At 53.7% G+C, this 140,921-nt stretch overlaps 1 protein-coding gene across 3 annotated transcripts; it reads left to right on the top strand.

Moving 5' to 3' along the window:
• The first annotated feature begins 45,934 nt into the window (after positions 1 to 45,934).
• Positions 45,935 to 126,279, top strand: SLC6A6 (solute carrier family 6 member 6). Of its 3 annotated transcripts, none has more exons than XM_060023113.1 (15): positions 45,935 to 46,225; positions 58,423 to 58,460; positions 84,732 to 84,970; positions 86,895 to 87,029; positions 88,071 to 88,305; positions 97,737 to 97,869; positions 104,515 to 104,649; positions 105,797 to 105,900; positions 106,033 to 106,157; positions 109,883 to 109,995; positions 114,695 to 114,832; positions 115,747 to 115,849; positions 116,431 to 116,531; positions 119,350 to 119,520; positions 122,166 to 126,279. In XM_060023113.1, the coding sequence occupies exons 3-15, from the start codon at positions 84,742 to 84,744 to the stop codon at positions 122,304 to 122,306; spliced, it is 1,863 nt and encodes a 620-aa protein (XP_059879096.1). In that variant the 5' UTR covers positions 45,935 to 46,225; positions 58,423 to 58,460; positions 84,732 to 84,741; the 3' UTR covers positions 122,307 to 126,279. The 3 variants fall into 3 exon arrangements, with proteins under 3 accessions (XP_059879096.1, XP_059879095.1, XP_059879097.1); XM_060023112.1 differs by having other exon boundaries at positions 84,728 to 84,970; XM_060023114.1 differs by lacking the exons at positions 97,737 to 97,869; positions 104,515 to 104,649; positions 105,797 to 105,900; ... (5 more) ...; positions 119,350 to 119,520; positions 122,166 to 126,279 and having other exon boundaries at positions 45,939 to 46,225; positions 84,728 to 84,970; positions 88,071 to 90,251.
• The last annotated feature ends 14,642 nt before the right edge of the window (positions 126,280 to 140,921 follow it).

Genomic DNA, 140,921 nt, shown 5'->3' with positions numbered 1-140,921 from the left:
GATCTGAATAGACATTGTTCCAAAGAAGACACACAAATGTCCAGCGGGTGCATGAAAAGATGCTCAGCATCACTGATCATCAGGGAAGTGCAAGTCAAAACCACAATGAGATATCACCTCACACCTGTTAGGATGGCTATTGTCAAAAAGACAAGAGATAACAAGTGTGAGTTGCTTTGGCCAATGGGACCTCAGAAGTTTAGAAGATGCTTGCACACTAAGGCTTGCTCTGGGAAGGCTGCATCCAATGAGCAGCCCAGGTTGTCCTCCTGGAGATGTGTGGCTTGGCCAATAGCCACTGCCCCGACCTAAGGGGCCCCATCTTCCACCACAAGGCCCCAAGGGTCTGCCGCTGCCTGAGAGAGACAAATGAGAGCAGCGGAAGTGCCCAGTTGAACCCAGATCAGAGAGCAGAGCTAAAAAAGTGGTTGCTCTTTTAAGCCACTAGGTTTTGGGATGGTTGTGATTCATCAGTAGATCACTGAGACATTTTTCCAGGTGTCAGTGCCTAAAGAGAGAGAGACAGGCAGTGCTGAGCAATGTGACATAGCAGCCGACTATACGGTGTCCTCGTGGGTAGCATCATGGGAGAAGGGACCAAAGGGGTAATTCTGGGGCTCTGGTTCGCTGACATCTGCAGCCCTGTGAGGAGGGGTCAGGGGTTCCAACCGCCTCTGAATTCTGGACCCCATAGAGTGTCCTAGCCTCCCACCTCACTGTCTATTTCCAAAGCACCCACTACCCTCAAAGGCTGCAGCTCACCATTCATCCATCCAGCACCTGGCTCCGGCCAGGCACATAGTAGGTGCCTTATAAATAGTTGTCCAATCATAGGGATACCTGTGTCCTCAGGTCCACACCCTGCACTCGGAGCCACTGCAGATATACTAAGTTTAAGCTGCCTTGTTCTACAGGGTCCACCACCCTAAAATGGATGGAGTGTTCATTTCCCTTCTTAGACTGAATTGGGTGTCTGTTTCCACACCCCGCCCACCACGTCAGGCTGGAGGAAGTGGCTCCAGGCCCACAGGGACTCACAGGCCCTGCAAAAAGCACTAGACAGGGAGCCACACACACCTCTATGCCAGTCTTGGCTCTACAGCTAACGAGGCACTTCTCATTTTTCTCATCCATATAATGAGGACAGTCATACCCACCTGAGGGCACAGTGCCAAGAGCCTGGCACACAGTAAGTGCTCAATAAACATGACTTCCCCTGACCCCCACCCACCCTGGTCTCCCTTCCTCCTCATTCATGGCCGCTCTCCCCCATTTCCTGGGTCAAACACCGGCCACAGAGCTCTTCCCGCTTTGGCTTAACCACGGCAAGTTGGAGTTGGCCACAATTAAGAACAAAACATCTGCAAGAAAAAAAAAAAAAAAAACTCAGAACAAACAAGCGCCTGAGCCTGGATGCCTCTGAGTGACATGTGAGGTTGGCGTACAGGGACAGAGGTGACCGTCCAGGGGCCGCCCAGTTATCAGGGGTCGAGCAGGTCAGGGGCCAGTGCAGGGTTCTGGAGCTGCCAGCCCTGCCGGCGAGTCCAGGTTCTGACCTTCCGTCATCGAGTCCCATCACGCCCTCCCCTCCCGCCCCCCCCCCCCCGCCCCCGCTGTGCCTGTTTCCCCATCTGTGAGATGTGGGGAGCAGAAGCAGGCCCTTCTGGCTGGTAATCCTCCGGTGTGCCCATCAGGTGGAGCGTGGAGCAGGGCTGAGGCAGAGAAGGCATTTTAAGGGGCGGCCGCCAGTGTTGTCCCATCCCAGGTGGGCCCTGTGGGGAGACGTTTCGCTGCCACGGCCCCAAAGCACCCTGAGCGCAGTCAAGTCCAGGGGAGGCTCTCCTCACCCCCCAAGCCTGCGTGCAGTAGGTCCTTTGTCAGTCATGGTATTTCAGCCCTGGAAAGTCATCTCACCCAGTGGTCTTGGCCGTTTTTGTGATAATAACTTTTAGCTTCCGTCCTCTTTCTTCAAATAAATTCTTACAAAGCAGCCCATTGGGGAAAAAGTAGCACAAGATCCCAAACCTGTCAGCCTGTCCTCCTCCCTCTGCCTCCAGCCGCCCACGCACACCCCCATGAACCACGGGGTATAAATCTGATCTCAGTAGTGATGACGCCTGCCTGCATTAATAGTGCGCCTGCTGTGTACTCTGCACCGCCTGAGCCGGGGGTCTCCACCCCCTCCACTTGTCAGTCACAGTCCTAAAGTGACATCTCACCCACCCGCTTCCCTGTGAGAAGACTAAAACAATAAAGAGAGACTAAGTCAGCCAGGGTCACCCAACTGGTTTGCAGCATCCAGGATTCACCCCGAGGCCGTCAGCCCTTTAGGGCTGTGCTCCTTCCACTGCCCCAGAGAGCATGGAGAAACTGCGGCCTGGAGCCAGGTGGCAGTAGTGACTTCCCGAGGCTACCCCAAAATCTGCTGAACATGGGTCAAGGCCAGCATGACCTTGGTGACTTCCAGGCTGGTCAGCTGTGCTGTGCCGATACTATCTGTGGGCCCCTGGCACGGGGAGAGTTTGCTGGGCAGGGTTTATACTGTCCTGGACTCTGCCAGGCAGCAGACTAACATCTAGAGCACTGAAACCACACCCACATGGAGGGTGTCTGGGGCCTGAAGGTTGCCATCGCCTTTCACCCTGAAATCCAGCTACCAGCATCCAAAGGTGGTCAGAATGGAGGGACTGTCAAGTCTAAACCTAATGTTTGCAGATGGGGAGACTGAGGCTCAGGCTTGCAGCCTTCCACTGGGCAACCTCTGTTGCCATTATTTCACAATTTTATGGGATAACGTTAGTCACTGCATCCTCCCAGGAACCCCAGCAGTCAAGGAAGGGGCAGCATTAATTAAGCTCTGACTGTATGTGTAATACGGCTTTAGGCGTGTTCCTGTCATCTTTTTTACCCCACACAACTGCTCATCTAGTGGAAGGGGACCCGGAGAGGGAAGGTGACTTGCCACCTCTCCCTGACTCTCAGACTCATTTCCCAAAGCCGCAGGGACCCACCATAGTAGCGCTGGTGTAAGCGGGAGGGCAGAGGGTGATTTACAACCCTGGAGATACCCACCAAACAGAATGTGGGCTCTACTGCACATAACATGTGCTTCCTGAGTGCATGGTGGAACGGATGAACCCCAGACTCATTGGGTGCCCCGTAAGTGTTGTCAAGTGAATGGATGGATGGGTGAGTGGAAAATTCTCAATTGGATACATTAAAAGACTCCCGGCCCCTGTCCTTATTAGAGTGGAGGCCTGGAGCAGCCTGATCCCCTGCCCCCAACACCTTATTTTCTCTTTCCCCCCTTCCTACTCCTCCAGGAGAGCCACCTGCCCAGCTCAGTTTCTTGTTGGGAAGTGGTTGTCTCTGTCTCTCGCCTCTCAAAGCTGCTTTCGTGGTCCATTCTTCAGGGACATCCTTTTCTTGACTGAGAGATGAGCGCTAAGGTCTGCCTTGATTCCTCGTAGGGGCAGGTTTGCACATTGGAAGGCGTAGTCCTGAGAAGGTAGAGTCTGAGAACTTGGTGTGGTCTGGCAGCTCCAGGACTGGGGCTCAGCGTGGGGCTGGAGCTGGGGCTCAGTCGGAAACCAGAACTGGGAGTCGTCCAGGGATCGAGTTCACGCCCTGTCTAGAAACAGAATTAGAGCTCAGTCTGGAAACAGAGTCAGGGCTCAGTCTATGACCAGGATCAGGGCTCAGTTAGGAGCTAGGGTCACAGGTCATGTAGGGGTCAGGGGATCAGGGACAGGACTGAGGACTCAGTCTATAACTTGGGTTAGGATTCAGTAGGGTTAATGTTTGGGCTCAGACAAGGAGAAAGCTCAGGGTTGAGTATCCAGTCAGGATCAGAGCTTAGTTCATTCTGAGAACCAGGATTACAGATGAGTCTGTGGTTAGGGCCAGGGCTGCAGGGTCAGGCCTAAGTGTATGGCCGGAGCTAGGGCTCAGTCTGTGACCAGGATGAGGCATCAACCTGAAACCCAGTTCCATCTATGACCAGAGTCAAGGCCCAGGTTATGACCAGGATCAGGGCTCAGCCTGGAACTAAGATCAGGGCTCAGTCTGTTTTCAGGGTCAGGGCCCAGGCTACAGCTTAGTGTCAGGGCTCAGTTCATGACTGGGATGAGGGCTAAGTCTATGAACAGAACTAGGGCTTAGTTTGGGGACGAGTTCGGGCCTTAGACTGTGACTAGGATCAGGGCTCACTCTGGAGCCAGAACCAGAGCTCAATCTGTGACTGGGGTCAAGGCCCAGGTCATGACCAGGATCAGAGCTTAGTTTATGTCTGAGGCTACGTTATAACCAGGCTGTGTCTGGGATGAGCAGTCGTGTGAGACCACGATCAGGGCTCAGCCTGCATCTGTGCTCAGAAGTTCCTCCACGTATTCCTGCTGACACAGAAGAGTGAACAGAGCTTCCAGAACCATTTAGCTCCCTCCCTTCGTGGCACCAGCTGAATTTGCATTCTATTCCTTAAAGCCCTGGTTTCTTTCTAGTGGGCACTGTCCTGCCACTGCCCACACTGCCAGGGGAGCTGCCTCCGCGCCTCCACCCAGACCCCAGCCTCCCACTTCCCTGCCAGAGAGCCTCCTGGCTCCAGGGCTATTAAGGGAGGAATCTGTGTGAAGAAGACGGTAAACAAAATCCATGATGTGGGGCTGGGGCAGGCGCCCGTCCCTGCTGTGGCTCCGTGGGCTGACTCCAAGGGAAGCCAGCGGCACTGAGCGGGCGATGTTGACAAGAGACTTAATGAAATCCAGAGGGAGGGGCCCTGGCAGGGCCCACCTGGAAGGAGGCCCAGGCTAGTAATTAAATTAATTCTGGGGTGTGCCCCAGCAAGCGCAGAAGCGGGAACTGCGGCCAGGGCCCATTCACTCGGAGCTCCAGGAGTTTGTCGTAATTACAGGGAAAAATAAGTTTGGGAACTTACGTAACCCCACTGCTCAGGCCCTGAGGGTTAGGCCCAAATTGCTTTTCTTTTCCAGGAAATTCACTATTGCACAGCTGCACCTGCACACCGGGGTCACCTCTGTGGCTCACAGGACGTGCAAGAGCACAGAACAAGAACTTGGTTCTCGACCCCATTTCTCAGATAAGGCCAGACAAGCTTTGGGGGCAGAAGCGTCTCGTGCAGAGTCATGTGATCTGGACATAGGACAATCTTCAAGTCCCACATCCCAGTTATCCTGCCTGGAAACCTCTCCAGTGTGGAGACTGTGGGTGAGCAGGACAGAGGGAGACTTGCTCTGCCTGAGAGAGAGGAAAGGAAGGCTCTGGAACTGGTGCCCTCCTTTAAGTATGAGTGGGGGTCGGCAGACCGAGAAGGGGGAGGAGTGCACCAGGCAGAGGAAACAGCATGGGGGCTGGAAAGAGCAGAGCATGTTGGGAGGAAATGATCGTCCCTTCGGGCTGAGTGCCGGTAGAGGGCTGGGCTGGGGAGGAGGTTGAGGTGGGCTGGCCAAGAGGCCCAGAAGCCTCTTCAGTGGGAGGCACCGAAAGGTCTCCCACAGCTTGTCTTCTTTAATCCTCACAGTGACCCTGTGAGCGAGATGCTGCATTGTTCCCATCTGATGGATGAGTAAGTGGAGGCTCAGGGAGTTTAAGACACACAGCCAGGAATTAGAACCCATGCTTCACCGCTCCCAACTCTCCCGGCTTCCTAGTTCAGCTCAGCCCGGGTACCAAGGCATGAAGTTGCTCAGGCCAGGGTGGAAAACCACCAGGATCTCCAGGAAGAGGGAGAAGAGAGGAAACCGCTCGCCCAAGGGCAGGGCAGCGGCAGGGAGCCGGCTGCCAACCTCAAGCCTCTGCAGAGCCGTTTCCAGGGTGAGGAAGCCCAAGACGCATGGAGGCAGGGAAGGGGGGAATTATGGGGAAGCCGGTTCCACATGAATTGTGGGCTTCCTGGCCAGGAAGCGAGCATCCCATCCCAGGATGTACGTAGGCAGAGGATGGACAGGGAGGCAGGAAAAGGCAGTCCTCGATCAGATTCCTCCCAAATCTGCTCATCTGAGCTCTCAGGAGCCCCCACGTCTCCTGGGAAAAGCCCTTCCTGGCTGCTGGCAACTGAGGGATGACATCAAATGAAGCTCCAGGAAGAGGCTACTCCCACCCGAGGGATCCATTTGCTTCCAGAGTGTTTCTCTCTTCAGACGTCTCCAGCGCCTTGAAAACATCCCTGAATAGAACCTGAAGGAAAGGTCCTTAGCGTGCGGAGAACTCTCTGTGGGGTCCTGTCTCCCTTGAGCAGGAGGCAACAGATGCAGTAGCGCAGAGAAGAGGAGTGACCGATGGGGCATCACACAGCATGGTCCAGGTGGGCCTCCTGGAGGAGGCATGTGGCCAGCCTCAACCCTCTGGGCGAGGCCCTCTCTTTGGGTTAGAGGGTCCTTGACGTCGCCCTTAATCAGGAATGAGAGTGTTTGTTTTTGGCTGAATATCTTGCCGACCGCAGACAAGACAGGACAGAACTGCCCATTGCAGATTTCTGGCAGCTTGGGAAACTACTGTGGGTCCTGCCCAGTCACCTCGCTTCCTCCTGGTGACCTAGTGCCCACACCTGAGGCCTGGGGTCTGGCTGCCAGATTATATGAGAACCCTGCTTGTGGCAAAAGGTGTTCGCAATATTCACTGCCTTTCCTTTTTCCCCATCCTTCCAGACTCCGTGGTCCCTCCGCTCAGATCTCATCTCCATAGCTGTTAACCTGGGTGGTTGGTGTTTCATCAGACACAACAAGGACAAGCATCTTGGGCAAGGGAACAGCATGTGCTGTAGCCCAGAGGCATGACAACAGTGTGGCCTCCTCAGAGAAGGGCACATGTGCTCTGTGGCTGAAGCACAAGCCTCCTGCTGCATGGGTGAGGAGACAGATAGGCAGGTTTGGCCAGCTTTCCAAGGCCCAGAGCACTAAGGACCTGTGTTTTATCTTAGAGTGATGGAGAGCCCCAGAAGTTGAGCAGGGGAGTTCATGGTCAGAAATGTGTCCCAGAAAGCTCCCAATGGATTGGACATGTGAGAGCATGGAAGCTGGGAGATTGGGAGGGAAGCAGACTGAGAGCCCAGCCCAAGCATGGTACAGAGGAAGAGACCAGGCAAGCACTTCCAAACAAGAAAGGCAGGGCCAGGTGATCAGCTGGTTGTGGGCCTGAGATGTGGACATTAGGGCCCCCATTATACAGAAAAGAAAACTGAGGCTTAGAAGGAAGTGACTTGCCCATGGTCACTCCTCTAGGGAGTGATGGAGCCAGCACCATAGATCCAAGTACAGTGCTGTCTGTCTCTACTGCATCCCCCTTAGCAAAGTTCACCACCTTTGCCACCTGTGGCCGTGATTTGCGAGGTGATTCACTCCCCCTAGCCAGGCCCTGGTGAACTCCTATTCATCCCTTGATGCCCACCTCCTTAAGGTTGCCCTCTCAGACTGCTGCAAGCAGAATCAGTCTCTTTCTTGGGACAGACAAACTCTGGGAAGTTTGTCTGTCCCACTGCCTGGGAGGGCCTTGGGGGCAGAGGGCCTATCTCATCTCTGTCTTCCCAGCACCCAGACCAAGGCCAGTATACAGTAGATACTCAATAACTGTCTATTAGAGAGAGATGAATGAACAAACAAGTGAGTGAATGAAAGAATAACACATACACTCAGGAGCACAGATGGTCAAAGACAGGTTGGTTTTTTTTTCTTTTATTTTTTATTGAAGTATAGTTGATTTACAATGTTCTGTTAGTTTCAGGTATACAGCAAAGTGATTCAGCTATACATATACATATATCCACTCTTTTTTAGATTCTTTTCCCATATAGGTCATTACAGAGTACTGAGACAAGTTCCCTGTGCTATACAGTAGGTCCTTATGTGGAATCTAAAAATATGGTACAAATGAACTTATTTACAAAACAGAAATAGAGTCACAGATGTAGAAAACAAACTTATGGTTACCAGGGGGGAAAGCAGCGGGGCGGGGTGGGGGGGGAAATTGGGAGACTGGGATTGACATATACACACTACTGTGTATAAAATAGATAACTAATCAAAGACAGGTTTTGAAGTCAGACAGGCCTGGACAAATCGCAGCTCTGCATCTTGCAGGCCAGTGGCCCTGGGGCTTCAGCCCCCAAACCTTGGCTTGCTCCTCCATGGAGTGTTGGCAGTCGTCCTCGGTGTGCAGCCTGATGAGCAAGTTTGGGAACACACTGATGACAGACAGCCCAGAGGAGCGCTTGAGCACGTGCTCCATGAAGCCAGCAGGCCTGGGCTCAAATCTTGCCTCTGCCACTTAACATGCGTGAGTTTGGACAACATGCTTGACTGCTCTGTGCCTCAGTTTCCCCATCTGCAAAATGGAGAATAACAATGCTCGCCTCGCAAGGTTATTCTGAGGATCAAATGAGGAAATGCATGTAACATGTTTACAACAGAATGTGGAGAGTAGTGAGTGCCAGACACGGGCTTGTTACATGTGGTTGTTCATGACACGCCTGACACGTGGTATGTGCCTGACAGGCGAGGGTCCTGCTCTCCCACCCCCTCTCCTTCATCCTGTGACCCAGGAGGGGTGCTGCAGGGACACAGCTGGGCCAGAGGGGGCTCTGATTAGCAGTCAAAGCCTCAGCCTGTCTCTGCGGAAACATCAGTGGGTCAAACACTGCAGGATCTCCTGCTCCTCCAGACAGAAACCCCACATAGACATCAAATTAACCGCCCACGTCAGCAATAATGGCATTCATTTCAGAAACTTCAAGGAGGAGGAAAATATGAAGCACGTCTTGCTGTGATGGGACTTCAACTTAATGGTTTCAGCCTCTGAGCTCTGCTCCAGAAGTGCCTTTTTAACATGCTCCTTTTAAATCCCAAACTGTTCCCTTCTACTCAGCAAGGTCGATGTTACTATGAGCATGATCATTTTACTTGCCTTTTTTAAAAAATATTTATTTACTTAGGCTGCGTCGGGGCTCAGTTGCGGCACACGGGATCTTCGTTGCGGCGTGCAAACTCTTAGTTGTGGCAGGCATGTGGGATCTAGTTCCCAACCAGGAATTGAACCCAGGCCCCCTGCCTTGGGAGCGCAGAGTCTTACCCAGTGGGCCACCAGGGAAGTCCCTAGCTGCTGTTTTTTTTGAGCTCTAAGTACTAGGTGATGCGCCCAAATTATATGATTAATCCCTTCAGCCCCATAATGGAGTGTCATTCCTGATAGAAAGGGGAGACAAAGGCTCAGAGAGGTTGCCAAACAAGCCCAAGATCACTCAGCACGGAAGCAGGGTCAGGAGTTGAGCCTACACGTATCTGACTCCAAAGGCAGTGCTCTTAACACCAGTTCTTAGTGCTGGCCACACGTCAGAATCAAATGAGGAGGGACTTCCCTGGTGGCGCAGTGGTTAAGAATCCGCCTGCCAATGCAGGGGACACGGGTTCGAGCCCTGGTCTGGGAAGATCCCACATGCCGCGGAGCAAATAAGCCCGTGCGCCACAACTACTGAGCCTGTGCTCTAGAGCCCATGAGCCACAACTACTGAAGCCCGCACGCCTAGAGCCCGAGCTCCACAGCAAGAGAAGCCACCGCAATGAGAAGCCCGTGCACCACAATGAAGAGTAGCCCCTGCTCGCCGCAACTAGAGAAAGCCCGCACGCAACAACAAAGACCCAACGCAGCCAAAAAAAAAAAATGTATTTAAAAAAAAAAAAAGAAGTTCCCCAGGAGATCTGCCAGGCAGCCAGGTTGGCAGGACAGGTACAGGGGATGGGGGCTCATACCCAGGGGAGATGCATCTGACGGGAGAGATGCAACCCATGCAGCTCTAACCCTTGCCCCCGCAGCTCCCCTTAGCCCCACAGGAACAATGTAATCATTCGAGACCAGACCCCAGGCAGAGAGCTTCCCAAAAGCTGCAACTCCACCAGGAGTCAGCAAGGAGGCAGCAGGTGCTGGGGCAGAACTTCTTCCAGGAGCCGCTCTTGGGCTGGAGGCTTGGCTGCATCCCCCTGATCTGGCCTGGGCCCCTCCCCAGCTCACAGCTCAGCACAGGCCTGGCTCTCCGACCTTTTATTCCTGTTTCAGCAGTGGGATCATTTCTTCAAACAAAATTTGGGGAATTTGGCTTGTCCAGACTTTGACTCAGGCCCATTCCTGTTGACATTACAATGAAATGTCTCTGAGCCTGCATCCTCCCACCAAAAGCTCTTCCCAAATCCACAAACGCAGGTCCTGGTTGCTCATCCACCTTCCCCGAGGCTGGCGGATTACACAGCCCCTGTAAGATGCTGGCTTCCAATCCTGGTTCTACCATTTCCGAACTGAGAGGCCTTGGGATGGTCGCTTAACTTCTGTGAGTCTCAGTTTCCTCATCTGTAAAATGGGCACCTACCTCATATTCATAGAAAGGGCGCCAAGATTGCAAGAGAGAACAGTGTAACACCCTTTGCCAGTGCCTAACATGCAGGAGGCACTCAATAACGACACTTGTTGTCAGCCTGATTGTGATAGGGGAGGGACAGCAAGCAGCCTAGACTGCAGGCCTCTGGGATTCATACTCCACGTGGTCCACAGCTCTGACGCTGAGTCATTGTCCTGCTGCCAGAGACTGACTCCAGGTGGCCATCCTATGGGTCAGAGGCCAGCACACCCACTGATGCACTCCCTTCCCCTCCCCCCAGGCCACCACACCGGCTTTAGTAATTAACACAATGAGCCTGGCCCTGGCCAAGAGAGCCACTGGGTGCCACTGCCCCTCACACCCCCCTCTAAAGCTCTCTCGCCCCACGCCCACTGCCACCACCGTAGTCCAGGCCCCCAGTGGTGCTCATTTCCTCCCTCCCACCCTGTCTCCGGGCTCAGCCCCTTCAGTGGATTCTCCACCCAGCCAAAGCCAGGTAGATCGTTATAAAGCACTGTGATCATCTGTTACCATCCCCCATGGCTCCCCAGTCCCTCCATCTCAGCCAGCCTCCGGAGTCCTCTTGTGACCTGGCCACAGACTCTTCATCACCTCTGGTTTCTACCATATGCTCCACCCACCCTGCACCTCTTGGTGCTGCCCAGGTGTGCCAAGCTCTCTCTTGCCTCTGAGTGTGAGCCTTTGCACATGCTGTTCCCTTTTCCTGCTGGAATGCCCTTTCCCCATCCCCTCTGCTGGTCAACTCCAGTTCATCCTTCAGCACAAGTGGCTGGAGGCTTCGATCTTCCCTATGTGGGTCTCCACAGATGACTTGGGCTTCCTGACAGCATGGTGGCTGTCAGGAAGACGACCGGATGGATGGTGCCTTGCCTTTATGACCTAGCACTGGAAGCCATTCAGCATCACTCTGTCTTTGCCACAGGCCACCCAGACCCAAGGGAAGAGAACATGTGGACCTTACCCCCCAAAGAGAAGAGTGTCAGAGCCATATCATAAGAAGAGCCCGCGCAATGGAAGATGCTGTGGCTATTCTTGGAAAAGAGAAAACAAAAAGAGGGGGAAGGAAAATGTAAGAACTCAGCACACAGCTGGGGCCCCCAATGCGGGGTCTGGTGTCCATGACCTCACTGACCTACAGCTAGTGCTTCGGTAGGTGGTATGGCTCTGACTCAGTCAGGAAAGTTTAGCAATGTTAGTCTCGTCTGCAAAGCGCGTGAGGTGTCATGGGAAGATTTCTGTGTATATTGGAAACATTTACAATTTAAAGCTCTAAATGTTAGTGATCTTGAAAATTCCCCTGTGTGGCTGAAAGAGTAAGATGGGCCACAAGTGATTTCAAAGAGGTCTGGGGCAGGAGAGATGGGAAATTTTCCAAGTACACCTGGCCCGCTAAGGGTCACGTCCTCTGAGGGTTGTTGGGAGAAAAGGATCTATCTGGCATCTATCTTTCCAACCACAGGAAAGGCCTGGAATATTCTGGGGGATGTCCAATTGGTTCTGGCATGCACACACTCCATGCAGAGGTTACAGAAGGAAATTGTAAGATGGGGCTGAGGGTGCTGGTGTGAGCAGAACCAACCCAGATTTTCTCTCTTCTCTTTCACCCTGGGTTCTGCTTCCTCTTTCCTTTTGCCAGTTGGGCCCAGATAATTCAGATTTCCAGGACGCGAGGAATCTGCAGACCCCATGGTTTAGCCGGTGACACCCTATTTTGGCTGTTACAGCTGTGGGACTCCCTCACCCTTAAGCGTTCGGCTGTGCCATGTGGGTCTCCCTGGACCTCCAGCATTGACACCTGCTCTGTCTCCTTGGCCAGGAAAGGTGAAGCTGTGTGACTTGAATCATGTTCCCTCACCTCTCTGAGCCACTCCCAATAGCACCCTGAGCTGCTGGTCTCACGGAGCAGTTAGGGAATCACCAGACAAAAGTGCTTCATGAAGAAACTCTGACAGGCTGTACGGTTAGTGCTCATGGTTAATAATAATGGAGCTCCATCCCAAGATGAGAGCAAGGGTACAGACAGACAAAGGAGGGATTTAGGAGCTCTTTTGATTCCAAGTGTGAGTGAAACTTTCACTGAGCATTTACTGAGCACCACCTGTATACCAGGGCCCAGGAAGCACCATGGACACAATGATGCACATGATGTATGTGGCCCCCGCCCTTGAGGGCTCACTATCTGGACTGTTCCAGAAACAGAACGTGAGGTCTAAGGGGAGACCCGAAAGATGGAGAACCATCCAGATGGGAGGCGGGAAGGGTTGCTTTCCTGATAGATGGAGCAGCATATGTGAGGGCCCAGGGTCCAGGGAGAAGAAGGGCTTCTGGAAGGTAGAGTTTCAGCACAGAGGTGGAGCTAGAGGGGGATAAATAGTAAGAGAAATGGATAAATAAAATATATGGCATGTTAGGATTTGGTAAGTGCTACAGAGAAAAATAATCAGGAAACAGACTGAGAGTGTGTAGGGGGTAGGGATGGGGGTGCCATTTTTAAAAGGGAGAAGCCTGGGCTGAACAGAGCCAAGGAAGTGAGAGTCATGTGAGTATTTGGGGAAAGGGCATTCCAGGCTGGGGGAAGCAAATGCAAAAGTCCTGAGGCAGGGGTGTCCCTGCACTTGGGAGGAATAACCAGGAGCCAGTGCAGCTGGAACAGAGAGCCCAGGGGAGCATGGTGGAAGGTGAGGTCTTGGAGGTAACAGGGCTCAGACTGCACAGGCTTTGTGGGCCACTATGAGGACATTGGCTGTTATCCCAGATGAGGTGGGAGCCATGCGGGGGGCGGCCGAACAGAGGAAGGATGAGAGCTGACTTTAACAATATCCCTTTGGGCTCTGTGAGAAGAGGCTGAAAGGTCGAGGAAGGAACAAGGGAGGAAGTGAGAGAGATTATGGTGGCTGGAGCAGGTGGCAGCAGTAGATGTGGCAAGAAGTGATGGGTTTCTGGATGTGTTTTGGAAGTGGAGCCAACAGAAACGAGAGAGAGAGAGAGAGGAGAGGCATGAAGAGGGGAGGGGAGGGGGAAAAGAGAATGGAAAATCCATGGCACACACACCTCTGTTCCCTCCTGGGTCCATGACAGACATCATTAACTGAGACCTTTTCCCCCTTGATCCCAGATTGGTCCTCAAACTCCTCCTTAACCCAAACCTACAAGCCATTATTCCCACTAATCAAGATTGAATACTGAATAAGGTTGGAAAGCAGTCTAGGTTCACACAGGGATGGAAACCATTATTTTGGGACATCTACCACATGCCTGGCACTAGCTAGTTGCTTTTCTCTTTATTTGTTATAATTTTCAAATTAGTTAAGTAATTAAGTTCCACCTTTATTGAGATCTAATTGACATATGCTGCTTGTTTTTCACATTCTCTCGTTTCAGTACTCACAACACACACTGTGTGGTTGGCATCAGCATCCCCATTTCACAGATGAGGAAACTGAGGCTCTGAGAGGTATGGACACTGGTCCAGAATTTCCTAGTTAGGAAGTTTAGCACCAGGGTTCAAACACAGCGGTCACGTATTCCAGTGCCACCCCCGGCTCCCCACTGGACACCTCCCTCCCCACCCTGCCCAGGCCTCACCCACCACACCTGGGCCTCCTGGCCCTGCCAGGGTCTACATTCCGACAGGCTGGTAGAGAAAGGTGTGGGCAGAGCACACCTGCAGGCTGAGAGCCCTGCCTGCCAACACCCAGGCCATCACCAGGCGGGGAGTTTGGAAGGGTGCATGCTACGACGTTGAGAGCTGGGCGCTGGCTGGGGGCTGGCCCTGCCTGGCCAAGGTTGTCAGTCTCTTCTCTCCTCTGACACATCTACAAGTTCAGGGCCAAGAATTATTAAGGAAAAGGTAAAACTGAGGACACGGCACCGTCAATACCTGGAGGTGATGCCAAGCTCCAGGAGGTGGGGCTGGCCGTCATCACGTGAGCCACTCTCTTCTCCAATGGGGCATCTTCCACATAATTAGAGAGTAGATGCGTCTGTCTGTCCTGATGTACTGTGGGGTCTCTAAGAGGGTACTGTGGCTTAGGAGGACAAAGAGAGTCATGATTCCATGGGGGGCTCCAGAGCCAGACAGCCTGAGCTCAGATCCTGGCTCGGCCACTTACCTGCTGTGGGGCCTCGGGGCAGTTACTTTACCTCTCTGGGCCTCTTTCCAGGTGAAGAGGGAAGAGTGATAGTATCCACCTCAAAAAGTTTGTGAGTATGGTGGGTAGTATACATGTGAAACATTTGGCACGGTAGGTGCCCAGGAGGGCGATAGTAGTACTATTACTATTAGTATTATTAGTATTTCATCATCATCATCATCATTATTCATCCCTGAGTCCTCAAGATCCATGTGGACCTGAGCAGGTGCCCAGTAATTCTGTGGAGAAACACAGTGACAGCCAACCTCCTTGAGGTGGTAGTGGGGGCTGGGGCCTGAAGGGTATGAGCCCATGTCAGTCACCATCTTGCTGTGTGACCTTGGGCAAGTCCAGTGCCCTCTCTGGACCTCCATCTCCCCTTTGTTCACATGCCGACATACACGAAGGTCCTCCCAGCTCTGCGACTCTGTGACTAGACTTTTTATGGGCACCTGCTGTCGGCCCAGCCCAGGGCCACGTGCTTGGTGAGGACTTGATATCAGATTTGGAGGGGGCTCGGGACCTCTGGGCTCCCAGTCCCTTGGAGGGGTGCTTGTTTTCTGAGGAGGGGGGATTGGGTCTTGCTGGCTTTTTCGTTTCCCCACGCGCATCCTCCCACTCCCCCGCAGGCTGAGGTCCACGCTCTCTCCCTGGTGTGCAAAGCTCCAGCCTTTTGGTACCAAGCCTGCTCTCCCTCCTCCTTTCACACTTAAGTCGGCCCCACCTCCTCCAAGAAGCCTTCCTTGACTCAGGCTGAGTTAGTTACCTCCCTGGGCCAACTCATGGCCTTCTCTCATAAGAAGATGGAGTTGGGGGTTCATCTCTCTGCCAGACAGCTCTTGGAGGGCAAGGGCTATGTCTGACCTGTGCTATGTCCCTGGCACCATGGAGTGCCAGCCATGTAGGCACAGGGAGTCCTTGATGAATGAAGGAAGGGAAGGAGGGAGAAAGGAATGAAGGAAGGAAGGTAGGAAGGAAGGAAAGGAGTGGAGGCCACCGAAGGCTCTAGTCTTGGAAGGAAGAGATCTTCGACACTGTCCGCCTGAAGGGATAGGATGATGCTGAGAAAAAGGCCAAGAATCAGGAGCCACACAGATCAGGATCTAAATCTGGCTCTGCTCTGTCCTAACTAGGCAAACTTCCCCTCCGCGAACCTCAGTTTCCTCATCTGTCACAAGCAGGCAGTCCTCGTTGCCTCTCAGGTAGGCCCACATGGAAGCCTGGTTCCCCGAGATCCTGGAGATGGTGTGTGTGTGGTTCTGAAGGGTCCATGCTCAGTGGGTTTCTGTGTCCCCTCTTCTGGCCATGGGCTCCCCAGAACCCTCCCTGCCTCGCTGGCTTCCCGGCAGCAGGCCGGCCCTGCCTCACACACAGGGTTAGGGTTAGGGTTAGACTGCACTGGCCTAGCCCCCTGCACTGAGCAAGGGACGGTCACCCCACAGGCACCTGCGGAAAGGACAGGTCCTGACGAGGTGCCAGCCTGTGGGAGTCTGAGCAGAAATCCAGGCAGGTTGGGCAGCCCCTGCTCACCCCACCCTGGCCGGGCAACCTCAAGCAAGTGACCAACAACTCTGAGCCTCCGTTTTGTCACCCGTTAAGTGCAGATGTTCAGGGCTGTCTCAAAGATTAAAAGAGCTATGGATTCAGAGCTGGGCATGGCCCTCAAGAAGCATCTCACTGTGTGAGAGCCCTTCCCTTTGCTAAGCTAATGCCTTCAGTCCTTCTGACCAAGTTGAGGGCTCAGCGTGGGGCGGGGTGTCCTGGATGCCTCTCTGCCACTGGCCATTCTGTCCTTTAGCAAACCGAAAGCAGGTCTCTGGCTCTGAGCTCCCCCAGGTAACAGAGTCTAGAAAAAATTATTACAAAGCCTTATTCTGTCTTGATTTTATTTGTGTTTCTGGTACCTTCTGTGCATAGCAGCCGTTTCTCAGATGTGACGTGGCTTTTCCTTTCTAAATATGCTGGCCTAAGCAATAGTGTCGGGCAGCAGAGGGGTTGAGCTCAGGGACCCTGGGGCCAGGTGGTTCTGGTTCGAATCCCAGCTCTGCTCCTCCGTTGCCCTGGGCTTTCAGGCAGCTCTCGCCTCAGTTGCCCCGCCTGTACAGCACGAGGATAACCCCAGGACCCCTGTCTGGCCTGAGGGCTGTTATGATGGTTGATGTGTATGCAGTGCCCAGGGCCGGGCCCAGGGCACGGTCAGGGTTACCTCTTTCTGTGAAGACAGTTTAAGAAGTAAGTTGACATAGAGCACGCTTGGGGCTAGTGACTGCAGCCATCATGAGCGGCCTGGAAAACGCCAGCCTGCCCCACTCCGGCAGGCCTGCTGCTACCTGCCCGCCTCCCTGGTAAGCTCCCTGGCAGAATCAGTTTTAATCTCCAGGCTGGTAAACAAGCGATCAGGTTTCCCAGGCTTTGTCCTGTTACTTGGAGAAGTTCTCTGGCCCTTCACTGTCCTCCCACCACCCTCCCACCAGCGCGGCCCCCCACCCTGACTCCAAAACCCCGGGTTCCCTCTGACCCTCACCCATGCCTCAGTTCCCTCATCTGTGAGGTGGGCAAGATACCTAGCTCTCATCCCGGAAATGGGCATCACGCTGTGCTGAGAAATGGCTCAAACGCTTGACAGCAGGGCCCCAGAAGATTCCACCGTGCCCTGCACGCTCTTCTGCTCACTCCCCCGACGCTCATCCTTTTCCTCAGCCGGGACCCTCACCCGGAATACCCTCCCACTATTTCCTGTCCACCCATCTTTCCCACCCCTCTGACATCCCACAGTATGGAACCAAGGGCATTACCTGCTACCTGGCATGTCGACTGGGGCAAGGAAGGCTAGCAGAGGCAGGCCAGACCTGGGCTACCCACTCATTCGACTCTGCGTGCCTCGGTCTCTGCATCTACAAAGTGGGAACAGTAACCGCTGCTTCCTCACGGGGTTATCCTGGTGGTGCCCTGAGCCACAGGCCTGGTGCACCCTCATGCCCCCATGACTGTATTACTGGCATCATCATCTGTTTGAGAATGAAACGGGAGACAATCCTGCCTTTTGCATGTCGTTTCTGGCACTGTGTTCAGTCTTAGCACGTATGGAAAAATTCACCTCATCTCTCGCTCTCCGCACACATCTACCTTGGCAGGGTGTCCCGGTGCCTCTCACTTGCCCACCACCACGTGCCCATCTCCACAGCCTGAGAGCCGCACCCCGCCATCCCACCTCCACCGAGGCCGGAGCCCTGGAGCATGGCTTCCAGACCCCACCTCTGAGCAGCTCCTCCCCTGCCCTCGCCCCTCCCAACTCCCTCCCGCTGCCCCCCCGGTCCCCTGGTCCCCTGGCCAGGCCCTGTGACGTGTGGATCCCCAGATATGCCTCCTGCCTTCCTGGCTGGGCCTCCAGCCTGGAGGCCTCTTGCACTATAGCCCCAGCCCGTCACCCGCTGAGATCTTTCTCCTACTTCACAGCCTCGGGCTTTCTGGACAGACCAGGGAGCGGGGGGCGGGGGGCGGCCGGGCCTGGTCTGGATCCTGGCTTCTACCCCTGATGTGCTGCCTGGTCTTGGCCAAGCTGCTGGTCCTCTCACAGCCTCGGTTTCCCTACCCGGAAAACAGGATCATGTTAGAGATCAAGGAAACATAATTTATGGTGTGGTTCCCATACTCCAGGCACCCGGCCAAGCATTTCACCCACATGATCTCATTTTCCCTTCCCAGCTGCACTGTGACGTAGGTAACAACTGTGTGCCAAGCACTGTTCCAAGCACGTTATGTGTATTCACTCATTTACTCCTCAAAACAATGCCATAGGCAAGGGACTGGCATTATCCCCGCTTACTTATGGGGAGATCGAGGCAGGGGAAGGTGGAGTGACAGAGCCGGGCAGTCAGGCTTCAGAACTCATGCACTTGGCCACTGGGTGATATGATCTCTGCGGAGACCAGAGAGCAAGAGTGACTTGCCCAGGTCCACACAGCGGGGACAAAGCAGAACTGAGTCCAAGGATGGAACACTCCAAACCCTACACCCACAAGGCCACCACCTAATAGAGTCTCTGTAGAAGGGATTGAATGGGACTCCCACTGACTAAGGGGAGATCACTTCCTGGGGAATCTGCAGGCTTTTCTCAAGGCCCCCTTTCTGCTTGGGGTGGAAGTGAGCTGTGAGCAAGTGTAGCCCTCCTACCCACCTGGGAGCTCCTTGACTACAGGGACTTGACCTCATTCACCCATCCACCTACCTACCCACTCATCCTTCCACCCATCCACACACGTACGCCATCCATCCACCCATCTATCCATCTGTCCATCCATCCACTCACCCATCCATCCATCCATCCATCCACCCATCCATCCATCCGTCCATCCATCCACAGACCTATCTACCTATCTAGCCACCCATCACCCATCCTTCCTTCCATCTTTCCATCCATGCACACATCCATCCACCTACCCACACTCCACCTTTTATCCACCCGCCCACCTGTCTTTCCATCTATTCATCCATTTTTCCTTCCTTTCCTACTTTCCTTCCATCATGCATTCATCCATTCATCTTCCCATCCATCCAGCTAGCATCTCTTCTGTGCTAGACCCGGTGCTGGGCTGTGCTGAGAACCTGGGTGAATTGTCTCCAGTCCCTATTATCCAGGACTCACCCTCCGGTAAGGGAGACGGGGACCTACAATTCAGTGGGATATGGTGTGACAAATGCTATGTAACTGAGGCAGCAGGAAGGGCTACGATACACCAGCAAAGGGGAAGACTCTGCTTAGGGACCAAGGAAGAGTTCCTGGAGGAGGTGTCCTTTGAAGAGCATCTGTATTAGCCAGGGCTCTCTAGAGAAACAGAACCAATAGAAAGTATATATAGAGAGAAAGATTTATTTTAAGGAATTGGCTCATGTGATATGGAACCTGGCACGTCCTCAATCTACAGAGTGGGCCAGCAGGCTGGAGTCCCAGGAAGAGCTAGTGTCACAGTTCAAGTCCGAAAGCTATCTGCTGCAGAATTCCCTCTTGCTCAGGGGAGGTCAGTCTTTCTGTTCTATTCAGGTCTTCAGCTGATTGGATGAGGCCCACCCACATTATGGAGGAAAATCTGCTTTACTCAGGGTCCATCAATTTAAATGTGAATCTCATCCAAAAACACTCTCACAGAAACATCTAGTATAACGTTTGACCATATATTTGGGCACTGTGGCCCAGCCAAATTGACACATAAAATGAACCATGACAGTATCTGACATAAGGAGGAACAGGGGTTCAAAGCATTCTAGGCAGTGAAAACCATCCTTACGTTGGTCCAGAGATGGGACGCAGCTTTCCGACAGTGGATTCCGCTAAGGGCAGAGAATGTGGGCAGCAAGGCCAGTGAGTAGGTGATCCTGTGCTGACACGCAGAAGGGAGCAGTTGCTGAATTCTGACTCCCCAGGCAGATCTGGGGGAAATGGGGTGGTTCGCAGCTGACACTGACCCTCTATTCCCTTTCTCCCACCCCAAGGCCTTGCCAGGCCCAAGCCGGATGTGGTGGGCAGGGAAGAGGGCCTGGCAGGCCGGGCTGCCTCCAGCTGCCCCTGGGTTAGGGGCCCTGTGTCTGCTCTCGGGGAGGGCATTCACCCATTCACCGGGCATTCACCCATTCACCGGCGTTCACGGCCGGCAGACCTGGCCGGGTTCACTTATGCCCCCCTCTCCAAACTCTGATTTCTTTCACCCCCAACTCCACACCTCTACCTGTGTGCCTCCTTTGTTCTACTTTTGTCCCCGGCTGTGTCTGCCCCCCTCTCTCTCTGTCTCTGAGATAAATGAGGCATACATCAATGGCTCTTTCCCTCCCAGACATTCAAGCATCCCAAATACAGAAAATAGGCAGCTGGAAACATCTCAGAGACCACCTTGTCCAACAGCCGGGACAACTGAGGCCTCTGAGTCCAGCCCGAGATCACTCAGCAGGTGCGAGGGGTAAGGAGTGCCTCCCACTGCCACTGACTCAGGGGTGGGCCATCCATGGGGCTTCTGGAGTCTGGGACCCCCTCTCCTTCTCTCCAGCTCCCACAGCAGCTAAACCCAGAAAGAGCAGCAGAACCTTGAAACAGCAGTCAAACCCAAGGCTTGCAGGAGGGGCTGGTCGCCGAGGGCCTAGGGCTCTGCTTGGTGAAGAACAGGCTCCTTGAAGTCTTAGGGCAAGAGAACACGCAGGCCTCCAGGGGAGGAGGTCAGGGGCGGTGCCACATGTGGGCCTCCATCTCTCGGCCTCCGTGACCCCGCCCATCCTTGGAGGCCAAGGCTGGGGCCTGGTTGGGACGTCCACGACCCAGCCCCTCTCTGGCCTGCACCCTCAGAGGCACCACACATCCCGCTCTTCTGTCCGGCTCAAACCCAAGGCCTGAGGCCCAGGAGCATGGAGTTCTAGCTATGTGGCCCTGGGCGAGGCAAGCCCCCTCCTCGTAGGAATGGAGCTAATCCCCCTCCTGAGCAGGGCTCTGGGGACAACCAGGTGCCAAGTTCCTGGCATTAGTCTCCGTGTGCCTCACTTTTCTGATCTGTAAAATGGGGAGAGTGGCATCTGCTTCCTAGAGCTGCTGTGAAATCGAGTGAGTTCAAGGTAGAAGTGCCTAGAACAGTGCCGCACAGAGCAGGGGCCATGGCCCTCCTCCTCCCCCTGTTGGTGCTGTTATAATCCCTGTACCCACCCGACCAGTGGCAGGGCAAGACAGAGAAGATGCCGATTACGTGTGTGTCTGCTCTGGAGAAATGGCTGATGCTGCAATCTTGCTACCAGGGCCACCCAGAGAGCAGGAGGCCTGGACACTCGCCCCAGCTCTGCCGGGTGACCACAGGCAATCCCTGACTCACCCTGTGCCTCAGTTTCCCCATCTGGGACATGATTTCACCCCAAGGCTTCTTCCAGCTCTGACATGAATCAAATCTGGGAACTTTGGCAGAAAGCTCAGCCCACCTATTTAATGTGAATTGTTGGGCAGACCACCATGCTGGTCCGAGAGTAGCAGTGCCAAGATCAGACCCAGGCTGTCTGACCCAATTACCAAGCTCTTGCATCAGCCTGCCATATCCCCCTCGAGGGTGGGCCCCTTGAATCGCCTCACGATGGGTCACTCTGAAGCCGCTGGGGACATGGGAGGCAGAGAAAGATGGAGGTTGAAATAGATAAAGCAACAGGGTAGGGTGGAAGGGACCAACAGGGCCCTTGGCACTTGGTGACACCCCAGATAAGATTTCCAGCAGGGCCTGCTGTGGTCTGAGCCCTGAGCTGTCTCTGAGGGTGACCTGAATTGGCTCTTGTGCCCGGTTTGTGCTTGTGTCAAGCCGGTGTCTCTTGCCCGAGCGACGACGTGGGGGTTGGCAGGCTCCCCTGACAGCGGCCGCCCCTGGCAAGGTGGGCGGGGCCTGTGCCAGGCACCAAGGGCTGAAGGTTTTGGTGGGTGGGTGTGGGGTGCGGGCTGTGGAAACCCTGCGAGAAGCAGCCACCTCTCCTGGGGAGGCGGAGGGCGGAGGAGACGGGCAGGGGAGGGGTTTTCCTCAGCCCCATCCTTGGGGCGACGTGACCCCGTGTCTGGTGCGTGAGCTGACCGCCGGCTGTGTCTGTGCTACACCCCAGGGCCCTCCCAGTGTGGGGACAACGCCAGCAGCCAGCGGCCCTGGGCTCCAGGCTGCTCCCTGGCACCCTTGCCGGCTGTGCTCTGCCCACACCGGGGAGGGGAGATGCAGGTCAGGGCACCTCCCACATCTTCTCCCACAGGAGCCGAGAGAGCCGGGTGGCCCAGGGTCGTACAGCCAGCGCACGGTCCGTGGCTAAAGCTCCGTCTGCTGTGGCTTGCGGCTGTGCCCTCCTGACCCCTCATTCTCATAGACACTGGGCCCTCAGGGCCGCACTGAGCACCTGGCCCAGGGCAGGGGCCTAGCACATGCTCGCTGAATGAATGAATCAATCAATCAATCAATCTGGACAAAACTGGAGTAGAAGCACCTCAGGATCATTAAATATCAGATGCTCTAAACAATGTTCAAGCCTCCCTCTGAGCAGGTACCATGATTATCCCCAAATTACAGTTGAGGAAACTGAGGCTTCGAGTGGAGTCTGGCTCAGGACCGGCTTCTTCAGCAACCCGGGCAGGAGGTGTCTTATGGAGCCAGGCAGTCCCCCTGTGACTTGTGTGTTGTGTCCCTGGACTACCTTCCCAGGGGACATCATGTCAAGGCCCCCTCCTGGCTGCCCCCCAAGGGCTGAGACGGCCTCAGTGCTAGCCCGGCTGCGTGGTCTCTTCCCCTTCTGTTTGCAGATCTTAATATAAAGGAGGCTGTGAGCCACATCATTTGGGACGCAGCAGGGGTGTTTCTGCCCCTCAGAAGCTGGCTAATCACAGACAAACTCCTTGATCTCTCTGAGCCTGCTTTCTCATCTGTAATATGAGAACCAGAATCACACCTGCCTGAACCATTGGGAGTGAAACAGGAGCAGCAGTTTAAGTAAGAGCCTTTCCGTGGACCACTATACGTCGGTGAAGAATCAATGTCCTGCAGCTACGTGTACCAACTTGCTGAACCTCAGAAATGCACTGCGGAGGGAGAAAAGGCAAGTTCCAGAAGAGAGTGTTCGTGTGGTCCTCTTTATAGAAAGATTAAAGACACACACGACCTTTGGTACATGTTATTTGTAGATACATACATAAGTATTAATAGTAAAAGAATAAAAATACATTTGAACGAGAAACACCAAGTTCAAGACTTAGTTACCTTTGCAAAGACTGAGAGGAGCCCAGAGGTGTGTGTTCAACTTGTACAATGTACCCAGATGTCTCAGCATCCTTTGTCCCACCTGTGCCTCATCCAGGCGAGTGATGCAAGAAGATGGGACCAGCATGGTGGCAAGGATGGAGAGAGCGGGTGTTTTGCAGGTATATTTTGACAGGCATTGCCTCTGGGTTGCCTGTGCCTTTGGGCAACTGACTTGACCTTACTGAGCTCAGTCCCCTTGTGTGTGAAATGCGGACACACCTGCATGGAGGGCCGTGGGGGCTCAGTGCAGTAATGCCCGTATGGCATTCAGCATGATGCCTGCCTCGCCAAGGTGCTCATTCAGCCGTGATGGCCTTAACCACTGTGGTCTGTGCAAGTGTGGGGGGGTGGAAGAGGGGAGAATCTGTGCGGGGCTCTGGAACTTGGGGCTCTGAAGCTGGGGCAGACCCCCAGGAGCCCCCCAGTAGCCCAGGGCCTCTGCAGCTCTCCCTGTGGAAGGAGGTCACGCCCAGGGACATTTTGCTCCACTGCAGTCCCCCCAAATCCCTCCCCATGTGACTCTCGGGCCCCACTAATTGGTCATAAGGTTGACCTTGAGCACAGAGGCTGAGCCACACGACTCCACACGCCCTCCTCCCACGTCGTGAAGCCCTGGGCCTGCAGGGATCTCCTGCTGGTGGTGACGGAGGGGCAGCACCTGCAGCCCAGTGCACCCCAGAAAGCCAGGCCAAGGGCTGCTGCACCCGCATCTGTCTGGACCCCGGGCACGCACTTACAAGGCCTGGGAGTAGGCCTTGTTCCGTGTCCTTGGCCAGGCCTTCCAGCCCTGAACCTTGGTTTCCTCATCTGTCAAATGGGGATATGATTGTGCCCACTGCAATCAGATGATGGGTGGACATTGCTTGACCGGAATAGAGCTACTTTTAGTACTAGTAATGATCTCAAGGGCATCTCCAGACCCTGTCCCTGACACAGGACCATACTTTGAAGCACTATGAGGGCTGTTTCATCCACTGCTGGATCCCAGTGGCCAGCTCAGGCCATGGCATACAACACAGTGTGTGAACAATTGCTTTGTGTCAAGTAGGAGTTGGAGAGTGTGTCTCAGGAGGCATGGACTTGAGCCCCCACATCTGCCCTGATCCCTGTGTGACACTGTCCCCCACCTGCCTAGTTCTCCTGGACGTCCACACCAGCTCAAACACCACCTCCTCCTGCGGCCTCCCCTGATTGCAGGGCCGGGAGCTTTCTCTCTCTCCTAGGTCCTTTTGCCCTTTGTCCCAGTACTCCTGACACATCAGCCGTGTATGTGAGGCCTTGGCTGGTGTGCGAGGCCCTGGCTAAGGAGGCTCTGTCCAGGTTGGGCAGCTTGTTCATCCTGCGTGGCCCACAGGGCTTGCCCACCTAATGAACTCTCTGAATGGATGGAGTTCTTTCTCTGCTTACCTCACCCCTGCACACCAAGGCCTTGCACAGGGCCTGGCACACCGGATGACTGGAGGGTGGGCAAATAGACAGAAGTTCTTCCCTGTTACTTGCCATCAACTGCCCGTGTGCCTCCAAGGTGAGTCCCAGAGATTCTCTGCTGATAGTCACACCCTTGTGCAGCCCCTCCCACCAAGCAGGGCTGTGTAACCCATAGGATATTGCAGAAGGGATGGTGTGTGACTTCCGTGGTTGAGTCACACAGCGTTGCAGCTTCCGTCCTACTCGGGGGGAGGCAGCTGCCATGAGGGCAGCAGCCGTTGCAGAGGGCCTGAGGCCTCCCACCAGCAGGCAGCACCGACAGCTGGCCCTGTGACCCGGCCACTGGGAAAGCAGGGCCTCCAGGCCCAGTCAAGCTTCTGATGACAGCGATCTCATGAGAGACACCCCCCTAGACCAGAGCACCCAGCTAAGCCACTTCCAAATTCCTGGCCCACAGAAAACACAAGCTGTAAGCAATGTTTGTTGTTGTTCGGGGTAACGTGTTACACAGTGATGGGTAACTGACACAGGCAACCTTGGGTCAGAAGGATTCATGCAGGAGCCACCCCCGGGGCACCGGGAGACGACTTGCCAGGTACAGATGACAGGCAGGGGCCTGACCCTCCCACCCTGGACCACGGTGGGGAGGCATGAGCCTGAGGCCTGAGGAGGCCGGGAGAGCTCTCTGTCCCAGGCCTCAGCTGGGAACTTTCTGTCGCCAGGAGGCAGATCTGACTGTTGTCAACACTGTTTGTCCCTCTGGGGCAATGTGAATGGAGCTCCTCAAAAGCAGAGAGGCCTCCCTGGTGTCTGGGGCGGAGGACTGAGAGTCTTATTAATCAGAACTGCTGCAAGGCCTGCTGGGTAACCAAGTCAGACTCTTGTTCTGTCTTTTGGGTTTTTTGGTTTTGGTTTTGGTTTTGGTTTTGGTTTTTTTGCAGCATCAAACCCCAAAAGTCGGGACTTCCCTGACAGTCCAGTGGTTAAGACTTTGCCTTCCAATGCAGGGGGTGCGGGTCGGATCCCTGGTCGGGGAGCTAAGATCCCACATACCTCACAGCCAAAAACCAAAACATGAAACAGAAACAATATTAGACTTTAAAAATAGTCCACATTGGGCTTCCCTGGTGGCGCAGTGGTTGAGAATCTGCCTGCCAATGCAAGGGACACGGGTTCGGGCCCTGGTCTGGGAGGATCCCACATGCCACGGAGCAACTAGGCCCGTGAGCCACAACTACTGAGAGTGCGCGTCTGGAGCCCGTGCTCCGCAACAAGAGAGGCTGCGATAGTGGGAGGCCCACGCACTGCGATGAAGAGTGGCCCCCGCTTGCTGCAACTAGAGAAAGCCCTCCCACAGAAACGAAGACCCAACAAGCCAATAAATAAATTAAAAAAAAAAATAGTCCACATCAAAAAAAATCTTAAAAACAAAAACAAAAGCCACAGTTTCCCCGAATTCAGTCACACCCAGGTATGACTAGGATGTCCTCTCTGCCAGGCCCCAAACTGGGTGATGGGTGCTGGTCATGCAGAGGTGCGTGAGTCTCTGCCCTCTGGAAGCTCAGCCCGGACCAGCCGACGCTGAAGGAGGGCCCAGTCCACGCAGGGGCTGCAGGCACAGTCGTCCCCTCCACTACCACCGCTGTAGCACTGCCCACTCGCCTGGACTGTTGCAGTAGCCCCCTCACTGGTCTCCATGCTCTGTCCTTGCCCCCTGCAGTCTCTTCTCTTCCAAATGGAACTCAAAGTGGTCTTTACAAACGTAAATCAGACCCCGTCACTCTCCTGCTCAAAACCCTCCACTGACCCTGACAGAAAAACGAAAACTTACCTTAACGGTAGAAAGCTCTGGGGCCACTACCTGACCCACCTGAGATCACAGACGGTGGGACCACCTGCCATCCTGGGCATCTCTGGGTGGGATGTGATACGTGAGGCACAGCCCTACCTGCAAAATCTTGACTTGGTGAATTCGATGCGTTTTGCTTCATACGACATCAGGACACATTAGGTGACACCACAAGGAAACCAGTAGACACTACAGCTGTCCTGGACCCCATACTCAGTGTCCCCAGACACACCCCAAACGCCCCCCGACAGGACAACAGGAAAGTGTGTAAAGTGTGTTCCGCCCGGAGCTGAGGCTCCTGCATCCTGGCGCTTCCTGCGGGTGTCAGGCTGAGCAGAAGCAGCCCTGCCCGAGAACGCTGTCTGGCCCCGTGTCCACAGAGCTCCAGGACACCCAAACCAGCCTGCGGCGATGGATGGATCCTTGGCTGCCTTGGGCGGGGTGGGGATCGCCTGGAAGAGTGAAGGGAACCTTCTGGGTGGGTGGGAATGTTCGCTATCTTGACCTGGGTGGTGATTGTATGTGTACAGATTCACCAAGCTGCATCCTGAAAATCTGTTCACTGAATGTGCAACAAACCTCAATTTAATAAGGCGATCGAATGAATAAACTTTTTACAAAGTCTGTGTCAGGGGAGACAGGTGGGAGACTGTTCTAGCTTAAAAGAATTTGACATAGTCGTCAAGTGCGACATGTAATCCTTCATTAGATCCTGGGTCCAGGAAAGAAAAGAAGGAAGGAGGGAAGACCCAGCCACATGAGACATTCAGGGTCAACTTGAGAATGGATTGAGAATTAGGGAATCATTTTAATTTTCTCTAGTAATAATGGTGATGTACTTATGCAGGGGAACGTCCTCGCTCTTAGGAGACATATGATCAAGTATTTAGGAGTCAGAAGGCATAAAGTTCTCAAGTTTCTTCAGATGCTAAGGGGAGGGCTTCCCTGGTGGCGCAGTGGTTGAGAGTCCGCCTGCCGACACAGGGGACATGGGTTTGTGCCCCGGTCCGGGAAGATCCCACATGCCGCGGAGCGGATGGGCCCGTGAGCCATGGCCGCTGAGCCTGCACGTCTGGAGCCTGTGCTCCACAACGGGAGAGGCCACAACAGTGAGAGGCCCGCGTACTGCAAAAAAAAAAAAAAAAAAAAATGCTAAGGGGAAAATGAAAGTGTGTGTGTGTGTGTGTGTGTGTGTGTGTGTGTGTGTGGCGGGCGGCAGGCGGGTGGCAGGGGAGCGAGTTTCCCAGTGGCCTAGTGGTTAGAATTCCCGGCATTCACTGCTATGGCCCGGGTTCAGTCCCTGTTTGGACAACTAAGACCCTGCAAGCCAAAAAAGAAAGAAAGAAAGAAAGAAAAAAGCACACCTATGTGAAGATAAGGCAAATATGCCAAGACATTAACAGTGGTTGTGGGATTTCCCTGGTGGTCCGGTGGGTAAGGCTCTGTGCTCCCAGTGCAGGGAGCCCGGTTTCTATCCGTGGTCAGGGAACTAGATCCCGCATGTAAGCCTCAACTAAGCGTTTGCATGCTGCGACTAAGACCCAGTGCAGCCAAAATAAATAAATATAAAAAAACCAAACAACCTAGTGGTTGAAACTAGGTGGAATATATGAGTGTTTATTCTATATTCTTTCAAATGTTTCAAATTTTAGGACATTTTTATAATAAAAGTTGGGGTACAATGAATAAAATCTAAAGGTCTGGCTGTGGCCTGTGTGGTCCTGTGTCATCCTGCCTCTGCCATCCCTGATGTCATCCCCTGTCACTCTCCCCCTCACTCTCCCTGCTCCAGCCACACACGCACACACACACGCATGCGCACATGCACACACGCAGCGCAACATATGTACACACATGCGCACATATGCACACACAAGCACGCACGCACACATGCACATATGTACACACATGCGCACACATGCACACACGCACTCACACTGGTCCAGAATACACCAAGCTCCCTCCTGCCTGGGCCTTTGCACTGGCTGTTCCCTGTGCCTGCAACACCCTTCCCCTCAATTACCACACGGCTGGCTCTTGTCACTCAGGTCTCAGCTCTGATCCCAGGGGGACTCAGTAGCTCAGTGCTGTCCCAGGGACCCCAGCACTTTCTGACTTCCCACCCTCGGCGATGACACCTTCCTCAGCATGTCAGAGACACCTTTCCTCATGGACACAGATGACGGCTCCAGCTCTGGTTACCAAGTGCCCTCAGCTGGGAGAGACGGGGCAACAACTTCCTCCCCTGAACAGTGAGGTGTCCTTCTCTTCTCCCCATGAGGAAAACCTTTCCCAAAAGCCCCTCAGCAGACTCTCTCTTACGTTTCATTGGCCAGAACCTGGTGGCACACCCACCCCAGACCTGTCACTGGCCATGGGCAATGGGGAGGCTTGTGCTCCCTCCCCCTAAAGCAGAGTCCTCTTGGCCACAGGGGGTGGCTACCGGGGAGACCACGCCGGGGTGGTTCTCCCACGTGTCTGGAACTTGGAGATGACAAAGCTCATTTTGCATCTGTGCCTTCTTTTCATTCTTCCAACAGGCCAAGGGAGCAGCTGGTAGTCTCAAGTTCCATTTTACAGATGGGCAAATGGAGGATCAGAGAGGCAGAATGACTTACTGAGTCTTGGCTGGTCCAACTCCAAATCCCCTGTAAGTACAGAAGCTGCAAGGGCAGGGTGGGAAAAATGTCACGGACATCCAGGAGCTGGGGGTTCCTTGGGACTGGGAAATGCAGCAGGCTTCCCGGAGGGGGTGGCCCTCGATGGTGCCTGGAGAATGGAGGGTGTTCAGCAGGGACTGGACAAAGTGTCAGATGAAGAGAACAGAGTGACCAGGGCAAGGAGGGGCAGAGCAGAGGGCACATCTGGGCACCAAGGAGGGGGAGAGCTGGAAGGAGGGTGTGGCCAGATGTCAAGGCCTCCTGGAGCACCAAAGGAGGGGCTGTTCTCTGTTCTGCAGGTAGCGGGGAGCCACCGAAGGTTCTGGGGGCCGAGCCTTGCAGAGCGAGCTGAGAGAGGAGGACTAGAGGGGTGAGATGGAGGCTAGGAGACTGTGGCAGAGGCTGACACAGAGCTGCGCACGTGGAGAGGACAGTCGGGGGCCACTGCTTTGGGGAGAAAGTCTCGACTTCCGGGGGATTGGGCCTCATCTGTGAAGTGGCATCTGCAGTGCCCCCGCCTCGTGGGGCTCTCACGAGGACTGAAGTTCTAACAGCGCCTGCTCATGGGGGCCTCCCCTGCCTGGGCCCTGTACTGAGAACTGCACTTGCTTCTCGTCGCACTGAATTCCTGCAGCCCCCTGTGAGGGTCGTGTTATTTGAAAAGCCTCCTCCACCACACACAGCTAGGGAAGGGGCCTGGCCGCGGTGTCCTGGAAATCGGGGCCTTTGCCCCAGCTGTCATGTGACCGCGTGCCTGAAGCCCGGCTGAGTCAGGCCAGCCCAGCTCAAGGGACCTGCAGTGGCCTCTGATGACCTCACCCACCTCCAGCCCACCTCTGGGCCACCTCTCGGGTCCCCCATCCCTGTCTCTGTCCCAGCCTCATCTCCCAGCCCCAGCTCCCTTCTAAGAGTGCCTCTTCCCTCTGGCCAGGCAGAGGGATCTGAGCTTCCTGGAGGCCAAGAAGACAGGCTCGGTGCCAGGCGCCTCCTGCCAACCCCAGGGCACACCAATTTTGGTCTCAAGGAAACCTCCCACTTGGAAGAAGTACCTGGAGTCGGCAGTGAGCTGAGGATTTCCTTCCACTGCTGACTGATGCAGTTCTATCAGTCATGGAAATTGGCACAGGGTACAGCTGTTCGCAGCAGAACCACCGTTGGCAACAACGGCCTCAGGTAAGCCTCTGGCTGGCGTCTTCTGAGATGCTTTGGGTGCAGGATGGGGGCGTTGCCGGCTTCTCAGGTTCGCCTAGGTTTGGAGGCCCCTTAGGCCTAGATGCTAAGTCTCTGCTGCCTGATAGTCCCCTGTTAGGACACTGGGACTCCACTGAGGCTTGTCTCCTGTGGCTTCTTGGGCTGAGAGCCCACCACTGTTCCATCCTCCCCGTGAGCCTGGGGAGGGGGTGCAGGGGTGCAGGGGGTACAAAGAGGGCCAGACTCTGCCCCCAGCCTCAAGGAGCACAGGAGTAATTGCACAAAATGCACAATGGTGAGACAAATTACCAAGCTCTGTCCCCTAATTCAGGAGGAGCCCTCTGCTTGGCCTGGGGAATAGGGGGGTGGACCCACAGAGGGGCTGCTGAAGCAAAGGCATAACAGTGGGAAAAGCCTAAAGGAAGGAGAATCCTTTCATGTGGCCGGTCAGAAGAGTTTAGGGGAGGCAGCTGGCAGTCCCGGTGGAGAGGTAGGCTTATGAGAACTTGAGGGCTGGGCTGAGGGATTTGATCATTCGAAGGGCAATAGGGAGCCACTGAAGGTTCTTTAGCAAGAGAGTGACATGTGAGTTGGCTTTTCCCCGGGAGCTCAAGTGGAAGTGAGCCAGTGAGGAGGGTTCTGGCAGAGGCCGGGCAGGAGGCAGGGCCTGAGTCAGGGACAGGCCTTGGGCATTGCATCCCCATGGCCTGGGGACAGGGACTGATGGGGCATTTAAGCCCCAGTGAGGATCAGGAAGAGGCCAAGAGAGCGGACCCTCTAGGAGTTCAAGATGGCTGGGCTTAGCCCCTTTCTGGCACAGGTAGGGTAACCAAGGTCCGAAGAGGGCCAGGGTCCCGCAGCAAGTCTGTGGCAGTTCCGGGCCCCAACCCAAGGCTGCGAGCTCCTCAACCCAGGCTCTGTCTGCTCAGACAGCCACCCCCTGCCCCCACCGCTCTGGAATCAGGCCACCAGGATACCAGTCCTGGAATTCCAGTCCTCCCAGGTTCTGTCACACAGGGCGGATTGCTTCATTTCCCTGTTGGCAAAGTGCAGATGATCACAGCACCTGCCTCGCTGGGCTTCCGTGAGGATTAAATGAACTAACGCGGTTGGTCGGAGAGCTGAGAATAGGAGCTGCACTTGGGCAGGGCTCAGGGGCCTTCCCGCCACCGTTACCCTGTCCTGTGTCCCTCGTGCCCCTCACCTTCCTTCCTTCACTCCACAGACAACTCTTCCCCCATTTTCTTTTCCGCTTCTTAAAAAAAACCAGAAAACAAAAAAAACAGGTATTCACCTGGTCAGGTGTGTTTCACGAAAACAAAAAGATCAAACTCACAGCTCCCTGGGGGATCCGCCAGCCAAGGGGAGCCTCTCCCACCCACATGCTGATCACTGAGCCCTCCCTCCTCGAGGTCCCCCTGCTCCTTCTGCCCAAAGAGTCTGAAGCTACCACAGCTCCACTGCACAGGGGAAGAGGCCATAGCCCAGAGAGGTGAGGTCATTTGCCCAAGGTCACACAGCTTGGACGTATGAGAGCTGGGGCTGTCCTACCCCAGAGCCTGTGTGCTGGGCCCCAGTGCTATGCTGGGGCGGAAGGCTAGCCCTTGGGGGCATTTACCCAAGAAGATTTCACTCATTTATTGGTTCATTTATTCATTTGTCCATGGTCTCTGTGTCTCTTCATGGATCTCACGTTTCTTGAAGATGTAGACTGTACTGTTTACTTCTGTATCCCCCAGACCGTCAGGGCATAGGAGGTGCTCCTAATAGAACTGAAGAAATGCATACATAAGAGAATATTGGGGAACATAATACGTCCACACTGCATGCCTTCCCTTGCTCACCAGCTCACTCCCTGAGCCACTGTGCTCAGACTTCCATCCCCTGCACTCCACAGAATCCCATCTCCAGGGCCATTGATGGCTGGCCTCCAGGTGGACACATCCAGTTGTCACTGTCAATCCTCTTCCACTGACTCGGTTAACCCCTCCTCCTCCTTCATGATTCCCATGCTCTTCCCTGGGCTCCCAGGACATGCCCTATTCCCTCAATCGCCCCCACTCGTCTTCAGGCCCCTTTATGAGCTCCTCTTCTGAGGTCCACTCCTTCAAGGCTGGGGTTCCCTTCTCTCTCAACATGCTCTCTCTTGGGTGTTCCCATGGATTCCCTGGGATCTAAAACACTAGTCAAGGAGGGCATGAAGCGTACCTAACCCCAAGCCACCAACAGGAGACCCTCTATAACTAAGACATGGAGAAGGGAACTAATCTCAGGTGAGATAAAATTGGTGGTAAAAATCACCAACCCCACAAGAGGCCTCACCTTCTTTCTTTCACCTTTGACGCAGGAGCAGGAGAAGACCAGCACTTAGTGGGCATCCTCTCTGTGGTAGGCACTGTCCAAAGTGTTCCTTACTCCTCCCCAGCCAAAGAGGATTGGAAGAGGAGGTATTGGTCAGCTCTAGCTGCGTAACAAACATCTGGAAACTAAGTGGCTTAAAATAGTAGCGACTTATTTGGCTCACAATTTCATGGGTTAGCAATTTGGGCTTGGCTCAGCTGGGTGGTTCTCTGTTGGCCTGAGTCTATGGTAAGCTGGTGGGCTTCTCCACATGGTCTCTCATCTGCCAGTGGGCTAGCTGGGCTTTTTCATGTGGTAGGGGAAAGGTTCTGAGACAGCAAGAGCAGAAGCTGTAAGGCCTCTCATGGCCCAGACTTGAAACCGGCACATCGTCACTCCCGCTGCATTCTATTAGCCTGAGCAAGTCACAGGGCAGCCCCGAATCATGGCGGTAGCAGCAGACCCCACCTCTTAATGGGGAGGACTACACAGCATCAAGGTCATCTGCCAATCTGCTGCGGAGACAGTCTTCATTTTACAAAGGAGGCTCGTAGTGACAAAACAGCCGGGTGGACTCCAGCCCACTGACCCTCCCAAAGACACAGACCTGTGGGCCTTTGAGCTCGGAAAGGCAGGCCTCACCGAAGAGGCTGTTCAGAGGGGTCCCAGGCAGGCCGGTGACAAGCAGGCGCTTGACTCAAGAGGAGGATTAAGGACACTAAATCCGTCCTGAGGTTTGAAGGGTGGCCAAAGCAGCAGGGCACCGCTCCAAGTGCAGGCCTCCCTCCAAGGGAGGGGAGCACAGTGGCCTCCCCACCCGACTGCCTGGCTCCAGCCTTGCTGGCCCAGCCCACTGGGAATCTGAGTAGCCAGCATGTGCCAGGCCCAGGCATCTGATGACCGGCAATGGTTCCTGCCCAGACTAGCAGGGCACACAGGTGCCACTGACAAGAGCCCTTGGTGTTTCCCCTGTGGGTGTCCTAAGGGCCAAGCCTGAGAAAAATGAGGCTTTGGAGTCTGCCTGTGTAGAGCCCAGCCTTCCTGCTTCCCAGTAAGGGTCAGGCCTTGGGCAAGCTACTGCTTTCTCTGGGCCTCGGTTTCCTCCTCTGTAAAATGGGATTGAAGATGATGCTTTCCTCACAGGAAGGTGACAAAGATTCAGGAAGACAAGCACATAAAGTGCTTCACTCTGGGCTGGGCAGATGCAACATTGTCCAGAAATGGTAGCCGTCACCAGCTATAGCCTAGGGCCCTCAGTCCTCTCTCCAAGGCCCGAGCCCCAATGTGACTGGGGATTAGAAAAGCGATGTGATGCCTATACCACATAGTACACGTCACCCCTCGGGGCTGGAGCAGCCCGCATCCATCAGACTGATTTTTCTACGGTGGAGCTTGACTATTCAAGGCACCTGGGCTCAAGTTTCCAGACAGCTTCATAGAATTTCAAGTTTTCCCACTAAATCAGTTTTTTTTTTTTCTCAATTTCATTTTTCAACAAATTGATGGCTGTGAGAAGCACAGATAAGGGGTCCTTCGGATCATCGTAATTATTCCTCAGCAGTTCTCAGTCCTGGCTGCATGTTAGAATGAGGTGGGGAGCAGGTTAAAATGCAGATTCTCGCACCTGACACCAGACCAAAGGAATCAAGTTTCAGGAAGTGGGTCCCCAGGAACAGCATTTAAAAAACGCTTCCAAGGTGAGTCTGATGCATAGGCAGGGATGAACCATATTCTAGAGATTATAAAACAGGGAAGGGGCTTCGCTGGTTTAGGAGGGTCAGGGAATACTTCTCCGAGGGCGGGACCAAGCTTGAGCAAACTGACTGGGTAAGAAAGGGGAGGAAGAAGGTTCCCAGCAGAAGGGACAGTGGGCACCAACTCCTCAAGGCAGGAAGACACTCAACGGCAAGTTAAGGGAACGGAAAGGTCCCGGGTGGGCTGGAGCAAGGGCGAGCTGCCTCCTTGGGTTCTTCTTTGGTGGGGTTCAGGGGGTAGATTTGAGACCGGGACCTTCCTGAGGGCGAAATCTGTGCAAAGAGGCTCTTTCTTCCCAGAGAAAAGGGAGCAGCAAGGCCAAGGGAGGGGAATAAATTAAAATCAACACATGGGGACTTCCCTGGTGGCACAGTGGTTAAGAATCCGCCTGCCAACGCAGGGGACACGGGTTCGAGTCCTGGTCCGGGAAGATCCCACATGCCGCAGAGCAACTAAGCCCGTGCACCACAACTACTGAGCCTGCACCCTAGAGCCCATGAGCCGCAACTAGTGAGCCCACGTGCCACAACTACTGAAGCCCACGTGCCTAGAGCCTGTGCTCCGCAGCAAGAGAAGCCACCACGATGAGAAGCCCGCTCACTGCAACAAAGAGTAGCCCCCGCTCTCCGCAACTAGAGAAGGCCCGCACGCAGCGACGAAGACCCAACGCAGCCAAAAATAAGTAAATAAATAAATTTATAAAAAATCAAATCAAATCAAATCAGCATGTGTCGGGCTGGGAGGCGTCCCACAATCCGATAACCCAATGGGTTTTAAGTGTTTTTAAGTTATTTTGGTGGCTTTTTGTCAAACAGAATATTTTGCCACTGTCCCTGTAATGGTTGGAGGCAAGTGATGGTGATGTAGGGGATCTGGGGTCCTGCCCCCTTTGACCTTTGCCACCAACCCTCCCCAGGTCCCCTTGAGACTCTGAGGAACCCAGTTTGAAAACCCCAGGGAACCGAGGCTCAGAGAGGTATGATGGGATTGCCCAAGGTGCCCCCAGTCACGAGGGCAGGGCTGGGGCAGGACCCTGGCCCCCTGGCTCCCTTTCCTGTGCTCCTATGTCCTGGGCAGAGTTCCCCAAATCTTTGTCAAGTAGGTCTCCCTGTACAAGTTTTTCTTTTGCTACAACTCACTTATGGGTTGAACTGTGTCCCCAGAAAAGATATGTTGAAATCCTAACCCCCAGTACCTTATTCAGAAGTAGAGTCTGTGCAGATGTCATCAAGTTTAAGATGAGGACATTAGGGTGGCCTTTATCCAATGTGACCAGGGTCCTTATAAGAAGAGGGAAATTTGGGGACTTCCCTGGTGGTCCAGTGGGTAAGACTCCACACTCCCAATGCAGGGGGCCCAGTTCCATACCTGGTCAAGGAACTAGGTCCCACACGCATGCCACAACTAAAGGTCCCGCACGCTACAACTAAGAAGCCTGCATGCTGCAACTAAGACCCGGTGCAGGCTAAATAAATACATTAAAAAAAAAAAAAGAAGAAGAAGAAGAGGGATATTTGGCTGCAGAGGAGGGTGGCCATGTGAACTCAGAGACACATGGGAAGAAGGCCAGGTGACCCCCGAAGCAGAGATGGGAGAAATACAGCAGCAAACCAAGAAACGGCAAAGATTGATAGGAACAACCAGAAGCTAGGAAGTGGCAAGGAAGGTTTCTGCCCAGAGCCTCAGAGGGAGCACAGCCCTGCTGACACCTTGATCTCAGACTTCTGGCCTCCAGAAATGTGAAAGAAAACATTTTAGTGGTTTTTAAGCCATCCAGTTTGTGGTACTTTGTTACGGCAACCTTAGGAAACTAATATACCTCCTAAATCATTACTCATTTAATTTTTTTCCTTCAAACAGACTCGTTTTTAAACAACACATTTTGCTAAAAAGCACACATTTTGCTGAAAAGTAAATCTCCCATCGCTGCTAGAAATGGAAGACCATGATCCTTTCCATAAATAGTAGGTGCTTTAAAAGTAAAGACAATGAAAACTGGCTAATCTAGCTGGAGGAAGTTGCCTGACGGCTCTGATCTGGGGATGTCTTTGTTGGAAAAGAAAACGAACAGTTGACAGAGGGCATTGAAGACGCACAAGCCCCCAGCAGAGACGTCTCCACGTATCAGAGGGAGGAAATGAGAATTGAAGAGAGAAAACTCCCTTATTACCCGAAAATGTCTCATCCTGAGATGTGTCCAATGATTAGAATTTCAGGGGTGGCCATCCCCCACCAAGCCCATCCTCCTCTTATGTTTGAGGAAACTGAGGCCCAGAGAACTTCAGTGATTTGTCCAAGGTCACACAGTGTTGGTGGCCAAGGTTGGATTTGAACCGAACTCCTACGTGCTTTCCAGGAAATTACATGTGAGAGACTTCTTGGTCCCATCCAGCAGCCCTGGGTCATGCTCGGGTGGCCATGGACCAAGCACAGGGACACAGAGTAGGGGCAATAAGCTCTGAAGGCCAAGCAAACAGACTCAGCCTGTGTGTCCTAATCCCATAGCAGTTGTAGCCAAGTGAAGGCCATGCAGAATTATTACTATACTTCAAGGCAGTTGGACCTGAGCAAAACTTGGCTCACACCGAGGGTTATAATTCACGTGATGATCACAAGATTTTTTTACTTCTTGCTTCATTAGACTGTCCGTATTGAAAATCAGGGTCGATGCAGGCAGCCGTCCTTGTCCTGTTACATATAGTCACATGCTAAACAATGGAGGTCATGGGGCCCATCCCCAAACCAGGCATCTCTTTCCCCCTCGTCTGACCAGGTGGCCACCCTCTTCCCTCTCCCTCTGCTTCTCTCTCTTCATCTCTTAGCTTCCATTGCCTGCTATGGCCCCTGTGAAGGAGCAAGGCTTAGAACGTAGAATCTGATACACTTGAGTTCAAATCCCAGCTCCACTGTGTGGCCTTGGGTGGGTGGCTCATTATCTCTGAGCCTCAGTTTCCTCATCTGTGAAATGGGTCCCTTCCTCTGAGGTCATGTCTGTGAGCATTTGACTCAGTGCCTGGCACATGGCAGAAGCTCAATAAACACTGATTTTCTCCATCTGCCAGGCTGCAAGCTCCTGGTTTCTCTGCCAAACCTCAACTGCCATGGGAGTTTTCAACATCACCAGCCATAATACTAATTGTGCCTCTTCATGAGCGAGTCCTGTTCCTGCATTAACCCATTTCATCTTCCCATCAACTGTGTGCAGGCCATACTGTTACTGCCCCAGACAGAGGGGCACACACCTCAGAGGACCTCTCTGGGACCCTCCCCTGCTGCACACCTTCCCCCAGAATGAGGGTTCTGCAGGGTCAAAGGGAGGTGTACATACGGAGCCGGCACGCTACAGTACCCCAGCCCCGAGTGCTCCAGTGTCAGCCCCTCCCCCATCCATCCACTTGAGGGTGGAGAGGTCCACGGTGTCACCAGGCCCGAGGGTGGACAAGCGGGGCTCCGCGAGGGAGTGCGGGTGTGGCTGAGGTGGAATGGGAGTCCGGGTTGTCCATATAGGTGAGTGTGCCAAGCTGCTCAAGGGTGAGGGCAGAGCCAGGGGTGGCAGGAGAGGGGTGAGGGGGGCCACCAGCCATGGCCACAGGCGGAGGATGGGTTCTCCCCTGCCCCCACTTGAGGTATAGAACTCCAAGGAGACTGAGAAATTTTTATTCAAACCTGGCCCCTGGGTCACCATGAAAATACACCTGCCAAGGTGAGAGAGCAGGATAGCTTCTAGTTAAGAGCGCAGTAACTTGATGTGTAATTTGTCAATATCAAGACAGATACATGTGGGTCTCTTTGAAGCCTGGGGGCAGCCCCACCAGTGTGAGGAATGGCCTGGTGTCATCTCTGTTTTCTCAACTGCCGACCCATAGAGGACAATGCATTTGTCAAATTAAGGAATGTGCTGGGCCCAAGGCTTTCTATACACAAGTGGAGAAGACCAGGCTTAAAAATAGCAAATAGCGTCTAAGCACAAGCGATGATAACACCCCTGGAGACCAGGTTCAGGGCCCATGTGGCAGCCACCTCCGCCCTCACTGCCTCGGTTCCCCCCCTTGCACAAGAAGGGCATTGGCTTCTCTCCTACCCCAGGGCCTGACTAGGATCCCCCTTGGCAATCTAGACCTAGACCTGTCTCTTCCCTTCCCGTCCTCTAAAACGAGCCTCCTACCCCAGGTCAGGCATCTGAGATCTGACAGATAACCTCCTATATCTCCCTTTCCCACCGTCCTCCACATGGGCTTCTCACTTGCTCATGCCAGCTGGCTTTGCCAACTTGGCAAAAAGAATCAGAATGATGAAATCATAAGGACTCACCTTGTACAAGCCCTGACCTTCCCAGTAGCCCTGGAAGGGGCTCTAGTGCCATCCTCATTTTACAGATGGACAAACTGAGGTTCAGTTAGGGACTGGTCCCTTGCCTAAGGTCACAGCTGGTAAGGGGCAGAGCCTAGAACCAAACACACGTCTCTCTGACCCCTACAGCCCACACATCTGCCCTACAGCCAGAAATCACAGAGAAGAGGGGCCTTCTCGGCACTGCTGTGTGTCCTGGGACAAATCACTTGTCCTTTCTGAGCCTCCATTTCCCCGGAGAAGTGGCCACGGAGGGCGCCTGGGGTCACCTAGAGCTGATGGATTCTGGGATTCCAGGAGTGGAGCTGGGGCGGCTGGCATGCCAGGGGCCCACCCTGTCTGGCTCAGATGACCAGTCCTGAGGGCCCAATCAAGCCAGTCTTGGATCAGGCCATAAGTGGGAACAAAACAGTCAGGGAGCTTGCCTCCTCAGCTTTGTTTATTGTCTGGGAGCTGGGAATATTTTGAATTGTTGTGTTTGGGGAGGGAGGGAAAAATAACCAAATATAAGAAGGCAGCCAGCGAGAGGCCTAGGCAGGAATGCAGAGGAATTAGGCCTGCCTGGGTATGTCTGGGAGATGGTGATGCTCCCAGAGGCCCAGCACCCTCTGGATCAAGGATCCTCCACTCTGACGAGACATTCAGATTGCCTGGAGAACGTCATTAAAAAAAAAAAGCCTCATTTCCTATTAAATTAGGATTTTGGAGGGAGGGTGGGACCCGGATAGAAAGATTTTTTAAGCTTCCCGGGTGATGGGGTTGGGCACCGAGATTGAGAACCAGTTCTGCTCTCGGCAGTGCCCGGCAGACGGCTGGGGAGACACAATTGCTGGCCCTGACCCAGAATTCCAGATTCGGGAGGGTGGGGCGTGGCCTGGGACTGGGCTTTCCTCACAGGTTCCCAGGCACTGCTGCTGGTCTGGGGGCCACACTTTGAGAGCCTCCCCTCTGTACTCTCACGATTCAAAGCGTGGTCTGGGGAGCAGGGGCATCTGAGCACATCAGAAATTCAGAACGTCAGACCCCATGCAGGACGGTGCCGTCGAATCTGCCTGTGAACCCGTGCCCAGGAGACTGTATGCACTTCACAGTTGAGGGTCCGACCTAGGTCGCCTTGGCTAGCCATTCATGCCACAGATGGGGAGACCAAGGCACTGAGAAGCAGAGGCCCTCAGGGCTACAGAGCCATTAAAGATCGCTGGTGCTTTGATCCAGCTCTCTCCGGGGAGGGGCTTCCATGTGGGGTTGAATGCACAGCCTTGAAGGTGGGGGAGGGAGGGGCTTTAACCCCAGCTACACAAACGGTTAGTTTGTGGACCTAAGTGTGTAGGAGGGGGTACCCAGCACAGGGGTGGCGAGGCATCTGTAGGCGGCTACAGTCCCATTCATTTGTTCAGCAGAGGTCTGGGGGCACCTACCAAGGGCCAGGCACTGCTCTAGGCCCTGGGACCCAGCTAACTCAGCCCTGCTGTGCGAAGCAGGCAGCCCAGATGTGGAAGCAGATATGAACAGGTGGACATAAAAGCGATCAAGGTACATTGACATGGTTCTCTGAGTCAGGGTGAAAATATAACCAGGGAGGAGACATTGGCCTAAATGAGGGGAAGGGGCCAGCCCGGGAAGGGCTGGGGGGAAAGTATTCCGGGAGGGGGAGCAGCCAGCAAAGACCCTGAGCGAAGGAGTCTGGGGTTTGAGGGAGGCCTGAAGGGCTGTGTGTGTGGCTGGAGGGGAGGAAGAGGTGAGTGACAGAGCTGGGGGGCGGGTCTCAGAGGCTGTGAGGAGTGTGGGCATGGGGCCAGCGGGCAGGGCATGGGCTGGTTCAAAGCAGGAAAAACTCAGGGGCTCTGGGGCTCTTCCATTTGATTTTTCCTGAGGTATTCATCGCATTGAGTGATGCGTTCAGATCTAACGTGTGTGGGTGTTTGCAGATGTACACACCTGAGGGGGCTTCACCAGATCAGGAGATGGCACCATTCCAACGCAGAAGGTGGTCCTTCCAGCCAGCCCCTCTGCCGCCCCAGGGGCAACCACTGCTCCTATTTCCAAGACCATAGTTTCGCGCTCCTGATTTAGAGTCCATATAAATGGCCATTTAAACGGTGGTGTGTGGTGCCTGGTGTTTCGGCGATCGCCCCTGCTTTGGGGCCTCTTAGGAGTCCATCTGTTTGTCTATTTTGCACAGCCCTCCTATGGATGTTCCGTCTTTAGGCCCTTGCGAATAGTGCTGCCATTCACATGCTCGTACAGTCCTGCGTGGGCGTCTGTTTTCATTTCTCTTCGGTCAATGCCGAGGCATAGAATTGCTGGCAGATCGTTTAAGTGGATTTTTAACCTTATGAGAAATTGCTGAACTGTTTTCTGCAGTCTCTGTGCCATTCCTGCCTCACCAGCCATGGAGGAGAGTCCTGGATCCCTCCAGCTGCCGAGTGGAGATGGGCCGGGTGGGAGGGGACACAGGGAGGAGGCCTGCAGTCACCAGAGGGAGATGAGGGTGGCCTGGCCTGGGGAGCTGAGAACCTGGACAGCTGAGCTGCGTGGTGAGTGAATACACAGGCGCATGTGTTCCCTCTCCACAGGTTTGTCTCCTGCACTGACACTGTCCCCTTCCCTGGGGCAGATTTGCTGTTCCCACCAAGGGAGAGGGGGAAGGGCACCCTGGAGGCCTGCCACCCACAGACCGCATCCAGGCAAGGGCTTCCTGGGATCCTCTGTGCTCCGGCCTTGTGCTGGGCACTGCCAGGGACCCCTGCCTACTGGGTGCTTCCAGTCGGGCTGAGATCCAGGCTGCTGGAGGGCAATGGGCAAAGCGCTTTGGGGGAAGGAACAGCATGGGGGAGGGAAAGGTGTGGGTGAAGGCCGGGAGGTAGAAAAGCCCAAGACACGCAGGCGGGAGGGTAGGCAAGCGCCTGGTTAACCAAAGGCTAGACTGTGTGCAGCGCCCTGTGTGAGCCTCCACTTACTCCTCACAGCAACATGGCATAGGGGTTGTGACCAGTCTGGTTTGACAAATGGGGAAACTGAGGCACAGGGTTACACGATTCCCTCTGGGTCCCACAGCCCCTGAGAGATGAAGCCGGGATTTGGCAGCAGATAGGAGGAGGGTGGGTGGGCGGGAAGCAGATTGCTGAGGCTAGATGTGCCAATAAGGCCTCTATGGTGCCACCGTCTGTCCGTCCACATCCAGAGATGTCGACACGGCCGTGCCCGGGAGAAAGTGACCAGGATGGGGACCACTCGGCCACTCCATCACCATCCCTTCCTCTCTTCAGGGAATGAGGTTCTGAGAGGCATGGAGGCGCCAGATGACCCTCGGCAGGGCTGGTGCCAGGGCCTCCCTGCACTGGCCGGATGGCCCAGCATGGCTGGACCCTAGCAGTATTTCAGCAACTCTTGTTGATCGCCTGATAGACGGATGAGACGGACTATTCCCTGGCAAGGGACGAAGGGTTTTGTTCAAAGCCCTGGATCGATTTTACTTTATTATTGCCAGCTGCTGAGAAAAGCATCATCGAGCAGCTTTTTCAAAATCTCATTCACTGCCTTTGAGTCCAGGGCCTTCCGTGAGCTCTCCCCGCAATCGATTTCGGTTCTTGGAATGGGAGGAGTTTAGTCCCCAAGGAATTTCAGGCCAGGATGTGGCTTCTGAAGTAAACCTCTGCCTGGGTTTCCTTGAAGGTCCCTCCTCCTGCCAACATGTTCACTTCCTTGGTGCTCACAGCCTTGTCCTGGAGCTTCAGACACCCAACTCTGGCAGGGGGACAGGGACGTGCACAAAGGACACCCGGGTCTCACACTCAGCCCTTCGCAGGGAACTGGCCGGGTGGGGGCTGGCCCCTGGGGAGCCGCATCCCCATGTGGTTGATGCCTCTCGGCTCCAAGTGACAGTAGGTAAGTGCCCTGAGGTGGCTTCATCTTGCCACCTTTTCCAGAGAAAGCAGACATTCAAGTTTGTAAAATGTCAACTCTTCCAAACTTTCATTCACGGCAATTAACTCAAAATATTTTAAAGCTCAGTGGAGGCCAAAGAAGTACATCTGGGAGCCGGACTCAGTGCAGAAGCACCAGCCCCGGCAAGTTTGAGACCTCTTGTCACAATGGCTCAGTGATGCCGGACTAGATCTCCTATTATGGGTGAGGAAACTGAGGCCCAGCGGGCATGCAGGCCCAAGTCCCAGCAGAAGGGGGCTGGAACCTGGGGGTTTCTGGCCTCCATGCTGGCTCTCCCCACCTCGCCCGGCCCTTCTCTGCCTCTTGCTGCTTCGCCTTGGGGTGGAGGTTGGAGCATTTCCTGGTGCCTTTCCTCCTCCTCCTCTCTCTCTCCCTCTCCTGCCCTCTGGGGTTGGGTTGCGGTCTGGCAACCACTAAAGGCCCCAGAATCCCTTCAGTTAAGAGTGTGGCCTCTGGAACTAGATGGCCTGCTGAGTGACCTTGGGCAAGTTACTTAATTTCTCTGTGGCTCAGTTTTCCTTTCTGTAAAATGGGGGAGATTAATAGTACCAACCTCACAGGGTGGTTGCAAGGACTCGGCAGGTTAAGGTATTTAAATGCATCGTACAGCGCCCGGCATGTAGCTAAGTGCCGTACAAGTGTTCGTTAAGATAAATGCACGAACATTTGCTGAGCACCTGCTGTGTGCCAGGCCCAGGTCTCCATGGAGGCACAAAGGAAAAGGTCCTGTCCCTCATGGAGGTGATGGTCTAGAGGAAGAAGGCAGATGGTTGAAAGGGCCTCATCCGTGGTCCTGCACCGATAGCGTCTGCACTGCACCGGCCCACCTGGACGTCAGCCGATTCAACAGGCCTTTCCAAATGGCAGCCGTGGACATGCCGCTCCCCATCACAGGTCCAGTGGCCTCCACTGCCCTTGCTCACTCCCTGTGGCCCTCAGGCCCACGTTACCTTTGCTTAGGGCCCCCACTCCTGCCAGCAGGCCTACGCACAGCAGATTCCTCTGCCTGGAACACGCTCCCTCTCCCTTCCCCTCAACCCTCTGGCTTAGTCACAGCCTCCTCGTGGTTCAAACCTCAACTCCAGGGTCACTTCCCTGCACTGTGACCTGCCGCTTTGCGCTGTGTGCAGTGACACACAGGGGGTCTGGGGAGTTTTTGCTTGCCATCTGCTCCTTCAGCTCACGGGGGAGCCTCACACACATCAGGAGAAGGGGACAGGTGTGGGGACTCAGTCGCTCGATCTCCAGCTTTGCTTTCCTCACCTATAAAAGGGGGGGCCGGTACTCTGAACTCAAAGGAGAGAGCTGAGTGCCCAGAGTAGATGCCACCCGGGGTGGCTGGGGTGCTAGAGGCACTGCCGGTCCCTCGGTGCTTCCTGGAGGAAGGGGCACCCGGGCCAGCAGAGAAGGGCAGGGAAGGCTCTGGAGAAAGGTGCAGGAGGGTATGTGCCAGTGTCTGGCTTGGCTGGAGCTGCCATGGGGGCAGCCTCTAGAAAGTCAAGATGGAGCCAGAGAGCAGGAGCCTCAGTGAGGAAACCAGGGAGAGATGAAGGGTCACCCCCGAAATCCTGCTCCTCGCATCCCTGTGTGCCGCTTCTGGGGCCGCTCCAAAGAGGGGGTTACACAGTGCTTTCAGGAGGTGGATACAGGCGGGGCCAGGTCTGGCAACGGGATGGCACTCTATGGGGCCTGTTTGGTATTTCTTCTTTCAACCTCAATCTAAAAGGTTCTCTGCACACATCCTCCCAGGTGCAGAGACGGAGTGAGAGAAAGTGAGAGACCAGCACTGGGCACAGAGAGGGGAAGGGCATGCTGGAAGTCACAAAGCACTTCCCTCAGGTCTGGCCAGGGCGTGGATGTGGAACGTGGTCTCTGAGGACCTGCTCATGCAAATAAGGACAAGAATAATGGCACTTTCCCCATTTTTAAAAATTTTTATTTATTTTTGGCTGTGTTGGGTCTTCCTTGCTGCGCGCTGGCTTTCTCTAGTTGCGACGAGCGGGGGCTACACTTCATCGTGGTGCACGGGCTTTTCACCGTGGTGGCTTCTCTTGTTGCGGAGCACCGGCTCTAGGCGTGCGGGCTTTAGTAGTTGTGGCACTTGGGCTCAGTAGCTGTGGCTCGCGGGCTCCAGAGCATAGGCTCAGTAGTTGTGATGCACGGGCTCAGTTGCTCCGTGGTATGTGGGATCTTCCCGGACCAGGGCTCGAACCCATGGCCCCTGCATTGGCAGGCGGATTCTTAAGCACTGTGCCACCAGGGAAGTCCCACATTCCCCATTTTCATTTAAAAATAGACACTCACTTGGCACGTCTGTGCCGGGAGCTCTTCTGAGCTCTTTGCACTGTTAACCTTGGGTCTTCATAGAAGCCAGAGAAGATAAATTCCATTATTCATATTTCCATTTTACAGATGAGGAAACTGAGGTAAGGAAGAGAGCCTGAGTAGTCCCCCAAGGTCAGCCAGCCAGGGCAAAGCCAAGAAGCCGGGGTGGTTTCACATCACTTTCTCAGGCCACCCTCCGGCCTGGGTGAGGCGGGAGGGTGGAGTGGCTGTGCCTGGTTTTGCGGGGGGAGGGGGTGGTTGGGGGGTGCATACAGAGGCTCAGAGAACCTGGATGCCGCCCAGGAAGACGCAGTGGAGTGCTTCAGACCTCACCACTCAAGGAGCCCTAGCCCCACCCCATGAGCCAGGTGGGTGGCGAGTGGTGAGCTTGGTGGCTCGTGTTGGGAGGGAGCGAGTAGGCGTCGTGGGCTCTCTCGTTCCTAATCGGAAGACAGGAGGGGGCTGAGGACCCGCTGCACTCACTCCTTGGCTCCAGGGTTTGGAGTAAACGGTTTCCTCGGAAAGAGCACTCTTAAGGGGGTAGGCAGGGGACCGAGTGCTCGCCCGCCGCATGAGGGTGTGTGCACGCGCGCTCGGCGAGCCCGGGCTCTTTGTGTCCGAGCCCGAGCGCGCGTGCGTGTGCGGTGTGTGTGCGTGCGTGTGTGTGCGTGTGTGTGTGTGTATGTGTGTGTCCGCGTGTGGGGCGGGGCTGGCGCCCGGCCCCGCCCCCGCCCCGCCCCCGCCCCGGCCAAGCTGGTATTTTTCCACCCAGCAGGATGGGTGATGCTGAGAGCTGCCTGCTCAGACAACAGACACGCGAGGTCAGGAAGAAGCCGCTTATAAATTACCGCTTCCTCCGCGCCGCCGCCAGCGCCGAGCTTCTGGTCCTGGCTGCAGCACCGCTCGCTGGCCGGCGCCGAGTCCCGAGGACCACGAGCTCAGAGGCCGAGCCCAGCCTACAGGGAGCGCCGAGCGCGGACCCCGCGGGCCAGAGATCGAGCCGGCTGGCAGCCCTCGGTGAGCGGAACCGAGCGCAGACGAGTGCAGCGACGCGGCCGCCCCAGGTACCGAGGGAGAGGGAGCCGGGCGCGCGGAGCCCCCTCCCCATCCCCGCGCCCCAGCTAGCCCCGACCTCCTCCCCTCCCAGGGACCCCGTTCCGGCGCCCCTTTCACCACCCAGGGAGGGACGGAGGGTCGCCCGCTCAGTCCCCCTGCGGGGCTGTTACTGTTTCCCGGGCGAAGAGGCTCGGGCTTCTCGTGCAGGAGCCAGGTGTGTGTGTTTGTGTGTGTCTCTTTTGGTGTCTCGATCTCACTGGGGGTCTACATGTATCTCCGTGTGTGTCTGTGTGTTTCTGAGGGTGGCTGTTTCTCCATGTTCCCAGCAGCATGCACTTGTGTGTCCCAATGTGTGCCTGCTGTTCTGTGACCTGAGCTGTACATGTGTGTGTTCTAGTGTGTGTCTGTGATACCTGTGTGGCTGTGTCTTCAGATGTTTGCTCTTGTGTGTCCCGGAGTGTGTCTGTGTGAACCTGTGTGTGTGTGACTGTATCTCCGAGTACGTGGCTGTGCACGTGTGTGTCCCAGAGTGTGGCTCTGTCTCTGGGTCCCTGGTTTCGGACACTCATGTGCTCTCGACTGTACCCGAGGGAGTGTCCCCGGTGCCTAGAGGGCCACACAGCCAGAGCTGGTTCTCCAGGGCAGGCGCTGAGTGGGTAGAGGTGACAGGGCGGCATGGCTCCAAGGGTGCTGCCTGTGTGCAGCGTGCAGGTGGCAGTGCCAACGTCCAGCAGCCTTCAGTGGCAGGATCCAGGCCCCGAGGGACAGCTGGGAGCCAAGTGGACAGCGGGCAGGGAGAGCAGGACACATCCATCTCTAGACCTTTCCCTTCCTTCTGGGGGTTCCTCTTTTGAGCTGGAGGTTCTGGTCCCCCTCCCACTAGGAAAGCCAGAGAGAGGATCTCAGAGATTTCATCCTCCAGCCGCTGAGGTTTCGTCCTGGACCGGAGGGGGACCTCTGGGCTACCCTCCCTGGCACTCAGAGGGAGGTGTGTGCTGGGCAGGGCCACCGGCCTGGCTATTTTGGTCACTGCCCAGCCTCTGCCAGATCCTGGCCTCCCCCAAGACCAGCCCCAAAAGCTTGGGAGGCAGCCTGGACCCCCATTTCCTGCCTGGAGAAATAAATCAGCTCAGTAACCCCCCGGACACTTGAACAGAGGGTCTCGGGGCTGAGGTTAAGAGGCACGTGGCTCCATTTGGACTTGGGTGAATTGGCCCATGCTTTGGCACCGCTGATGTTCAAATAAATGTCATGGGGGAGATCTTTTTTAAATTTCTTTTTAATTTTTTCTTGGCTGGAAAGGAGGGGATCTCATCCAGAGTCTCCCAGCCAGAAGGAGTTTATTTTTATGGGAAAGAGCGGGTGAGCGCTTAGCAACCGCCTGCCTCCCTCTCGACCAGGGAGTCATCCGGGGAGTGTGGGGTGGGCACAAGGGAGGTGAGGTGTGGGGGCGGAGTGGGGGGAGGAATTTCATCAGAATGGTTTTGGGGGCGTTTGGACGGGGCCCGAGGGCACTGGCTGAGAACCCATCATAGCGTAGGAGTGGGGGACTGGCTAGAGGTCTTGGGCCTGGCTCAGCCCCCTGTTGACCTTGGGCAAACTTTTTTTGTCCTCTGTTTCCTCATCTGTAAAATGGGTGGAGTAAAGTGGTTATGGGGTAAGCTGAGAACGAAAGGCAGGAGCTCTTCCCCAGGGCGCTGAGTCCAAGTACTGTGCCTCTGTCTTAGTCGGCAGGCGACCTTGGGTGATTCCCTCAGCCACTTTGAACCTCAGCTTCGCTGTCTGGGCAGCAAGGACGCCAAAGCCGGCCTCACTGCGTCCTTGAGGGGATTGAGGGAGATGAGGCTGAATAAGCCTGTGGTAAGCTGTAAAGCCGGGCTCGGCTTCGGAGCTGCCGATTAGAGGGTGTCACGAGGTCCTAGGTCACTGTGGTATGTGGCAAGGGCCAAGGCTCACTCTCGAGCTCTTGTCCTTCGGGGATGTCCTTGTACTGACCTGTGGCGCAGCCACAGTCACCTCCCCTGCCCCTTCCCTCCCAGCTCATCCTGTGGACATCCGGTCCCATCCGCTTTGTGGAGTCGGGAGGCCCTGGCGAGCGGGTAGTGCCCCTTTTACAGATGGGCAAACTGAGAGCCGCCCAGAGGACTTTGCCTTTATTGCACAGCAGCAGGATTGGGCTTCAAAGGCTTTCCCTGGGCCAGCCGCGAGTTTGGGCTCTGTGGGGCTTTAGTCACTGATGTCCTGGGGAGTTGAAATTGGACCAGAACCTGGGGAGAACAAGGGACAAAGGCTCCAGGTCTTCAGGGTTGGAGGGTGAGGGCGTGGGCCCCATTGGCACCTGGATTCTACCCCTGGTTACTCATTCTCCCTTCTCTGTGCCTCTCAGGGAGCCCTGCCACCCTTCCTACTCAAGTGTCAGCCCCCCACGAGGCAGTATGGGCTCTGGGGATGGTGTTTTCTATCACCTATCAGCCTATCAGCTTGTCAAAGGATTTGGGAGCTTGTGAGACTTCATCTGGAAGTCTTTCCAAAGGTCCCGAAATGATAAGACACTTGTGAGTCATTCAATACATTCCTGTGTATAGGAAAGAGGTGAAAAATAAATTACAAGGAACACCTGGGATGCAGCCTGGTCACAGCTGGAAGGGGTCTGGGTGGGAATTCGGGCTGGCCTTGGAAGCCCAGGGCCACCCGCCAGGTGTGGGCTGACCACCGCCCCCCCCACCGCCCCGAACTTCTGCCGAAGGTCATAAGTGAGGGTCGGATTCTTCGGGGCTACATCTCCGAAGAATGCAATCCCATGTTGCAATCCTGTCTCCAATCTCCATGTTGGCTAACTTATCTTGGCCAAAGTGTTTGTTTGAATTTACGGGTTCTGGGGAGGAGCCCTGGGTGTGGAAATGCCCAGGGTGGCCTTCAAGTGTGAATGGGAGCTCTTTTATAACATGCCTTGTTTCTTTGCTGTTGTCAGTTCTGGCCAGGCACTGGATTTGGGGTAGAATATTGGCTTTCGAGGATCTCATAGCCCAGAGGGAGATGGGCAGCACGGCAGCCGCTGTGACCATGCTGTGCGTGGGTGCCGGTGCTAAGCGTGCCTAGATGGCAGGGTCGCAGGCAGAAGGCATTTCAGCTTCTTAGAGGAGGTGATGCTGGAGCTGGCAGCTTCTGTGGGCAGAGGAGCAGGGTGGGCTGGCATTCCGGGATGGGGGCATAACAGGTACAAAGGGACAGGGCATGAAACAGCCAAGCGTGTTTGTAGAACAAGCCTCGCAGGGACCCAGCTGGAGAGAGGAATGAGCCAGGTGTGGCGGGCCTTGAGCGCTGGGTAAATGGGGTTAGGCTTTATTCTGAAGGCAGCAGAGATAGAAATAGCATCAGGCTGGGTTTGGGGACAGCAGTGTCGAAGCCAGTTAAACCCGGGAGTCCGGGAGACCCTCATGGTGAGTGAGGAATTAGGCTGAGGTCCAGGACCGAAGGTGGCCGGGCCACTGCTAGTCAGGGCACAAAGCATTTTCCATGCCAGCGAATCTTGCCCTGAGCTCTTTTTGTAAACATGGGGTGAAGGCCCGGACATGCTGTCTAACAAGTACACAGGCCATTAACTGTGCCTCTGACCTCCCCGGAGCACACAGCCCTGGGGCCTTAGGTGAATTACATCTGTCCTGGACAAGGCTTCTTTTGGGGTTTCCCTGCCCACCTCACCTGCTCAGAGGCTCCTTTTGGAAACCTAAGCTGAGGGGCAGGGATTAGGGGTGGTGGGGAGAGGGCAGAGAGAATGGAAATTGCTCTTCTGTTTCTAAAAACCAACATAGAAACAACAAATCACCCAACACAATCAAAGGGGGAGGGGGTCTGGGGGGAGGGGCAGGTCGCCTTAACTCTAGTCAGGCATCAGAATTACCTGAGTGACTTTGTACATATTTCAGGTTCCCAGGCCTGGACATATGGAATCTGAATCCCCAGTGGGTGGAGGCTAGGAATCTATATGTTTAAGTTTTCAACTGTGACTGTTAGAAATATGAATATGAAAATTGAGATATAATTTGCATTCAGTGAAATGCAAAGATTCTGTTACAGTTTGTTGAGTCTGATACACCCGTGTAACCACCATCCAGATCAAGATATAGAAAATTTCCAGCTCCCCTGGAAAGTTGACTTGTGCCCTTCCCCTCCCAGAGGCAACCAGTTTCTGATTTCTATCACCATTAGTTTTGCCAAGCCTAGAACTGGATGGATTTGTATGGTATATACTCTTTTGTGTCTGGCTTCTTTCTGCTTGATGATTTTAAGATGCATTCATGCTGTTGAGTATATCAATAGTTCAGTCCTTCTATTGCTGCGGAGTAAACCATCACATGGATGCCTCACAGTGTGTTTATCCACTCTCCTGTGGATGGACATTTGGCTTGTTTCCAGTTTGGGGTGATGATGAACGAAGCTTCTGTGAGCCTTCGTGTACAAGTCTCTTCGTGGGCGTATATTTTCATTTTTCTAGGAGTGGAAGTGCTGGGGCGTAGGGTAGATGTTTGTTAACTTTATGAGAAACTGCCAAAAGAGTCTCTTTTAATTACGAAAACAGTAGATCTCAAGCAGTACAGCACTGTACAAACAAAAGGTGATTCTTAAAGATCATTTTTTTTTAAAGTGCAATCTAGTCTTCAGTCATCTGTCCATCATCTCTATCTTCCTATAATAACAATAAAAGCCTTTAAGATTATACATTTTCCTCTGCATACAGCTTTGACTGTACCCCTCAGATATCTAGATGGACATATATTCCTTTTTATTCTTTTTAGATCAGTTTTCATTTCAGTTTTGATTTCCTCTTTGACCCAGGGTTATTTAGGATCATCTGTTCAGCAAGCTAGCTGTAGTTCTGTTTTGTTGTTAACGAAAATGACATCATACTGTTCTTGGTTCTGCCACTTAACACTATTCAAACAACAGACCATTGTGGAACGGTCGCTTGTCAGAACATACAGATCTCCAGGCCATTCTGAACAGCTAGTCTGCATGTGGGAATCACTGACCGAGTCTGGCTTGTCTTAATCACCCCGAGTACTGCCACCTTAGTGAATGAAACGCTTCCACCCGATGGCTTTGAACTTACTCTGAAGGTGGGCAGAGAAGCAGCCCAAGGCAGCTCAGTATTCTGAGATGGGAAGGAACCAATACTTTTTCAGCACCACTAGGTCCTATCTCCCTTCCTGCATTTAAGCCCTGTGCCTGACTTGGGGGTTCTTATCTCCATCTTCTGGAAGAGTTCATCCAGTCTCAGAAAAGTGACTTACCTCCCCTCACACAGCTGGGACCTGGGAAGGAGAACCAGAACCCCTGCCCATCCTCGTTCCACTGCACATGCTTTTTACTGAGCACCTACAAGGTGTCTGGCATAGGGCCAAAACCAGAGGGAGGGATAAAGAGACAGAACAGCCCCTGGGCTCAAGTAGCTCACAGTCTCACAGGAGGGGAGAAGATCTGTATCAGGAAGAGGTTAATGAACAATCCCAGCGGATTATGCCAAGGGCAGGCAACCCAGGGAAGGTGTCAGGGAGGGTGCGCGGTCCACTGGCTGGGAGTGTGGGGACTTTGGGGTCATGGAGTTAAGCCTCCCTGCCCACCCACTTAATGGATGAGGAGACTGAGGTCTGAATGAGGCCTAGATCAACAAGAGGGCCATTATTCACAGACTTAAGGTTCTCCCCCCGCCCCGCCCACTCCGGCCCACCTGCCATTCAGTGCTGATGAAGTTACAGACAGTGTTTTTACTTCTGTCTCACACTTTCGATGACTCTCTTCACAGCTCTCCGATCCTGATTGTGTCACAGCAGTGGGAAGGGGGATGGAAGGGCTAAGCCATACTGATCCGAACGATTCCTTGGGCTTGGCTGTGCAGGAGACACCTGCAGCATCTGGAACAGGGCTTCCTGGGCAGCGGGACCACCTGCTCAGGGAGGAGCGTGGAGCCTGGCTCTGGTGGGCAGCTCTGGCCACTGTGTGGGACAGAATGGAGGCAGTTGTGAGAGGGCTGGCAAGTGTCCCTGCTGGAGGGCGGGGCAGCTGCCTTCTGGTTCCGCTCACCTTGGGTCCTCACTGGACAGACACCGGCCCCCAGCTTTGCCCCCGCCCTCCTCCACTGAGAGGAGGCTGGGACCACATCTCTGTGGGGTCCCTAGTGTGGACATTCTGAGAGTTTTTTCCTTCCCACCGCTCCGCTTTGCACACGATGAGGGAATTCTACCATCCACTTTCCTGCAGAAAGTCCTTAACACAGCCAGGTTGCTGTCACCTGGTGGCGGTGGAGGGGTGTGGTTGGCCTTGGGTTTCAGCAGAGTCATGCTTCCTGGGGGAGGGGCTTCAGAAGGGGGCGGTCCTGAAGGCTCTGCCCTTTTGCCCCATGGCCATTTGGCACCTGGAGACAGTCAGCCCTGATGGCGGACTCAGGCCATGATTTTAAGAACATTCATTCTATCACCAGATGGCACCTGGTGTCTCCTCTCTGGGCGGATGCCACCACAGCTCAAGACAGCAACCTCCTCACCAGCCTCCATGCCTCCTGGGCTCTGTAGCGTCGGGGGCCAGCTCTCAGCATGTCACTCTCCTGCTCCCAAGCCTTCTGTAGCTCCCTAATGCTTTGTGAAATCAAGTCCAAACTCCTTAGCCTGGCATTCAGCGCCCTTCATGATCTGGCTCCTGGCCAATGTTTATTGTCATCTGCCACCACTTCTCTCTGTTCCCTGTGATCTGGCTGGCTTCTGCCCTTAGTTCCAGCCTCAGGCTCTCAGCCCTGCCCAGACCTCAGCCCGAAAGGCTCTTCCTCCCTTCCCTCCTGATTCCCACTCTTCGAGGGCCAGCTTGAGGCCACCTGCTTCATGAAGGCTTCCTGGAACCCCTTAATGGTGCGTGGCACATCGTAAGCACCCAGCAAAGATCCTCTGAGTCAAAGTGGACTTAACCTCGCCCTGCTCTGAGCCCTGTGGACCTTCTGGCTGGAACCCAGACCTGTGTGGTCTTACCTTTTTTCCAGCCACCTGACCAGAGGCATATCAGGGGAGTGACAGTTGCCCCAGCAGCCAGCCAGCACGGGGCCTGGCACACAGTAGGTGCCCAGCACAGAAATAGAGGCCGTCTGATTCCCTCTTTCCTGAAATGAGAGCCTATGATTTGAACATCTGAGTGGGTCCAAGCTTGGAAATTATATCCACCCATCACTATCTATCCTTCCAACGAATGTTTTTTCTAGACCCTGTCGTAGTCCCTGGGGATGTGGCAGGTGAACAGGATGGACCAACTCATGCCGTCAGGGAGCTGACCACAGGAGTTAAGTGAATTGTTACAGGAACACTGTGACACCAGGATTTGGATGTCCTTGGCCACTGACTTGCTGTGTGACCTAGGAAAGTCCTTTCCCTGCTCTGTCCTAACCTGTAAGGAAGCTTCATGTTTGAGGGAAATACCTGCTGGGTGAAGGGGGGAAAGACCCTTGTTTCTCTCTGTTGGGGAGCACATGTCACTACATGGGTGATGGTCCTGTGGGATTTGATTGTAGTCCCATTGGTTTTCAGGATGTTTTAGCCCTTGCTCTGAAAGCGGGTACCCGATTTGGGGACTGGAGTTCAGAGATGCTCTGAGCAGAGCTGTAGCGACAGGATTTTAGTGGAAAACACTTCCTTGGAGAAGAAAGTGGGGTTTCTTTTAAAAATATTTATTTATTTATTTATTTGGTTGTGCTGGGTCTTAGTTGCGGCAGGCAGGCTCCTTAGTTGCGGCACGTGAGCTCCTTAGCTGCAACAGGCGAACTCTTAGTTGTGGCATGCACGTGGGATCTAGTTCCCGGACCAGGGATGGAACCCGCGTCCCCTGCATTGGGAGCGTGGAGTCTTGAGCACTGCGCCACCAGGGAAGTCCCAGAAAGTGGGGTTTTATTCCATCATTGGTAGAAGAGTATAGATCAGAATAGACCTTTAAAAAAAAAAAAAAAAAAAGACCCACCCTGCCAGCCTCTGTTGCCGGGACTGAGCAGAATCTGTTTCTGCTTCCACTTCTCACCAATGCAAGGTGTGGGCTGTTTGCAAAGGATTGCATCCCAGGCCTGAGACGACAGTACTCGTCGCTGCAAAATCTTCCCCCACGGGCAGCTCCAGGCCTCCTGTATGGTTTGTGTTGTCCACTCAGAGTTTTATAAAATCGAGACAGTGTTTTTTCAATGTGGGTTTTTTTTTTTTTTTTTGCATCTGCCTCTGGCCATTTGGTTTCTCCGAGCGGCCCTCCGTTGCTTGGGACCCGGCTGCCTTGAGGCAGGGACATGCTGCCTGTGGATCCTGGGCAGGTGGGAGCCTTCCTGCTGTGTTCCTTCAGCAGGACTGATGGTGCAGCGTAGGGAAGAGGGATTCCTACCCCTTTCAGGGGACCCGTAGTGCTTTCAAGGGGCATTTCAGGGCTGGAGCAGGAGAAATCCAGCCACCCCTACCTGCGCACTGCTCTGTGGGGGGCTGGGGGGGGTGGCCTGGCTGCAGCACGCACCTCCCAGGGCAGCCCCCTCTGCCAACCTCTGCTGGGAGTTCCGGGTGGCGCTGCAGGCGGAGAGGGTGATTTGCCTCCTTGAATGTAGAGCGTTCAGCCTTCTGGAGAGCAGACCAGGCAGCCGGTCTCTGCCAAAACCCGCACATCTGACATCTGTCATTTTTTCGGTGTATTTTGTTGCCGTGGCTGAGCCGTGAGTTAAGTCCGATGGTTCTCACCTACTCGCTAAGCCCTGTGTCCCCTCCCCTCTCCTGAGCCGTCCGGGGGGGCTTGTCGTTAGTTGGGAAGCCGGGGAAGCTGGAGAATTTTTCTTCCCTCTCTCAACATTTCATTACCTTTGACCCCTGCCTGCCATTCCCCCAGGCCTAGGGGTTGTGGGTGCATCTTGGCTCTGCCCTGGGATGTTGCAAGAATGACAGTAGTAATTATAATGTATACCAGCACTCCTCAGACTTGGAAGAGGTAGGCCTCACTCGCGATCTTGTTAAAATGCCCCTTCCCCGGCAGGAGGGCTAAGGTGGGACTGAGATTCTGCATTTCTAACCAGCTCTCAGGTGCTGTGATGACGGTCTGTGCGGGTAGGGCACACATTGAGTAAAGGAGGTTAATCATGGCTTTTGCCACACTTTGTAAGCCAGGCCCTGTGCCTTATAAGCATCATCTTCCTAACCATCACAAAAGGTACCATCGTTCCCATTTTGCATGTGAAAAGCTGAGGCCCCAGAGAGAGCAGGTAACTCGCCCGAGGTCACACAGCTGGGAGGCGGCTGAGCCAGGCCAAGCTCTCTGGGCCAGTGCCACCTTGGAAAGGCTGCTGGTGGGGAGGCCCTTTTCTGCTGAATGGTGTCTGTGGTCCAAAAGCCACAGGAGGCTTTTCAAGGCAGCCAAGTCGGATGTAAATCAAGGAGAGCCAGGGGCCAGCCAGGCCGCGCTGACAGCAGGGTGGCCCAAGGCAGTGTGTCAGGACCAGGCCCGCTGCGGGATTTGGTGCTGGCGCGCGGCCTGGTTGGGGGAGCAGCTGGGGGATGCTCACAGCTCCTGTACGACCGGCGTGGGGCCTGCCTGGAGCCCAGAGGCACCAAGTCACACTTACTGCCTCCCCATTATTTAGATAACTCCCAGGATGCAGGGCTGGCTGGAAGGGTCAGCATGGGACAGGCGGAAGCTGGGACCTGTACTTTACTTGTTTAAAGGCTGGCTCATCCTTGGAATCACGTGGGCACTTTCCCTTAATTGGCGGTCTGCTATGGGGACTGAGGGGCTGTGGTCTGCCTGGCTGGGCCTTCATTTTTACACTAGACACCTGGCCCAAGCAACTGGGAAGAGTAGAATACGTTTAGAGTCTGGGTCCTCAAAATGTGGTCACTGGACGAGCAGTCTCAGCATCACTGGGAGTTTGTTAGAATGCAGTATCTCTGTCCCTACCCCAGCCCTGCTGGCTCAGACCCTGGGGTAGTACCCAGTCTTCTGTGTTTTAACAAACCCTCCAGGCTTAACTTTGAGAAGGGCTGATTTCTCCATCTCCAGCCAAATGCCCAGGGGTAGGGGAAGATCAATCCTAACCTTTGCAATTGGCTAGAGTGCCAGGGCTGCAGGAGGACCGCAGATGTCATTTCATCTGTGCCTCCCTTTTCTGATGGCCTGAGTGTCAGAGAGATAAAGAGACATGCATAAACTTACACCGCAAATTCAAGGCAGACTTGGGTCTGGGTTCTTAGGGTTGCAAGTGGCAATAATCAGTTCAAACATTTACTGACTCCTTTAACAGAAAAGCCCAGAGTCGTACTTCAGGTATGGCTAGATCCAGATGCTGAGAGCTGTCACTGGGGCTCAGTTTCTTTCTCTCCCTTTCTGGCTCCATGTCCCTCCTCTGTTGGCCCCATTCTCCTTGGGGTGCCCCCAGCTGCACAGGGTGTTGCCCACCCGCACCCCCAGCAAAGCCATCCCAGCCTAGAAAGAGCTTTCTTTTTTCCCAATATTTTCAGCCCAAGTCCCTGTTGTCAGTCTCAGTGTCCAGTCTTGGTCATGTGCCTGTCCTGGAGCCAATCATGACAGCCCTCTGATTGGCTCAGCCTGGCTCATACACCCAACCCTGGAAATAGGAGGTGGGCTCAGCCCACCCAGAACCCCGTGGGCTGAGAGTGGCATGTGGGGGTCTCCAGCGGGAATAGATGCAGGCTGTCCCCAGAAAAAAGGGTCCAGGTGCCAGCACAGTAGCTAGAGATACAGGGACTTGGTGCCACTTTTATTCTCCTCTGAGTTGGACTCATGCAACTGCTAATGTCTCACCTCAGATAAAATTATACTCTCGTTCCTCTGGTTCCTTTAACATTGTGCCTGTAATTGTGCATTGGAACATGCTACCTTCATTTCCCCTTTGTCCCTCTTCCCTTGTTATGGTCCTGGATAACCAGGAACACATTGCCACTTCCACCACCCACACCTGCTGCAGACATTACTAATCCACCCAGACTTCACAGAACCGTGCCTCCACCCAGAGAATGAAGCCTCGATGGCATCCGTGTCAGCCCCTATGTGATTCCAGGCTCCAGGAGAGTGGCAGCCTCAGCTGTTTTGTTCACTGCCGGGTTCCAGTGCCTAGAACAGTACCTGGCATATAGTAGATGCTCAATAAATAATTGACTCAGCATTCCTACACGCAGTGCCTCAGACACAGTGGGTGCCCGTGTGAGCCTGGTGAACGTGGAAGCCCAAACACGGCAATGAGGTTGTCTAATTTGGGGGACAGGGGGCTCTGTAGACTGCTGGACCCCAGTTCTGAGTCTGGGGAAGAGGCTCCAAGGGCAGGGCTGCAGGTACAAAGAGGAAAGAAGTGAGCAGCCCTGGAGGCCTCTCTGCTCTTCCACCACAACCCCCTTCCTTCCCTGCTAATCTGTTTAACTTGTTCATTGAAGTGTAAGCTCTTCCTTGATAAGGAAGCATTTCCTGGTTTTCTGCATTTTTTATTCCAGGAAACCAGGAGAGCCTTCCAGCACAGCTCTGCCGGTGGAATGAGGCAGAGGTGATCTGCCCCCACTTGCGTTGTTTCCCAGCCAAGTCCAAAAGAACAGAGGTGGTCTATTTAAAAAAAAAAAAAAAGCTTCAGGGGTCAGTCACACTTGGGGAGTGCTTGGCTCAGCACAGTTCAGCAGGCTTCCTTGGTGCAGTGATGCTCAACCTCTAACCAGGTGATGAGTATCAGGTTCTCCATCTGGCTTCGGCGCATCCCTGTGCTCACAGGGGACGGTCACTCACAGACCTGGGCAAGTGGCTGAGCTCGTGGGGGGCTTGGGGGAGCGCAGACTTTTGGGTTAGGGCTGGGGAGCTGCTTACCTGTTCTCAGCCAGCAAGAAGAGCTTTTCCCCTCCTGAGTGCAGGCTGGGCCACCCACCCCTCCCAGCTCTGGTTCTTGCCACTGACAATTTCAGGGATGCTGGCGAGAGGTGTGTGAGCGTGTGCCTGTGTGTGAACACGTGGTGTGTGTGTGTGTGCATGCATGTGTGAGTGTGTGCAGGAGCACCCGGACGCCTGGCTTTCCCCCGCCCCAGCCCCACTGGGTGTGGACGGGGCCCCTCCCAGTTGTGTGTGCTGGGTGGTCACACGGAATAGAGTCTGGGTCCTGAGTACATCACACCCTGACCAGATGTCTTCTTTCCTTCTCTGCCTTCTGTCCTTGCAATAGGTCCAGAGCGACAGCGCTTTGTGAGGAGCCTCCAAAACGTAAGTGGCATTTGACCTCCCCCTGGTCTCGGTGTCTCGCCACGGGTGGCAGTGACCCACGGTGGGCGCTCAGGATCCCAGAGGAAGAGACAGAAGCCCCGAGGCCCCAGGACCTTGTCCACAGGTCACCTCTGGGTGGCGGGTCCACGGCCCGGCTTGGCCACCTGTGCACATCGGTGGCAGGGAGGTAGCCCTGCAAATGGGCTGAGCACTGATTTCGGAGTCCTGGCCTGGACCCCAGACTGGCTCTGCACCAGGCGGTGAGGAGGCCTTCGTGGACTTGATTCTAAGGTTCGGGGTCAGAAGCGTGTGAAAGGGTGAGCTGCTTGGCTCCCAGCAGACAGGATGCTCTAGGAGTCGGGCTGCTGTCCCAACTATCTCTTTATTGAACGTTTTATTTTTAAAAAATTGAAAACCTTCAAGAAAGTTGCACGAATGTTACAATGAACTCCTCTAAGTCCTTCACTTAGATTTTCCCATTGTTAACATTTGCCTCCTTTGCTTCCTTGCTTTAATATATGCTATGAAAACAGTCACATTGATATCCTGGATCACTGGGGAGTTTCAGGCACGCTGTCCCTCTACCTCTAATCCTTCAGCATGCATTTTGTAAGAGCAAGGCCATTCATTCTCTTATATAAGTACACAACGATCAGCCCTGGAACATTTAACATTGACACAATTCTGTTATCTAATCTAAGAACTTAATGACGTTTTGCTGATTGTCTAGTATTTATAGAACCTCCCGCACCTCCACCCCAGTTCAGGATCACAGTAGCGTTTTTAAAAGGGGTTTAATGGGGCAGGAACCTGACTCAGTCACTTTTCTGCAGCTGCCTTCTACACCTTGATTTAAACATCCTCACTGTAGGGGCTTTCAAAGAAGTCTTTGACTCGTGACATTCAGTAAGAAGTATACCTTACAGCAGGATGCCGCGTGTACTTAACACACGCGTGAAACTGAAATGAAAGTTTCACGAAATAAAACTCGTAGCCTCACCGTCTGCAGGGCCCTCTGTTCTGTTCTGTTCTCTTTTATGAAAACGATAGCCCTGACCCTCTAAGTCGATAGATTGCGCGACCCACTAGTACACGCTGCTCTGGAATTTGGAAAACCTGGCTTCCTGGGCAGAAACTTCTCGGGATCCAGCTCCCACAGGTCCGGGGCCGGGTTTGGTTGATCGGGGTCCCCTAGGAAGCCAGGACCGGGAGAAAAGCCTGAAGACCCTTGGCCTCTTGCTGCTGGTGGTGGACCCGATTCCACCGCAGTCATCAAGCTCCCAGCCCTGGGTCTCTGTCACCGGCAGCCGCAGGCCTCCGGCACCACCCAAGACCCGCTCTTCATGCTGTGACATCAGATGCGGAGAATCAGGCTGGCGTATCCCTGGTGGTCAGGAGATGCCCCGCTCCGGGTCAGCCTCCAGAGTCACCACTGTCATAAACAGCAAGAGCAATAATCGCGAACATTTACGGAACTCTTTAGCAACGTTCACCATGCTGCCGAGGGTTTAATGACAGCAGCAGATTTATCCTGCACCCGTCCTGTGATGGGCGCTGTGGTTCCACCATTTATTGAGCGCTTGCTCTGTCTCAGGCCGTGCTAGCACCTGAGTCGCCTGCAGTCCTCACAGTAGCCCTGTCAGGTGGGCACTGTACAGTGGCGGTCCCCATTGTACAGATGGGGATACTGAGGCTCAGAGGTGGTGAACTGCCCGCCCCCTCACCCCCAGGTCACACAGGATTTGAACCTGGTTGATCTGACCCTGGTGCCAACACCATCCAGCATGGCCCTCCCCTCCCCCTCCCCCAGGCTGGAGCAGACTCTGGTCCAGCCCCTTCCTGAGGCCTCTCACTGGTTAATGAGTAGCCCAGGGCAGCCAGGAAGCCAGGTGCCTGCTGCTGTGAAGCTGGAATGTGAGTTCTGCTTCCAGATAAAGAGAATCTTGTGCAAGGGGCCTGGCCTTTAGAGGCAATAAACAGAGGCCGGCCACGGTTCCTCTCCCTGAGGCTTGCTGATCCATCCATACTTGGTGGGAGCCCATTTTACAAGAGAGGCCGCTGAGGCTGAAAGGCCTGTGTGACGCCTCCTCCAAGCAGCCCTTTTGGTTTAGTCTTGCCAGAAGTGCTCACTGCCGCCTGACATGGCAGGCAGTGGGATTTGGAAAGGAGGTGTCTTTAGAGAACAGTTGTCATCTCTGAAGTCTGAGCCCTGCTGGGTGTGCGGCCTTCAGTTCCCACCTGCGAAAGGGGATGGTGATCGCTCTGGAGCCGCCGCAGGGTCAAAGAGATGACAGATGTGTGCATGTCCGTTGGGTGTTCAGCAGACCCTGGGGTATTAATGAACCCGCAAAAAATAGTATTCCTGAGCTGGGGGCAACCCAGGTAGTAGAAAGTCCTTGGAGCTGGAGAGTCAGACAGCCCAGGTTCAAATCCTGGCTCCATCCCTGGCCAGCTGTACAACCTTGAGAGGGCAGTCAGAGCCTCTCGGAGCCTCCTGTTCCCCACCTGTGAAATGGAACAGTAACAGCCCCGGCAGGAGCAGAAAGTGAGTATGGGATCAGGGGTAACGATCGGTCATCACAGTGGGGTTTAGAAGCGCGCAAGGGGCCTAACAAAGTCAGTGCCCCGCACCCAATAGCCTTTCTTTTACTTATTTATTTTTTTATAAATTTATTTATTTTATTTATTTATTTTTGGCTGCATTGGGTCTTCATTGCTGCGTGCGGGCTTTTTCTAATTGTGGTGAGCGGGGGCTACTCTTTGTTGCAGTGTGTGGGCTTCTCATTGCGGTGGCTTCTCTTGCTGCGGAGCACAGGCTCTAGGCACACAGGCTTCAGTAGTTGTGGCTTGCGGGCTCAGTAGTTGTGGCGCACGGGCTCAGTAGTTGTGGCTTGCGGGCTCAGTAGTTGTGGTGCACGGGCTCAGTAGTTGTGGCGTGCGGGCTCAGTAGTTGTGGCGCACGGGCTTAGTTGCTCCGCAGCATGTGGGATCTTCCCAGACCAGGGATTGAACCCGTATCCCATGCACTGGCAGGCGCATTCTTAACCACTGTGCCACCAGGGAAGTCCCCCCAGTAGCATTTCTTATCTCATCTCCCATGTGGGATCCCCTGAGCAACTCCCCCCCACCTGAAAATCGGATCCAGCCTCTTGGGTGCCCAGGAATTTTAGGGAGGGGCTTGTCGTGAGAATTCCAGTGGGGCCTTCTCCACCTGTGCCTCCCCCGACCTCACCGCCCTCCCTCCGCAGCTTGTAAACTCTGGCAAGGGAGGGCGTGTCGGTACGACCTCTGACCATCCACCAAAGCACTCGCTGCCTAGAAGGGCCAAGACAGTGAGAAAATGGTATTTATTGTTTGTTTACCCTGATTATAAAAGTCATACAATTTTTCAAAAATTGAGATAGGGTTGGCATACAACGTCAATGTACATTTAAGGTGTACAGTGTGTTGATTTGGTCCATTGCTATTGCGGTATGAGTGTCACCGTAGCATTAGTTAACACCGCCATCCCGTCACTTAATGATTTCTTCTAGTGTTGAGAAGTAATATGTTTTTCATACAGAAAATTTGGAGAGCACAGAAAAGTCAAAACGAGAAAATAAAATTCATCTCTATTCCTACCATCCAGAGATAAGCACCTAATGGTACATTTATACACGTTTGGGTGATATACCGTATTTAAAATTTTCCTTTCCAAACTGAACTCATAGCATGGCTCTTTGGGAGCCAATTTCTCCCAGCACACCCTCCAACCTGTTTCTGATAGCGTTTTGGGGTCTTGGGTCTTCCAAGTCCAGGTTTGGCAAACTTCTTAAAGGGTTGGATAGTATGTATTTTGGGCTTGTGGGCCATGGGCTCTCACCTCTGCTATTGCAGCTAGAACCCAGTCCAAGACAATAGGCAAATGATGGATGGAGCTATGGGCCAATAAAACTTTAGTTACAAAAACAGTGCTGAACCTAGCCCAGGGGCCACAGTTTGCTGACCCCCTGTTCTAGTTTGTTTTGATTTGTTTGGGTAAACCATCATTTATTTAAGTAATCCCCTAGTGAGGAGAGATTGGCTGTGTATAGTTTCTCTTTTTTGAAAACCACTCTGCTGTGAACATTTTTTTTTCTATTTTTAATTATGGTAAAATACACATAACATAAAATTTGCTGTCCTAACCATTTTTAAGTCTACAGTTTAGTGGTGTTAAGTGTCTTCACGTTGTCGTGCAGTCCATCTCCAGAACTTTTTCATCTTGCAAAACCGTGTGCAGTAAATGACACATTGGTCTGGTCAGGAAACTGGAATCGCTAGCATGAAGGGAGCGTGCATTTTTAAGATGCTCGCACTTGTTGCCAAATTATTGACCCTCCAGAAATTGCTCTAATGTCATCATTGACAGCCCTCAGTCCTTGAGAGAGAGGTGGCACGTTCCTGGTGAATGTGCTTTCAGGGTCTTAGGGGGCAGAAAATTTAAAACAATCCCTCCTAGAGGAGCTGCTCCCAGTCTGCCAGCCTTCCTTTTTTGGGAAGAACATAAAAACTCAGGAAATATAAAATGCTATGAATCCTAGGCCTCCTCCGAGGCTGATAAATACACTCTTTAGAGAGAGGAGAGGTGTGTTTAAGACCTAATCTCACCATGAGTCTGGGTGTAAATGTCTTTTGGCCTCTACCTTGCTGTGTGACCCAGGGCATGTCACTTAACCTCTCTGGGCCCCAGGGTCTTCTGTCAAAATAAACATGATGTAGAATCTCCCTTCTGTGGTTGTGGTGAGGATCAGGGAAGAAAAACTATGAACCTTCTCAGTACAGTGACTAGCCCATAGCAATTACTGAAAGTGGTACTTGTCACTGTAATTGGTCTTCCTATTGCTACTGTTACTGTTAATACTTTTGATACCTCTATCAGGGTAGGCTGAACATATGGACAATAGCGTGCGCAGCTCTTTGCAATTCTCAAAAAGGTCTCCCATCTTTCATACTTGCATTATCGTATAGCGTAGTTATTACTGTCGCCACATAACAGGTGAGAGATGTGAGGCTCAGGAAGGCAGTGGCCAGCTTGAGGTCAGCCGTGTTTCAGGTCGGGACCTGGGGTGAGCCACGTCTTTGGCTTCTTAGTCTTGAAGTCAAAGGTGCTGGGAGACGGGGCCTCTGGACCACCAGGCCAAGCAGGAGCCGCGTCTTCTGGCCTAACCTGTGGCGGGAAAGCTTGGGCCTCAGGTGGAGAGAAGATTCCTTGGCTGTATCTTCCTGTCTTGGCTCTTACCCCAACGGGGGTCACACAGGGATTTCTTCAAGGAGAGAGATTATTATTTTAATGTGTGTGGTTCTTTCCCCACACCACCAAGCAATCCTCCAGCACCAGCTGGGCATCCTATGACTTAAGTCAGTATTGACGATACTGACGCTGTTGGTGTGGAGGTAGTCTCAGGTTCCCCAGGTGAAGGGCTCAGTCCCACAAGACTGCCCCCACCCCCGACTTTAGCCCGAATGGCTGTGAATCGGAGGGTCCCACGACCCGCTCCTCGGGTTGGATTAATTTGCTAGAGCAGCTCACGGAACTCAGAGAAACATTTTACTTACTAGATCACCGGTTTATGACGGAACGATATAACTCAGAAACCAGATGGCAGAGACACACAGGGCCAGGTGTGGGGAAAGCGAGGAGCTTTCATGCCCTCTCAGGCGCCCTTGTCCCTGAATCTCCACGTGTTCACCAACTGGAACCTCCCCAAACCCTGTCCTTTTGGGATTTTACGGAGGCTTCATCACCTAGGCGTGATCCATTCAACCTCCAGCCCCTCTCCCCTCCGCAGGGCTGGGGGGTAGTGGGACTGAAAGTTCCAGCCCTCTAATCACTGGTGGGTTCTCCTGGCAACCAGTCTCCTTCCTTAGCTCCCTCCTAAGTCGCCTCATTAACATAACAAAAGACACCTTGATCCCTCTTGCCACTTAGGAAATTCCAAGGGTTTTAGGAAGTCTGTGCTGGAAACGCGGATGAAGACCAACTTTATCTTTTTTATCGTAAATCACAATATCACAGTCCCCCACCCACCCAGTTTTTGAAACTGACAGGGCCTTTCAAAAAGAAGAGCGTCCCACAGTGGTGAAGCCTGAGGGGTTTCTGAAGGATGCTGCTAACTGCTAGCCTGTGCTCAGCCAACAGACAGCAAGTCCAGAACCTGGGCTCCTAAAGCAAAGCAGGCACCTCCCAACCCCTGGGGCTGCAGTTGGCCTCTGGCCTCGGAGGGCCTGGCTCCCTGGGGCAGTTCCCTCTAGCACCTCCATTATTTACCCATTTGCTGGGGGACCTTGGACAAGTCACTTCCCTTCTCTGGGCCCTAGGGCTTCCCCATGTGTAAAACAAGGGTCTGGAATCATCTCCCTGGGGTGGCTGCTGGCGTGGCAGTGCCGAGCTTTGGCTACGAATGTCAGCTCTGCCATTTCAGAGTCAGGTGCCCTAGCGTAAGGGGTCTCCCTTTCTGAGCTGGGTGTTCTCTGTAAAAGGGGCGAAAGTGCATGTGCCCCCCCGGGGTCTGCAGGCTTAGGAAAGAGGCCGCCCCCACCACAGCCTGGCCGCTGCTGGCACACCCTCCGTGGGGCCTTACACGGGGACCCCTGGCATCCCCTCGCTGCTCCTCCCCCCAGAGGGAGTTTGGGGTTGGCCTGCCCTCCTGCCCCTCATTCCCACCCTCCTCACCCCCGAGTCCCCCTCCTCACTCCTCTCCTCCCCGAGCTCCTGCTCTGTGGGTCCACGAGGGCCCACGCCTCCCTCCCTCCCTCCTGCCACAGTGAGGGGGACGTGGCTCTTCTTTCTGTTTTGGGGGTCCAGTGCCGGGAGCTTCTGCTTGTCTTGCTGCCCCCCTAGTCTTTTCTGGGCATCTTGCCTGCCCCTGACCATCTCCCTCATGTGAGCGCATTCTCTTGTCCGTTAAGTTCCTGAGGTCCAGAGAGACGGGGTTCTGATGAGGAATCTAAGGCTGAGTCCTGATGATCGGTGGGAAGGATGCCATGATCGATTAGCAATGTCTGTTGGGGGCGCGGGATAGGAGAAGGTGGCCTGTGGGTGGTACACGACCCCCTTGGTAGCAGACACCTGCTTTGGAAAAAAGGAGGAGCTGAGAGGACTGTGAAAGTTCTGTGCAGCCACCAGGCAAGAGTCTTCTTCTGGGTGGGAAGAAAGAAAGGGACACGACTATGAGATAGGGTGACCCTCAAATCCTAAGTTACTTAATTCATATTTAGGTGGAGGTTTTCGGACTAGGCACCCAGAGTATTTGATTCCTCTTATTTTCTGGGTCTCATATTTTTGCTAGATGTGGGATGGTGGGGTGAGAACACATCAAGACCCTCTGGATGAGGTTGCCAGATAAAATGCAGGTGCACCTGAGAGGTGCAGCGACCTGCCCAAGGTCACACAGCACCTTGACGTTGGGCACCTCTCCTCTGCTGCTTCCTGGCTGTGTGACCTCAGGTGAGTCCCATCCACTGCCTGGGCCTCAGTTGCCCCATCTGTTAAATGAGGACCGAGATCAAGATGCCCAGCGGGTGAACTGGCGCACGTAGGAGAAAGCAGCTTGGTGTATTGAAAAGTTGATGAGCTGATTTCTTATATATGTGGCTTATGAATAATAGCTGTAATAAAGTGCTTTCAGGGAAGGGTTAGTCACACTAAACAGACTAGACATTGAGTGAAGTCTCTCGCCCTAAAAGAGACAAAACTAGAAAAGCTTGGAAGGTGGCAGGTGGCTGTGCTTCTGGGCAGTGATTCCTGACACCTCGGACCCCTGGGCTAGCTGATCCCCATGTGGCCAGGCCTGAGAGTGCCACGGCTGGGCACCTGGCCTGAAGTGCTTCTGGGGAGAAGGGTCCCCCCTAACTTTATTAAATTAATTTTATTTCATATTCATAAATATTATGACAGGTGCTGGTGATACAAATATAAGCAAGATATTGTCAGTTTTTTAGAATTTTACAGTCTAGTAGGTGAGACTGTGTGAAAGTGTAAATTACGTTAAATTTTGGTGATTTCTTTTCCAGTTTTATTGAGAATAAATGACATACATCACTGTATGAATTTCAGAAGTACAGCGTGATGGCTTGATTTGCATATATTGTGAAAACGATTACCACAGTAGGTTCTGTTAACGTCCATCACCTTGTGTAGATACAACAGCCCCCAACTTAAGGTCATGGGGCCAGACCTTTGACTTCCCTTGGGCCTTTCCAGTCCATTGAGAAATTCGCATGTTTTCAAACCCTTTCCAGCTCTGCTGAGTGGGGGAAAGGCCCAGGCAAGAACATTTGATGTCAGGGGAAGTTTGGGGAAAACCTGTAAGCATCTGAAAACCGAGAATTGAAAGTCTGCTCATTCAGTCATCAGGGAGTTATGGACTTGTCCTGTGGCTCAGGCCCCCGCTGGGCCCTGGGGACCCAGAGATGAGCCTCACCCTGTCCAGCCTGGGAACTGCCTGGCCTGCAAATAGGGCGTCCATTGGCGGGGTCTCTTGAAGATGCTTGGGCACCCAAAGTTCAAAGAACTTTCCCAGAGGCCTTGAATGACAAAGCATGCCAGCTGGGCACAAAAGGGGAAGGGCATTACTGGTGAGGAAGCAGCCTGTGGAAGGGCTGGCAGAGCGTGAAAGAGTGGAGCGAGGACCCCGGGGCCGAAGGAGCCTGGGGTGCTAGGGGGCTGTGTTCTGGGGTGGGAGGAGGAGCCGGATGGGTGTTGGTGTAGCCTGGTGACCCCCAGTGCCCTGCTGAGTGCTTGGTCTTGATTCACTTTGGGGAACCAGCCTGGAATCAGAGTCCTTATTTAATGCTTCCAGGTGTCCCTTAAAGGTAGTAACTGTTTAGTTGTTCTGACAACTGGCTTCTGCTCAGGAAGAAAAACAAACAAGCCCAGCCCTCACCACGGAGACCGCTTGTAGGAGAATCACAGGCGCGGCCAGAGGTCCCAAGAGGAAACCCACTCTAATGAGATGTCTAACCTAGTTTTGCTGATTCACGTGGTTTGGGGAGCACACGAAGTGCCTTGGGAGGGGATGGCGGTGCCAGCGGACTTGGCTGCTGGTTTGACACAGAACGCCGGATGGAGAAACTGTTTATTTGGTATTTTCCCTGCTTGACAGATCAGCCCTGGGTGTTTGCTTCTGCCTCTCCCAGCACTTAGCTGGATGATGCTAACAACGGGTGGAGTCCGTGTTTGTTGATTTAACTGCATGAAACGCAAGGTGGCTGATCTCTCTGGTTCAGGGGCAAACTGTTTCTCCTGAGAGCAAAGCCAGGCTTGTATTGAGGCCCTCCCTTGTACCTTCCCTTGTGTAATGTGAGGTGGCCCATTTTACAGATGGTGCAACTGAGGCCCCAAGGGGAAGAGACATGCCTGAGGTTACTATTTGCCGCTGACAAGTGGCAGAGTTAGGTTCCAACTAAAATCTCTGATGGTGACGCAGAACAGGCAAAAGCGGAACCAGGCAAAGGGTATTTGGGGAACAGAGTCTCACTGGCGGGGTTGGGAGCGGGAGGCTCACTCTTGGGGAATTCAGAGAACAAAGCTGGAGAGGCGAGGAGGGTCTTTCCTCTCCACTGACATTACGCGGGGGAGGGAATTTTGTACAACTCAGCCATCTGGGGGTCAGCCGTAACTGACTGACCAAAGAAAGAGATGAGTCAGTTAAAAAGGACAACGGATTTCTCGACTATTTATAGTTGTGGCCTAGATCTCGGGTATCCTTGCCCCCAAGGAGTAAAAGGAGACTTTTTCAGATGGCCCAGGCTCTGCACAGGGTGAATAAGCTGATTAAGTCCCAGGCTGCAGTGGATGGGACACTTTGAGGGGGGTCAGGGTGAGAAAGGTCAGAGGAGGTAGGGGTGGGGGGATGCTTCTGGGGCTGAGAGGGTGCAGACAGGCGGGTACACCATTTCCAAAAGCGGTGCAGGCCATCAGACCCCACACCCCTCCCTTCCTTTCATCAGTTCACTGAGATTAGCCGCATCCCTGGACATTAGCTCTGGGCAGGCTGAATTTAAAGGGTTAAAAGCTCTTGCTGGCCTAAGGGGCCAGTATTTAGCCATCCCAGCAGGTGTACAGAATTAAATGGGAAGGTCCTGTAGAGCACACAGCCTCAGTGAGGTGGATTCTTTTCGTTGCTGCTGTTCCGTGGTTGAGGCCGCTGGGTCCTAGTCCATGAAGATATGTGTGATGTGGGCCCGCTCAGGAGATTCTAATCCTAGCTGGTGAATTTTCCAAATGACACCCCTACCTCCTGCTGGCCTCAGTTTCCTCCTGTGTCAGGTGAAGAGGGGGACCTCCCGGTATCCAAGGTCATAGCCAGGAGATGCCCCAGAGCCCTGTGGTCGAACACCCAGGACCCTCGAGTCTTGCCTCTTCCTGGCTTTGCAACCCTGGTTAAGTCGATTGGTCTCTCTGAGCCACAGATGGGTAAAATCCGTCATCTCATAGGGTGGTTGGAAAGGACTGGGTAAAATAGGGAACCCAGGTGCCAGGTGGTGCCCCAGACACACTTGGGCGCTCAGCCTAGGGAGCTGGTATTCCTCTCTGGAACTGACTGTGCAGCTGGAGGATTTTTCCATACATTTAAGGCATTTCAAGTGTGCTTTTTCTCCTATCAGACTCTCTGAAAATGCTATAAGTCTCATTACCTTTGGACTGGTTATAGGAAAAAAGTGAACAGCCATAATCAGTGCAAAGTGATTTAAGGAAATAAAAATATTTAGCATATTTTTAAAAAGTTACTATTAGCTAGAATCATATCAAGTGGCCAACACAGTGCCAGGTACATAATGTCAGCCGCAATTATTATTGTTTCCAGGATGTAAGAACAGCTGGAATTAGAACAAAGGGTTGCTATGACAGTGGTAGACCAGGCTCCTCATTCACTGCCGCCTGAGAGGAAGCTGGGACCCTTGCACTAGAGCCCCCAGACCAGGGGAGGAAGAAGACACGAGGATTACAGCTGAGGAATGAGCACCTCCTTCCGCTGGGAGATGGGCGGGGGGGGGGGGGGATGGTCAGGGAAGTCTTCCTGGAGGAGGTAGCATTTGAGGATGGAGAAGAGTGGAGATGTGCATTCCAGGGCCTGGAATGGCCTGTAAAATGCACCAGGCTGTGACAGGCTAGGGTCTTGAAGGCAATGGTGTGTAGTGACGATAAGCTCTGTGATCAAGGAACCCTCTCTCTGGCTTTAGTTCTGCTAAGGGATGTTCCTAATTGGTGGCATTTTTCTGGAGAACGAAGCCTCTGGGCACCTGGGCTGTGTTGGAAGGGGCATTGTGACCTCATGAGCAAATATTCTGAGACCCAGAGCCGAGGTGCTGGGCATCTTCCGTACTCTCTCTGGCCTCCGATGGCGTCCCACTTCCCAGTGCCTGGGGTAAGTCACATTTGCTTGTCCACCTGTGTCTCTGTTTGCACACAGAGCCCCTGTCCCCTTAGAGAACCAGCCTGGGCTGTCTTCTATGATTCAAGCTTGTGAGGTCTCCGACAGCTGCAGTCGCCTAGGAGATGGTGTTCAGGGAGACTGCCCCAAAGTGGGAGCAGGAGACAAATATGGGAGCCCTTCAGTGCTTACAAGTTCTGACCCAGTGGTCCCGCTGGGGGGCCGGTTGGGAGGAGGGTCTTCCTCAGAGGCATCCAGCTCGGAGCAGGCCATGGCTCCCCTGGCTGGAACTGCTCCACCAGGTCCCCCACCCCAGACCAGCAGTGGGACCCTCTGTTTACCCACCTCCTCAGCCCAAATGCTTGCGTGATGGAGCCTCTCAGCCCCTGAGCTGACTGCAAGTAGGTCGCCGGGTGAAGAGACACGGCATTCCCTTGGGGTCAGGGGCCTTCATGGCACTTGGGGCTCTGGATTTCCTAAGCCTGGGAAAGGGTCCTCAAATAAGTAAGGAGTCGATCTGGTCCAAGGCATCCAAACAGCAGCAGCTGGCGGGAAGGGGCACTGGCTGTGGAGAGCTCAGAGCTGAAACCTTGGAGACTGAGGCTCGTGCACCTGGGCCTCAGTTTTCCCACCTGTAAAATGGGCAGATTAGGCCAGATGATGGTGCTGAATTTCATGAACTAGTGCATGTTCAAAAATCACATTGGGGTTGAGGAGCGGAGTGGCCCACCCTCGGGCCGTACACCTGTCATTTTACCCCTTCACAGCAGATCTATAAAAGTGACCATCTGGTCTCACTCCGATGCTGTGAAAGAAAGACAATTTTAACCTCCCCTCCAAATAGGAAGGCTGCAGTTTCAGAAGGTGGGGGCACATGTGTCTAAGAAAGAGCCCTGGCAGCCTCCAGGCTTAGCCTTTCACTGCACCATGGGCTGGAGGAGGTTTCATCCCAGTTGGCCCCGCCTGGTGTTGGGCAGCTCGGAGTAGAAGCTCTGAGAACCACCCCAGCCCTCGCTGTGACTCGCCTTCCTGCTGCTCGGCCCTTCCCCAAGACCAGCCTCAGTGTGAACAGACGCTCGTCCTCACGCAGGACATGGTGATATCACCTGTCTGTGTGCCCGCCCCATGCGGAGCAGCCCGCCTGCATCAGCTCACACGGGGGTCCTTCCACCCTGGGAGGTCGAGGCTGCTCTTGGCCGTGACTTACAGCTCAGGAAGCCAGGGTCACCCTGAGCCTCCTGGCAAGCCCCCTTCCCTTTCAGGCCTCAGTTTCCTCATCTGTAAACTCTGGGCATTGGGCTCCTGGGTTGATCTGTCACTCCGTGATGGCCAGGAGAGGGGTCTCACATACCCAGGGACCTCCAGCTAGGATCCTTGGGCTTTCGAGGCTGCCAGGAGTTGAGGGGTCACAGAATCTGATTTCTGCAGCTTCAGCCATCCTGGGGGACACCAGCGAGACCACCTTCCCCTCATGAAGGTTTTCTTGACTGCCGCCCAGGGTCTCTGGCTGTGACCAGGGGGATGGAGGGAGGCTGCTTGGCCACTCTTCGATTAGCTGGTCTGTAGTTCACGCCATGGGTTGTCACGGCCACTCTGTAGCCCCATTTCCCAGCAGCAAAGCCTTTGTCTGCTCTCAAGCTCAGGTCCAGCCCCTGTAACTTCCACCTCCCTGCTTGGCAGGTGCCACCACCCAGGGGCCCAAAGGGTACCAGCACCTTGTATGGGGAGCTGCCTGAAGTGCTCTCTAATCCCACCCCAAGACTAGGCCAGGGAGGTGAGGAAGGTTTCCATATCCAAGCTCAGATCCCCAGGGAGTACCAACCCAGGGGACCCCAGGGTCCACCAGTCCCACCCACTGTGGAAGAGGACAGGAAGTTGGAATAAGAGGGGGCAGGGGTGTTAGGGTGACGCCCCGAGTCTCATAGCTGGTTGACCCTGGTCCTGGCTCTGTGGGGTATCTGTCAGGTTCCCAGTAGGCCTGGCACACAGGAGATGCCCAGTAGGGCCTTGGCTGTGAGTCCAGGCTGCCGCTGGTCTCAGGGAGAACATGCGTGAGTTTGTTCGCCATCCTGATGCTGAGAGCACACACGTTGTCCAGGTGCTGTTCTAAGTGGTCTGTACATACTCGCTTATCTAATCTCAGCAGCCCTAAGAGGCAGATCCCCATTCACTATTACTGTCCCCATTCTACATTTGAGGAAACAGGCACACAGGGTTTATTGATGACGTACGTTTTCTTCTGCTGGGGAGACTGCCTTCACTGAGGGAGAGAGGGCTGTGTGTACAAGTGTGTGGGGAGGGACAGGACACTGCACCTCCAGGCTTGGAGTCTCCTGGTTGGAGGGTCTAAGCCATAGCCCAGAGAGGGCAGGCCTTGCCTTGGTCAAGCAGCTGTCCCTGGCAGAGCTGACCCCACCAGGGCCTTGTGCTTGGGTGGCTGGCATTTAAAGGACAGGGGTTTCTTTTGGGAAGACCCCACCTGCTGCCTCCACCTTAGAAAAAAGTGACTGCCAGGGTGATAACCAAGGGGTCCCTGAGTCCCAGGCGGTGTGCCGTGCACCTTGTCCCTGTCCTTGGAGAAGCTGCCTGAGGTCTGCTCAGCTGGACTCTGCCCTTTACCAGGCTTCAGAACCAGGTCCTGGCTTCCTTTGTGTGTCCCACTCCCAGGGTAGGGGGCTCTCTCTGATGCTTGTCCCTCCAGGATCACATATACCCACTCAACTCCCTGCCCCAGAGGCCCCAGGTAATGCACCCGCCAGCCCTCACCTTCAGTTCTCAGCCCCCTTTTCACTTTAGTAAGTGGATATAAAGGCGCGCTGGCCTTGTCCTGGGTTCAGTACTGGCTGTCACTCACTCACTGGGTAACCTTGGGCCAGGTCCTGTCTCCTCTCAGAGCCTCAGTTTCCTTATCTGTAGAACGGGGCAAAAGTGCCCGTGCCCGGGGTGCTGCAAAGAGCAGCGGCAACAGGGGAGATCAAGTGTGGGGTGGCCCTGGGCCCACCAGGGCTGGCAGAGGTGAAACCCAGCCGGCCCAGCCTCCAGCTGCTCACAGTCTGGCGGAGGAGACCACGCACGTGCGCTCACACACACACACTCACATGCCCAGGTGCATTGTCGTCACCAACAAGAGTCCTTTTCATTGGTTGGTTTTCTTTTGCATTTTACCAAGAGTCTCCCAGTCCATTGGCACCACTGTCCCTGGCCTCACCTGATGCTGAGAGTCGCCTGGGGGCTCATTTAACAGCTTTGAAGATTCAGTCAGGAGAGCTGGGTGTTGGGGGGAGCCGTCTGCATGTTCAGCCAGAGCCCCAGGTGATGCTCGTGTTGAGGCCTGTGTGAGGGTCTTGGGCATCTACTAGCTCTGCCCGAGAGCCCAGAGACTTCAGCCAGGGATGGCTTTATAGATTAAGAGGCCCATTTTACAGGAGGAAAAACTGAGGTTTCCCAAAAAGAACTTTGAGCTTTGTCCAAAGTTGCACAGTTCTGAACAAGAGCCCAGCACCTGGGAGATGGGGGTGGGAGAGTGACACTGGCCAGAGGAGGTGAGGGAAAGAGTGGGGTGGGCAGGAAGGGCTTCCTGGAGGAGGCGACACTTGGGCCAGGTCTTCAAGGTGGGTGGGATCCACCTAAATATAAGGGAGCCCACAAGCGAAGCACAGGGCGGAAGGGGATAATGCTGGGGAGAATGAGGAGGGCCCAGGATTCATGCAGGACAAGAGGAGAAATAAGGCGGCAGGGACTGCGGACAGGGCCAGACATGTAGAGTGAGCCTTGGTTTCCAGGTGGGGAAATTGAGATGATTAGTCTCCAAGCAGCTGGGATAGTTCCACTGATAGTTCTTGAGCTAAGGGCGACATGGCAGGCAGTGGGGTCTGCCAGAAACAAGCTTGGCTAAGCTGGTGGGAGCAGAGTTCAGGGCGCGCCTCTGGGGAGTTTCCAGTGGCTGGGTCGGCCTCGTCTTGCGGCGCTGCGTGAGTGGCAAATCCCCCACACCGTGCTCTTGGCAGGCACCACGGAGGCATAAGTGGATCACAGTGAAAGGTTAGGGGTCATGGAGGCTATGCGGGGCTGCCTGGGAGGTGGTCTGCACGTGTAGGAAGACCACAGTTGAGGAATGTCAGCCATCCCTGCAGCCCGCCCTGCACCCCTGGGGTGGATTTTAATGATGAGTTTTTCTTCTAGCCAAGCAGTAGCTGCTGTTAGGCACCATCTTGTAGCCCTGGGAGTCGCCGCTGCTGCTGCACCAACATTCACCAACCTGACGGAGTTAGATATGAATCCGGTCCACTCAGGTTTGGAATAAGACCTTTACTTTCCGCCTCTGGCACCCACTGTGCTCCACTGGGTGGGGGGTGTCGGGAGCATCCCCACCCTCCGTCAGCTCCTTCCAGCCTCAGTTTCCCCTCCAGCTCTGATGGTCTGTCTGTGAAAGAGGCTGATCCTCCTTGTTGATCCGCCGTGGGTCCAGGGCCTCGGTTTTTCTATCTAGAAAGTGGGCTTGCGTTCACACATGCCAAGACCTCTGAGGCCCCAGCTGGAGCTTTCAACGTTTGTGCAGGATCCACTGGGCTCTCCAGCACTGGGCAAACCTTTAGGGAACCAGAGAGAATTCACTTCAAACTCATTTTTGGAAGATGCTCGGGGAACACATTTAATGAAAATTGATTTCCTAAAGATTTGAGGCTCATCTCTCAATAAAAGGCAAAGCTTTATGGAGTTTTGACCCTTTGGGGGGAACTGTGCTCAGATGCCAGGGATACATGTAATAGAGTTACATCTATAGCTCTTTGCTCCATCACCCTCATCGAGGGGCCTCACAGCTGCAAAGTGGAAGAGACTTGCTCCTGCACTGAGTGTCCCCAGAGTCCTGAGCCCTAAATGTTCCCTCTGACAAATACTCATAGTGCCAGGCCTTGTACTGGGTGTTGGGAAGCAGGCCCGGGGAGTATGGGGCAGAGGTGGAGGTGGTGTGGCCTGCGGAGCCCAGGGGAGGCACTAGGGGGTCCTTGGGGCCACCATCCTGGGGGGTTGCCTGTGAGTTACTCGGGGAGCAGCGTGCTGGGCTAAGGCAACAGCAGGAGCCGAGGTGTGGAGGGAGACGTGGGAAAGCACGGGCTGTGTGGGTTCAGAGGCCCCTGGGCATCTTGGGTGGGGTCTGGATGGTGGAGGATGCTTGAAACTTGACTTCCAGACAAATGGAGTAAAAGCCCAGGCAACAAGCCCCTTTGCTCTGCGGTGGGCGCAGCGGCAGCCCGTGCCAGTGGATCACCCTCTCTTCCTTGCTGAATGAATCCCAGGCTGTTTCACTCCACAGGCACCAGACTCTCCTTGAGCTAAATTTCTAAGTGAGGGAGAGGTAAGCGTGGAGCTGGGCAGGAAAAAGAAAGTCCTTCCTCTTTGAGAAGAAACATGATTAAAAGAGGAACAGTGAGAACGGGGAGCTTGTTTACAAACACTAATGAGCTACGAGTTGTCACAGTGTAGACAGGATGTGATGCCCATTTTACGGAAGGTGACACCGAGGCTGAGAGCAGTGACTTGCTCAAGGCCCTACTGCAAAAGCTGCCCTGGCTGGTTTCCCTGGAGCTGTAACTTCCAGCAGAGCCCTGGTGACAGAGTGGGGGATGGCCGGCTCTGAGTGAGCACTGGGCCACGCGTGCACTTAGCTGGCCTTGCCCCCAGGGCCTTTCTCTCTCCAGTTTCTGTAGAGGGAGGGAGGGGCCTGCCCTCTGTTTGCTTTTTACAGCCAGCTAGAGAGGAGTGAGGAGGTTAGGGTTCTTACAGCTTGAAAGGGGAAGTTTGAGGAAACAGAAACCGAGCCTTTCTTTTTTCTCATGTCTCTTTTTTTTGTGGCCTCCAGAAATAATCCTGGGCTCTGCAGAGCCTGTCTCAGGGTCCTGGTTGACCTACTCTACCCACACTTCCGGCAGAGCCCGGCTGGGGCCCGGGCGGTGGGGAAGCAGGCGGGGAGAAGAGTGACAGGCTTGCGGCTGGTGAGTCAGTGGCAGGAGGCCGTTGCCTGCTGACTCACCGCCCTGTGCGTGAAAACAGGCCCCCTGAGTCCCCCGCAGCCACGGCGCCCTCCCGGCTCCCTGCTTCCTCTCTTTCACCTGATTGGTGGTTATAGCGCGTGCTGGCAATCTCAGTGGCATTTGGGGTCCAAGCCCCCTCAAACGGATTCGTGCAGCCTGACTGTTCCTGGACCTCCGCCTTCCCTCAGGGACCAGGTCCAGCCTGGCCACGGGCCCAGCCCAGGGGGTGTCACGGGACCTGCTCCTTGAAGCCTCACTCCAACCAGACGCGTGACTCCTGTCCTCCTCCTGAACTGAGAACCATTTTTGTGATATTGTGACAAAATGAGCCCCCACCCCCCGGGTATTAGCACTCTGAGGGCAGGAAGGCGGTAGGTGCTCGGTCCAGGTAGGGCAGGTGGGGCTTCTCCTGGAACCAGTCCGAGGGAAGTGACGTGTCCCAGATCATATAGCGTCAAAGACTGACCCTGTTCTTTCCAAAACCCATGGGTTTTTGGAATCCACGGAGGGGCCAGGGGTCCCCCCCACGGAGGGGCCAGGGGTCTGGTCTAGACTCACAAGGACATTTTCTTCTCTCGGTCACCCATGTTATGGTCCTTGGCCGAGGGACAGCAGTTCTGGCCACGATCCTTGGCGGGTCCCTCTTTGCAAAAGATGGCGGTCACTTCAGCCTGTCCCACAGGTGCTCGGCTCACAGTGAGGAGGCCGGCGGCTCTGAGGTGTCGGGGTTCAGGACTTGGGCTCTGCAGGCCCCAATAGAAAGTCCCTACTGGCAACAGCTTACAGAGGAAAGCCCAACATGGGCCCTCGAATCCCTTCAGGGTGGGAGGGAGCCAGGTGGTCAGGGACAGCCTGAGTTGAGCACTCCTTGGGGCAGCACAAAGCTCTCCAGGGTCCCTCACCACCCGCTAGATAAATCCAGGTTCTGACCTGGCCTCCAGGCCTGGCTTCCTCTCCGGGTCGCCCCATGCCCTGTCCCCCTTGCTCTGTCCCACACCGGCCTTCCCTCTGTTCCTTTGCCGTCCCCAGTGTGGCCTTCTTCACACACGCTGTCCCTGCTCTGAGCACACCGTTCCCCCAGATGTTTGCCATGCAGAGCCCAGCTTCAAGGTGGTTGAAAGCACAGACCCTGAAGCCCGTTGATTGCTGTGTGACTTTGGGCAAGCGACTTCACCTCTCTGGGCCTCATTCCTTCAGGCTAGTGAGAGGAATAGATGAATTGGTACCTGCAAGGGCTTAGCACAGGGCCTGCCCAGAACCAGTCTTTAGTGAGCGTCTGCCACTATGAAACGTCACCTCCTCAGGGGGTCCTCTGACTCCCTGTGCCCTCGTCTTGCTTGGTTGTCTTCTGCTCACCGGTCCCAGTCGTAAATATTTATTCATGTATGTATTTAGTGTCTGTCTTCCCTTCTGGAATGTCAGCTCCAGGGCTCACCTCCGAGTCCCCAGTCCCTACAGCAGGGCCTGGCACCTAGTAGAGGATGCTCTCAGTAAATATTTATTCGGTACTCACTGCTCGCCGGAGCTGCCCTCTCTCCGACTTATCCCCAAATATCCAAGAGGCACAGGGGAAGTGCTTGGCCTGCAGGACTGGAACTGGAACCAGACCCAGTTTTCTGACTCTTCACCTACTGCCCTGTCCCCTGACTCGGTGGCCTACTGGGCCAGTGCCTGGGGCACCTCTGTTTTGGGTGTGTTGTGTGCCCAGCTTGCGTTCCCCTCGAGGGCAGCGCCGGCCTTCCTGCACCTGCTGCCCGCCCATCCCCGGGCCACCCGGCCACAGAGCAGCCTGCTCGCGCCTTCCTCCCCCCGCCCGCCTGCAGGTTTGGTGCCGGAGAGAGGAGAAGGCTGTACATTGGGCCCACATCCTGCCCCCCGCCCCGGCGTTGTCCTAGAGGCCAGTTCTTTGGAAAACCTGCCCACCTTCACCCACTTTTTCCTCTGCGAACCATAGATCAAGAAGTATGATCTGCTCTATTAGGTCCCTGTACAGAGGCCACCTTACCCTGGGGTGTCACCAACCACGTGGAGTCAGGATCTAGGTGCAAATCTTGGCCTCGCCTGGTGGCTGTGTGACCTGGGCCAGACCCTCCCCTTCTTTGAGCCTCAGCTTCCTGATCTGTGAAAAGGAAGGCTCGTGAGGCTTGGGGCGAAGTCAACGCTCCTGTAGGTTGAAGGCCGAGCCTGAGCCAGGCAGGGTGCTCTCAGCAGAATGGGGGTAGACAGGAGCCTTCGTGGGGGGAGGGGAGGGCCTTGCCACAGACGCTGAGCCCAGGAGATAACAGACCCTGTCCCCAGAGCTGCCGTGCTGAAAACAATTCCCCAAACAGAACTCACTTTCACTAGGACCACAGAATTGTCGCTCATTGTTTCGACTTTGTTCCTGGCAAAACAATGCCGGGCTTCCTGGATGACCTCACTGGGGCGAGCCATCGGACCTTGGAGGCTGGGCTGGTCAGCATCTCCAGCCGAGCCTGTCCTGCCCTTTGCTGCGACTGCCTTGGGTGACCTGAGACAATGGTCTGACCAAAGAGGACAAACTGGGTGTTTGGCCCACACGATGTTGTAGAAATTGGAAGTTGTATGTGCACATATGTCTCAGATTTCAACACCTCTCCAGAAATTGGAGGATCTGGCCTCAGTGGCCTCGATCCCAAAGGCAACCACAGTAGCTGGAGCTGAGGAGAGCTGCCCGTGGCATATTCTGCAGGCCCTTCCCCACTGGCCTCCATTCTTTGCCTGCCAGGTCCCTGGAGGCCTTTGAGCTTGTCATGCTTGAGTTAGCCTGAGTTAGGAATAGATAACCAAGACAGAAGGATACAGACCTTCTGATTGAAGGTCAATCAAATGATCAAATGATTCAATCAAATGATCAAATCTTTTAAAGGTGTACCTTTTCATGAAAAAGAATAAAAAACCCTTTTTTAAAATTAATTCCTGCTTTCTTTTCAAAGTCAGCTACCCTAGGAAGTGAAATAGTGCTCTTAATACACGTTTTTTTTTCCCCTTTGGTGCTTAACTGTTAAATACTCTCTAGGGCCAGGATTGTATGTAAGCAGCGTGCCTGGGGCAGACATTACTAATTGATCCTGGCCCTCCTCCTTACTGAGCCTGTCCCCCACCTGCAGTCTGTGGGGACAGTGCTCGAAGGAGCCCCTCCAGGGCTATCAGAGAAGTTTGGGAGAAACTCTTCCTGTTTGCTAGAGGAAGCCTCGGGTCCATGGCTCCATCTGTCCTGCCCCAGTCAGTGCGTTCCATCGGCCTGCTCAGCCCACCCCTGTGGCCCTGGGCGCTGACTGCTGCACGGGTCCCCAGGCCCTGCCCTGTCTGTCTCTGTCATGTGGCCCCTCACTTCCCTGTTTGCCTTCACCTACTTCCCTAATTTTTCAGCATAGCCCAGTAGCTTGAAGCTGGCATAAAGGCGCCAGACCTGATGTCACTCTGTGACATATCTAGAGCAAGTGATCCAAAACAGCCGAGTGGTTGAGAACATGTAATTGAGAGGCCGAAATAGACCTGGGAGCCCTTCGAAGCTTCAGCGGCCTTTTGCTTGCTTTGTGACCCTGGGCAAGTAACTTCACCACTCTGTGCCTTGCCAGCAACAGGCAGATGGTAATGGCCACCCATGGACAGGGTTAATTGAGAAAATGCTTGCAAAGCGCTTAGCACGGTGCTGAATAAGTGTGCGTGCAGCCAGTGCCCAACAAATGCAGCTTGCTTTCTCAGGATACGCTCAGGATACGATATTTACTACACATAATGTAGTAAAATCCCAGTGTGATCAGATGTTTTCTTCAATAACAGCTAATATTTATTAATCACTTGTATGTACCAGGCACTGTGCTCAGTATTTTACAGGCATCATCCTATTTGATCCCTATAAGGCGAGTTTTATTTTTACCCCCATTTTTTTAACCAGTGAGGAAACTGAGGCACAGAGAGGGTTGTCGCTTGGACAGGTCACTCAGCTTAGTTGTGGCCTCTGTGAGCCCAGAACACTGGGTCTGGAGTGGAGATGGGGGACAAGGAAAGGAGAGAGGAGGAGGGACCCTGCTCTGGAAAGGGCAGACAAGGGGTCCAGCTGCTTGCTTGTTTCCATAGCACGCCCAGCGGGCTGCGGGCTCCCTACCTGTGAAATGAATGGATCTGTCGTCCAGCTGTCCTGCCCCAGTTTGGGGATTCTGGGAGTCGCTTGTCAAACCCCAGATGTCAGGCCCAGAGATTCATCCTATAGCCCAGCTGTGGGCTATGCCCTTTTGGGGTGGGGAAAGTATTCCAAAAAGGAAACAGAAGTACCTGCCCTCTTATTTAAAAACCCTGTAGGGACTCCTGAGTGACAACAGGGGACTTGAGTCATTGTTCTTGACAGGAGAGAGCCACATGGGAAACTGTTTACTTGAGAAAGTTAAAGTTCTGCAGGGGAGGGCAAGGCAGAGAGCCCCCCGGCTTCTGGGCTTGGTTCCCCCAAAGCCTTGGGCTGAGGTGGCAGGTGTGGGGGAGGGGCCTCAGTAGCATCTCAATTTCAAGACCCAGATGGCTGGTGCGTGGGCCCCCGGGGTCCCCAGCACTGCCCTGCTGCTGGCTCTGTACCTCTGCAGTCCTTTCCCTCTGAACTCAGTGTCCCCATCTGCAAACCCTGCAGAGGCTGCTCTCTAACCTTCGCTCCGGTGCTTTCAGCGTTGGGCAGACCAGCTGGGAATTCTGCCTCTAGTCTCCTTCCCACCTGTGTATCCTCAGCCAGGCCACTCTCTTCCCTGCTTGAGCCTCAACTCCCCCCATCCGTAAAACGGTCCTAAAAATCCCGTCTGCAGTGTTGAGGGTGTTTGAAGAGTGCATAGAAAATTGTGTATAGACAGCTCAGCACAGAACTAAAGTACTCAAAAATTTGGTAGTTTTACATTGGGAGGAAGCAAAGGAACATCTTGTCAACCCACGGCATCTCTGGCACTAGGTTGACTCTGTCTGAGTATGTGTCACAAGCCAACCCGGTGATCTGCACGTTGGTCTTCAGGCACCGGAACCAGGCCCTGGCTGTGATGTCCACCCCAGGAACAGAGTAGGAGTTTCAGCTGGACAAGAAGGGAACCTTCGTCGTGGAACCTCTGTATTGGAGCCGATTCTAATCACTTGTAGCTGTAATAAGCAAATAGGAAGCTCTTAAAATGGGGAATAATGTATCACGGTTGCTAGAAAATAGCCCTGGGCCTGGCGCCAAGGAAAACAGCGCTCAGCGGCGGCCTGCAAAGCAGCGAGCGTCTGGGACACCTCGGAGGGGGCTCGTTCCCAAGTGCTGGCTGCACTGGGGGCGCGATGTTGCTGTGTGACAGGCGAGAGAGAGTTAGTGAGTCTCTTGGGGGTCTGCAGAGTTGGACGGGCTGGACTGGCCAAGGGACAGTGAGGCGGAGCTGGGGGTTCCAGAACGTCATGGTCGCTGTCACTCCCAGCTTCGTGACCTCAGCAGTGTCACTTGGCCTCTCTGGGTCTTGCTGATCTCACTCTGAGTAGGACTAAGGCCTTCCATACCTCATGGTCAGTGTGGACCCCAGAATAATTAGTGCAATAACAGAGTAGTACTGGCAGATACTAGTTCAGGAGCACTTGCCATGGGCACCCCCTCGTTCAGTCCTCGTAACATCCCTATGAGGCGGCCACAGTTATCCCTCTTTACACAGGAGAACACTGAGGGCCAGAGGGTGGAGTAACTTGCCTGAGGTCCCTCAGCCAGGAAGTGGCTCTCAGCTTCTAGGCCGGGTCTCACCCTTTGATTCCTGCAGGGGCCAGGCTGCCACCAGGGGGCCTAGAGCAGCCATGCGGGAAGCCCGAGCCTGAGGGGTGGGCTGAACTAAAGCGGTAATGTGGGACCAGTGTCCCAAGGAGAAGGGGCCTGTGCTGAGACCCAGTAGCTGTGGTGAGGCGCGTGTGTTTTCTTCCGGGAGTGACGGAGGGTTGCGGTGGGAGGGCATTATGATCTGAGTCTGCTTCGTAAGTTGCCTTCAGCTGCTGTTTTGAGAACAGATTGTAGGGGTGGGGTGGGCAGAGTAGCAGCAGGGAGACCCAGGAGGAGGCTGCAGGGGATGCCCATGGAGGGCTGTCAAGCCTGGAGCCGGTAGTTGCCATGGTGATGGAGAAGTGGGTGGATGCCAGGAATGTACAGGAGGCGGAATCCACGGATCTTGCTGCTGGGGCTTCCTCGGACACCCCAGAGGAGCTTGGAAGGAGCCCCCCTGACAGGGAGTTGGGGTGTCTGCACCTGGGTCAGACCACATCCAGGCGTGAGTCTTGGGCGAGTCCATGGACATCCCTAGGCTATGTGTTCTCAATGGCCAGGTGAGCCTGTGATGGCAGCAGCCACAGGTGGGACAGGTGGCAGTGATGCAGGAACACATCTGCAGGTACACCTTGGCAGTGAGGAGTGAGGAGACCACTACAACACCAGGACATGACAGGCCTCACCCCCGATCCTGGTTCAGGTACAGGCGTCGGGAAGATGGGGTCCTGAGTGCGGAAAAGGGGGCCGGAGGTCTCATCTTATATGGAACCAGAACCTGGAGCCAAGGGTCTTAGGGAGCTTGTTGCTGCTCCCTGCCTCATGTTTCTAGAGGGTTCTCTGAGGGCCAGAGTGGCAAGTGGGCCTGGGGCCCAGAGGGCAGAGCCAGGACTCAGGGTAGCTTTCGCCAGTGCCCCCAGCCCATGTGAGCAGAAGCCGGACACCTCCCCCCTCCGTCTGGCTGACCTGGTGAAGTGCCTTCCGGCCCCGCGATCCAAGGAGGGCCCTGAAGGGCGGCACCGGCCCTTCTTGGAGGAGGCTCAGGGGTCATTCCCTGGAAAACATCCCCACTAGGAGGGAGTGGAGTCCCACATCCTCCAATTATGCTCCCATCCAGCCGGCCCACAATGGGCTGCTCAGATAACTATCGGGGGCTGCACGGATCAGCGCTGGAACAATGCTGGCCGCCCGGGCTATTTTTACAGCAGCCGTGCGCTCGGCAGAACCCCGCGTCGCCCCGAGGGAGCGGGCAAAGAAAGGCCTGCGGATGCCGTCGCCGGGAGACAGAGGAAGGCCCAGTGAGCCGCCCGGCGGCTCCAGGAAGCCTTTTCTTGGTCTGCTCACCGCCAGATAGCGAAACAATCGGGGTCCCCCACCCCCAGCCAGGAGAGGAAGGAGGCGTGGGGGAACGGGGGTTCTGTTGTGCTGCGTGCCTCTTCTCCTCAGAGCATGGCCCTGGAGGGCCCACTGCTGGGGCCAGGCCAGCGCGTCCCCTCGGCAGCCCTCGCCCTGCCCTGCCCCAGTGCCTCTGGGCCACACGCCGAGGACCTGCCAGTGTCATGGGGCTGGGAAGCGGCAGAGCTGGGGCTGGTACTTGGCCCCAGCTGCTTGCAGACACACTCTGGGAACCATCTACCCAGCAGTCCTTGCCTGACGACCTACTGTGCGCCAGCTCGGGGCACTGAGCCGTGGACAAGGCAGGTCCCTGTGCCACGGAGCCTCTGTTCTAGTTGTGGAGGAGACCGCTAACAAGGAAGCAAGGAAGGGATTTTCAGCTAGTGCCACTGTGACGGGAGGACTCAGACGCCCCTGGACAGGTCCAGTGAGCCGGGGTGATGGCCGCCTCTGGTCCAGCTGGAGGTCACTGTAGGGATCGTGAACCCAACGTGGCCCACCTTCCAATTTTGTAAGAAAACCTAGAAATCTCGCCTTTTCTCTGGAATCTGGTATTTCAGTGTTGGCCACTGATTTGGATCACGAAAACAAGCAGGTTGTGTTCAGAGCTGCTTAGCTATGAGTCGGTCACCTCTGCCATCATCCTTTTCATTCTGCAGGTGGGGAAACTAAGGCTCATCTGTCCTCGTGGTCCTCTGCCACGTGGGGGTAGAAAGCACCCTCTCCCACTGCGCTGGGACTTGGGATGCTCTTGCCCTCAAGGTCGAGCTGCCAGGCTGGCGAGGACTCGGGGACCTGAAGAAGTACAGAGAGCAGGGGCGCTGCGCTGGCCAGTGGCCGACCTCCTCCAAAATGGGGTCCCAGCAGGGGTGGGCTGAGGGTGACTGTGAACGGCTCCTGGGGGCTTAGAGATTTGATATCCCCTGGGGCCTCCCCTCGTGAAACCCACAGGGTAGTCAGAGGGCCAGGGCCCTGGATGATACAGGGGTCAGAGCAGGCCAGAGCATGGAGAGAGAGGGCTGGACACGTGGGGATTAACCTGCATTCTTCCATAATCCTGACCAGTGCAAATCCCTTATTTCTTATGCCGCAGAGATGTGACTGGTTAATAAGTTGCAAATCTATTTTATAAGCATCCGTTTTCTGTATGTGATGGAAACTCTGTTTTCAAATATCGTTTCCATTCCAGCCTGAAACCCCATTCCTCACTTGTCTGTGTTTATCCATTCTTTAAACAGTGAGGAACGAGCACCTCCTGTGGGCCAGGTCCTGTGCTGAGCTGTGAGTGAAATGGGAGGCGTCACTCTCTGTGCAAATCTGAAATTTGGAGATCATTTCTAGAAAATGCAGGCAGGCTGTTATTCGGAAGCTGCCCTAGACCTGCCTGGAGGGTGCTGTATTCTGCAGAGATGCTGCCAGGGCTGGGTGGCTTCATGCTTATCTCCCTGCAGGTGGAGGGTGCGGTGTGACATTCGGGGATGCCGGGCGTGGGCCCCGCTACTTCTGTTGGGAATGGCACCTGTCAGTCCCTGGATCACTAGGTCCCCCAATCACCTAGGAGGTCAGAGGAGTGGACAAACGAGGCGGCAGCAGGCCAGAGCCGGCCAGCCGGGTTGTGTTAAGACACACAGGGTGTCCCTTACCGACGCACGTTGCACTCTGTTCTGTCCTCCACAGAAAGCGAGGAGAACATGGCCACCAAGGAGAAGCTGCAGTGTCTCAAAGACTTCCACAAGGATATCCTGAAGCCATCCCCAGGGAAGAGCCCAGGCACACGGCCTGAGGATGAGGCTGAGGGGAAGCCCCCGCAGAGGGAGAAGTGGGCCAGCAAGATTGACTTTGTGCTGTCCGTGGCTGGCGGCTTCGTCGGCTTGGGCAATGTCTGGCGCTTCCCGTACCTCTGCTACAAAAATGGTGGAGGTGAGCCTGGGCTGGGCAGAGAGTGGCATTGGAGGAGAAGGGTTGAGCCAGAGCGTGGGTGGCCTCCCCATGCCTGGCTTTCCAGGCTCCCACCTTCACCTCCCCCGGGTCAGCCTGCTTAGCCCCCAGCCCACTCCTCAGAAGCAGGAGATGAGCATGACTAGGAATCAGGTGGTGTTCTGTCAGGGTCTTACTGTGTTACCTTGAGCAGATCCCTCACCCTCTCTGATCCTCCAGTTTACCATCTCTGAAGAGTGCCATGAGGCCAGGCCGGAGTCTCCCAAGCCTCAGATATTCACACGCCCCCTTTGTAAATTCCCTCACAGCTCTGCACCTCCCCACTCTTCCTTCCTTTACAACTTTTTTAACCTTTGCTTTTCTAACTTAAACCAAATGTAGTTCAAAAGCAAGCTTGGTTTCCCACCTTAAATGTAAAAAGCCAGTATCATTTGCCGTAATGGAAAGGTGGTATCCAGGAAAAAAAAATACAGTGAAGATTTTTAAAATTTTTAATTTTCACTTTTTTCCAGTTTTATTGAGATAGAATTGACATAAAACCCTGTTTTAATTTAAGGGATACAATATGATTTATGTCTATATTGAGAAATGATCACCACAGTAAGTCTAGTTAACATCCATCACCTCACATAGTTACAGATTTTTTTTTTCTTGTGATGAGAACTGTTAAGATTTTGCTGTCTTAGCAGCTTCCATTTTTTGTTTTGTTTTTTTCTGGCCACGCCGTGCGGCATGCGGAATCTTAGTTCCCTGACCAGGGATCAAACCCGTGCCCCCTGCGTTGGGAGTATGGAGTCTCAACCACTGGACCGCCAGGAAGTCCCTTAGCAACTTTCAAATGCACAGTCCAATATGTTGTTACTGGAGTCACGATGCTATACATGACACGCGCAGGACCAATTTATCTTATAACTGGAAGTTTGTCCCTTTAGACCCCTTCACTTAGGTGAAGGTGTTTTTTAAGTGTACATTCTCTGTTTGGTCAGCTGGTTAGTTGGTTGGTCTGAGTTTTTTGGGTTTTGTTTTTTTACCTGTTGAAGGCTCTGAGCTAGAATCCTCTCCTGTTGGAGAAGTTCAAGTTGGTCAGACACGATGGAGACTTCCTTGCTGACACAGTAAGAACTGGTAGTAAGAACTTACTCCCAGCTCCTCGTGGCGGCCCATGGCCAAGGGCTGGCGCTCCGGCAGAGCTGGGCATGCGCAAGCTGCTCCCGTCAGGAGAACCACCTTTCGGGAAATTCTGCCTTCGAGCCTGATTACTTAACCTTTTGTAGGTCTCAGGTGCCTCTGGGACTCTGATGAGTACCCTACACGCTCCCCAGAACAAAGTACATACACGTAGACCCAAGTTGCCCACAGTTTCAAAGGGTTTATGGACCCGCTGAAGCCATTAGTGGACACCAGGTAGGAACCCTTGCCCAATTCTTTGCCCCTCCCTCGTCCCCTGGCTCCCACCCCCGGCTGGAGAGGCCCACCTCTCGCTTCCCATCACCCTTCCTAATAAGTTCTTCTCAGCTTCCTGCCCTGGGGGCCGGGGAAGGCTAGCTGAAGGCGTCAACGAGGCCCGTTTGAAACGGGTGTTAAGGGCTGAGCATTCCTTCTTCGGGTGGACGGATGTGGGGAAGGCAGGCAGGTGGGCAGGCACCGCAGCTTAAACAAAGGCTCAGGGACTTCAAGCACCTGGTAGATTTGCAGAAGGCAAGAGGGCACCCAGGAAGGGTGATGCCGGCTGGACAGGTGGGCAGGACCCGGAGAGGTTTCAGCCAGGTCTAGGAGTTTGGCCTTTACCCTCATGTCCCTCACCCATGCCCTCTGATTCCATTGGCCGGGAGGGCTTGGGAAGGAGACCTACAGCCTCGGCCCCGTGACAGCCGCCGCGCCTCACCCCACTCTTCTCTCTCTGCAGGTGCATTTCTCATACCATATTTCATTTTCCTGTTTGGGGGCGGCCTGCCTGTGTTTTTCCTGGAGGTAATCATAGGCCAGTACACCTCTGAAGGGGGCATCACCTGCTGGGAAAAGATCTGCCCCTTGTTTGCCGGTGAGTGTGGGACAAAGGTCACCTGGGGCCTGGTGTTCATCGGTTCAGCAAATTTTTATTGAACACCTACTGTTTGCCAGGTACAATGGAGCCTCATGCAGGCCGCGTGGCACCGTGCCTGACGCAGGTCACGCCAGCACCTTGTACACGTGATGCTGCTGCTCGTTCCACACAGCTGTTCCCGCCTCTCTGGGTTGTTAAAGGATAAGGGAGCCAGTAGCTTCTAAGCAGCAGAGGGTAGAAGAGAAGCCTTTCAGGAACCGTTCTGTCTGGCTTCAAGTCCCAATTCCTCGTTTTGCTAATTCTCGTGACTTTGGGAAAGTCACTTAATCTCTTTGTGCCTCAGTTTCCACAACTGTTACATGGAAATAACATGCTTACTTCAAGGATTGCTATGAAGACAAAACGACATAGCCATGTAAAAGTGCTTTGTACACATAGTAAGCCCCAAACCAGTGGTAGCTTTATTATTATTATAACATTTAGTCCTGTGCCTAGTTCCTAGTATGCCCTCATAAGATAATACTGTCATGATTATAATTGGCAGGGGTGGGAGAATGTGTGAGTCTGTTCACTCAGTCATCCGTGTAAATCTACCCATCCATCTATCCATTAAACCTTTCTTTCATTAAACTAGTCAATAGTTAGGCAATCCATCTATCCATCCAACCATCCTCCATCTACCCATCCACTCATTCATCCGTCCGTTCACCTACCTAACCTTCCCTTCAACCACCATCCATACATCCATCCAACAGAGTGAATATCCATCATTCCAACATCCATCCATCCATCTATCCATCAATCTATCCCTCTTTCATATATCCTTCGATTCATCCAACTATCTGATTTATCTAAGCACCCATTCCTTCACCTATCCATCCATCCAGTCATCCATTCATCCTACAGATATTTGCTGGTCACTGTTGAAGGGCCCCTTCTGGCCCCAGGCCTGCAGATTCCAGGGTTTTCTGGTTGGGGGTGTGGCTGTGGTGGGTCTGGCCTCCCTCTGATGCTCGTCTCGCTTATCCACACTTGCAGGCATCGGCTATGCCTCCATTGTGATTGTGTCCCTCCTGAACATATACTACATCATCATCCTGGCCTGGGCCACGTACTACCTGTTCCAGTCCTTCCAGTCGGAGCTCCCCTGGGCAAACTGCAACCACAGCTGGAACACGCCCCAGTGCTTGGAAGACACCTTGCGCAGGAACAAGAGCCTGTGGATCTCCCTCAGCACCACCAACTTCACCTCCCCCGTCACCGAGTTCTGGGAGTAAGGCTGGCCTCGCGGAGGACGGAGCGGGCAGGGGAGGAGGCAGTGGACAGCCCACTCCCTCGTCTTCTCCCCAGGGATACGGGAGCCACTCTCTTGGGGCGGGGTGGGCGGAAGGAGGGGTACAGATCTGGAGATAAATCCATGCCTTTGGTCTCAGACAGGCCTGGACTCGAACCTCAGTTCTGCCATTTTACTGGCTGTTTGACCTCCAGCAAGTCACTGCCCCTTTCTGAGCCTCAGTTTCTTTAACTGTCAAATGAGGGGAATGAATCGTTCCTACACCCATGGGATCTCTGTGAGGATTGTTTCCCAAAGGCAGGTATATGTTCTTATGTTGTCTGAAAATGATATAGTTTTCTTAATGTATTTTAGAAAAAATATAGTTAGCACATCAAACCTGTTTTTGCACAGAGAAAAATGCATATATGAAGCTGAAGTAGTTACTCAAGTCAAGAGGTGAGTAGCTAGCGTGAAAAATATGTTCAGTTAGCATTTGCCGGGTAACACCCATCCCCACATTCAAGCAGCCATTTATTTTACTTGGCTCACGGCTCTGCTGTTTGGCAGTTTGGGCTGAGCTTGGCTGGGCAGTTCTGGTCTTTGCTGGGTTTCCTCGCTAGTAGGTCAGCTGTAGGGCACCAGGGTAGCTCTTCTGGAAGTTGGCTGGCTATTGGCTGGGGTGCCACAGGCAACTGGTCCCTATGGTCTCATTACCCTGCAGGCTAGCCTGGGCTTGTTCCTAGGTGGCTCAGCATTCCAAAAACAACAGATGGGGAAGTCCCAGTGCAGGAGCACTTTTCAAGCCTCTGTTTGCACCATTTTTGTTAATGTCTCCTTGACCAAAAACAACCACAAGACTCAGACTCAAGAGGTGGGGAAATAGGCTCTGTCTCTTTATGAGAGGAATGGAGAATTATGGGCATTTTTGCAGTTTTCCACAATAGAGTCAGTAACTGCTGAAGTATACGCATAGACCAAACATCAGAAAGGCAGAACATGGAGGCCTGAAGTTTGGGTAGCTCTTAGCTGACATACCGGGAAGTCCTTCTAACACAGTGCTTGGAGATGAATCAAAAATGTATTAGTGCATTGCTTTTCCTGCTCTCCATGAGCTATTAAATTGACTGCTCAGTAGTCCCTTCGATCCTGGAAATAACAGGTGAGGCCTTGCGTGGGGTTGAGAGCCAGGGGCAGGGGACGGTGTTAAGGAAGGGGGCGGCCCCTCATGATCACAAGATGAGACTCCCTCTCTTTTGTGTGTGGATTTGCTGCTTCAAGGTGTCTCTCCCCCTCTTAGAACCTGGCCCAGGAGCAGGCCCACAGAAGAGGGAGTTCACTGCTGGCTGGTCCCAGCCAAGCGTTAGGACCAGGGCTGGGGAATCTTAGGCCAGAAAGGTCCAGTCGGCCTCACCCAGGTGGTCCACGTCCGTCTCCTGACACGCGGGCCTTCAGTATGTGCTCACGAGTACCCGGGCTCCTGGAACTGGGGCTCTTTTCCATGGACATATTTCCCCCTTGCAGACAAAAACCATTACAGACACATCCCCCCCCTTGCTCCCCACCCTCTGGACAGCTGAGTTTATAGACAAAGAAATGCAGGTACTTCATTCTTCTCACTTGAATGGGGCCCGAGACCACAGCCCTGTCCGTTCTTTGCCGTGCCTGGCACAGCCTGACCACCTAGGGCCCTGGCACTCGCCCGGCTACTCAGGTGCCCACCGGGGCCTCGTTGCCTCAGGCATGGTTCGGCTACCTGGGTTGAAACCCTTGTTCTGCCATTTCTAACTCAGGCAGATGCCTTTTCCTCTCTGGGCCTCAGGGTCCTCAGCTATACTTGGGGAGATCATAACCCTGCCCTCCTAGGGTTGTAGGGCCGCCCTAATGGAACAAGTTCATGTATGGCCAGCCCTGAGAGCCTGCTTGATAAATGTGGGCCATTACTCCTAATTTAGTGTCCTCATTGTGGATAAAACTGCCCCCTGGGGACATTTGAAACTCAACTTCAGAGGGACTAAGAATGGCCCATTCTCAGGTGCCCGTATGGTCCCGCTATTACAAAGGGGCTGTGCCCTGTATCTCAGGCCCGAGGGCTCTTGGGAAGGAGCTCACGTGAGCCGGGAGGTCCATACCTGTGCCTCCTCTCCTGCCTGTCCCCCAGCCTGGGCCCTCCTGGGGGGTTCTAGGCCTCCTGCCTTCCAGAACCCCCGTTCTGAGTGCCCGAGCTCCCTTTCCTGAGCCAGAAGACATTGACAGGATTTATCTTTGGAAACATCCTGGTCCTGCAGTCACCTTCCCAATCCTCACATGGTCCACATAGACTCGCCCAGTCCAGAGAATGTCGGCCGCCCACCTGGCCGCCCCTCCCGCTCTGGCCTTCGCACCCTCCCCTGGGCCCCGGCAGGGTTCTGTGAGCCCACCTGAACATTCACGCATAACCTTCCCTCTTTAGAAGCCTAGGGAGGACTGGGGTCCACAGAGGAGGGGAGAGGACCTTCCTGCCACCCGTGAGAGTGGAGAGGCTGAGGCCACCTGCCTTCAAGGGCCTTCCCTTCTCTTGGGCATGAAAGAGGGGGAGGGAACGAGAACTCGTGTGGAATAACTGACTCCCGTGAGCATCGTCCCAGGGACTTGCCCCTGTCATTTCGTCCCATCTTTGCAGAGGCCCTTTAAGTAGGGAACATATCTAAGAATCATCCCAAACTCCTTTCTGCCTCAAACCCCACATCCAATTCGCCGGTCCTCTTGGCTCTCCGTTTAAAGCATATCCAGAGCCTAGCCCCCCTCCCCACCTGCACTGCCGCCCTTCCCCCACAGGACCCCCTCATCCCTCTCCCGGACCCAGCATGGCCTCTTATTGCTCTCTCCACCTTACCTTTGCATCTCTGCAGTCAGCTGTGAATCCAAACACGTCATTTCTCGGCTTAGAACCCTCTCGTGGCTTTTTCCATGATCATCATCTTGCCCAGCCAGGGAGGATTAAGTGAGTGTTTCAGCACTGAGTAAGTGCTCACTGAGTGCTGATTCTTATTCATTCCATGTTTGCATCCACCTGGCTGTGTAGCTTGGAGCAACAAGTCACTACCCTTCTGGCCTCATTTCCCAATCTGCAAATGGAGGGGCCATGTGCGCTGGGCTTTGGGGGATGAGTAGGAGGTCACTAGGCTGGAAAAGAGAGAGGGAAAGACATCCTGGACAGAAGGAACAGCCATGCTGAGGCTCAGCGTTCGTAAAACACATGAGTAGCAGTGAGTCATTGGTTTGGCCGGAGGATAGGACACATGGGGCCAGGGAGAAGGATGGAGGCCTTGGATGTTAGGCACATAAATTTGGGCTTTGTTCTCTAAGAGGGGGAGCCACGGAAGCTAAGGAGGAGGGAAGGGGAGTCATGGGATTGAATTTGTGTTTTCTAGACTTACTCAAGGAACACACTGGTGAGAGAGAGGCTGGGACATATATTAAGTGCCTACTGTATACAGAGCCTCAGAGGGCTCAGCCCTCAGTATGTGGGTTCCCTTTAAGGTGACACTTAGCTTATATGATTTCCCCTGAAAATAGCCACCAGCCCAGCAGTGACTAACTCTGGGATCTCCACTGAGGGAGAATTGCTGGGAATTGACTGAGGTGTCGCTGGCCGGTACCCACTGGGCTGCTGAGCAGTAAGCATCCTCTCCAGGCTGGTCTCCGGGCCCCTCGAGCCAAAGCCCAGCCCCGGCCATCACTGGCTTCACCTCTCTCATCTGCACCAGACACGCGGGCCCCTGAGCTGGCCCTTCTTTCGGCAAAAGAGGCCTGACAGTGCTCGGGAGCTACCTGGGGTTCCAGATAACAAGACACCACAGAGCTAAGCCTTCCTCCTGGCTCTGGACAGGAAAGGCCCTGGTCGACCATCCCTACCAGCCCCTCTGCCCGCTCTGGTTTTACAAGAGGAGCTGCTGGAGAGCCACGGGCCATGCTCCTGTCTCCCAGAGCAGGGACAGTGACTCTGGCCCGGGGTCCCTGCTGCTTGGCCTCCGTGCAGTCACCACCTCTCCAGAGCTCAGAGGTAGCGTGGTCCTAACACCTCACAGCCTGGCTCAGTGTTAAGGAGCTAGAACAAGCGGTATGCTGACGATGGAGCCTCTGGGCATGGCTTATTAGGTGGAACGCTGAGGACCAGAATGGTTAAGTGACTTACCCAAGGTTACACAGGCAGCTACACATAGCTACACATGGCGTCCAGTACTGGACGCCACCTCCAGGGTCTGTGTCCCCACCGGCCATAAGTCCAGGGCAAGTCCACGGTCACAGGTAACATTGTGCCGTGTGTGTGTGACCCCACTGTCAGGTTACGCATGGGGTCTTCTCTTGGCCTGGGTCCCCACGCCTACCCCGTCTGCAGCACTAAAGCACTATCAGCGGGAGCTGGTGAGATGCCCTTCTCCCTTGAAAGCCACCTGGGCCCCTGAGACAGTCATTTCACACTGGCTTTATAATTTAACTCTGAATCGCTCTGTGAGGGGGAAGCAGAGCTTCTGCCCCCAGTCAGCCTCATCCTTGCTCGCCCCTGCTCTGAGGTCACCTCAGTTCCGAGGGTCCTGCTTCGCCCCCAGCCCTGGAAGACGGGTGGGGCCAGATCTGGCTAAATGCCCTCCATCATCCTGGAGCCATGCCTTCCTCCCCGGTTCCTCCAGAGCCCCCTGGGAGCTCAGCACATATCATTAGACTTTATTAGAATCAAAGAAATGAGTCATATTTGCAAACAAGCCCTGCTCAGCCAATCTTCCCCTGCAGCTATCGGAAGGGAGAGACGGCGGAGAGAGCCCTGTGCGGCCCCATGCTTGGGGCGGATGGGCTCTTTTATAATTGTTGCCTCCGCCAGTCTCCAGGGAAGAGCCATCGCCAATAAATGGCTGGCCGGCAGTCAAAAGGAAACGATTTGGCCCACTCGGAGGACGTATTTACATCTCTGAGTGCCGGCTGGACGGCAGCGGGGCGGCCGACTCAAAACAGCCGTCCAGGCGATTCTTTTTTGGATCCCACCCTGGAATGAATCATTACTATTCTTGGACAAGAATGCAGCTCACCTCTAGGTCTCCTCCTCTCTGTATGAGAGATGCAGGGAAGCCTGGGATGCTGGGGCCCCTCTCGAAGGGAAGCATGGTACCCAGTGCATGGGTGGCTGCTCCCCAGGGTGGGATCAGAAAAAGGAACCAGGCCTAGGGTTGATTTTTTTTTTTTTTTTAATCTGGGTAATTTCAGATGAATTACTGCACCTCTCTGAGCCTCAGTTTCCCCATCAACCAAATGGGTATAATTAATTTACTCAACTAATGTCTATTGAGCATTCACTGTGTGCCAGGCACTGTTCTGAATCCAGCAGTGGTCAAGAGAGACACAGGTCCTGCCTCCATGGAGATGACATTCTAGTAGGACAGACAGACATTAAACAGATGATACAAGTAAAATTGTAATATACAAGCGATGATAAGTGATGTAAAATAAAGCCAGGGCTGGGGAAGGAGAGTGACCAGGGATGCTTTTTACAGTGGGTGGCCAGGAAAGGCTGCCCTGGTGAAGTGGCATTTGAACAGAGACCTGAAGGTGGTGGGGTGGCATGTCATGTAATGAGTGGCCAAGGGAACAGCCAGTTCAAAGGTCCTGAGGCAGGAGCGTGCTGGACCTGTTCAGGAAACATTCCAGAAGCCAGTGTGGCTAAAGGAGGAGGGGAAGGGGCCACGAGGATGAGCATTGAAATGGGACCGCTACACACGGAGCTTGTCCTGGACAGGTCCCATTTATGCCTATGGTCCCAGCCTCTTATTAATAGGCACCACGCTCGCTCTTTAAGATGTCTGGGTCTGAATGATAGAGTATTTGGTCACCTTATTCAGGGAGGCAAAAAGGAATGGGGCAGGTAGGTGGGAGCCATGGGGGTTGTGGAGCAGAAGTGGGGTGTCACCTGACTTGGGTATTGCCAGATTCTGTCTTAATCAGAACAGACTGGGGGTGAGAGTGGGGGCAGGAAGACCAGTGAGGAGGCTGCTGAAACAGCCCTGGGGAGCAATGGGGCCTGGACAGGGGTGGTGGCAATGTTGGGGCAATGTGGCCAGATTTGGGGTAACTTGTGCAGCCTCCAGGCGAGGTTAGGAGGCATTGGTGAGGGGCAGTGCACCATGGCAGTCCCTCTGGGGCACAGTACTCTACAGAGTACTGAGCACTCCCATGCACCAGAGGGAGAAGGGTCAACAGATCCTGGTCTGTGCCTCGTGGCTGAGCCTGTGCGGGCCCGACAGGGAAGGGTCCTTCAAACTGGGTCCCTTCAAGAAAGGGTTCAGATGGACTCACACAGTCTCCGGCCTCCTCGGCTATCCCTGAGATGACTTTGGAAAGGATGTCGGTTACTTTGGCCCCGAGCCTACAGTGGGCTCTGTTACGACAACTGCTGTTTGATGAGACAAGTTCACTCCATTCCTAGAATGTCTGCATGGCCCCATGCAAGCATTTTTAAGAATTTAAAGTAATTTTTATAAAGGTGATATGAGCACGTTGAAAACATTCAAATAGTTTAAAAAACATATTCACTGCCAAGTGAGTCCCCGCACCACCCCCGCCCCTGCATCCCCCGGGGCAGCGACTGCACCATTGTCTTGTGTGTCCGCCAGAGTCTGCGAATCTGAGCACGTGTGCCCGCCTTCCGCACAGTGAGGCAGCCTCAGCACTGTTCTCTGTTCACTTATCTCGCCCCTGGGACGTCACCCCTTATCAGCACACAGGGAGAGTCCCGAGGTCTTAAGGGCTGCGCAACATTTCGCCAGGAGCCTGCTCAGTGCCTGCTGGGCCCCGACCCATGGCCATCTGGATGGTTTCCAGTCATTTGCTCCCTCCGACAGAGTGGAGATGAATCGCTGGGGGTGGACCCTGTCGTTGGCCACACCTGCAGATGTAACTGTAGGAGAGTCTTAGGATAGAACCCCTGGGTCACAGAAAACGTGCCTTAAACTGTCGCAGGAGGGCACCGCAAAGGGGACTGCCACCAGCAGTGGAGAAGCAAGTGCGTGACTCAGTTTCCCTCTTGTGGCCTCAGTGGCTGGTCAGCTGCCCAGAGCAAGGCCGTGTGGCAGCCTCCCGTCCATAGTGGGCACCACAGGTTTGCCCAGCACGGTGGTGGGAGAACGCAGAAGGGCACCAGTGACCTGGCGCGGGCTGGGTGTGGTCAGAATTGGGGCTCTGGGGTTTCAAGCTCTTGGCCAACTTGCCCTAAAGGAGAAAAGGAAAGGCCGTCTTGTGACTGGGCACCCCCTCGGCATTGGCTGAGCCCCTGCTGTGTGCCTGCCGTGGTGTGTCTAGAGTCTGGTAGGCAAGACAGACTCTCACCTGAGGGCGACGTCCAGTGTGAGAGGGCGGCCTGGGAGACAGAAGGACGCTGGTCGTCCGGAGCATCATGGGAAGCCTCCCTGGAAGCACGGGGATGGTGTGCCTGGCGGTGGAGCGGTGCCTACCCGACGCAGCCCATTCACAAGGAGTCCTTGGCTGCTGCCCAGCAGGCCCTGGGCTTTCATTGAAGGCGCCGAGCTCTGGAGGCTGCACGGGGAAGGGCTTTTTGTTCTAAAGCTGCTGTAGCCGCCAAACCCACGTGCTTGGCAGGGCCCCAGCCGGGACACGGTTGGCCCACAGCCTGCCTTGTGAGGATGCCCCCTGCCCTGAGGCTCCAGTGACCGCTGTTGAAGCAAGGCCTGGAGAGATTCTTTTCAAAGTTTAGGCTCTGTTTTCTCTCTTAACCAGAGGGGCAAGGTAGTGGAGTCCAGAGAACACTGGCGTTGGGAGTCAAGACAGCCCGGGTGTAGGGTGGCAGTTCTGCCACCTGGTGGCTGTGTGTCCGTGGATGATTGGTTCTCCAAACCTCAGTTTTCCCCATCTGTAAAATGGGGCAAGTGACTTCTAATCTTTGGACCAGATGAGGTAAATTAGAAAAGCTCGTTGATGGAGCCCCTTGATGTCGGTGTGACCAGAAGAAAGGCCTCACTTGAATGCCAGTTGAGGTGGGAATCTTGGATTTATTCAAGGTCCTTGTGTTGAAGCTTCTTTGGGAAAAAAGGAAAAAGCAATGAGAAAGTGTCCTGGGCCAGTGGGCCTTCCGAGCCCTGACCGTGGGGTCATCCCACACACTAACTGAGAGCTGGGGATGGTCTGGGGGCAGGAGCTAGTATTCGTGTTTTACAAAAGAGGAAACTGAGGGCGAGGTCGCACGCCCCTCCTGCCTCTCGTCCCTGAGACTGTGGCCCTCGAACCGGGAGCTGACTCGTTAGAGGGAACCCAGCTTCTCCCCAGGGAGCACGAGCCCCCATCTCCTGTGACTCCTGTGACTTCGGTGGCAGTGGCCCTTGTGGACCGATGTCCCTGTGCTCGGTGTGGCTGCCCTTGGTCACTGCCACAGCAGTCGGAGCTCTGGGACCGTGGGGACACTTTCTGGGCATTAGGTCTCGTGGTCTCTCGGCTGCCAGCGTCCTGCGTCATCCCAACCCAGCTTCAGAAGGCTCCTGCCCCTCGGGGGTGTGTCTGAGTAGGTGTTGCGTGCGTCTGCCTTGGGCAGCAAATTTCTTGGACTCCGAAGAGCCAGGCTCTGCCATGTGACGCTGGTCGGGGTTGGTGGCTGCCTCGTGCTGCTTATCCTTCAGACCGTCCACTCACCTCCTTCTGAGCCCTTCACAACCCTGGCAGGGAGCAGGGGCGGAAACGGCACTACTTAGGTAGGTGTCTGGAGCTGCACTGGGGTCTCTGCGCCACAACAGTAACAACCGCTGAGGTTTACCGACTGCTGGCTGCATCCCAGGCCAGTATCTGATACTTCGAGTGAGCTTTCTCCTAACCCTGTAAAAAGGTGTGTGAGTGGCCTACAGCCACAGATAGAACAAACACTCTGCCCCCTTGAGGCTTACCTTTTAGTGAGAGATCCAGGTAAGAAACAGGGGCGAGTACAATAAAAGAGGGACAGGACAGAGAATGTTGGGGGAGGGTAGTTGTTCCCATTTTAGAGATGAGGAGACTGAGGTCGGGCAGTTGGATAACTAGCCCCAAGTCAGTGGTTGCGTGGTGGAGCCCCGTGGGAACCCAGTGTTTGGCCCACAGTGGGCACTGAGGAAGGGTCTGCGAGAATCAATCACATGAATCAGCACTCGATTCACAGATGAGGAAACTGAGGCTTAGGGGTTTAACTTAACTTGCCCGAGGCCTGGCTGGGTAGAACCCAGGTTCGCCTGACTCAGGAGTCCAAAGCTATACCCTCGTTGGCCTCTCCCACGACTCTGTGACACAGGTGTTAACTGTTTCCCTAGACCAATGGGATTCCACAGCTCGGAGGCAGGATTTGAGCCCCAGCCTGTTGGAATCCAGGCGTCAGCTCTCTCGGCCCCTGACCGGCCCGTCTGACTTGTGGCTCTGTTTGCTTGAAGGCGCAATGTGCTGAGCTTGTCTTCTGGAATTGACGAACTGGGCGCTCTGAAGTGGGACCTTGCTCTCTGCCTTCTCCTCGTCTGGCTGGTCTGTTTCTTCTGCATCTGGAAGGGCGTCAAGTCCACGGGCAAAGTGAGTTGTGCTCCTGTCCCTCCCCTGCCTCATGGAGACCGGCCCCCATCTCCTGCGCCCCCAGGCCTTCCTGCTCGAAACTGGTCCTGATCAACCAGTCCTCCCAGCAAATACAGAGCCCTGGTGTGCGCCATTTGCCCACCTCATGATGTAAATATCCCCACCAGGTCCAATTAGAAGTTATTGATGGTTCAACGACCAGCTAAAAAAGTTCCTGCAATTGAGCTGTGAGCTCTCCTGAGCCTGCACAGGCTCCCACACACCCCTGGTTCCCCGTCAGGGAGTGGGCAGCAGTGTGAATGTTAGCAGATAGCAAACCTTGGAGATGCCACTGATAAGGTAGCTGGTAACTGCGTTGTTAATTACCAGCTTCTCTACGACCCCATGCACCCTTGTAGCCTCCACATCCCCTGGGGGCTCGTTAGAAATGCAGACCTGTGGGCTGACCCCAGGCCAACAGAAGCAGAAGCTGCCTTTGAACACTTTCCCCAGATAATCCAAATGCACACTGAGGGTTGAGAAGCACCAACTGGGATTTTTGCTGCTAAATCAGATTAACTGAATTATCTTACGATTTGCATTTCAGCTGGTAGCTAAGATGTTAGTTATTAAGGAAAGCTTTCACTGATGATTAAGTCGTTCGCTCATAACCAAAGTGTTAGTTGTAACTGAAGTATCTGCTGCTGTTTAATATATTACATGATGACCAAGATGTTAGCTATTAGCCAAGGTGGTAGCTGATGATTAAAATGTTACCTTATAATTCAGGTTTTAGGTGTAGCGGTATATTGTCAATATGAAAATGTTAGCCTGTAACAAAAATGTTACCTGTTAGCAGAGCACAGCAATTACCTGATAACCAAGACACTGGCTGATATGACACCATAGTTTTTCTGATGACAGAAATTCGTGCAGAGGGTTCTGTTGGGATCACAGGTGTGAACCCAGGGCACTAAGCCACAGCAAAGGTGTTGGCTGATCTGCCCTACGTGCCCCCCGTCTATCATGCCCCGACCCCCGTCATTTGCATCTCGATAGGGGGAAAATCTCTTTAAGATCAAAAAGCCCTCAAAGGTCAAAAGAGTAAGTTAAGGTGGCATTTGAGGGACATCGATGGGCAGTGGGTGAAGTCATTTGGAGAAGGGGCCTTTGCTGTACACATTCACCCCAGACAAAGAGGCCCTTAGGCAAAGTCATGGATCTGAAGAGACCCCAACAGTACTCTGGGACACGCCGGGTAAGAGGTGGGTCCCCGGTGGTGGAGGCAGAATGAGCACGGAGGCCTGCGCGCCCACGCCCTCCGCCGGTTTCTCTGAATAGAGCCACCTGCGACCCTAAAACCCAATCTGGAAAGGAAGCGGGCCAGGCTTCAGAAATCTGCACGGGCACACCCCCGCTGACATCACCCGCCCCGAGAGGCAGGAAGAGGGGACGTGGCGTATTCCCGCCGCTCCTTGGGACGCACGTCCTCCAGTCTTGTTCCATGTCCTCCACCGTCTTGTGTGCGAGCGGTTTCCTTACCACCTCTCTTTGAACAGTGAGGGAACTGGGCTGGGATTCCTTAATGACTTGTCCAAGGTCGCCCCTCCCTCTGAACTTCAGTTTCCTCATCCAGAGACGGGTGAGAGTTAAAGCAAGCTGTGTCAGCACCCGGCACAGTGCTCGGCACAGACTGTGCAGTAGGCGCCAGTCCCTGCTCCCCACGTGGAGGCGAGCCCATCAGGAAGCTCTGTGGACCCTGGTCCCGAGCAGTGCTGCAGACACACTTACGCACGCGTGCTTAGAGCCTCTGCCATCTGCCGGGCGCTGCCGTGGGCATGGGGCCCGGGGTGCACAGAACAGACAAAAATCCCTGCTGTCCAGGAGCTGACAGACTTGTTGGTTGCAACAAGGGGAAGGTGTAAACCATACAGGAGTCAGTTGGCCACAAGAGCTATGGAGGAAAACAGGAGTGTCAGGTGCAGTTTCAAGGGGGTTGGCCAGAGAAGGCTCTCCGAGAAGGGCACTTTGAGGCAAGGATCTGAAGGAAGTGAGGGTGAGCCGTGCAGAGGCCCGGAGGTGTGAATGACCAGACCCTCGGGGAGCCCCCAGTCTGATGGAGGAGCTGATGTCCCCTAGGAACGGTGAGCAGTGCTTGAGACACTTGCTGGGGCCGGAGAGTAGAGTCAAAGCGGGTGTAGGGCTGCATCGCGGGCGGGCTGAGGGACGTGACTTGCTAGAGGTCCCCCTGCCCGCCCCCAGAGACGAGGCTCCAGGCCCCCAGGGGCGGGTGTGGTTCCCAGAACAATAGCAGGGCCTGGGCCAGCCGGGAGAAGCCAAGACAAACACAGTGAGGCTCAGTGGACTTCCTCAAGCCCCTCCGCCTGCCTATCCGCCCATCGCCAGCCGGGACTTCCAGCCCTGGCCACAGACCAGGCTCGCAGCCGCCATGGGGGCTGGGCCCATGGGCAGCAGGACAGCCTCATCCTGGCCAGGGCCTCGCTCCAGGGGCTGACCCTGGTGTGGCAGGGGGTGGAAGGAGGGAGCACCGGGTCCTGGGAGGCTCAGGACCTGAGTTCAATCACTTCGCCTCTCTGGGTCTCAGTTCCCTTCTTTGTAATATTCAGCCTTCTGAGGGTCTGACACTTGGCCCCGAATTTGCTGCTGCTTCATTCATTCAAGAAATGGAGATAATGGCGGCAAATGCTCTGTGGCACGTGTGTGCCAGGCACTGTTCTCAGTGCTGATTATTACTTACTAGTTCATTTAATCTCCTGACGCCTGAGGTATGTGTGGCTCTTACGACCATTTTACAGATGCGGAAACAGAGGTGCAGAGAGGTTAATGAACTTGCCCAAGGCCACACAGGTTGTCGTGGCCACACAGGTGGGATTTGAACTCGGGCAGCCCAGCTCCTAGCCTCAGTGCCCGTCGCCTGCTCTCCGCCCTCAGCCCTGTGCTGGCCTGACGGTCGTGTCCGATGCGAGTCCCAGCACGTAAGGTCCAGGGAGGTGACACAGAGGCCCAGATCCTCACACAGGAAGTGCAGCTCTGTGGACCCAAATGGCAGTTTGGTCCCAGACATGAGCACAGGCGCTGGCCTCTCCATCACCAGCCTCCACGGCAGCTCTTCTGTCCAGTGCTTAGAAACAGGCAGGGGCGGCCGGCAGAGCCAGACCTGGTTTGGGGTTTCAGCTCTGCCCCTATAGCCTACATGACTGGGGGCCAGTCCTTTTCCCGCTCTGAGTCTCGGTTTCCCCTTGTGTGAAATGAGTAGCGGTACCCACCCCCAACAGGAGTGCTGTGAGGACCCTCAGGACCTGCCCAGGCGCTGGTTCCAGACCCTCGGCCTCAGGTCTCTGGGCTGAGTGACCCACGCTGCCCAGGCCTTCTTCTCAAAGGAAGCTCAGGGCAGCAGGAAACAAGCCCATCTCCCCCCTGCCTGGCCAGCCACCCTCTCCCGACCGTCCGTAAGGAATGAGGAAGCGTTGTCCTTGTAAGTTTCCAGGGCAGTTGGGCCACAGGGCTTTTGGGTCGAGGGCTCAGAGGAGCCACGGAGGTTTGCCAGCAAGAGTGGAAAAATAACACATCCCGTGGGAAGGCCTGCTGGGCCCCCCCCAGAGAGCCATTGGTGGTGGCTGGCACCAGCATCTCCCACGAGCATCCCTGGAGAGTCACGGAGAAGTTGAGAGAATGGCTCCCAGGGGCTTGTTCTCAGCAACAAATTCTGCAAAATAAGGGTGTCTTTCCAAAGAGGCGGCTGGGTGGCATAACCAGGTGGGCTGTTGTGTTCTGGGTTTGGGGAAGACAGCGGACACGCACACACACACACAAGCCAGCTGGCCTGGACCACATCCCACCTCTGCCACCTACTGGCCCTGGGCCCCCGAGCAGCTGACGTGACCTCACTGGGCCTCCGTGTCCTCATCTAGAAAATGCAGGTGATAATAGTCCTACTTCTTCCAGTTGTGAGTTAACACGCATAAAGCTCTGGCATAGCGCCCGGCACACAGCAAGCGCTATATAAGTGCTTGTGAAACGAATTAAATACGTGGAAACAAGGGAAGCCACCCCCACCCCGGGAGGTGTCCTGTGTCCCTGACACAAAGCCCTCTGGCCACAGCCCGCACACCCGCCCAGCCCAGGGGGCCCTCAGGCTTTGAAGCAGCTGCCCTCCGCCCCGCCGCTGTCAGCAGCCATTGTTCTCCGGGCCCTGAGCTAGGGGCCGGCGGGCCTGTCGGCAGGAAGGGAGGAACGGCCTGCGGGCTGGTCTTCTTTCTTCTCTCACCCCTTCCGTGGCTTCCTGACCTGCCTCCACCCTCCACGTCTGCCTTCTGGTCCCTGGGAAATGGAGGGCTCTCTGCCTCGGGAGAAGACAGTAAGGTGGCTGGGGAAACTGAGGCCCGGGGGAGAGGGGCGTCCAGGGAGGGTGTGGCAGAGGCGGAAGGAGGGTGGCCCTTTCAGCCTGGGATCCTCAGGAGGACCTGCTGCTAGGGTGAGTGGGGAAGCCACCCGCTGGGAGGGTGCAGAGGTGCATACGGACCCCAGTCTGTGCAACCCCAGCTGACCCTCTCAGCCACTCCACCCCTCCCGCTGGCAGAGCTGGAGGAAACCTTAGAGCCCAGCTGGTTTGAGCCCCCCAACTTGGCAGGTGGGTAAATGGAGCCCAGAGAGGGGCAGTAACTTGCCCAAGGTCTCACAGCAAGCTTGTCACTGAGCCTGAATTCTGACCTGAGCCGTAGAGCCCTTGGGGAGTCCAGCTTCCCTCTGGTCTTTGGGAGGATTGAATGAACTGCCAGTTGAAGGGCTTTTTTCTGCCGTGCTGTTGTCACTGGAGGAGGTTCTAGGCTGCCCCCGTTCTGCTGCTTAAATGCTGTGTGACCTGTGGGCAAGGGACAGACTCTCTGGGCCTCAGTTTCCTTGCTTTCAAGATGGGGTTAGGGCAGGACCAGGTGAGTGTAGAAGTCACTGCACTTGGATTAGCACTAGGTACACAGTAAGCACTGAATAAATGCTGGCTGGTGATATTGACTGAAGGCAGCTGAGCCCGACAGGCCCTGAAAGCTTCCTTCTTTCCTTTTTCCAAAGCCCCCTGCTAGTTCTTTCTACTCAAAGGGATGGCAGCTGTCTGAGAACTGGGCTCCATTATGGCAGCTAGGCGAGGTTCAGGGCTCTATCACCCCCCCGTCGGTGTCTGTTACCTGCCTGAGTCCAGAAGTGCCTGGCAGTGTTCTGGCACTGCCCCCTCCCCCAACGCCACGGGCCTTTCATCCTGTTCTCGGTCTCAGTTTCCTCACCTGTAAAATGGGTGCATTGGCCATGCAGTGGTCCCTCCCCGGGCCCCTGGCCTCAAGGCCCTCAGAGGGGGTCAGGGGCTCTGTGAGCTAGTCTTAGCATTTCCACTGGTCACCACGGACTTTTGCGTGTCCTGCACCGTGCAGTAAGATGCCTCATGCCTTGGCTCAGGGCTGACCCTCTGCCTGCTGGGTGCAGGCCTTGAGCACAGTGGTGGCTTGGAGAAGTCTGGGAGCCCTGCCCAGTCTCAGTTCCTTCTCCAGCAGCAGGTTAGCCAACGTACCGATTTGGGGGTGTGGTGAGCATGAAGTGGGCTGGTGCTGGGGAGGCCTGGCTCAGCCGGTGCCCTGCTGAAATAGCAGGATTTCACTGTCCATTCAGCCAGGCATCTTCGAGCTCCTCTCAGGTGTAAACCCTGCCTGGGAACTTCTTGTGTTGAAGAAGAAGTTGGGAAAATCCATCCACGAACTGAGGCTACAGGAGGTATGAAGGCTGGTGCTTTCGGGACAAGAGGAGTAGAGAAAGTAGGGCGGGGCCCTTGGAGATGGAAAGGCCTGGCCCGGGTCATCTCTGGTCCCCACCTTGATTGACCTAGGCCTGCCTGGGATGTGCTGCATGACCCAGGGAAGGCTGTGGCCTCCTGCACCCCCAAGGAAGTGGAGGCCTTCCCCATCCTCGTTTCCCCTCTCCAGAAGTTCCTGTTTGCTTCCTGCACAATCACATGGCCAACGACAGGCCCCATTTCTTGCTCAAGCACCTAAGCGGCCACCTAAGTGCCATGCACTGTTTTGACCACGTTGTGAGCATCGTTCCATTGAATCCTTGCCTAATCCCTTAGTGAGGGCCTTCTATTACTCTTACCTCCGTTTTACACGTGAGGCCACAGGCCCAGAGAGGTTAAGCATCATGCCCAAGTTCACACAGCATGTGAGGGGACAGAGCGGGGATTTGAACCTACACTGGTTCTGAACCATGAGTCATACTAATGGTTGTAATGTTAGCTGATCTGTGCTACGTCCTGTGGGCCAACCACTGGGCATACACACTTAATAGTTTACTGTCGTATTGTGCAGTGTCCTTCTTCACCTGCTAGAATGTCAGTTCCATGAGGGCAGGGATTGGTTCCCTGTATTTCCCGGGCCTAGTAAATATTTATAGATTTTTTTTCATTGAATCTCAGTACATCTATGAGGTAGGTAATTGTATTATACCCAGGTTACAGGTGAGGCACGTGAGGCCCAGGGAAGGTAAGCAGCATGCCCAGAGTCACCCAGCAAGGGAAGTATCAAGCTCCGCTCCAGAATGCCTGCCTCGGAGAGGATGTTCGAATTTAATAGCAGCAGGCCCCCTAATCGCTCTCGTCCCTTGCAGGTCGTCTACTTCACCGCCACCTTCCCGTTCGCTATGCTCCTCGTGCTGCTGGTCCGGGGACTGACGCTGCCCGGTGCAGGTGCAGGCATCAAGTTCTATCTGTACCCCGACATCAGCCGCCTGGAGGACCCACAGGTACTGCAGGGCAGCCTGGCCCCCCTCCTACCCGGGGCCAGTGTGGGGAAAGGAAGCTGAAGCAGTGTCTGTGGTTCTGGGCACACAGATCTAGCCGGGCCGTCAGCCCTGGTACTTTTCCACTGGGCTGTGGCGGGCTGTTCACGGTGCTCGTGGGCCATTCCGGCTGCGTGTATCTTTTCACATCGAGGACTCCGGAGGCGGGCCCATTATAAAGTTTCTTTAGGTATTGCGCCAGGTAAGGGAGAGAAGTCGCTATGAGCTGTTCTCCTCTGCCACAGCGGCCTTGAGGGCCGCATCGTGGGGGTGGGAGAGTTGGGCTTCCTTGTCTGAGGATGGAATTCAGAGTTGGTGACCACTTAGAAGGTCGGGCCGGGGGGGCAAATACTAAACGTCCACCTCCAGGCACTCAGCCACGTGACCGCAGGCAGTTGAAGAGTTTATTGGCCCATCTGGGGTTCTGGGGACCTTCTGTCCCCAGGGTCCTCAGCCTTTAGGTTGCCTCCAAGGGCCTGTGATGCTTCGGGTCTCTTCCCCACTGTCCTCTCGCCCTGGGCAGGAGGTAGGTGGGAAGGGCTTGGCCATCGTCAGAGGACAGCTGGGGAGGCAGCTCTCCTGGCCGTCAGGAGCCACTTGATGAAGGTTCTGGAGAACAGCTTTGCCTGCATAATCCATTCAGGAATTCCTCCCCCTTCCAACTCGGGGGCCCCAGAGAATAACAAGTACAGTAATGGTAGCAGCCTTGACTTACAGGCTTACCATGTGTCTGACACTGGGCTAGATCTTAACTCTTTGAGCCTGCAAAATAGCGCTGTGGGGCAGGGCAGTGGAGCCCATTTTACAGATGTGAAAACTGAGGCTCCAGGAGTCATATTTACATCATTCCACAGTTGGAATCCAGGTCCCTCTGCTTCAAAAGCCAGCCTCTTAACCCTGATGCTGAGTGACTGGGGGCCTTCTTAGACTTCTGGGATTCCTTGCAGCTTGGATTCCAGCGCAAACGCTCTAATTGCATCAAGAACCTGCATAATTCGAGGCGCTGTCCTCGGGGCCCGGTGGCCAGGGACCCGCGCCACCTCCTCCAGGCAGCCGGCTCTAAAGTCTCCTTTTCTCTCTCCTTGCCACCCTCCCCCCGCACCCTTCCCAGGTATGGATCGATGCTGGGACCCAAATATTCTTTTCCTACGCCATCTGCCTGGGGGCCATGACCTCGCTGGGGAGCTACAACAAGTACAAGTACAACTCGTACAGGCAAGTGTCGCACCAGCGGGCCTGGTGGGCCTTAGAAATGATGATGATGTTTAAAGAAAAAAGAGAAGAAGTAGGGAGCGTGGCTTCCTTGTGTTGTGAATTAACTTGCTCCCTGACATATGTGTAACATAGGGACTGTATGCTGCTGGGATGCCTGAACAGTGGTACCAGTTTTGTGTCTGGCTTCGCAATTTTTTCCATCCTGGGCTTCATGGCACAAGAGCAAGGGGTGGACATTGCTGATGTGGCTGAGTCAGGTATGGTGGTATCGGTGGCAGTGGTGGTGGGCACTGCCACCTAGTGTGTAAGCCGAGTACTGCAGGCATGAAGCCAGACCCCCCAGGGGGCTTTGTGGGGGGGATGAGCCTGGTTTCTGAAATGGACCCCCCCCACCAAGACGTCCCCCAAGTATCAAAGAGTATAAAAGCTAAATTTTAGACACTTCCAATTGCAATTTTGCCCAAGGGGCGGCAGAAACATTGGGGTTGGTTAAGTTGGGGAATATTCAGCTATTCTCATGTGGTCTTTCCCCCTCCCTGTCCTTCTCCAGCAAACTCCTGGTTTCAGCAACAGAAACCACTTCCTAACTCAGGCCCAAGGCAGCCACCAATCGGCATTCCATCACCACCTTCTCAGCTTTGGTTTCTGTATTTTGCACTTTGCTCCCAGCACGCCCCCTCTAAGCGAACCCATTCATTCATTCCACCGCTGTTTCTTGATTTGCTGAGTCTCTGCCCTGTGTCAGGCACCACCGTAGGCCCAGGTGGGGGAGGGACAGGGGGTGTGGCAGGCCACCCTCTGGGACGGTGACAGGTCCAGTTTGGGGGAAGGTTGTTGGGGACACCATCACCCCCCTGGGGTGTGGGCCCCATTGGTGGGGCACTTCCTGCAAGACACCTGCCAGTGGAGAGACAGTCTTAGAATCAGAGTCTTCAAAGCCTGGGGTCTTAGGCTGGGATCCTGGGGTTCCAGCAAGATGGTTCTGGAACCCGAGAATTGCGAGGGCTTCAGCTGCTAGAATCCTAGAGCGTCAGAAGCACAGGTGTCCCAGTTCTAAGATGTGCCCGTGGGCGCTCCCAGTCCTGGACCCCAGCTCTGCGGCTGCGGGGGCTTCGATGTGGGAGTGAGAACCTTATTCCCAGGGTCCCCAAGGTCCGCCTTTCTGGCCTCTGCGGCCTCCGCTCATCCTGCTCAGGTCACTTGGAGGGTGGTTGTTGCTGTTTCACAGCCTGACCACCTGACTTCCCACAACCTCTCAGGGGCCACTTGGAAGCAGGTGAGGGCCCTAGGCTGAGGCCCCTCCCAGGCCCAGAGGAGAGCGTGAGGGATCACAGGGATCCCTGATTCCAGGGATCACAGACCAGGGTCAGGCACAGCTGGAGCCCCCACATGGCGCTACCCTTGCCCTTGTTGGAAACAAGGGCTGGTGTCCTGGTTCCCCAGCCAGGGACCCTAGTGTTGGGGGGTTGGGCGCCCCAGCATCATGCATTCAGATGTCACCACGGCAGGTGAGGTCAATGGCTTGAGACCTAGGGCCTTGCTTGGGCTGGTCAGCGTCAGAGCTGGGGTCTCCTGGACAGGTCCCTCTGACACAAGGATATCCCCCTGCAGCCTCCCCATCCCACCGTGCACACCTGCGACCTCTGGGCTCCTCCGCCCTCTCAGAGCTGCAGGCCCCGCTTCCCCCCTTACTCGGTGAAGATGCTCACTGCCCTGCCCCCTCCTCCCACGCCCAGTACTGCAAGACAGGCCTGACAAGCCCACGCCTCAGCCCCACAGCTGTCTCCACTGCCCCCGCTCCCAGATCGGACCTTCAGACATAGTTTTCCTTCCCTGAGAGCCCCCAGAGGCAGGCCAGAGACTGAGGACACAAAGTATTTCCAGAAGTGAAATAACCACACGCGTGTGGCACTTTGGCAGAGTGACGAAGGGGAGACAGTTGACATCTCCTTTGCAAATGGCTTTTTTTTCCGGTTGAGGGCTTGCAAACCAATTCTGATTGATGGGGAATCGCCAGGAGCATGGAGGGAATTTGGCAGTGGGAGATTATGAATTATGTGAAATAGATCTTTCAATAGATCTGTCAGTATATGAAATAGATCTTTCTCTGTGGACAGCTAGATACTTTTATATACGTATTCATCGTCAAGATAAGTTGTTTCTTATTCCCGTCCACTTCAAAGACCTTGTCATTTATTCCCCACGGTGATGTCTGAACAGCCGACACATCAAGGGTGATTATTTCGCTAATAAGCTTTTAACAAGCACCATATTGAGCGAAGTGCATTGGAACAAGATAATCATTTAGCCGAACGGAGTGCAAATTGCAAATGAAGCGTAGAGCGGGGCATCTCTGCTGCCCCAGGGGCTCCAGCGGCTGCCGTGTCTCCCCGACTTCTCTCTCTAGTTCCCGTGCTTTCAGAGAAGGATGCTCAGACCCTCCCCCGGAGGCTGGCTTGAAAAAGGCAAAACTGAAATACAGAAACAGCCGTTGAGAAGCTTCAGGGCCCAGCGGGCGGGCGGGGGAGAGGTGGGGCGAGGGCCCCATTTTACATCTGTCTCGCAGCGGCTGGATTGATTCCTCCCGGTACCGCCTACCAGTCGGGCCGGAGCTGACCTGGGGGGCCCAGGGGGCCCCAGCCAGGTGGAAATGCGGGTACTACTCCAGCTGGGGCTTTGGGGTTGGGACGAGCACCCTTCCACCTCTTCCGGGGGTTTTCCACCATCGCCTCCGAGGACATGGTCACAGTCACCGTTGGGCTTTCCTCACGTTGGGGGACTCTGGCTGTATAGGGTCTCGCCCTCGCCACCACGCGTGTGGTCAACGCCGTACGATGTGGTTTCTGGCTCCAATTTATACCAAAGTTTTTTTTTTTCATTCTCAGACCATTCATTTGGTTCCTGATACCTGTTTCAAATATCCTGCCCTCCAGCCCTCCTCGTTTCACATTTCTTGCCTTTTTTTAATTGTTTTTGAGTTGTGGATTTTGCTCTATTTTTTTTCAGCCCAGGCCCTCCCTGTCTCCTTTCTTTGGCGGCTCCCGACCGTCTGGTGGACCCACAGGTCTCGGTTACAACTCCGTCTTTCCCCCGGTGTCTTCTCTCAGGCCGACTGGAGGCGAGAGGGGACGTTTCCAGTTGGAGGCACCCCCAGAGCCGGTGGGGCTCCTGCCTCCAAATAGTCACGGCCCTCCCTAGAGACCAGAGCCCTTTACCAGGGAAATGGCACCAGCACCCAAGAATCTGAGCAGGAGAAGCCTCGTTGGGGTTCACGTATGGGAACCTGCCCCTCACTTCTGTGGGGAGCCTGAGGCCCCGAGAGGGCGTATGGTGACGTGATGCGGAGGTGGTGGGCCGAGGACTGGACTGCAGCCTGGGGGGCTCTCCGCCTGGGGTCTTGCCCTGCACTCGCCTCCCTCCAGCTTTGGGCCTTGGCTGTGACGGTGCTCCAGTGGGTGCACAGATGCACCCGCAAGAGACATCGGCCCCGCGGGGCGTGGTTCTGTGTTCTTTTTTCTGGCCCCTCATTTAGTGTTTCAGTAGAAAGCTTTTCTTTGCAAACAGGGTGTTAGTAGTCAGATAACTCTAGTAGTCAGGACGCTCCCTGTTTTTGCTTCCTTCCAGCAAACGTTGGTGTGATTCTCTGGTTTGGGGGGAGGTCCTCCTTTCCCAAGCCGGCAGACCGAGTCCCAGGCTTGGTCCTATTTCCTACCCCATAACCGGTGTCCGCTCGGAACCTGGCGTGTGAGGAGGCCACCTGTGCTGCTGCATAGGAGACAGATGCTAAAACGGGGCCCCGCCTGAGCCCCGGCGCGTCCCACCCCACAGTGAGACAGGCCTGGCCTCTTCCCCCAGGCGGGACCCTGCATCTGGGGCTTGGGAGACCCGCCTCAGACCCGAGTGTCTTGTGTGGCTCCGGGGCTCGGGGCGGCTTGGGCGCTGATGTCTCCCCTCTGCCCCTCCCCATCTTCTCTTCCGTTAGGTCCTGGCCTGGCCTTCATTGCCTACCCGAAAGCTGTGACAATGATGCCGCTGCCCACGTTTTGGTCCATCCTTTTTTTTATTATGCTTCTCTTGCTTGGACTGGATAGCCAGGTATGTACAGAGCGAGGGGATGGCCCCTGGGTGGGACCGCCTCCGCCCCCCTCCACCCCCCCGAACCTGGTTCTGGAAGAGCCGCCCTCTTTGTGCTGTGAGTGAGCTGCTGACACCCCTTCACACCCCTCTGCAGACCTGCAGCAGCTTCGGCCAGCGAAGGTTCCTCTGGGACCCCAGGAGTGGAAACAGCCCCAGGGCAGCAGCAGGATGTTGTCTGCCCCAAAGCTCGAGTCTTTGACCTCGGCACGGGGAAACGGACAGCCACAGGCTGTGGTCCACAGAGAGCCATGGGTACGACTAGAAGGGCAAGGCCTTAAAGTAGTGGCGTGTGCCGTGGAGCATGGGGCACCCAGGCAGGCCAAGGAGGGACATGGCACACAGGCCGTTCGGGCAAGGGGCCAACACCTCTGTCTAGGGCATGAGGTGGTCACTGGCCAGGCCATCACTGGCAGTCCTAAGTGTGGCCACAGCAGCTGGAACCACGGCTGTATTCTCTGCTTCCTGGGGCACATGGGTCCGCGATCTTGGCCCCCACGGGGAAACTGATCCTCCGGAGCCTTGCCAACACCCATCCTGCCCTCCGGCCTTCCCAGCTTTCTGCCCCCTCTCCACAACAGGCAGGACTCCACGTACACCATGGTCATTTCCTGTGCTTCTTAACCCCCACGTCCCATCCCTCCAGGACTCAGGCCTCCCCCCGACCCCCTGGGGATGTCAATGAGAGCCAGCTGGGGTCTGCATCTGGCTTTGGAGTAACACTGTTCCCAGCCCCCATGCTGCTCTGTGTCATGGAACACGTTTCCTCCCCCACTCTGAGCCTCAGTCTCCTCATCTGATAAATGGGTATGATTATACCTACATTGCCTTGTGGGAAATGCCAGGCACAGTGCCTGGTAGGGAGCAGTCAGTGGTGCTCGGAGGACCGTAGAGTGAGCCCCTGGGACACCTTCCCTGGAGATAGGTGTGTTTTCTCTGAGGCCTTCTCGAGAGCACAGGTGTGGCTCCAGGGGTGGACAGTTAAGGTGTGCAGGGCGGGCTGGCCCTGTGCGCATGGCCACATGGGCCTTCATCTGAGGTCAGGCACTGGAAGGCAGCCTCGTCTGCAGGCTGGGCTCCGGCTGCCTCACAGAGGTCTGGTCTCACCCCGTGAGAGGTGGGGGCCTGCTCCTGTTCAGGAGAGGGCTTTGCCACTGCCCCCTGGGCAGCAGCCTCAAGGCCCGTGCCCGGATGGTCCCCGGGGATTCAGAACCGGGTAGGAAGAAAGTCTTAGAAGGTCAGGCAGCGGAGAGGAGGTGGTCCGCTAGCAAGGTCAAGAGAAGAGTGGAGGATTTGGCGGAATGAGGACCAGGATTATCAGAGAAGACGGAAGGAAAACATTTGGGAGACTGTAAACAAAATACTTGTGCAGTTGTTGATGGGCTTGAGCTGTGTAAACAGCAGGAGGGCTCCATCCGTCATTCCTAGTTAATGAGTTTGGCCTTCAGAGGCCCCAAGCAAATGGCTTTTATCACTTCTTCCAGAGCTCTCAGTGAAAGCCAAAGACAAAAACAGAAAGAGGTTAATAAATGACAAAGCGTGACATCTCCATGGGCCCAAAATTGGCCTCTTGGGATACGGAACTGCTTCGTGAACAGGCGCGGAGGGGGTTATTCATTAGATTTCCCCTGGTTGAGGGTGTGCACCTCTGAGCCAGGCCCACTGCGGCTGTTTGCTTAGGGAATCTCAAAGCTCTCAAAGCCAGCCTCGCAGGGAGCCGGTGTTCTTCTGCTTCAGAGCATGGAACTCATGGCACTGAACGACCTGCCTAATGGATGTGCCAGGAAAGGGCATGGTGGGATTCGAACCCTGGCATCCCTCCCCTGCATCTGTGTGCTCTGAGAAGTCAGGGACGTGGGGGAAGGTTTCGCAGATGCCAGCGACCACCTCGTACAGCACCAGCAGTGATAGGGGCCCTGCCCTGCGAGCTGTCCACTCGGACCGGGCTTCACGTGTCATGTGTGGCAAAACACACATAACACAGAATCAACCATCGTAACCGTTTTTAAGCGCCCAGCTCAGGGCGTTAAGTACGCTCGCGTTGTTGTGCAGCCGTCACCACCATCCATCTCCAGAACTTTCTCATGTTCCCAAACTGAAACTCTGTCCCCACTAAACACGAACCCTCCCTCCTAACCTAGCTTTTATGCATCCGCTCCTTAATCCACACAGTGTCCCGATGCCTGGGAACAACTGTTCCCCGGAGCCGAGAAAACTGAGGCTCAGAGGGAACCGGCCCTGGGCTGAGGCCACACCCAGTGGGTTAAGGACTGGAGTCATGGCTGCCTGTCCCCAGACCTGCCAGTTCGTCCCTGCTAGTTGGCCTTTCCTTTGAGTTCCCCCCAAAGAACTCCGTTCTTCAGACATGCAGGGATCCACAGGCAGTCTCAGGCAGGGGGAGCGTGAGCCTCGCTCATTAGAGGAGGGGGTGTTCCTAGCATTTGGGGGGAGCACTGTGTTTGGCTGAGGGGCCATCGTACCGCTATGTGTTTCCCAGGGAGAGGGAGTCGGACTGTCACCCATGTGGAGGCAGATGCTCGCTAGCTGGCCCGCCCGAGGGGGACACAGTCTGTGAACAAACAGCACAAGGAGAAGAGAGCTGGATTCCCTCTCGCCCAGGAGCTCACCCATTCAGCCCCTGATGTGCGTTAGCAGGAATCACCCCATTGCCAGTCTACTCTGATGATTTCCCATCTTTCCCATCACCCCTGTTGAGTACGCAAGATGCTCCCATTTTACAGAGTAGGAAGCTGAGGCTCAGAGAAGTCAGGGTCACACCACTATTAAGTGAGGGAGGTCTCGAGAGGCTGGTGGAGCGGGTGAGGGCTGGGGTTGGTGTCCCCCAGAGGTGCAGCGAACTTGGAAACAAGGAGCTTGTGCTGCTGTTGGCCCTGACTCTCAGTGACACTGGATCTTCCTGTCTTTAATTTTCCAATCTCAAAAAAGGAAAGAACCTTTGTTTTTTTTGTTTTGTTCTGTTTTTAATTAATTCATTTATTTTTTATTTTTGGCTGCGTTGGGTCTCCGTTGCTGCGCGCAGGCTTTCTCTAGTTGCGGCGAGCAGGGGCTACTCTTCGTTGTGGTGCGCGGGCTTCTTATTGCGGTGGCTTCTCTTGTTGCAGAGCACGGGCCCTAGGCGCGAGGGCTTCAGTAGTTGTGGCGTGCGGGCTCAGTAGTTCTGGCTCGAGGGCTCTAGAGCTTAGTAGTTGTGGCGCACGGGCTTAGTTGCTCCGCGGCATGTGGGATCTTCCCGGCCCAGGGATCGAACCCGTGTCCCCTGCATTGGTAGGCGGATTCTTAACCACTGCACCACCAGGGAAGTCCCAGAACCTTTGTTTTTAACTGCTTTTCAAGCTTCATGTTTGAGCTGCAGGTCTCCTCTAATCCAGTGACAATTTAGACTCAGAACCCCTTTGGCTGACACATCAATCAGAGGTCAAATCATCAGCCCCCTGTTCTCTTTGGACCCCTTTCAAGAGCCTCTTGATCATCTTTTCCCTGAATTTCCAGCCCCTTTGGGCACATGAAAGGGACTTGCTCCTTGTGTATGTTCCTCGATCATCCCATGATGCTTCCCAAAGGAGCCAGCGGTTGGCCATGTCTTGTAGGAAGGCTGGGGAAACCTCCTTCCCCAAAGCCTCTCCCAGATGAGAGAGCAGACAGGTCGAGGTTTTAGCTTGTTAACGTTTAGAGGAATCAGATGGCCTCGAGGGTGTGTTGGTGGGCAGAGCAGTTTGGCTGCAGCCACCCCAATTATAAGTGCATCTGCACGCCTTTAACTCTGAAGCGTACGTCTAGACTGTGCTACAGATACTTGTGCACACATGTCTAAAGACAGACGGACTCGGGGGAAGAGTCCTGCCCAGGTCAGCAGCCGTGGAGGCTGGACACCGTCTGCAGGGCACTGGTTAGATCCATGATGGTAAGCGTCCACAGGACGGAGTTTTATGCCACCATCTAAGAACCGAGGCAGCTGCATGGACTGATGTGGGATGACCTCCGGGATAAATCATTAGGTGCAAAGATGAGATGATTTAGAAAGATTGAGGGTCACCCTAGAAAGTTACTCATGGACTGGCGTTTTCGATCAGCTGTTTTACCTTTGGGAGCCCAGGGATGGGTTCCTGGGGTCACAGGCTGCATTTGGCTCACACACATGGGCCTTTGGGCGTGCACGCACGTGTGCAAAATCCCCCTACGGGCCCACGATCCCCACGGGGTTAAAAACCACCATGTGAATTGGATGGGGAGCTAAGGCCCAGACTTGCCTGGGTTACCACCCATTGGTCACGTGCTGCCGCGCTGCCCTTTGCGCCAGGCCCGGCCGGGCACTCAAGGCCCAGAAATGATGGGGCACCGCCCTTGGCTTCAAAGATGACCCAGACCAAAGTGGGAGGTTGCCGCGTCGACGCACGCGTGCCAGCGGGCATGCCCGGTGGAGGGTCAGCACGGGCCTCAGAGAAGCGCTCAGGGCCGCAGAGGTGTGGAGTATTTGGACAGCTGCGCGTGGCCCGCCAGGCCTGGCTCAGCAGGCAGGACTACTCACCACACGGAGCCCAACGGTGTGGACTCTACCCCACAGCCGACCTCGCTGGGGCCTTGTCTCTGAGCTGAGGGGCTGCTGGACCTCTGCCACTCACCCCTCTCCTTTCCTCCCCAGTTTGTGGAAGTGGAAGGACAGATCACGTCCTTGGTCGACCTTCACCCATCCTTCCTAAGGAAGGGTTTCCGCCGGGAAATCTTCATCGCCTCCATATGTTGTGTCAGCTACCTGCTGGGGCTGACCATGGTGACGGAGGTAGGTGGCTCTCTCCCCTGGCATGAGGGGCCTCCCCTGGCGGGGCCCTTGTTGCTCTAAATATGTTTCAAAGGCCAGTTCAAGGCCACGCCACCTCCCCGCTCCCCCCGTGGAGGCAGCTGGGTGAGAGCTGAGCTCCTGGCCACCCTACTTCAGGAGTCCTGCCCCATCCAGGACTCCCTGCCCCACTTCCCTGTTACCCTGGCAGCACAGTGGCCACCCTCTGCCCTCTGTCCCTCCTCATCCGCAGAAGACTGAGAAAGGGGTACTTCAGCCGAAATCCATTTTAACCACAGCTCTGTCCCCGCCCCACCGGCGCCCCCCCCCCCCCCCCCCCCACCGCACTGTGTGCAGTGGCCCTTCTCAGGCCTGCAGGGGAGGCGTGTGAGCATGTGAGCCTAAGCCCGGGCCCGGGCTGATCCCTCCTGTGCCCCTCACCCATCTCTCCATACTCTCCAGCAGAGGGTTGCATTTGCCCCCAAATTTGGGGTTTCACATCACCGATTTTCCTTACCAGAAGTAAAAATAAATGCTTTTCTCGAAGTGTCTGTAAGAAACACCCCCGAAAGGCAGGCCACAGGTTCATACACTGAGCAACGGGGTCTCACTGAAGTCTTCTGTGTTGGCCACAGTGAGTGTTAAGCCCCTCCTTTGGAAACAGGCTTCAGAGAACCCATCACTTTTCGCTAAGAAAGACATGTTTTGCTTTCTTTTCTGTGTGTGTGTATCTTTTTAATTAAATTTGTCGAACATGAAGTTAAGCATCTGTTTAGACATGTATCTGGTCCTTACACCCTCTGCACTTTTTTTTTCCTTGGATTTTCTATTTCTTATTGACAGGCCAGATCTCTTTATATATTGAGGGAATGAGATGCCAAATAACAAACCCACCTTCTCTGGTTTTTTCTTCACAGGGCGGCATGTATGTGTTTCAGCTCTTTGACTACTATGCAGCTAGCGGTGTGTGCCTTTTGTGGGTTGCATTCTTTGAATGTTTTGCTATTGCCTGGATATATGGTGAGTAGAGATGTTTGCATATCTTACTCAAGTCTCTCCTTTGGGCTTCTCTATCTAGAAGCTTCAGAAACAGAATTCTAGTGGGAATTTCATTTTGAGTCAGACACAGAGTCACTCCCTGCCTGGACTTTTCCTCTCAAGACCGCCCCTTCCAGCACAAATAATATGACCGTAGCCACACCGAAGATTCTCCCCATGCTGAAGGTGCAAGGTGTGAGTGGATGCTTTGACAAACACAGAATTCGGCCATGCCAGGGGTCTGTCTTTGATGAACCACTCTAGGGTCCAGGAATGGTCCATTCTGACTTCCTTGAGACCTTGGAATGGCCACACCGGGTTTTGGGGGTCTGCGTAAAGTTACCAGAAAAATACCGGGTGCCCAGAGACATGTGAATTTTAGATCATTTCAGATAAACGTCTGCCAACACTTGGGATTTGTGATGCAGGGACCTGGATGAGGCCCTGGAGACACCCCCTCCCCGCCACCCCCCCCAGGGCCCTTGAGCCCCTGCTGTGCTGTTCCCGGGGCGGATGCTGCATCGGACACCGGGTCAACATCTGTCTGCCTCTGTCTCTTGCAGGCAGTGATAACTTTTATGACGGTATTGAGGACATGATCGGCTATCGGCCTGGGCCCTGGATGAAGTACAGCTGGGCCGTGGTCACTCCGCTTCTCTGTCTTGTGAGTGTCCTTCCGCGCGGCCGCGGGCAGTAGCCGTTCCTCCCCGGGGCTTGACAGTTTCACCGGCTAACGCATCGTGCACTCAGCATCTGCTTAGTGCTGACCTCTGACAAGCCTAGTGACAGCTGTGCTGGGGAGGGGCCAGGCTGCTCCGGAGGGTTCCCTGTGCTGCATGAGTAGGAGCTTGTCAGGAGGAGGGAGCCGGAACGGCAGTGCTGGCAGAGGGGCACGAGTCGGGCGCGCCAAGAAATTGCAGGGTTCCATCACTGAGTACATGACCTTTCCTCAAACCCTTCCAGAGTTCATGGGCACAGTCAGGGTCACTGATTAAGTTGAGGGGCCTTGGGGAATGTCGAATGGAGACGTCATAGACCCTGGAAATGCAGTGTTTCCCATGGAGGGTGGGGCTCGTGCCTGGAGAGGGGAGGTCCCAGCAGAGAGGAACCCTGGCCTCTCCCAGGAACAAGGAGTAGTAGTAGCCACCAGGACCCAAGGGCAGTGATGTGCACGTCCCCCTTCGCACCAGGGTTCCTGCACCTGCCATCTGGGGATGCGGCCTTGGGGCCCAGGCACCCGTTAGGCTCTGCTAGGAGGCTCTGGCCAAAGGGAGGTCCTCTGCAGCAAAAGCTGCTTCCCTACCGGTGTTTGAAACCTATCATGAGCTTGGAGCTAATTGCAAGGAAAGACGTCTGCTATGCTGCTCTCAGCTCAGACCGTGGGGAGCACAGATGGCAGAAATGTTCCTTGTGTTTAGGAACCAGGTGCCGGGAGATAAATGGGTCCTCCCCTCAGTGACCTCTGTTTCCAGGCCTTTCCTCATAGGGCCCACGTTCCTGCATTTGTAAAACAAGGAGACTGACTGATGCGGGGCTGAGTGGCAGCGACCGTCTTAGGTTGTCTTAGGTTGTTACTTTATTACTGAACACGGTCTCGGCCTTTTCATCTGAGATGCAGATTTTCCCCACAATATAAGGAAGCTGTAGCAGCCAGTAACCATGATCAGGGAGTGCATTGTTGGTGGTGAATTTAGGTGGGTGCAAAGCCCATGTTCTCATCCTCACTTAATGATTTATTTGTGGGCAACTCCCCTCACCACTCTGACCATGGGATTCCTCCTCCCTCCCTCCCTCGGGGATTGGATAGGTGAGAGGCTGCATTCTGAGGTGGCGGGAAGAGTGACACAGGTGGACATGCTGCTTCCCGGGTTGGGTTGGGAGGGCAGAGCTGCCCTCCCTTGGGACCCTCCCCCTCTAAGCGTCACCCCACACGTAGGACAGCAACAACAGGGCCAGGCATACAGTAGGTGCCTAATGAAGAGCATTCCCCCCACCCCCTCACCAATTCTGGTTTAGATAGGTTTGTCTTCCCTTCAAACCCCCCTTATTAGATAATGAAGATTTAAGTCATTTTCACTGGGTTCTACACGGAGAGGCTGTAGTTCTGACCAGAAGCAGCCCTCCAGCCAGCCTAGCGTGCAGGCTTTGGGGCGCAGAGCTGACTCCACCCCACCCCTATGTTCCTTAAGAATTAAAAGCCACTTCTGTTTTTCCTTTTGGCACCATCATTTTGAAGTATCACTGGTCATTGGTGAGTCTGACCCTCCCAGAGGAAAAGACAGTCCTAGGGAGGATCGCAGGCCCGGGCAGGCAAGGCCACACTGAGAGTGCAGGAGAAAGAGCCTGTTTGGCTGGAAATAGGTCTGTCAGTCAGTGATGTGGACATGCTTAAGGGACAGAGCCCTATGCTGTGTTCTGATAATGGACCCCTGGGTGCAAAGGTGGTTAAAAACCAACCTTCAAGATAAAGACAAGCTGATCCTAAAATATAGTTCACTTGAAGTTTTTGGACGCTTTTTTTTTTTTTTTTTTTTTTTTGCGGTACGCGGGTCTCTCACTACTGTGGCCTCTCCCATTGCGGAGCACAGGCTCCGGACGCGCAGGCTCAGCGGCCATGGCTCACGGGCCCAGCGGCTCCGCGGCATGTGGGATCTTCCCGGACCGGGGCACAAACCCAGGTCCCCTGCATCGGCAGGCGGACTCTCAAGCACTGTGCCACCAGGGAAGCCCTGGATGCTTATTTTTAAGATTAAAAAATGCTTAGGATTATTATAAATCAATATTTATCAAAAAGTAAGCGTTTTTGATAAATGGCTTGGGCGTGGCTTAAGCTGGACCCCCCAACAGGGCAGCAAGGCCCAGGTCCACACCCTGCCTTGGGGGCCGGGCCTGGGGCTCAGAGAGGGAGGTGGAGGGGTGGCAGTGGCTGAAGGGAAGCTGTGTGCCCCCAGAGCTACACCACATGTCAGGGAAACAGGGGAATGGGACAGACACACCTTCCGCTCTCATTGACTCAGGCTGGGTGGGGAACGAGTAATTGTGATCATGAAGAATCGAAAAATCGCGCTTTCTGGGAAGGGAAGTGTGGGCACCTGACTGAGCCTGGGCGGGGCCTGGGCAGGACCATTAGTGCAAATTTAGGATGAGGAGAAGGTGAGCAAGAGAGAGGTTCCCAGTGAGTGGGAACAGCCTGCCCAGAGACCCCAGGGCAAGCGGCTGAGAAGCTGAAAGGAATTCTAGGTAGCTGGAGTATAGTGGCAGAGAAAGAGGCAGTGGGTAGGTGACAGGGAATTGCCGGCCAGACAAGGAGTTTGCATCCCGAAGGTCCTGGGGAACCACAGAAGAGTTTTGAGCAAGGAGGCGGCTTGATCAGGTTTACCCTGGGGGCGGCCCTCCTGCACCAGAGGGAGAAGGGTGTGAGCCTCTTGGGTGGAGCCTGTCCTGGTCCCAGAAGCCCCCTGACCGCCCCCATCTCTCCACAGGGATGTTTTATCTTCTCTCTCGTCAAGTATGTACCCCTGACCTACAACAAAGTCTATGTGTACCCCAACTGGGCCATCGGGCTGGGCTGGAGCCTGGCCCTGTCCTCCATTGTGTGCGTCCCCTTGGTCATGGTCATCCGCCTCTGCCAGACGGAAGGGCCGTTCCTCGTGGTAAGCACACAGGGCTCCGAGTCTGGATTTGGGGTGGGGGCAGGATGCTGAAGGCCAGCCAGCTGTCAGTTTGCTGTGTGACCTTGGGCAGGTCACTTGCCCTCTCTGAGCGCCAGACCTCTCACCTGCCCTGTGGAGTGGTTGAGATTGTGGGCAGGAGAGTGTATAGTGGGAAAATGGGCAGCAGTGACACATTCAAGGGCCGGGCCGGGGGCCGGAGAGGTGGTGGCAGCTTTGGATTCCAAGATAAGAGCCGGGGCTTCACCCGGGAGCAGTGGGGGCCAGGTTTCCCAAGTGGTGAGACGGGAGACAGGAGCTCACGAGCAAGGCTAAGCTTCAGCCAGAGGCCTTCCCTGGCCCTGGAGCCAAGTTTCAGACGAGCCCAGCCCGTGCTGGTGTTCCCCTCGCCAGACGTGTGGCCCCATCTGCTGCCCGACCCTCAGAAGCCACCTGTGCACCGAACAGACCCTCCAGCTCCCAGGCCCCTGTGCCCACCAGTCTCCTCCCTGCGCCTCCCTCCCGCCACCATCCTCTCAGAAATTCCTCCAACAATCCTGGAGATTCCAGGCCCTGGCAAAAGTCGGGGCTCTTTCCAAGAAATCCTTTTCTTAGACTCTCCCTTAACCTTTGGGCTTGGGCTGGCTCCAAGACGGCACTGTTTTGTTCTGGGCTGTTTTTATTGTTATTCTCTTAAAAATCTGGAGCCAGGATGTCCTGGGGCCCTGGCTCCCTCTTGGGCTGGGCTGGTTTCCTTGTGGGCAGGGGATTGGCCTGGAGGTGTTGTTGGTGGGGAAAGATGCCAGGCCGGGCAGAAGGAGACCAGACCATCCTTCCCGAGACAGAGGAAGTAGGCAGGGGGATGTATGCCAGGAGGAAACCATGAGGCTGGGGTCTGTCTGAGCCAGGAGGACCCTTGGGGTGTTCCTGCAGCACTGGACCCATTGTGTTTTCTCAGAGGACACAGGGAAGGACCCTAGTATTCAGCCAGAATGCTGATGGGCCCTATCGTCTGTCAAAATACTGAAATACTGGGCCTGGGACAGACCCAGCCCCTCCCCCAGGAATTTCCAGAATGTCCCTACCACCCAGAAACCAAAGGGTTAATGGAGGGCACAACAGGGGGTGTTGGATGTCTGTCCCGATTGCTCAGTGCCCACAGCTACACCCAACAGGTCACTGACTTGTGTCTCTTTGAAGCCTAATTTTAAAATATTGTTCCATCCCAAGTTTAGAGGTTTGGGTAGAGTGGGGTTGGTGCGGGGGAAGGATTCGAGTCCACCCCAAATTCACAACCGGTCCTCACCCCCAAACCTGACCGTTAACCAAAGCCCCCTCCTCTGAAGGCACCTGGCCACCATCCACCAGTCTTCACCACATGCCCCTCGACCACCTACCTGCACAGGTTGCCAAGGGGTCCTCCCAGCCATGAACTTCTCTCTGAGCTCCATCCTGGGAGGATTCCAATTATGTCTGCACCTCCTGCATAAACGGGGCCCCAGGTAGCTGCCCGGGGGTGTTTGGCTCGTGTCCCCAGTTCGGGGCGCACACCCATCGTACAGATGTCAGGAGAGGCAAAGCGATGAAGGGGGGGCAGGGCCCTCCCCTCCTGCTGGGTTCTACCTTAGCCCTGTACCTGGGGCCTCTGGTCTGGTTCCTCCAGGGCCCAGGCAGCCAACCCAGGTGGGGAGGGGGACTGGGGAGCTGGGGCTCGGGAAGGCGCGGACCATTGCGGGATGCAGTGATGCTCTCAGCTCTGGCTCCCGTTTTCAAGGAGATGTGGGCCTGGGGTGGCCAGACCTGTGGTTTTTAAAGAGTAGATGGAAGTCTGGATTTTCACATGAAATATCGTAGCTTTTAACAGGCAGCTTTTAAAAATTGTTCTATACCTAAATTGAACGTAAATGCCGAGATAGAGGGTTTCTTGTTAGCACCTGCTTCCTACTTAAGCCGCTGAGTGGACGCTTGGCGGGAGGTGGGCTGGGAGGCGGGAGCTCTGAGTTCAAGTCCCAGCTCTGCTGTTGCTTTTCTGGGTGCCCTGGGGAGGGCTCCTTCCCTTACTGATCCTATCATCTGGCAACCTGGGGAGGACAAACTGCTGTGTGCCTGGCAGTGGTCCAGCCTCTGTCCCCTCTGTTGGGAGGGGCAGCACAGACCCAGGTAGTGGTCTCCAGACCCTCAGTGGGGAAATGGAGAAGGCAGGACATGCAGCTTGTGGGAGACGGAGGTTCTCCTCGGGGAAAGTGGGAGCCATGGGAGGCTCAAGACAGTTACCCAACCTCGGGCATACAAATTGCAGGAACTCAGCTGCTTTGCAAGTCAGAGAAATAGGGGAACGAGAATCACAAGGAGCTGTATTTCAGCTCCATGGGACAGAGAAGGGGGAAAGAGTTTGGAGGCGTGAGTCTCCTGTCCCTGAGGTGTATAAGCAGGGCTTGGCCAAGGAAACTACCGGCGGGCACTCTGCCCTCATTCAGGGCCTGGAGGGACCTTAGTTCAAGTCCTCTATTTGCCAGTGGATGAAATGGGTGGTCCAGAGAGGGTACTAGTTTGGCAAAGGCCACAGAGCACACTGGCAGGACCCGAGGTGAAGAGGGAAACCGGGCCCGCTGACCTGCCTCCCCGTGCCTGTCCCCTTCTTCCTCCAGAGACTCAAGTACCTGCTGACACCGAGGGAACCCAACCGTTGGGCCGTGGAGCGAGAGGGGGCGATGCCCTACAGCTCCCGCATGTCCGTTAACAGCACGCTCAGGAAACCAACCCACATCATAGTGGAGACCATGATGTGAGCTCTCTCCCAGTCGACGGGCTGCTTTCCTGCTGTTTACTAACATTAGATTCTTATAGGACCAGGTTTACAGAGCTTTATATTTGCACTAGGATTTTTTTTTAATTGTCACAGAAAATGTTTGTGTGTGCGTGCGTGTGTGTGTGTGTGTGTGTGTGTGTGTGTGTGTGTGTGTGTGGTGTCGTGTGTATGTGTATTTTGTTTTGATTTGGGGATATTTTGTACAAAAAGAATACCCACGGGCAGCTGCCCGGGGCGAGGCAGAGCTTTCGTATGGAATTAGATGTATTTTATGGGAACTTGGTCAATTTTTCTTTGTATTTTTTTTTAACATATAACTGTGTATACACGTAGAGATTGTCCTACACTTTTACCACTTGAATTGATCTTGCCAGCAATAGATCTTGTTTTCAAAAGCAATTCTTCGGTGCTGTGTAGCTGGCAGAAAGTTCTGCCCCCAAAACGCAGGGTGGAATTTTCCTGGGACAGCAGACCCATTTTAAAGGGGTAGTACCTTACCAGCCTGGTTCAAGTGAAGCAAACAGCCATCGGGCCAGACCCCGAGGGGCTGGAGAAGGGAAGGCTGTCGGGAGACGCCTCACGACACTTGTCTTAGCCAACAAGAGAGATGCCAAAATAATGAACCAACCTCTCAAATATAAAGGGACTCAAAGCCCACAGATGAGGCCCAACAGGAAAAGTGTGATGCTGAGAGCACTGGGAACCATTGCATCAAGAGCAGAGTCCCTTTTATTTCGAGACTGAGGCGGGGATAGTCAGAAGGGCTGTCAGAACCGTCCGTGTGCGAGGGAGCGGCGTCCTTCCTGGCGCGTCCCAGGGAGGGAGTGGAGGCTACCCAGCAGGAGCGGGGGGTCTCAGGGCTGCAGACCTCACGCAGATGGGGCTGTGGCCTGGATGGGGATTCCGATCAGCTTCTGGTTGTTCCCCCAGCCGACATCTCTCGCAGCTGCTTGTAGGGGAAGCGTGGTGTACGTATTTGGTGAGGGGCGAGGGGTGAGCAAGTGGACCAAAGGACGTGGCCCCAGGCGCCCGGGACCCCGGGGAGGGGGCGGTGCTCTTCTTTCCTCAGCTCTCCACCCTCAGCTCTCCACCCTCAGCTCTGTATTCATCTCAGAGGCTCTTGTTGAAGACCCCAGCCCGGGGCCGCCCTGGTGCCTAGCAGGGAGTGCCAGGAGCGAACTTTCATTGGGGTGAGGTGATCCCCAAACTTTCCTGCAAATTCAGGCACAAGTACAACCCACGCTGGTAACCTGGGAGATATGGAAACTCTTTATTCCCCCTTCACCGCAAAAGCTGGGGTCGGGTACGCACTATGTGGGGATCGAGGTCAGGAGGTGAGTCAGGGTTGTTCGGGGGCAGGCACCCCAGAACTGGCATTCCTCCCTGAACCAGGACGGAAGGCACTCCACCTTTAAAATCCCAAGTACGGACACCCCTCCACCCAGCCCACATTTGGATCTAAACTGTGCCATTTAAACAGAAACTTCCAAGTTCAGGGTGTAAAGTAAACGGAAACGTTGTCACGCGGAAACGGCAGTGACTGCCTCGGGGGTGTGGAGAGCAGGATCCGGCTCTGGCGTTCAGAGCAGGGGCTCTCTGAATCCTGGGACCCCCTCCCCAAATCCGGGCAGGGGAGGAGTCTCGGGTGTCCCCCTCCCAAGGGGCAGAGACGATTCTGAACCTCTCGTCTTTAGCAAGCATTCACAGTCCGCTGTCTCCAAAACATACACCCTGCTAAACAGCACCCAATCCTATTCCAAACCGTCAGCAAGTCTGTGTGCCTGTTTTACGATGCATTTATGGTTGCTACTGTATCTGATTGATTGTATTGTTTTGGGGTTTTTTCCTGATTTTATCAAGTAGGAATGTGACCTGTTCTCCTTTGTCTTATGGAACATTAGTAAACTAACCACTGTCGATGACTGGGGACAGGTTACGTGCGGGGGCGAGGAGGGCCACAGTGTTTCGGGTTCGTAGGCAAATTGCAACATTCTGGAAATAGCCCGAAAAAGGCCTCTTCTTATAAGATTCTCAGACCAAATTCTAGACCAAAGACACATGCAGACCAAGTCCCCAGGCCCTGCCTGGAAGGAAGGTCAGCCACTTTCCCAAGCCTGACCCTCGCCCATCTCCCGAGCACCTGTCTCCACTTGTGACCCTCCTGTCTGATACCCTAGCTCTTGTGTATCAGCAGAACTCTGCTCTGTGAGTACAATGTGTAATGGTGTGTGACTTCTATGTCTCCACATAAAGGAAACTTGTCATTGGAGCTCACGACTCTGGTCCGCCTGTCTCTGGGCAGTCCGCCATCCATGCTCTGCCTGGGATGGGTTGGAAATTCTGATGCTTGCAGCCAGATCTGGAAGGGATGCAAGAGAGAGGTTTAAAGGATGTTTTTAGCATGCACAAATGGGTAATGGCCCCAGGATAATCTCACCTGGGGAGATGCTCTGTCCAGCTGGGCCTGGGCCCGGTTAGTCCCTATGGTGGAACCGTACGGTCACTGATAGAGAGGCTTCCTGGGCCCCCCGGTCAGCACCCTCGTTGTCAAAGGGGCATGTTCTCCCTGAAGACCAAAGACCAGCCTTTATGAAAAAGGACATGCTCCGTCCCCAGAGTTCAGGGACGCGGTGAACTGCAACCCACCCTGTGACCATGCTCATGGGCCAGCTGGATCCCAAGTTATGGCTTAGTGGGATGGGAGCTGGTCCACCCGGCACCCTCCCCTCAGCAGCCGTCTGGAAGTGAGGCACTGAGACGTCTGTTGCACCACAGGAAACTGAGGGGTCCAGACAGAGCCCCTCAGACAGGATTTAGCCTGAGGTCACGTGGGAAATTCCCAGGTGGCCGGAAGTGGCCTTGGATGATTTCTGGGCCATACACAGCTTCCTCTCTGTAGCTCCAGTGCCACATTCTCACCCCAGATCCCCAGCACACCCCAAGACAGTGGGGAGACAGAGGGGAGAGGAAGCCCCCCTCAGCCTAGCCCAGAGTGTTCTTGTGTCCCCAGGTGCCAGCACACGGCGGTCAGGGCCCCAGCCAACGTCTCCCAGCACTACCCCTCCAGCTGGGGCAGCCAGTGCTCTGGCAGGCGTGCCTCCCTTCCACACCAAGCCTCAGACACAGTCTGGGAAAGGACCCAAGAGAAACCCCCTCAAGGGGGCTAGAGGTCCCATCCAGCCCTCAAACCCAAGGTCAGGTGGGCCAGGCAAGGCTGTCCACGTGGATGCTATGAATATCACTGTGCAAAACTCCAGCAAGCACAAACCCACAAAACAACAAAGCTCAGACATCAAAACTTGGAGAGGGGTGTAGGTACCCAGAGGCCAGGAAATAGCATTCCCCCCCTCCTCTGTGCCCCCTCTCAGTGCCAGGCTTTCAGACTGCAGCTCGGAAGCTGGGTTTCATTGTTCTCTTACGGGTGTCACTACAGGCTATTCCGCCGTGTTCCCTGAGGGATTGGAGCATCTTGTTATATACTTGGCTTCAAATTGAGATGTTGGCTTAATTTTTTTTTTTTTAAACCCAATTAATTTTCGAATCCCTAGCAACTGTGACTGTATTTAGCACAAGAGAATGCCGAGAATGTGGGTCTTGCTTCCTTCCAGAAATATGTCTGGCTCACCAGAACTTTTTTTGAAACTTCAAAATATTTTTAAGATATTTTAAACTTTTGTAAAAAAAAAAAAAATCAACCAACAAGAGACTCTTCTGAGGAGGAGCATTTGTATTTGAATAAAATCCTTGGTGTGTAACTCAGTCTTGCAGTATACAGCTTTTATGTATAAATGTTTTCTGATATGAATTCCTGTATTTTGCAGGGGTTTTCTTTTCTTCTTTGGCTTTTTAGATAAATATGTATACCTATATTTTAAATTCATCTTTGCTTTTTTTTTTTTAGAGGAGTTTGTAATCACCTTATAACATGAAAATAAACATTTCCTTTTTAAAATCCAAAACGTGTGGGTTCTGTTCTGATACAGCTGTTTCTCTTTACATTTGGCAAGCACTTTACTGTTTACAAAGGGCTTTCATTTCTGCCCCGGGACATTCCTCAGAGCGGGGTGTTATTCTCTGAGGTTGGAGACATTGAGGTAGAGGTTCAGGAGGGGACAGTTTGCCTCAGGGCGCATGAGTCCCTGAAAGAGTGGGGAATCTCCCCAGATTCCGGCTCCGCTCCAGCTGCTTCTCCTGATGTCCTGCGACTGGGAGGTCTCATCACCTGAGCCCGCGGCTGTCATCTGGAGTGAAGCACCGCCCCCTTCATGCTGATTGGAGGCGGTGCTCACCACGCACCAGCACCAGGTGGTATCACTTACACCCAAACCAGGGCTCTGACCTTCCGGCCAGGAGAGCGCAGGCTGCTGGGGGGCTGGTAAGTGACCAGCCCTGGAGGATGGTGCCGCGGACACTGGGACCTCAGAAGCGAGGGCAGTCAGGACCCCAGAGGTCAGTGGTTGGCACAGACGTGGTTGGCCTTGGGAGTCATGAGCCCAGCCCGCTGTTACAAATGGGGAAACGGAGGCTGGGAGAGGGGCCTGCCTTGCCTGGGTTCACAGAGCAGGTCCACGTTTGAGGCAGCCTTTGGGCCCGCTGGCCCAGCCACCTTTGTGAGTGTGCGAGGTCAGGGGGATTTGCAGGGTCTTTTCCCCAAATCCCCAGACCAAAAAACCTTTCTCGGTAACTCATTCTACATAGACAATGCTAGAGTGAAATCTCCCTCCCCACTCTTTCTGTCTGTCTCCCTCCCTCCCTTCTTCCCTGAGTGTCTTGGTCACCTGGCCTGTGTTCACATCCTGGTTCCATCCCTGACTACCTGTGTAAAGTACTTAACCTCTTGCCTCCTTCACTCCTCTCTGATGTTGAGATCATAATACAGCTCCCTCCGAGGCTGTTGGGGAGGATCTATAAGGGGATTGCTTTTTTTATTGAAGTATAGTTAATTTGCAAAGTTGTGTTAGTTTCAACTGTACAGCAATGTGATTCAGTTGTACACACATATATACTTTTTCAGATTATTTTCCATTATAGGTTATTATAAGATATTGAGTAGAGTTCCCTCTGCTATACAGTAGGTCCTTGTTGTTTATCTATTTTACGTAGTGTGTATGTTAATCCCAAACTGCTAATTTATCCCCTCCATCCCTTTTTGTAATTATAAGTTTGTTTTCTATGTCTGTGGGTTGATTTCTGTTTTGTAAATAAGTTCATTTGTATCATTTTTCTATACTCCACAAATAAGTGGTGTCATATGGTATTTGTCGTTCCCTGATTTACTTCGCTTAGTATGGTAATCTCTAGGTCCATCCATGTTGCTGCCAACTGCTTTATTTTATTCTTTCTAAAGCTGAGTAATAGTCCATTAAATATATGTACCACATCTTCTTTATCCATTCATCTGTCAGTGGACACTTAGGTTGCTTCCATGTCTTGGCTATTGTAAATGGTAATGCTGTGAACATTGGGGTGCATGTGTCTTTTTGAATTATGGTTTTCTCTGGATATATGCCCAGGAGTGGGATTGCTGGATCATATGGTAACTCTGTTTTTAGTTTTTTAAGGAACCTCCATACTGTTCTCCAAAGTGGTTGCATCAATTTACATTCCCACCAACAGTGTAGGAGGGTTCCCTTTTCTCCACACCCTCTCCAGCATTTATTGTTTGTAGATTTTTTGATGATGGCCATTCTGACTGGTGTGAGGTGATACCTCATTGTAGTTTTGATTTTCATTTCTCTAGTAATTAGCAATGTTGAGCATCTTTTCATGTGCCTGTTGGCCATCTGTATATCTTCTTTGGAGAAATGACTATTTAGGTCTTCTGCCCATTTTGTGATTGGATTGTTTTTCAATATTAAGCTGTATGAGCCGTTTGTATATTTTAGAAATTAATTCTTTGTCAGTCACATCGTTTGCAAATATTTTCTTCCAATCCGTAGGTTGTCTTTTGTTTGTTTGTTTATTGTTTCCTTTGCTGTGCAAAAGCTTTTAAGTTTAATTAGGTCCCATTTGTTTATTTTTCTTTTTATTTCCACTACTCTAGGAGACAGACCCAAAAAAATATTGCTGCGATTCATGTCAAAGAGTGTTCTGCCGATGTTTTCCTCTAGGAGCTTTATAGTATCTGGTCTTACATTTAGGTCTCTAATCCATTTTGAGTTTATTTTTGTGTATGGTGTTAGGGCGTGTTCTAATTTCATTCTTTTACATGGAGCTGTCCAGTTTTCCCAGCACCACTTATTGAACAGACTGTCTTTTCTCCATTGTATATCCTTGCCTCCTTTGTCATAGATTAATTGATCATAAGTGTGTGGGTTTATTTCTGGGCTTTCTATCCTGTTCCATTGATCATTATGTCTGTTTTCTGTGCCAGTACCATATTGTTTTTAATAAATTTATTTTTGGCTGCATTGGGTCTTCGTTGCTGCGTGCGGGCTTTCTCTAGTTGCAACGAGCAGAGGCTCCTCTTCGTTGCGGTGCACAGGCTTCTCATCGCGGTGGCTTCTCCTGTTGTGGAGCGTGGGCTTCAGTAGTTGTGGCTCGCGGGCTCTAGAGCGCAGACTCAGTAGTTGTGGCGCACAGGCTTAGTTGCTCTGTGGCATGTGGGATCTTCCTGGACCAGTGATTGAACCCATGTCCCCTGCATTGGCAGGGGGATTCTTAACCAATTTGCCACCAGGGAAGCCCACTATGTAGCTTTGTAGTATAGTCTGAAGTCAGGGAGCCTGATTCCTCCAGCACTGTTCTCTCTCAAGATAGTTTTGGCTCTTTGGAGTCTTTTGTGTTTCCATACATATTTTTAAAAATTTTGTTCTAGTGCTGTGAAAAATGCCATTGGTAACTTGAGAGGGATTGCATTGAATCTGTAGATTGCATTGAACAGTATGGTCATCTTAACAGTATTGAGTCTTCCAATCCAAGAACACAGTATATGTTTCTGTTTGTTACAGGGAATTCTTGCAAAGCACTCAGAACAGTGTTTGGCCTGCAGCCAGGCTGTAGGACCAGTGCCGCCTCTCTGTCTTGCCTGGCCTGGCCCACACCTCCGTCCTGTTGCAGAAGAGCCCCAAGCCTGTCCCCCTCCCAGCGCTAGGGAGAGCAGCAGTGCCCTGTGCACAGCTCTGGCCCCCAGCGACTCTGGCCCAGCCACATAAATGCACCCGGTGTGACCTGGAGCCTGCCTGCACACCCTCCAAGACACGGTGCTCACTCCCTCCTGCATAACTGATGGCGAGAGGCTCTTCCTCTGCTCACAGAGCTGTGGTTCTTCCAGCCAGACCCAGCCCTGCGCTCTGGGCTCATCCTGCCCTGGAGCCCATTTGGAGACTCAGCGTCATCGCTGGGCCCCGACCCAAGCTAAAGGGACTCCATACAGCAGACCCAGCTCTCACCAGCCTCAGTGGCTTCCCCTGCACACAGAACAAAATCCGTAGTCCCCACTCAAGCCTCACGCCTGGGCCCTGCAACCTCGAGCCCCACACCCCTTCCTGGCCTCCTTTCTCTTCCTGAGCCCACCAACCTCATTCCACCTCAGGGCCCTTGCACTTGCTGTGCCCTCTGCCTGGGACACTCTACCTCTAGATATCAGCACAAATGTCACCCCGACCCCTGAACTAAAGCCCCCGGTCGCTCTGTCCCATGACTCTCTGGTTCTCTCCGCTGCACTGTCTACCTCTTAGAATAATTCCTTATGACTCACTCACTGTTTCACTGTCTTGCACAAGAATATAGCACTCCTGTATGCAGACAGGTCCTCATCTGTCTTGTTCATGAAGTTTGCCAAGGCGGTAGAATGATGCATACTATATTAGTGCTTTTTGAATTAATGCATTAATCAAAAGCAGGTGAGATGTGACAAGAACCAGAAGAAAGATGACTCTTGCCAACCTCTGATTTTCTTCTTTATTTTAAATTGACGAATAGTTCATTTAAAATACTGTTAGGTTCTGAAATACCCCGGAGTGATTCAGATATATATGTATATATAAATTTAAATATAGGGCTTCCTTGGTGGCACAGTGGTTAAGAATGCACCTGCCAGTGCAGGGGACACGGGTTTGAGCCCTGGTCCCAGAAGATCCCACATGCCGTGGAGCAACTAAGCCCAGGAGCTACAACTGCTGAGCCTGCACTCTAGACCCCGTGAGCCACAACTACTGAAGCCCGTGCGCCTACAGCCTGTGCTCCGCAGCAAGAGAAGCCACTGCAATGAGAAGCCCGTGCACCACAACGAAGACTAGCCCCCGCTCGCCGCAACTAGAGAAAGCCCGCACGCAGCAACGAAGACCCAACGCAGCCAAAAATAAATAGACAAATTTTAAAAAATTTAAAAAATTAAAAATAAACTAAATTTAAATATATATTCTTTTTCAGATTCGTTTCCATTATAGGTAATTAGAAGATATTGAATCTAATTCCCGGTGTGTATACTAGGACACTGTTGATTATGCATTATGTGTATAGCAGTCTGGATCCCTTAAACCCAACCTCCTATTTATCCTTCCCCCACACATGTCTCCTTTGGTAACCGTAAGTTTCTTGTCTATTTCTGTTTTGTAAATAAGTTCATGAGTATCATTCTTCTAAATTCCACATGTAGGTGATATTATAAATATTTCTTTTCTCTGACGTCTTTCACTTAGTATGAATATAACTAGGTCTATCCATCTTGCCAAAAATGGCATTATTTTATTCTTTTTGATGGTTGAGTATTCTATTTTGTGTGTATGTGTATATATAAACACACACATGCCACATCTTCTGTGCAATTTGTCTCTCACTAGACACTTAGGTTGCTTCCATGTCCTGGCTATTTTAAATAGCGTTCCTATGAACGCTGGGGTGCATGTGTCTTTTCAAACTATGGTTTTCTCCAGATACATGCCCAGGACGAGATTTCTGGATCGCTAGGTAGCGCATGTTTTGGATTTTTAAAAATCCTACATACTTTTCTCCATAGTGGCTGTTCCCCGTGTGCATTACAACCAGCGGCCGAAGAGGTTCCCACTTTATCCATATCCTCTCCAAAATTTATACTTTGTACTCATTTTGATGATACACATTCTGACTAGTGCAAAGTTATCTCAATGTAGTTTTCATTTGCATTTCTGTAATAATTACTAATATTGAGCAGCATGTCATATACGTTTGTATTATTACAGTGTGAGTAAACTTTCCCTTTTGAAATTTGGCTTCTTGAAACTCTGTGTGTTTCGATTTTTTTTTCGATTACCTAACCCAGGTCATTTCTGAGGACACGTGTCATTAAAATCCCCACAGGCTTTGTGAATATTAGGTGCCCTGAAGCACCGGTTGTAAAGTTGTTGTTACGTTAAACAAACTTACTATAAACAACAAACTTACTATTTTGTAGTTTTTGTGCCTTTGCGATTGCAAATACTGCGGCAATGAACGTTGGGGTGCATGTGTCTTGTTGAATTCAGGATTTTCCCGGGTAACGCACAGGAGTGGGACAGCAGAAATATATGGTTGTATTCTCCTTTGTTTTCTAGCAACTGGTATACAGTGCTTTCTAGTGGCGGTTATCAATGTACATTTCCACTCAACGAGTGGGAAGGTTCCCTTTTCTCCACACTCACTCCCCCATCGATTGTTTGGAGACTGGTCGTGCTGGTCATTTTGCATGCCGCGAGGCGATGCCTCGCTATATGGTGGGTTTGCATTTCTTCAATATTGAGCGATGTTCTGCATCCTGTCGTGGTGTGAATTTTTTTTTAAACAGTGTGAGTAAACTTTCCCTCCTGAAATTTGGCTTTTTGAATGTCTGAGTGTTCCGAATTTTTTTTCAGTTACCTAACCCAGGTCATTTCTGAGGACACGTGTTTTTAGAAGCCCCACAGGCTTTGTGAACGTGAGGTGGCCTGCAGCACCGGTTGTAAGGTTGTTGTTACGGGACAAGTCCACAAGGCGGCAGCATTTCTAAGTGCCCACAACTGGTTCCTCGGCAACCAAAAGCTTTAGGAAGAGTCATCTTACTGGGCTGTGAATTAGAGGGGAAGGTGCCAGAGGGAACACCCAAGGGCGTGTGTGTCACTACCTCTTCCCTGTTAAGCTTCACGCCCCGGAAAATTCCGAACCCTGGCTAAACCACCCTGCTGGGGGTGCTGCGGTGCGTCGGTGGGGTGACTCCTGGCAAGGAGGATGGATATGGGAATCCCATCACCAGCAGCCGTGGAGTCTCGGTCGCTTTTTGAACCTCCTGCGGCCCAGACAGGCCACCAGGGTTTGGGAGCACGTGGCTTCCTTTTAGCTTTAGGAAGGCCCACCTAGATTCTGAAATTTTCGTTGCACCTAGAAAGGAAGGGACACGACAGCGCTAAGGGGATGCATTTGCAGGCACATCCTCCTCAGGTGTCTCCGCTCCACCTCAGTGCACCCTTGGGACCCCAGGCTGCTGAGGCTGCGGGGATGTGACACCAGCGCACATCACCGAGGCCGGAGGTGAAAAGTGTGCCCATTTCTGGCCTTTTGTATTCATTTTTAGTTTAATTCTTATGCTATGTTGCATTAGGGGTAATTTACAGTGTGGTGATTGCTGTAGGTGTACTGCAATCTGATTCATTTAAACATATAATACATCTAGGGTTTTTTGGATTCCTTTTCCATATAGGTTATTGCAGAACGTTGAGTAGAGGTCCTGGTGTTGTACAGTAGTCCTTGTCGAGTGTGTGTTTTATATATATGTTTATAGGTGTTTTACTGTGTGTGTGTTCATGGGAAACGCCTAACTTATATCTCCTCGCCACCTATGTTTTTTAGTAACCCTAGGTTTATTTTGAAAGTCGGTGATTCTGTTTCTGTTTTGTAAACTAGTTCAGTTGTATGTATGTTTCCATTCCTCCTATAAGTGATATATATGCTACGGGTCCTCCTCTGTCTGACTGTGTTCACTCAGTGTTTTGGAATCCCAGGTCCATCCATGTTCTTTCCAGTGGCATTATTTCTTTCTTTTTCCTGGCTGAGTAACAGTCCCTTGTATACACGTAGGACCTCCCCTTTCTCTATTCATCACCCGCTGGACTATTTGTTTTTGTGTCTTGGCGATTGTAAATAGTGCCGCAATGAAAGTTGGGGTGCTTGTGTCTTTTTGACTTATGGATTTTCCCGAGTAACGCCCGGAATTGGGACTGCAGAAGGATAGGTTCACTCTCTCTTTAGTTTTCTAGGAACTCGGATCCGGTGCTTTCTAGTGGCGGTTATCAATGTACATTTCCACTCAACGAGTGGGAAGGTTCCCTTTTCTCCAGACTCACTCCCCCATCGATTGTTTGTAGAGTTTTTGATGCTGGCCATACTGCCTGCTGCGAGATGATACCACTTTATACTCTTGATATGCATTTCTAGAATAATCAGCGATTTTCCACTTCCTGTCGTGGTCGGGTTTTTTTTTTTTTTTTAAAAGAGTGTGAGTAAGCTTTCCCTTTTGAAATTTGGCTTCCTGAAAGTCTGTGTGTTTCGAATTTTTTTTCAGTTACCTATCCCAGGTCATTTCTGAGGACACGTGTCATTAAAATCCCCACAGGCTTTGTGAATATGAGGTGCCCTGAAGCAGCGGTTGTAAAGTTGTTGTTACGGAAAACGTCCACAAGGCGGCAGCATTTCCTCGTGCCCAACTCTTTCCTGGGCAACCAAGAGCTTCAGGTAGAGTAAACTTCCTGCGTGTGAATTAGAGGGGAAGGTGCCAGAGGGAACACCCAAGGACGTGTGTGTCACTACCTCTTCCCCCGTTGAGCTTCACGCCCCGGAAAATTCCGAAGCCTGGCTATAGCACCCTGCTGGGGCTGCTGCGCTGTGTAGGTGGGGTGACTCCTGGCAAGGAGGCTGGATGTGGGAACCCCACCACCAGCAGCCTTGGAGGCTCGGTCACTTTTTGAATCTCCTGCAGCCCAGATGATCCCCCATGGTTCGGGTGCACTTGGCTTCCTTTTAGCTCTAGGAAGGCCCACCCAGCTTCTGAAGTTTTGGTTCCACCCATAAAGGAAGAGACACGACAGCGCTAAGGGGATGCATTTGCAGGCACATGGTTCTCAGGTCTCTCTGCTCCACCTCAGTGCACCCTTGGGACCGCAGGCTGCTCAGGCTGCGGGGATGTGACACCAGCGCATATCACCGAGGCCGGAGGTGAAAAGCGTGCCCATTTCTGGCCTTTTGTATTCATTTTTAGTTTAATTCTTGTGCTATGTTGCATTAGGGGTAATTTACAGTGTGGTGATTGCTGTAGGTGTACTGCAATCTGATTCATTTAAACATATAATACATCTAGTGTTTTTTGGATTCCTTTTCCATATAGGTTATTGCAGAACGTTGAGTAGAGGTCCTGGTGTTGTACAGTAGTCCTTGTCGAGTGCGTGTTTTATGCATATGTTTATAGGTATTTTACTGTGTGTGTGTTCATGTGAACCGCCTAACTTACATCTCCTCGCCACCTATGTTTTTTGGTAACCCTAGGCTTATTTTGAAAGTCGGTGATTCTGTTTCTGTTTTGTAAACTAGTTCAGTTGTATGTATGTTTCCATTCCTCCTATAAGTGATATATATGCTACGGGTCCTCCTCTGTCTGACTGTGTTCACTCAGTGTTTTGGAATCCCAGGTCCACCCACGTTGCTTCTAATGGTATTATTTCCTTCTTTTTCCTGGCTGAGTAACAGCCCCTCCTATACACATAGGGCCTCCTCTTTATGTATTCATCACTCGCTGGACTCTTTGTTTCTGTGTCTTGGCGATTGTAAATAGTGCCGCAATGAACGTTGGGTGCTTGTGTCTTTTTGAATTATGGATTTTCCCGAATAACGCCCGGAAGTTGGACTGCCGAAGTATAGGTTCACTCTCTCTTTAGTTTTTCAGGAATTGGGATACAGTGCTTTTTTCTAGTGGCAGTTACCAGTGTACAGTTCCACTCACCGAGTGGGAAGGTTCCCTTTTCTCCACTATCATTCCCCATCGATTGTTTGTAGAGTTTTTGATGCTGGCCATACTGCCTGCTGCGAGATGATACCACTTTATACTCTTGATATGCATTTCTAGAATAATCAGCGATTTTCCACTTCCTGTCGTGGTCGGGTTTTTTTTTTTTTTAAAAAAAAACAGTGTGAGTAAGCTTTCCCTTTTGAAATTTGGCTTCCTGAAAGTCTGCGTGTTTCGAATTTTTTTTCGGTTACCTATCCCAGGTCATTTCTGAGGACACGTGTCATTAAAATCCCCACAGGCTTTGTGAATATGAGGTGCCCTGAAGCACCGGTTGTAAAGTTGTTGTTACGTTAAACGTCCACAAGGCGGCAGCATTTCTTCGTGCCCAACTCTGCTTCCTGGGCAACTAAAAGCTTTAGGAAGAGTCATCTTACTGGGCTGTGAATTAGAGGGCAAGGTGCCAGGGGCAACACCCAAGGGCTTGTGTGTCACTACTTCTTCCCCCGTTCAGATTCAGGCCCCCGAATATTCCGAACCCTTGCCAAACCAACCTGCTGGTGGTGCTGGGGTGTGTAGGTGGGGTGACTGCTGGCAAGGAGGCTGGATGTGGGGACCCCACCAACCAGCAGCCGTGGAGGCTCGGTCACTTTTTGAAGCTCCTGCAGCCCAGACGGTCCACCAGGGTTTGGGTGCACTTGGCTTCCTTTTAGCTGTATGAAGGCCCACCTAGATTCTGAAATTTTAGTTCCACTCAGAAAGGAAGGGACACGACAGCTCTAAGGGGCTGCATTTGCAGGCACACCCTCCTCAGGTGTCTCCGCTCCACCTCAGTGCACCCTTGGGACCCCAGGCTGCTGAGGCTGCGGGGATGTGACACCAGGGCATATCACCGAGGCAGGAGGCGAAAAGTGTACTCACTTCTGTCCTTCGGCGTTCATTTTTAGTTTAATTCTTATGGTATGTTGCGTTAGGGGTAAATTACAGTGTGGTGTTTGGTGTAGGTGTACAGCAAGCTGATTCAGTTACACATGTAATATAGCTGCTCTTTTCCAGATTCCTTTTCCGTATAGGTTATTGCAGAACGTTGAGTAGAGGTCCTGGTGTTGTACAGTAGTCCTTGTCGAGTGCGTGTTTTATATATATGTTTACAGGAATTTTACTGTGTATGTGTTCATGTGAACCGCCTAACTTGTATCTCCTACCCCACGTTCTTTTTGGTAACCCTAGGTTTATTTTGAAAGTCGGTGAGTCTGTTTCTCTTTTGTAAACTAGTTCAGTTGTATGTACATTTCCATTCCTCCTATAAGTGATATTATATACTATGGGTCCTCCTCTATCTGGCTGGCTTCACTCAGTGTTTGGGCATCCCAGGTCAACCCATGTCCCTTCTAATGGCATTATTTCATTCTTTTTCCTGGCCGAGTAACAGTCCCTTGTATACACGTAGGACCTCCTGTTTACGTATTCATCACTCGCTGGACTATTTTGTAGTTTTTGTGCCTTTGCGATTGCAAATACTGCGGCAATGAACGTTGGGGTGCATGTGTCTTGTTGAATTCAGGATTTTCCCGGGTAACGCACAGGAGTGGGACAGCAGAAACATATGGTTGTATTCTCCTTTGTTTTCTAGCAACTGGTATACAGTGCTTTCTAGTGGTGGTTATCAATGTACATTTCCACTCAACGAGTGGGAAGGTTCCCTTTTCTCCACACTCACTCCCCCATCGCTTGTTTGGAGACTTTTTCGTGCTGGCCATTTTGCATGCCGCGAGGCGATGCCTCGCTATACGGTGGGTTTGCATTTCTTCAATATTGAGCGATGTCCTGCATCGTGTCGTGGTGTGAATTTTGTTTTTAAACAGTGTGAGTAAACTTTCCCTCTTGAAATTTGGCTTCCTGAAAGTCTGTGTTTTTGGAATTATTTTTCGGTTACCTAAATCAGCTCACTTTTGAGAACACGTGTCATTAAAAGCCCCACAGGCTTTGTGAATATGAGGTGCCCTGAAGCACCGGGTGTAAAGTTGTTGTTACGGAAAACGTCCACAAGGCGGCAGCATTTCCTCGTGCCCAACTCTTTCCTCGGCAACCAACAGCTTCAGGTAGAGTAAACTTCCTGCGTGTGAATTAGAGGGGAAGGTGCCAGAGGGAACACCCAAGGACGTGTGTGTCACTACCTCTTCCCCCGTTGAGCTTCACGCCCCGGAAGATTCCGAAGCCTGGCTATAGCACCCTGCTGGGGCTGCTGCGCTGTGTAGGTGGGGTGACTCCTGGCAAGGAGGCTGGATGTGGGAACCCCACCACCAGCAGCCTTGGAGGCTCGGTCACTTTTTGACTCTCCTGCAGCCCAGATGATCCCCCATGGTTCGGGTGCACTTGGCTTCCTTTTAGGTCTAGGAAGGCCCACCCAGCTTCTGAAGTTTTGGTTCCACCCATAAAGGAAGAGACACGACAGCTCTAAGGGGCTGCATTTGCAGGCACATGGTTCTCAGGTCTCTCTGCTCCACCTCAGTGCACCCTTGGGACCGCAGGCTGCTCAGGCTGCGGGGATGTGACACCAGCGCATATCACCGAGGCCGGAGGTGAAAAGCGTGCCCATTTCTGGCCTTTTGTATTCATTTTTAGTTTAATTCTTATGCTATGTTGCGTTAGGGGTAATTTACAGTGTGGTGATTGCTGTAGGTGTACTGCAGTCTGATTCATTTAAACATATAATATATCTAGTGTTTTTTGGATTCCTTTTCCATATAGGTTATTGCAGAACGTTGAGTAGAGGTCCTGGTGTTGTACAGTAGTCCTTGTCGAGTGCGTGTTTTATGCATATGTTTATAGGTATTTTACTGTGTGTGTGTTCATGTGAACCGCCTAACTTATATCTCCTCGCCACCTATGTTTTTTGGTAACCCTAGGCTTATTTTGAAAGTCGGTGAGTCTGTTTCTGTTTTGTGAACTAGTTCAGTTGTATGTATGTTTCCATTCCTCCTATAAGTGATATTATATGCTATGGGTCCTCCTCTGTCTGACTGTGTTCACTCAGTGTTTGGGCATCCCAGGTCCATCCATGTTCTTTCCAATGGCATTATTTCCTTCTTTTTCCTGGCTGAGTAACAGCCCCTTCTATACACGTAGGGCCTCCCCTGTCTCTATTCATCACTCGCTGGACTATTTGTTTTTGTGTCTTGGCGATTCTAAATAGTGCCACAAATGAAAGTTGGGGTGCTTGTGTCTTTTTGAATTATGGATTTTCCCGAGTAATGCCCAGGAGTGGGCCTGCAGTAGTATAGGGTCGCGCTCTCCTTAGTTTTCTAGGAACTGGGATACAGTGCTTTCTAGTGGTGGCGACCAATGTACATTTCGACTCACCGAGTGGGAAGGTGCCTTTTACTCCACACTCGTTCCCCATCGAATGTTTGTACACGTTTTGATGCTGGCCATACTGTCTGCTGCGGGGTGATGCCTCTTTATACTTCTGATTTGTATTTCTAGAATAATCAGCGATTTTCCACTTCCAGTCGTTGTCGGGGTTTTTTTTCTTAAACAGTGTGAGTAAACTTTCCCTTTTGAAATTTGGCTTTTTGAATGTCTGAGTGTTCCGAAGTTTTTTCGGTTACCTAACCCAGGTCATTTCTGAGGACACGTGTTTTTAGAAGCCCCACAGGCTTTGTGAATATTAGGTGGCCTGCAGCACCGGTTGTAAGGTTGTTGTTACGGGACAAGTCCACAAGGCGGCAGCATTTCTAAGTGCCCACAACTGGTTCCTCGGCAACCAAAAGCTTTAGGAAGAGTCATCTTACTGGGCTGTGAATTAGAGGGGAAGGTGCCAGAGGGAACACCCAAGGGCGTGTGTGTCACTACCTCTTCCCTGTTAAGCTTCACGCCCCGGAAAATTCCGAACCCTGGCTAAACCACCCTGCTGGGGGTGCTGCGGTGCGTCGGTGGGGTGACTCCTGGCAAGGAGGCTGGATATGGGAATCCCATCACCAGCAGCCGTGGAGTCTCGGTCGCTTTTTGAACCTCCTGCGGCCCAGACAGGCCACCAGGGTTTGGGAGCACGTGGCTTCCTTTTAGCTTTAGGAAGGCCCACCTAGATTCTGAAATTTTCGTTGCACCCAGAAAGGAAGGGACACGACAGCTTTAAGGGGCTGCATTTGCAGGCACATCCTCCTCAGGTGTCTCCGCTCCACCTCAGTGCACCCTTGGGACCCCAGGCTGCTGAGGCTGCGGGGATGTGACACCAGCGCATATCACCGAGGCCGGAGGTGAAAAGTGTACCCATTTCTGGCCTTTTGTATTCATTTTTAGTTTAATTCTTGTGCTATGTTGCATTAGGGGTAATTTACAGTGTGGTGATTGCTGTAGGTGTACTGCAATCTGATTCATTTAAACATATAATATATCTAGGGTTATTAAACATAGAATATATCTAGTGGTTTTCGGATTCCTTTTCCATATAGGTTATTTGCGAACGTTGAGTAGAAGTCCTGGTGTTGTACAGTAGTCCTTGTCGAGTGCGTGTTTTATATATATGTTTATAGGTATTTTACTGCGTATGTGTTCATGGGAAACGCCTAAGTTATATCTCCTCGCCACCTATGTTTTCTAGTAACCCTAGGTTTATTTTGAAAGTCGGTGAGTCTGTTTCTGTTTTGTAAACTAGTTCAGTGGTATGTATGTTTCCATTCCTCCTATAAGTGATATATATGCTATGGGTCCTCCTCTGTCTGACTGTGTTCACTCAGTGTTTTGGAATCCCAGGTCCACCCACGTTGCTTCTAATGGTATTATTTCCTTCTTTTTCCTGGCTGAGTAACAGCCCCTCCTATACACATAGGGCCTCCTCTTTATGTATTCATCACTCGCTGGACTCTTTGTTTCTGTGTCTTGGCGATTGTAAATAGTGCCGCAATGAACGTTGGGTGCTTGTGTCTTTTTGAATTATGGATTTTCCCGAATAACGCCCGGAAGTTGGACTGCCGAAGTATAGGTTCACTCTCTCTTTAGTTTTTCAGGAATTGGGATACAGTGCTTTTTTCTAGTGGCAGTTACCAGTGTACAGTTCCACTCACCGAGTGGGAAGGTTCCCTTTTCTCCACTATCATTCCCCATCGATTGTTTGTAGAGTTTTTGATGCTGGCCATACTGCCTGCTGCGAGATGATACCACTTTATACTCTTGATATGCATTTCTAGAATAATCAGCGATTTTCCACTTCCTGTCGTGGTCGGGTTTTTTTTTTTTTTAAAAAAAAACAGTGTGAGTAAGCTTTCCCTTTTGAAATTTGGCTTCCTGAAAGTCTGCGTGTTTCGAATTTTTTTTCGGTTACCTATCCCAGGTCATTTCTGAGGACACGTGTCATTAAAATCCCCACAGGCTTTGTGAATATTAGGTGCCCTGAAGCACCGGTTGTAAAGTTGTTGTTACGTTAAACGTCCACAAGGCGGCAGCATTTCTTCGTGCCCAACTCTGCTTCCTGGGCAACTAAAAGCTTTAGGAAGAGTCATCTTACTGGGCTGTGAATTAGAGGGCAAGGTGCCAGGGGCAACACCCAAGGGCTTGTGTGTCACTACTTCTTCCCCCGTTCAGATTCAGGCCCCCGAATATTCCGAACCCTTGCCAAACCAACCTGCTGGTGGTGCTGGGGTGTGTAGGTGGGGTGACTGCTGGCAAGGA

The sequence above is a fragment of the Delphinus delphis genome, chromosome 10, assembly GCF_949987515.2.
Source record: "Delphinus delphis chromosome 10, mDelDel1.2, whole genome shotgun sequence".
NCBI lineage: Eukaryota > Metazoa > Chordata > Mammalia > Artiodactyla > Delphinidae > Delphinus > Delphinus delphis.
Note: the sequence above shows the minus strand (reverse complement) of the source record. Positions and strands in the feature narration are given on the sequence as shown.

What these genes read in the sequence shown, in the direction of transcription:
- SLC6A6 (XM_060023113.1), top strand. Translation starts at nt 84,742, where the DNA reads ATGGCCACCAAGGAGAAGCTGCAGTGTCTCAAAGACTTCCACAAGGAT. An exon ending in GATCTGCCCCTTGTTTGCCG is followed by an intron (nt 87,030 to 88,070) that starts GTGAGTGTGGGA and finishes CCACACTTGCAG; the next exon opens with GCATCGGCTATGCCTCCATT. An exon ending in TCACTCCGCTTCTCTGTCTT is followed by an intron (nt 116,532 to 119,349) that starts GTGAGTGTCCTT and finishes ATCTCTCCACAG; the next exon opens with GGATGTTTTATCTTCTCTCT.